The 144,179-nt window shown below is 45.4% G+C and overlaps 2 protein-coding genes across 4 annotated transcripts; one reads left to right on the plus strand and one right to left on the minus strand.

The window, feature by feature from the left end:
- Positions 1-10,139: 10,139 nt before the first annotated feature.
- On the minus strand, positions 10,140-76,681 carry ube2g2 (ubiquitin-conjugating enzyme E2G 2 (UBC7 homolog, yeast)). Its single transcript, XM_070876113.1, has 6 exons — positions 76,583-76,681; positions 44,631-44,666; positions 42,587-42,632; positions 26,551-26,669; positions 26,233-26,373; positions 10,140-15,567 (listed from the first exon to the last, which is right to left on the minus strand). Exons 1-6 carry the CDS (start codon positions 76,623-76,625, stop codon positions 15,455-15,457), a joined length of 498 nt encoding a protein of 165 aa, XP_070732214.1. The 5' UTR covers positions 76,626-76,681; the 3' UTR covers positions 10,140-15,454.
- Positions 76,682-76,701: 20 nt separating this feature from the next.
- On the plus strand, positions 76,702-111,048 carry pofut2 (protein O-fucosyltransferase 2). 3 transcript variants are annotated; one of them, XM_070876116.1, is made up of 10 exons: positions 77,113-77,127; positions 77,266-82,537; positions 92,742-92,992; positions 98,077-98,221; positions 102,655-102,765; positions 104,058-104,124; positions 104,841-104,966; positions 105,499-105,679; positions 107,152-107,275; positions 108,864-111,048. In XM_070876116.1, exons 2-10 carry the CDS (start codon positions 82,530-82,532, stop codon positions 109,015-109,017), a joined length of 1,167 nt encoding a protein of 388 aa, XP_070732217.1. In that variant the 5' UTR covers positions 77,113-77,127; positions 77,266-82,529; the 3' UTR covers positions 109,018-111,048. The 3 variants fall into 3 exon arrangements, with proteins under 3 accessions (XP_070732216.1, XP_070732215.1, XP_070732217.1); XM_070876115.1 differs by lacking the exons at positions 77,113-77,127; positions 77,266-82,537 and adding an exon at positions 76,702-76,937; XM_070876114.1 differs by lacking the exon at positions 77,266-82,537 and having other exon boundaries at positions 76,845-77,127.
- Positions 111,049-144,179: the final 33,131 nt, after the last annotated feature.

The following is a 144,179-nucleotide window of genomic DNA, read 5'->3' on the forward strand; positions in this document are numbered from 1 at the left end:
CGAGAACATGGTTCCTGTATTTAACTTAATTTGCACGCATGCATGGCCCGTGGTTCTTTACAAACTGTAACTACTGTGGACATAGCTCTGTAATTTGTTTCCTTTTCATGTATATATCCAATTCCCTTATGAAAGTTATTGTTGAACTGCTTCCACCACCCTTTCAGGCAGCGTATTCCAGATTTTTGCTAATTATTTTAGACTTCTGTTCTCTGGTTACCGGCCCTCCTGCCAGTGGAAAAGATTTCTCCCTATGTGCTCTATTAAAACCCCCTCATGATTTTGAACACCTCTGTTAAATCTCCTCTTAACCTTCTCTGCTCCGAGGTGAACAACCCCAGCTTCTCTAGGCTCTCCACATAACTAACGTCCCTTATCCCTGTTACCATTCTGGTAAATCTTCTCTTAAAGATGTTTGCATTTTGCCTGTGGTCAGAAGGAGAGATGGTCATGTTGTTAAAGGTGGATTAGAAGTTGACCCCTACAGGTCAGTTGTAATGCACCGTGCCATGTAGTGCCCTCAATATGGGCACAGTTCAAATATAAAGAATTACTATAAAATCAAAATTATAAATTGCAACTTGATTCATCCTTTATGCCCTCCAAGAATTGAAAGTTTTCACTGAAACATTAACCCTTCAAATTAGGGTACAATTTATACATCAGAATTTATGGTACAAAGGGAACATGAGATGGGAAAATTCAAGTGAAAACATCTGTTTTGAACTATTTACTTGATACCATGTGTACATAGAGCTGTACCAAATGCTAAATGACAGCAAAATCTTTGAAGCCATGTATTTTGTACGGTAGCTTTGTGATTTTAGCGTGAAGCAGTTTTTCCCTTTCTCTTGTAATCTTCACGTGGATTTTAGCATGAGATGAAAGGTCTTGGTCTAAGTACCATCATGGGCTTAAATGCTTCTGTCGTGGTTTGCGTAAAAGTCGATTAAAAGTATGCGTCCTTCTCCTCCACATGGAGGCCCACTCTCCCAGGGAGCTGGGCGGAGAGGGAGTGAGACAGGACACTTAGTAACGCACCTCTGCTTTTAATCTCCCGGATCTTAACTAATGATACTGTGCTGAATGCAGATATATTGCAGGTGCAGGTATCAACTGTCATGTTGGAAGTGTCGGATTTCCTTTACTTCAGTGTAAGGAACATCAAACTATTTGATATTGCAAAGAAGAAACAGATGAGGCACGCAACCCAGAAGAATCAAATCTTATTATGTCTTTAAACTACATCAAGGTCTAGGAAGTGGGTATCAACACACAAGGAGTATCAGGGTTCTTTAAATTGCATGGGTGGAGTGTGGGAGGAGGAAGAGCTTCAATGATTTCCTTTATGACACTATGAGCATTAGAGCCCCTATGTTTTTGTGTTTAATGGACATTTGTGCTAAAATGGGGATCCAAGATAAGACTGTGTTTCAGCCACCTATAACAGTCTATCCATAACCCTACAGAAAGGGCACTAGAGACAGTTCATCGTGTTTCGAATGAATATCACTTTGAGGGACACAACATTTGCAACTAAAGATTTTATTAAGGAGTTCTTACCATTGAATCTACATGTTGTCCCTTGGCGACATAAGTTGGAAACACAGCGTGTTTGCACATGTATGCTGATGACACCCAGCTCTACCTCACTACCATGTCTCTCGACCTCTCCACGGTCTCTAAAATGTCAGACTGCTTATCCGACATCCAGTTCTGGATGAGCAGAAATTTTCTCCAATTGAATATTGGTAAGACCGAAGCCATCGTTACCAGGCCCCACCACAAACTCCGTTCCTTAGAGACTGACTCCATCCCTCTCCTCAACTCCTGTCTGAGGCTGAACCAGACTGTTCGCAACCTTGGTGTCATATTTAAACCCTGAATTGAGCCTTCTACCACATATCCACAGCATAACTATGACCGCCTATTTCCACCTCTGTAACATCGCCCGTCTCAGCCCTTTGCCTCAGCTCATCCGCTGCTGAAGCTCTCATCCATGCCTTTGTTACCTCTAGACTTGACTATTCCAACGCACTCCCACATCTACCCTACATAAACTAGAAGTGGTCTAAAACTTGGCTGTGCGTGCCCTAACCTGCACCACGTCCCGCATAGCCATCACCCCTGTGCTCACTGACCTACTTTGGCTTCTGGTTAAGCAACGCCCCCATTTCAAAATTCACATCCTTATTTTCAAATCCCTCCATAGCCTCGCCCCTCCCTATCTCTGTAATTTCCCCCAATCCCACAACCCTCCAAGATGTCTGCGCTCCTCTAATTCGACCCTCCTGAGCATCCCTGATTGTAATTGTTCAATCATTGGTGGCCGTGCCTTCTGTTGCCTAGGCCCCAAGCTCTGTAACTCCCTGCCTAAACCTCTCCACCTCTCTTTCCTCCTTCAAGATGCTCTTTAAAACATATCTCTTTGACCAAGCTTTTGGTCACCTGCCCTAATTTCTACTTATGTGACTCGGTGTCAAAATTTTATCGCTTAATATTCTTGTGAAGCGCCTTGGGAAGTTTCACTATGTTAAAAGTGCTATATAAATTCAAGTTGCTGTTGTTATTGAATGTCAATTAAGGCCCAGCTCTATGTCCTAGCAGTATTACTGAACACACCCTATATCAGTGGTGGGACAAATACAGCCCGCGGGCCATATCCAGCCCGCTGGGTGGGACAGAAATAGGACGTGAGCCGGAACTCGAGCTGCTCATTCGTCTATCCACTTTCACTTCTCATGAGTCAGAGATAGAACCAAACTGCAGCCAAGGAAAAACCATAGTAATACTTCATTCAAATTAATAATTTGCAAAAGCAACTCTCCCAGGTCCAATCTTAAAAAGATCCAATCCTTGATTCTGGGCCCCAATGGCGGACGACCGTAACCAGAATGCACTACGTACTTGAACATGCCCTACCCAATTTAGAGTGGAGTCGTGGCTGGCTGCTCATCTTCACAACTCTGTTATCGAAGGAAGTGACCGGCACTGCATCTTTCCTCTCCCGGTATCCAGAGTTTGATGGCAGGGGAGTTTTCATCTGGCACCATTTGGGACGGCATGTGTCAGCTGTGGCTCAAAGGGTAGCACACTCACCTCTGAGTCAGAAGGTTGTGGGTTCAAGTCCCATGCCAAGGACTTGAATAAATTTAAGCTGACACTCCAGTGAAGTACTGAGGGAGTGCTGCACTGTCAGATGAGATGTTAAACAGAGGCCCTGTGTGCTCCCTCAGGTGGATGTAAAAGATCCCATGGCACTATTTCAAAGAAGAGCAGGGGAGTTATATCTGTTGACCTGGCCAATATTAATCCCTCAATCAACATAACAAAAACAGATTATCTGGTTATTGTCACATTGCTGTTTGTGGGAGCTTGCTGAGCACAAATTGGCTGCCAGCTGTAAAGCACTTTAAGGCGTCCAGTGGTCGTGAAAGGCGCTATATAAATCCAAGTCTTCCTTTTAATAGTAATCTTTACAGAAGGGCATAAGGATGACTGAGGTGGGGAATTAATGCTGACACAGGCTCTAAAGAGGGTACAGTTCTATTGCACAGATTTAGAGAGACCAGAAGATACCACAACATTTATCTTTGATTCATTTCTAAGCAGTATCGGATACATGTTGTGTATGCAAGATAGCATCTGTCTACTATCTGAATTTTTTAATGCAATGTTTATGATTATGTAATGTTCCCTCTAATTTTTTTTTCACGCACAGTTAAATTTGCTTTGCAGCCGGACACTATGCAGCCACGCATGTGCAGTATTTCTTCCAGTGGCAGGAGCTGGGAAGCGGCCTGCACGGGACCATGCAATTGTTGCACGATCGTGCAGCCTCGCACCTTCAGGAGAACATTGGTGGGCGGCCTGCAACAACTCACCAAAACTTAAGTTGCCCTTCAGCCCAAATAATTGCCCACCCCTGCCCTATATCAAAAGCCACACCATCCCTTTCACTAACCCACCAAGCCAAACTACCCCTAATGTTCCCCCTGCCCTAGCCCTGAACTCGCATCATTCTCTAGTTTCTCTCCTATCTCATGTCGTCTCCGAGCTCATCTTGTCCTCGAGACCCACATCCTGCTCTCTTGACTCTATTCCCACTAAACTGCTGACCATCTAACATCCCTTCCTAGCTCCACATGCCAGCAGATATTATTAACGGTTCCCTCTCCTCTGATAGTGTCCCCCCTTCCTTTCAAATCTGTCCATCTCATTATTACTGTGACTAGGGCCCTATTTGTTCACCCCCCATATCTTAATCATTACTGATCATACTCCTTGCATTGGCAGTCAGGGTCCCAGATGGATAGATGAAAAGGCAGCCAGGCAACCTCTAGATAGGGTTGCCAACTGGCAGGATTTATTCCTGGAGGTTTCATCATGTGACTTTCAACTACCCTGCCCAGTCAAACCACCCATCTCCAATATTTTTATAACTAATATACAAAAATGCTCAAAGAAATGAAAAAAAACCACAATTTCTTTTAATGCCCCTCTGATTATTTTCACCCAGAGTTGCTCAAAGAAGTGTTTGGGAGATTATCTTTAATTCCTGGAGACTCCAAGATAAGCCTGGAGGGTTGGCAGCACCTACCTCTGGGCCACTAAAGTGTGAACGATATATACTCCAAACCTTCCCATTTCATTTATTTGTAAAACTACAGAGAAAAACTGTTAAATGCCAAGTAATTTTATTCACTTAACTGTTCTATTCTTTCATCAGTTTTAACTTATATCAAGTTTGGCAAGAAAAACTGGATTGCAATTACAGTACTGTAAAATGATCAAATGGTTGCTTTGGATAACTGAAAGTGTATACATGTAATTTGCTTCATTACAATATGCATTTTACAATACATCAAATCTTTTTTTTTTAAAGTGAATAATGACACCACTGTGTCAGCCAATGGATTGGAGACGGGGGCGGAACGTGAGTCTCCGAACTCATGACTGAAACTACATGAAATCATATAGTACCGAAGGAGGCATTCAGCCTATCCAGTCTCTGCCGGCTCTTTGAAAGAACTATTTATTTAGTCCCACTCCCCTGCTCCTTCCCAGTGCCCTACAATGTTTTTCCTTTTCAAGTATTTATCCAATCCCTTTTGAAAGTTATTAGTGGATCTGCTTCCACCACCCTTTCAGGCATTCCAGAGCGTAACTCATTTAAAAAATTCTCCCCATCTCGCCTCTGGTTCTTTTGCCAATTCTTAAATCTGTGCCCTCCAGTTACTGACCTTTCTGCCACTAGAAACAGTTTCTCCTTATTTACTCTATCAATATCCTTCATGATTTTGAACACCTCTATTAAATTTCCCCATAACCTTTTCTGTTTCAAGCATTACAACCCCAGCTTCTCTCATCTCTCCATGTAACCGAAGTCCCTCATCCCTGGTACCATTCTGGTAAATCTCCTCTGCACCCTAAGACCATGACATCCTTCCGAAACTACAACAGAGTTGGCCAAGTACAGCAGGATTATTTGTCTTTACTGCAAAAAATAAAGTCCAGCACTCAGCACTGCTTGTTATTTATATCCCAGCTTGGCTTTTGTCACCTAAAATATTAATGACTGAATTGCAGTAAGTGGAAGATAGTCACATGATACAAATTATGTGTATGAAATCAGCCCCAGACACTGCCTGATTGATGGGAGGGATTACCCAATCATCTCCATTTTGGCAGGTAATAGTCACTAGATGCAGCCCTCCTTACAATGAATCATGTGCTAATTGGAGCTTGCTAGTGTTTGGTATAACAAGCTCACTTCTATAATCATGCCAGGATTTGTTTTGTTGATGTACAACGGGTTATTTTCTTAAGTTGTGATAGCTTTGCTTTTAGACGGTAATAACACTCTCGAAAGCTAAACTGCTCTGGCAGTTCTCAATGCAGCCTAATCCAATCAAATGTAGAGCGCTTAAACAGATCACGATTAAGTGCTGTAGATACCATTTGAAATGGACTTTCCGCTAAAAATCACAGAGAGCATAAATCGTCCTGAAAATTATTTCGAGCAGTTCACTTGACAACTTACAATGTCGCTTGGGACAATTAAAGTGGCCACAGACAAATTCCAAAATGAGAATAATTTTTTCTCTAGTCTGTTTTGAACGCATGAAAGCAGGTCTGTAATTCACAATCGATTAGGTTAGTTTGGATACATCTTAACCAAATCTCCATTGCTTTGCTGATGTTAACAGCCGTGGCTCATTGAGTAGCACTCTCGCCTCTGTTTCAGGAAGTTCAAGTCCCACTCCAGAGGATGGAGCACAAAACCGAGACTGACACTCCAGTGTCATGACTACAGGACACCCCAAAGCGCTTTACAGCCAATGAAGTACTTTTGAAATAAAAACAGAAGATGCTGGAAATCTCAGTGGATCAGGCAGCATCTGTGGAGAGAAAGCAGTTAATGTTTCGGGTCGATGAAGGGTTATCGACCCGAAACGTTAACTCTGCTTTCTCTCCAATCGCTAAACACTCAATCAATTTATAAATTATTGTACACACACAAAATGTACTGCAGTGCTACAAAAGAGATCCCAGATTTCTCTCCCCCCTTCTCCCAAGGGTATTGGGATCCAGTGCTGTTGCCCTCCTATACATTTCCCAAGTTCTTTGCGAGGGTTGACAGGAATCACTGCTGAGCCAATTCTTGTATGTATACACTGAAAGCGAGCTCCCCAGCTGATTTTCCCATGGCCAAAGGAACAGGGATTGAGTGTCGAATCTCCCCCCCTGCTGCTCTTTTTCACAACCCCTTCCCCCACCTCGTCCACCCCACTCTACCAGAACAAACCCAAGAGGGGGCAAACACTTGCTGCTGGCCCAGAGACAGACAAGTCTATTCCTTTCCACCTGCCTTTCTCTGCCTCCAAGGCCATATGCAAATTACCGGAGTAGACTGCGCCAGTTGTCTTGTTCACCACACTCCAAGGAGTCGAGCTGCGAGGCTGCCGTTTCAGAGAAGATCCAGACCCCGAGGCTGCTGATATGGACACTCTTCCCTGCCACTATAGACTGCCATTCCCAGCAAAGAACACAGTCAATCTCTGCCAACTCCGGCCAAGACTCTCCATCATTTTTGAAATTTTGGACCGGTCTCTCCAGGCGCTTGGACTCTCCCTCGCGGTTGGCCTCCCCGGAAAAGAATAAAATATGCCTGCAGGTCTTATTTTGCCCGCCACTGCACGAGCCCCTGCAAGGTCATTCTCACCCTTAAAGAAAGTGCTTGCTTGCATTTATATAATAACCAGATGTTTTAGTGATGTTGCTGGAGGGAGCTCCCATGTTCTTCTTTGAAATAGTGCCGTGGATCTTTTACGTCCACCTATCTGAAAGACAGCATCTCATGCCAGTGTAGCTGACTGGGAGTGTCAGCCTGGTTTATTTGCTCAAGCCGCTTGATTGGGACATGAATCCACAACTTTCTGACACAGGTTAAGAATGCTACCAACAGCTAATCCTTCTAATGTTTTTTTAGCAATTGTCTCAGTAGTAATACTAAATAATGAGTTACTGTTATTCCTGTAAATTGGTACTTCCATTATTTTTGTACATAAGTTCAGAATTTATAAACTAGTAAATGCTACTCCCTCTAAGTAGGGTGCATAGTGATTATTCTTTATGAATGTGCAAGTCTAGTAGCATTCATCCAAAGAAAAAATAAATTGTTTTCAGTCAAGCACTGTGGTTTCAAGAGTATATTTTCATTATGATGATTCTAGGACACAGTAGAGAGTGACAGAGCTGTAATCTACTGTAGACGGCACTGACTGCAGTAGTGTCAAACTACTGTCATATTCCTTTACCTATCTGGAAATGCAAATATAGAATTGCACTGTATAGTAAATTGTGCAACATACTAAAATGCAACAACAATTTACTCATGAAAATATTAACACAAGTCGTATTAAAATAACACCTTTATATAGCACCTTTCACAACCTCAGGAGGTCACAAAGAACTTTACACCCAATGAAGGGTGGAGTAATTAAGGAATTATGGATTTGTTAAGGCAAATCATGTTTAACCAAATTGATCGAGTTTTTTTGATGAGGTAACAGGGTAATGCGGTTGACGTAGTATACATGGATTTCCAAAAGGCGTTCGACAAAGTGCCACACAATTATCTTGCCAGAAAAGTTGAAGCCCATGGAATAAAAGGGACAGTGGCAGCCTGGATACAAAATTAGCTAAGTGACAGAGAGTAGTGGTGAATGGTTGTTTTTCAGACTCGAGGAAGGTAATGTTCCCCAGAGGTCGGTTCTAGAACCACTGCTTTTCTTAATATATATTGACTTGGACATGGGTGTACATGGCATAATTTCAAAATTTAGAAGTATAGTGAACAGTTAGGAGGGTAGTGATAGACTTCAGCAAAACAGACAGGTTGGTGAAATTTAACACAGAAAAATGTGAAGTGATGCATTTTGGTAGAAAGAATGAGGAGAGGATGTATAAACTAAATGGTACAATCCTAAAGGGGATGCACGAACAGAGAGACATGGGGGTATAAATCGTTGTAGGTGGCAGGGCAAGTTGCAAAAGCAGTTAAAAAGGTTTATGGGATCCTGGGCTTCATAAATAACAGGTATAGAGTGCAAAAGTATGGAAATGATGATGAACCTGTATAAAACACTGGTTCGGCCCCAACTGGAGTACTGTGTCCAATTCTGGGCACCATATTTTAGAAAGGATGTGAAGGCCTTCGAAAAGGTGCAGAAAAGATTTACAAGAATGATTTTAGGCATGAGGGACTTTAATCACATTGATAGACTGGAGAAGCTGGGGTTCTTCTCCTTGGATGAGAGAAGATTGAGAGGAGATTTGAGAAAGGTATTCAAAATCATGAGGGTCTGGACAAAGTAGAACCAATGTTCCATCAGGGAGATGTCATACGATTGGCTCATATGACATCATACTGATTGCAAAGTAATTTTCATTATATAAGATACGACTGATTTTGAATATTTATAGCATTTGAAATTTTAAAGCCTACAAATATAAATCACCAATGGGGCGGGGTGAGAATTGCAGTGGTCTTGACTTTGGAGATACAAGATTCATCTATTTTTGAAGGATTTATTTAAAATAAATAAATTTATGGATTGCATGTAGTTTTCACACTAGTGGAAATTAATCCAGCTAGTCTAAATCCATTCTCTTGCTCACTACCCACACCCGTTAATATTTCTTTTTCATGCAACTAATTCGCTAAAAGTCCTGATTGTCCTTTCGTCAATAGTGGTTGGCAACAGAGAATTCCACATTTTAACCACTGTAAAGATTTTTTTTTCTAAACTCCTCAAATTCATTCTGCAATTATCTTAAATTTGTACTTTTGTGTTTCAGTCTCACTAGTTGTACTGGGGTGCCCAAAACTTTACGCAATATTCCAACTACAGCCTATGTTCTTGTACGTTTAACTTCACTTCCTTGTTTTGAGTACTCTTATGTCTCTAGATACAAATCTGAGGAATCCTTTAGCCTTATTGTGTAGCCTTTATATAAAGACTACTTTATCTAAAGTGTTCCATGGCATGTAGTTTTCACACTAATGGAACCTTATCTATGACTAATGTTAACTCAGCCTCAAGTTGAATTAAAGGTTCAACTATGAAACGAAACTGAACGCTTAGTGTTGCTCTTTCAAAAGCTTGGCACTTTGCTTGCTAATGAGGAATCATCAAAAAGGGGTTAAGAGTAGCCTAGAAAATGCTCGCCTTTTAGGAATAATAAAAGTTTTGAGTAATTGTTCCTTCCCTGCAATTGTCAAAACAGCCATCTGAACAGCCATACACCGAGAAGTCCTCCCCTGTAGAAAACCTACTGAGTTAATCATGTATCTTCTGATGCCTTGAGAAGTCAATCCAGTTGCACAATGGACTGGTCAAACTGTGCTAATTAGCAGACTTTTCCAAAATGAGAATCGGGGCAAATCTAAACTTAGAATTTGAGTCATGATACAGGCCACTGGGAAAAGAGATGCTCTCTCAGCCCAGCAGGAAGACACTATTGAAGGCAGTCTCCAGCTTGTACGCTACTGTACAAACAGGAAGTTACTAAATCCAGAGCAAATCTGACAAAATAAAATGAAGAGACACACAAAAACTCATCAAGCCACCCTCCGCATGAAACACCTAGAAATTTATTTTATATATTTATATATAGTATACATTTTTACACAGAAGAAAAATAAACCTTTTGCTGTTCGGTAGATTTGAAACCAGCCAAGAAGTTGATACGAGGTAAAAGCATCCCAATCTGCAGTTTTTAATGGGATGAGTAAATTATGACTCCAACTGAACCACCTCTCCTCCTTTAAGACCGCCCTTAAAACCCAACTGTGACTAATTTTTGGTCACCCTCCTAATATCCCCTTCTTTGGCTCGGTATTTTTTTTCTTATGCTCCTATGCACCTTGAGACTCTTTTCTTCTATGATAAAGGTGCTGCATAAATGCAAGATGTTGTTGAGTAATATAGCACTGGGAATACAGTATGCCATGCTTTAAACTCTGCGTAGGCATTAAGTAGCCCCAAGACAGGTATGACACAGGACAGAGGCAGCACAGAGCTGTCTAATCTTACAGGATTGCCATTGGCAAACTAGTACAGGAGGAGATTCCCTTACTCTGCTATAAATAACCATCAACTAATTTAATGCATCTCACCTGTACAGTCACGGATGACACTATATTTTCCCCAAAACATCCTGATTTCTTCTGAATCCCAAGACTGCGTTTTTAACAATTTTCCTGTCTCTAATGTTTCCAGAGTTAGAGCGCACAGAGAATTCATCAGCAGTGCAAAATTCACCTGAAATTTGTTCAATTCTAGTTTTGAATAAAATTAGACAAAATTGTAAAGTGTACTACAGTTAAAGAATTCACCAGTTAGAACAGAGCATTCAAGATTTTACACTGTAATGGTTCCTCCATGCCAAAGATTGAACTGAATACCAACAGAAATAGTCATAGACATGTCTCAATTAATTAACTCGCTACTCAGGCACACTGCCATTGGACAGATTTTAAAATGTTTCAAATCAGCATCAGATGTTACAGAGAGTGGTGACAATGTGGAACTTGCTACCACATGGAGTGGTTGAGGTGAAATTCATTTAAGAGGATGCTAGATCAGTACATGAGGGCAAAAGGAATAGAAGGATATGTTAATAGGGTGAGATGAAATAAGGTGGGAGGAGGTTTGTGTGGAGCATAAACATCGGCAGAGACCAGTTGAGCTGAATGATCTGCTTCAGTGCTGTGAATTCTATGTAATGCAATAAATAGTACGTTCTCTATTTTGGCAATGTAGATTCAATTTATTTTACCCTTTGGTGGTAGAATTTAACCTACATTGTTAATATTTATTAGACTGTCACAAAGATTTGCCATAATAAGCATCCACAGTAAATGCCTAAGGTGATGAATGGGCACCATGACTCCTGTTAAAATGGTATACCAGTGAAAGTGAATTTTATTACAAAATCCTGCCTGTGTAGTGAAACACTAGGACAGCTACTACATCCTAAATAGTTGTCACTGCTTCAATGAATGCCTGTGGCTCCTGAACAGTTTAATTTAATTAAAAATGAATGGCAGGATATTGTAATTAAATTTCACTGGTATCGCAACATATCATTTTAACAGGAGTCACAACCACCATTCACACCTCCTTATGGGTTTTGCTGTGGGTGCTATTACAAATTCAAAAAAGTTGGTGAGGTTAGGTCAATTGAAAATGTAAAAATTGAGATCAGAGATTTTTGTTCGTAAGGGTATTAAGGGATATGGAACCAAGATGGGCAAGTGGAGTTAATATACAGATCAGCCATGATCTAATTCAATGGCAGAATATGCTTGAGGGGCTAACTGGTCTACTCTGTTCCTATGAACTGTTGGGTGCATATCACTGCACTAGCTCATGCTGGCTCCTATCAGTGGAGTCCCTGATTATTGGTGATTGGGCTTACATGCACAGCTCCACTTATATTACTCATCAAGCATGGAGTCCCAGGTCAGCTACAATGCAGAGCTGACATTGGAATCCTGTAACTACTGGTCCAATTTTCAGCATCAGAAGTGATGCACCAGTATCACATTCCATTTCTCACACCACATATTCCTTGTGTTCATGAAGCGAGATTGTCAAATTACTAATAAAATAATGCACAGTTGTGTGTTGTGGACTACACCATGTGGAATTCCATTGAAAAGGGCCCACCGTTTCCCTTTGGACCTATAAAAAGCCAACACATGCTTTTTTACTTCCTCCATTCGGCCTGAATTTCAATATAGGTCCCAGAATATATTTTGCCTAGATCTACCAAGTTTGCACTTCGCTTAGCCTCAAAACATTTTACTGCAGTATTTAACAGGATCAATCACAAACTGTGGAAATTAAAATATATTCTCAACCATCTAACACATGGGCACATTTCATTCAACCTTAATTAGCAATTCTGTCCCATCTATCCATGTCTACTGAAAAGCTTTATTGCAGTGCATCTACAGATTTAGAAGCCTTCTTACCTGCTCCATTAACCCGTTGCTACCGGCATAGTGTATACAAGCTGTATGCGTTACTGCCATTCCAGCTGCTCTACTTATTAGCATTGTTGATGCGGAGCTGTAAACAGCGATGTCATTCTAATTGCTTCAGATACTGGAACTCTAGGACTGATTATTGTCCGATACTTCACTTCCCAAATAGCTTGTTCATTACTGTTCAACAGCTCTACTGAATAAACCCATGTATCGCCTGAACAGTTTTAATTTCTGAGAATGACACGAGCAAATGTTTAAATTGGCAGCGCTGTCAGGAATAAAATGATTATTGCCGTGATATTTTGTACCATCAAAGAGAGGGATGTTACTGCTGGAAGAATAGAGCATTTGAGGCACTGAGTGTCAGCATCAAGCTCCGAGGGAGAGGTACAGCCAAGCTGCAGAGCAAAGCAGCTTCTACTCTGCCCCAACAATGTGTATCAAGCCCAACTTTAGAAGAACATGTCTCAGAGCACCAATGTGACATTTTTCGAAGTGTCTAAGTCACTAATAAACCAAATAGGGAATTCAGGGGAGACTTCTTTACCCAGAGTGGGAACAATGTGGAACTTGCTACCATAGGGAGTAGTTAGCATCGATGCATTTAAGGAGAAGCTACATAAGTCATGAGGGAGAAAAGTATACAAGGATAGATTGATAGGGTGAGATTAAGTAAGGTAAGGGGGGAGGCTCGTGTAGAGCATAAACACGAGCACAGATCGAATGGCCCGATTCTGCGCTGTAAATTATATGTAATTTTGTACAGCTTGTGCTGGACTTAGATTAGGGAAAGGAGGGTGGGCCCATTCCTAGCAGCCACTGGCACCTTAAATAACCCATGGCAAGTGTTGCCACTGGCTGGAGGCTATTCCACCAGACTGACTGTCCCTCGAGTATAGACACGGTGGCAACACATTTACAGATGTTATTTTGTTTTATTTCCTGGCCCTCAAAAATCCCAGTGTTACGATGAAGTAGTTACTCTCTCTTTCAATTAACTTAGGCTGCTTCTTATTGAAAGAATTGCAAATCGTAAAAAGACCACAACATGCACAGCACACGATGGACAGAAAGAACATGAAGAAGCATCAACAAGTATTTAGAGTGACCTGCTATATCCTGTGGCAGGGAAGGCCGCAAAAAAACCTCAGTACAAACTTTAAAGTGACAAATATTTTGCTGCAGTGTGGACTTGTACTGACAGCAAGACATTCTGTCCAGTTAGTGAGGCTTTGGATTACAACTAGCATTATTCAAGGTCATGCAATAAAACCACTTCAACATCAACCAAGAGTCATGCAAGCATGCTGCTTACTTCTTGGAGGGAGGAAGTGGGGAAAAGAGAAAGATAAATATCAACTGGACCTGAAGCTCAGGTCTAGAATCTGGTCTCTTGCAATCGCCAATTTCCTTCACGCGCCATTGGTGGCCGTGCCTTCAGCTGTCTAGGTCCTAAGCTCTGGAATTCCCTCTGCAAACCTCTCCATCTTTGGCTCCTCCTTCAAATCTACCTCTCTCCTGTCCTAAAATCTCCTTGTGTCTGGATGTCACATTTTGCCTGCTAACACTGCTGTGAAGCGCCTTGGTATATTTTACTATGGTAAAGGTGCAAGATAAATGCGTGGTGTTGCTGCTGTAGAGAAGGGCTGGATAACCATGCTGGTGAGTTTTCTTTTGAGGGTTGTGGGACAAAATGAGGAGAGGGGGAGAAGTGAGGAGCCAGAAGGAGAGGGCAGATTAGCTGGAGGGAAGACAACACTGTGAAAACTGTGGCAGCATAACAAGTATCTGATTTTATTCAAAGAAACACTGGATTCATCTTGCAGGCGTTCTTAATTCCAGATCACAGCATTCAGCAGCCACCTCAAATGCTACACTACAGAAATGAAGTGCACTTTGAAAGTTACACACACAAAATCAGTCCTCAAAGGGCTAAGGGAAGGCAACTACTTTCATCATCAGTAACTGATACGTTGGCAGGAAAGCTGGAATAACTTATATCAGCATAGTTAACACATTTGAAATGCTGTTAAGTTGTCCATGATTGGAGGAAGGTTGGATTTTCACCAGATATTTGCTTCTTCATGCAGTGCAAATGCTGAGTTTTTATTTTTTTTTGTCTATAGGCTTCTTGCACAAACCTAATGTTTCGCTCCTCTAAAAGGGCTGTCTATCCTAGAAAATGTCAGCGTGCTGCAACAAGAACAAATGGAAATGCTGGATAGGGACAGGAGGGGTACACTAATCACCTAATAAATGACATCCCCAATGCTGCTATTGTCAAGTCATGCTTCCCTCATCTCTACAAAGTACACAGTGTCTTTAACGGGTAAGGAAACCTTGCTGAAAGTACCCTGCTCCATTGTGTATTGCAAAGGCAAGTCTATGCAAGAGAAGAAAAAACTTCCAATTTGTGTCTGCATCTTTGAATCGGTGTGCATTCAACAAAGATGAATCAAATGGTGGGACATAGAGAGCCTCCCATCACTGTCCCCAGGATTAAGATGCAAGGCCTTTGGAAACTGCACATCAGTCCAGTAGAAACGCCACACACTGTTCCATTTACAGCAACACAAAGAGAAACAAAACTCACTAAGAAACAGTTGAAGTGTCTTGTAGGGCAGTTATTTTATCCATTCAGCAATTTCTTCAAAGCAAGTTCAACCTCTATTTGCTTCTGAAATGGAAAATGTTAACAGCGCAACTGCAGGCATGAAAGCCAATACACACCCCGGGACTTTATAACGGGAGGACAATAAGTGGTCTGTCCTAATACCAGCCAGAAAAATGGGACAATCCTAACTTTATCCTTAGATATGAAAAGGAGACAAACTGCATTGTGCGAAGAACCATTAAATATTGCGAACCCCGGAAGATTGCAGGGCTCTCCGATCACAGTCCAAGGGATTTTCGCACGGTTTGCTGGGCGATTTTGTAGAACTGTCCCCGATCATCACGCCACATCTTCGAGGCGTCCACATTAGCCCCACTTTCATCGTTAGGCTCTGTAGAAAGAATGTGAGAAAGCAACATTAAGAGTGAATAAAATTACAGCAACTAAAGATCTGGAACCGTGGCTTTATAAATAGCGGCATACAGTACAAAGCGAGGAAGTTTTACTAAAGCTTTACAAATCACTGATTAGGCCCCAGCTGGAATATTGTGTCCAATTCTGGGCACCACACTTTAGGAAGGATGGCAAGGCCTTGGAGAGGGTGCAGAGAAGATTTACTAGAATTATACCAGGATGAGGGACTTCAGTTATGTGGAGCGACTCGAGAAGCTGGGATTGTTCTCCTAAGAGCAGAGAAGGTTGAGGGGAGAGTTAATAGATGTATTCAAAATCATGAAGTGTTTTGATAGAGTAGATAGGCAGACCCTGTTTCCACTGGCAGGAGGGTTGGTAACGAGAGGACACAGATAAAAGGTAATTGGCAAAAGAACTGGGGTGGGGACAGTGTGATGATGAGCAATGTTCCCTTTAAGCTGCACGGCTGCATAGTGCTCCAGGGGTCCCGCGCAGCCAGTGAGCCAGCTTTTAAATTGGAAAAAAAAAGCATTTACGGATTTTTGAAGGGGCCACGCGACTCAAAAAAAATTACGGGGGATATTGGTGATGAGAAGACAATTTTTAACGCAGTGAGTGAAAAGGTGATGGAAGCAGATTCAATAGTAACTTGCAAAAGAGAAGTGGATAAATACTTGAGAAGGAAACATTTGTAGGGCTGTGGGGAAGAGCGGAACAAGCATGATGGGCCAAATGCCCTCCGTCCGTGCTGTAAGATTCTATGATTCTAGAGCATAGACTGTTAAATGATGCAAGAATCCCAAATTTTGGGACAAAGTTTTACAAATTCTGTCAGGGCAATGGAAAAGAGCAGTCAAAGCTGTTACAGGTAGAGCCAGATGGTGGTAGAGCAAAGAAGCCGAACCCTCCCTCAGTTTTGCTGCATTCCTTCTCTATGCAAATGTTTCCTTTTTGCTGTTCGACATTGTTTTCTATTTTACAAATTAATAGCTCAAAATGCTGATGTAGAAAGGATATGGCTGTGCTGCTCTCATACTACTGATGTGCAACACTGTTGAACACATTGATAACTTGAGATAGAAGACATTTGGGAGGATTATAAATTAGCATGAAGTAGGAATGCAAAAATAACACAATTAAACTAAGGATAAAGTTAACTCCACAGACCTAGTAACTACTATGCTACCTACATGCACGTATATTACCATATATATTAATGATTTGGATGAAGGAATTGAGTGTAATATGTCCAAGTTTCCAGATGACACTAAACTGGGTGGCGGTGTGAGCTGCGAGGAGGATGCTAAGAGGTTGCAGGGTGATTTGGACAGGTTAGGTGAGTGGGCAAATGCATGGCAGATGCAGTATAATGTTGATAAATGTGAGATTATCCACTTTGGTGGCAAAAAAACGAAGGCAGGATATTATCTGAATGGTGGCAGATTAGGAAACGGGGAGGTGCAACGAGACCTGGGTGTCATGGTTCATCAGTCATTGAAAGTTGGCATGCAGGTACAGCAGGCGGTGAAGAAGGCAAATGGAATGTTGGCCTTCATAGCTAGGGGATTTGAGTATAGGAGCAGGGAGGTCTTACTGCAATTGTACAGGGCCTTAGTGAGGCCTCACCTGGAATATTGTGTTCAGTTTTGGTCTCCTAATCTGAGGAAGAACGTTCTTGCTATAGAGGGAGTGCAGCGAAGGTTCACCAGACTGATTCCAGGGATGGCTGGACTGACATATGAGGAGAGACTGGATCAAGTGGGTCTTTATACACTGGAGTTTAGAAGGATGAGAGGGGATCTCATAGAAACGTATAAGATTCTGACGGGACGGGACAGGTTAGATGTAGAAAGAATGTTTCCGATGTAGAGGAAGTCCAGAACCAGGTGATACAGTCTTAGGATAAGGGGTAGGCCATTTAGGACTGAGATGAGGAGAAACTTCTTCACGCAGAGAGTTGTTAACCTGTGGAATTCCCTGCCTCAGAGAGTTGTTGATGCCAGTTCATTGGATATATTCAAGAGGGAGTTAGAGATGGCCCTTACGGCTAAAGGGATCAAGGGGTATGGAGAGCAAGCTGGAAAGGGGTACGGAGATGAATGATCAGCCATGATTTTATTGAATGGCGGTGCAGGCTCGAAGGGCCGAATGGCCTACTCCTGCATCTATTTTCCATGTTTCTATGTCTATGTTTCTATGTTTCGATGTGATGTATTTGAAGCTCACAAACCAAGGTTTTCAGTCACTTTTGATTCCTCCTTCAGTTTCTGTCACTCTTCCTTTCTTCCTCTGAATCTTTCCACCTTCAATTATTTTAATCTTTCTCCCTCAAGTAATTTTTCACATTTATTTCCAACCGGCACATTCCATGGTCTTTTATTACTACAGCACAACCAGCTCTCATTCCCACGTTTTATTTTCACCTGGGCACTGTTTCTCTGCGTTTGTTTATTTTGAACCAGCGTCCTTCGTTTGTTTCCTCCTTCTGCACCTCTATATTCTCACCATCATCCTTCTCATTTATCTTCTTCCTTACATTCTTCTTAGAGCCTTGCTACCTCCACACTGTGCCAGCACGCTACAGGAAGACCCAATCCATTCAGCAATGACATTTAGCATTTTCCACTTTAATTCTTGTGTAAAACACACACTTGCTGCCCACATTAACCTCACTTCCTGTGCCACAATTTTTGTGTCATGCTTTTTATGTCAACACTTTACAATATGATTAAGTCATTAGCTTTTTATATTGTAATTGCAGGCCTTCGAGCGCTAGGTGGCGGTGTGATCCAGGTCCATCCACCATTTTCCTTTTCAACTATTTTCTAGCGTTTTGGAGCATTTGGGTCAGTTTTCCTCTTTTCCCAATATTTTTATTTTTGTAAAGTCCTGTCCCCTCAGTGCAGATTCACACGAGGCATGAAGTGAAGTCAAGGTCACCTTCCGGATATAAAAGGGGTCAGAGGGTCTAGTAAGGAGGAGGAACGGAGGGAAATCCTTATTAGTCGGGAAATTGTGTTGGGAAATTGATGGGATTGAAGGCCGATAAATTCCCAGGGCCTGATGGACTGCATCCCAGATTACTTAAGGTGGCCTTGGAAATAGTGGATGCATTGACAGTCATTTTCCAACATTCCATTGACTCTGGATCAGTTCCTATCGAGTGGAGGGTAGCCAATGTAATCCCAGTTTTTAAAAAAGGAGGGGGAGAGAAAACAGGGAATTATAGACCGGTCAGCCTGACCTCAGTAGTGGGTAAAATGATGGAATCAATTATTAAGGATGTCATAGCAGCGCATTTGGAAAGAGGTGACATGATAGGTCCAAGTCAGCATGGATTTGTGAAAGGGAAATCATGCTTAACAAATCTTCTGGAATTTTTTGAGGATGTTTCCAGTAGATTGGACAAGGGAGAACCAGTTGATGTGGTATATTTGGACTTTCAGAAGGCTTTCGACAAGGTCCCACACAAGAGATTAATGTGCAAAGTTAAAGCACATGGGATTGGGGGTAGTGTGCTGACATGGATTGAGAACTGGTTGTCAGACAGGAAGCAAAGAGTAGGAGTAAATGGGGACTTTTCAGAATGGCAGACAGTGACTAGTGGAGTACCGCAAGGTTCTGTGCTGGGGCCCCAGCTGTTTACACTGTACATTAATGATTTAGACAAGGGGATTAAATGTAGTATCTCCAAATTTGCGGATGACACTAAGTTGGGTGGCAGTGTGAGCTGCGAGGAGGATGCTATGAGGCTGCAAAGTGACTTGGATAGGTTAGGTGAGTGGGCAAATGCATGGCAGATGAAGTATAATGTGGATAAATGTGAGGTTATCCACTTTGGTGGTAAAAACAGAGAGACAGACTATTATCTAATGGTGACAGATTAGGAAAAGGAGAGGTGCAGCGAGACCTGGGTGTCATGGTACATCAGTCATTGAAGGTTGGCATGCAGGTACAGCAGGCGGTTAAGAAAGCAAATGGCATGTTGGCCTTCATAGCAGGGGATTTGAATACAGGGGCAGGGAGGTGTTGCTACAGTTGTACAGGGCCTTGGTGAGGCCACACCTGGAGTATTGTGTACAGTTTTGGTCTCCTAACTTGAGGAAGGACATTCTTGCTATTGAGGGAGTGCAGCGAAGGTTCACCAGACTGATTCCCGGGATGGTGGGACTGACCTATCAAGAAAGACTGGATCAATTGGGCTTGTATTCACTGGAGTTCAGAAGAATGAGAGGGGACCTCATAGAAACGTTTAAAATTCTGACGGGTTTAAGACAGGTTAGATGCAGGAAGAATATTCCCAATGTTGGGGAAGTCCAGAACCAGGGGTCACAGTCTAAGGATAGGGGGTAAGCCATTTAGGACCGAGATGAGGAGAAACTTCTTCACCCAGAGAGTGGTGAACCTGTGGAATTCTCTACCACAGAAAGTTGTTGAGGCCAATTCACTAAATATATTCAAAAGGGAGTTAGATGAAGTCCTTACTACTCGGGGGATCAAGTGGTATGGCGAGAAAGCAGGAAGGGAGTACTGAAGTTGCATATTCAGCCATGAACTCATTGACTGGCGGTGCAGGCTAGAAGAGCCGAATGGCCTACTCCTGCACCTATTTTTCTATGTTTCTTCTATGTTTCAATGTCACTCTGGACCTGCACCTTTATTTCACAGCTCTGGAATGCTCCACTTGCCTGAGACCTGTCCTGATATACCTGTCTCTTGCAAGTGCACCCCTGGTGGTTACAGGTCATATCTTATTACAGTCAAGTATAGCATGTTAGGATACAGTTATATGTAATAATGTAAGATACATAACATCACCCTCCCCCAAGATCTTATTATCTTTATTGGTTCAGTTTCTCAGGTGGTCTACGCTCTCGTCAGACCCTTCCGTGGTCACCAGGGGTAGCCGGCTGAGCGCGTCGGCACAGTTGTCTGTGCCTGGTCTGTGCCTTATGGTATAGTCGTAGGACGCCAGCATGAGTGCCCACCGTTGAATTCGCGGCGAGGCGTTGGCGTTTATTGCCTTGCTCTCGGATAGGAGGGACGCGAGGGGCTTGTGGTCGGTTTCTAATGCGAACTTGGCCCCGAAAAGGTATTGGTGCATCTTTTTGACACCGTACACGCACGCGAGCGCCTCCTTCTCTACCATTCCGTACCCGCGCTCCGCCCGCGAAAGTGACCTGGAGGCATAAGCTATGGGTTGTAATTTGCCCGCACTATTGACATGTTGCAAAACGCATCTGACCCCATACGCTGATGCATCGCATGTGAGAACTAGCTTTTTACCTGGATCAAATAAAGTCAAAACACTGTTGGAACACAGAAGGTTGCGTGCCTTATTGAAGGCGCGTTCCTGGGCGTCCCCCCAAAACCAATTGCACCCCTTCTTAAGTAGCACGTGGAGGCGCTCCAGCAGCGTGCTTAAGTTCTGCATAAAGTTCCCAAAGTAATTGAGTAGCCCGAGAAAGGCGCGCAGTTCAGACATTCCAGGGCCTGGGTGCCAGGCGAATTGCTTGTGTTTTGGACTCTGTTGGGCGGATTCCATCAGCGGCAATCCTTCTGCCCAAAAATTCAACCTCGGGTGCGAGAACCAGGCACTTGGATTTCTTGACTCGTAGGCCTACCCGATCCAACCGCTTTAGTACTTCCTCCAAATTACGGAGATGGGAGTCGGTGTCCCTGCCCGTGATAAGTATGTCGTCTTGAAATACAACCGTCCCCGGGATGGACTTGAGCAGACTATCCATGTTGCGCTGGAATATGGCAGCTGTCGACCTGATGCCGAATGGGCATCGATTGTACATGAAAAGGCCTCGATGTGTGTTGATGGTGGTGAGTGGCTTGAATTCCTCGGTCAATTCTTGCATCATATACGCAGATGTGAGGTCTAATTTTGAGAAAAGTTTACTTCCAGCCAATGTGGCAAATAAGTCCTCCGCTCTAGGCAGTGGGTACTGGTCCTGTAGGGAGACTCTGTTTATGGTAGATTTGTAGTCCCCACAGATTCGTACGGATCCATCAGGCTTCATGACTGGGACGATGGGACTTGCCCAGTCGCTAAATTCCACAGGTGATATAATGCCTTCCCGCAGAAGCCTGTCTAGTTCGTGTTCAATCTTTTCCCTCATCACATAGGGTACAGCTCTGGCCTTGTGATGGACCGGTCTAGCATCCTGTGTGATGTAGATTTTGACTTTGGCCCCTTTGAAAGTGCCCACACCTGGCTGAAAAAGATGTTCAAATCGCTTTATAACTGTTGAGCAGAAGGTCCGTTCCTCTATTGACATGGCATGGACATCATCCCATTTCCAGTTTAGTTTTGCCAGCCAGCTTCTCCCCAGCAGTGCTGGGGTGGTCTCCGGGGACAATCCACAGGGGAAGTCGGTTCACTGTCCCTTTGTGTGACAGAGGGTTTGGCGCTGCCGAGGACTGGTACGATTTCTTTGGTATAGGTCCTTAGTTTGGTGTCGACCCTTGTGAGTTTTGGTCTGTCTCTTTTATGCAGCCACAGTTGTTCAAATTGTTGAGCGCCCATGAGAGATTGACTCGCTCCCGTATTCAGCTCCATGTTGACAGATATCCCGTGGAGTAGGACCCTCATCATTATAGGAGGCGTCCTGTTGTAGGAGTAGCGGCCTTTGATCGTGTTGACCCACTGTACATCGGTGTCCCGGGTACTGTCCCCACCATCTTCTGGTCCGCTTTCCGACCCATCCGATTCGTATACCAGCCGAGCTGCCCTTTTTTTGCACATGCGGGCCAAATGCCCTGTATTTTCACAATTTCTGCAAACAGCCTGTTGAAATCGACATCCCCTTGATGAGTGCCCACACCCACACCTCCAGCACAGACCTGTTCCATTGTTCAAAGTGTTCCCAAAGAATGAGCTGCGGCTGGCTGATCTCTCTTGAGCTTCTCTCAGTTTGTAGTTGATTGCTCGCATTGTGGGTTGATGAGGTGTGAACGGCCATTCCTGTAGCCCTTGATGGCTTCTGCCTACTGTCGAGAGCCTGTTCTCCCGGTTTTGTCTGTGTGTGGTGGTAGCAGCTTGTTTAGTGCTGTGAACTTCTTGTTCCGATATTTTGTTAGTTGTCGTACCTGCATTGTAAATCAACCTTGTTTCTTCTTCCCCTACCAAAAATGTCTGTGCAACCAGTGCTGCTGCCTCTAAGGTCAGGTTCTTGGTCTCTATGAGCTTTCGGAATATGCCTGCGGGGCCTATTCCTTCAATGAAAAAGTCTCTCAGCATTTCTCGCCTCAGTTCATCGGAGAACTCACATAAACTAGTCAACCTGCGAAGTTCCGCCACGAAGTCGGGTATGCTCTGGCCCACACAGCGTCTGTAGTTGTCGAACTTGTGTCTGGCCATGTGTCGGCTGCTCGCTGGCTTCAGGTGGTCTCTTACCAGTGTGCTCAATTCTTCAAACGACTTGCTGGTTTCTCAGGTGCCAACAGATCCTTCATTAAAGCGTATGTTTTCGAGCCACAGCTGGTCAAGAGATGGGCTCTTCTCTTGTCTGCCTTATCGTCGCCTAACCAGTCTTTGGTTACAAAGCTTTGCTGGAGCCTTTCTATAAAGTCCTCCCAATTGTCTCCCGCATTGTACTTTTCATCTGATCCGTTGTTCGCCATTCTGTGGATTCTGTAATCCCGTAACCCGTCGCCACTGTCCTGTCCCCTCAGTACAGATTCACACGAGGCATGTAGTGAAGTCAAGGTCACTCTGGACCTGCACCTTTATTTCACAGTTCTGGAATGCTGCACTTGCCTGAGACCTGTCCTTATATACCTGTCTCTTGCAAGTGCATCCCTGGTGGTAAGTTATGCTGGTGGTTACAGGTCATATCTTATTACAGTTATGTATAGCATGTTAGGATACAGTTATATATAATAATGTAAGATACATGACAATTTTAGTCTTCAATTTTAAAATCAAACATTTAAAATCCCTCCACCCCACCCCTTCTCTTCCATCTGTCCCAATAGCTATCTGCTCACGCCAGCTTCTCTTCCCATCCCTCAGCCTCATTGTAGTATTAGAACATAAGAACATAAGAAATAGGAGCAGGAGTAGGCCATGCGGCCCCTCGAGCCTGCTCCACCATTTAATACGATCATGGCTGATCCGATCGTGGACTCAGCTCCACTTCCCTCCCCGCTCTCCATAACCCCTTATTCCCTTATGGGGCTCACTCTCCCGGTCATTCAGTCAGTTTATCATCTTCACAGGTTTTCCAATCCAAGCCATGTGACCTTCCCTTACTGAGTCCCTGGAAGTCACTCTTATCAGATGTTTTAGCGAGAGCTGGATCGCCTTGAGGCACATTATGCTGCGCAGGCTACCTTGTCATCTTAAACACCCACTCACTTCACCACCGGTGCACCGAGGCTGCAGCGTGTACCATCTACAGGATGCACTGCAGCAACTTGCCAAGGATTCTTCGGCAGCACCTCCCAAACCCGCGACCTCTACCACCTAGATGGACAAAGGCAGCAAGCGCATGGGAACACCATCACCTCCAAGTTCCCCTCCAAGTCACACACTATCCTGATTTATGCATATAACGCCACACCTTCATCGTCGCTGGGTCAAAATCCTGGAACACCCTACCTAACAGCACTGTGGGAGTACCTTCACCACCGCATTCAAGAAGATGGCTCACTACCACCTTCTCAAGGCCAACTAGGGATGGGTAATAAATGCCAGTCCTGCTAGCGATGCCCATATCACAAGAACAAATTTATAAAAGGCTGTCATTAGAAGATCTGTCTTGTGGAGTGCACTTTGTTTTCAATTCAATTTGTTTAAAAATAGAATTCACACTGATATCGACCTTTCAGGTTATTTGTGAAGTGCAGCCACTGTTGTTATCTTGGCAAATTCTAGTTTGCACACAGAAAAGTCCAACAAACAACAAATGAATGAGTAATTTAGATAATCTGTGTTTGTAGGGAGAAACTATTTCCACTGGCAAAAGGGTTGGTAACCAGAGGGTAAATTTCTCATTCATTTGTTGTTTGTAAGACCTTGTTGTGTGCAAACTAGCATTTGCCTAGATAACAACAGTGACAGATTTAAAATAATTGGCAGAAGAACCAGAACGGCGATGAGGATTTTTTTTTAACGCATCTATTTATAATGATCTGGAATGCACCACTTGAAGGGGTGGTAGAAACAAATTAAATCGTTACTTTAAAAAGATAATTGATCGCTACTTAAAAGGGAAAAAAAATGCAGGGCTATGGCAAAATAGCAGGGCAATGAGACTAATTGGATAGCTCTTTCAGAGAGCCAACACAGGCTCAATGGGCCGAAAGTTGCCCACCTGTGCTATATGATTCTATGATTACAACAATGTTCTTTTTTTCCCTTGTTAAAAAAAATTGTGTTTTAACTTCATTTGGTCAGGCTGGATATGCGGGCAGAAGGTGGGTACGTTGTTTCAGTGACTCCTGCTACAGTGGAGTTGTTCCACACTGTAAACAGGCTAGCCCCACTGAAACACAAGGTGCCTGAATTCAATATTGAGCCCAGATTGCAAGTCCAGGCCTCGACTATAAATGCAAAATTGTGTCAAACATCTGGAAAAAACCTTCACCCCGATTATGGTAAACATAGAAACATAGAAAATAGGAGTAGTAGGCCCCTCGAGTCTGCACCGCCATTCAATATAATCCTCTATCTCAACATATATTCCCGCTTTTTCCCCATACCCCTTTGATGCCTTTTGTTTTTAGAAATCTATCTATCTTCCTCTTAAATATATTCAGTGACTTGGCTTCCACAGCCTTCTGTGGTACAGAATTCCACAGGTTCACCACCCTCTGAGTGAAAACATTTCTCATCTCGGTCCTAAATTTCCTACCCCGTATCCCGAGACTGTGACCCCCTTGTTCTAGACTTCGTAGCCAGGGGAAACATCCTCCCCGCATCCATTCTATCCAACCCAGTCAGAATTTTATAAGTTTCAATGAAATCTCCTCTCATTCTTCTAAACTCTAGTGAATACAGGCCCAATCTCTCCTCATACGACAGTCCTGTCATCCCAGGAATCAGTCTGGTGAACCTTCGCTGCACTCCCTCTATGGCAAGTATATCCTTTCTTGGGTAAGGACTCCAGGTGCGGTCCCACCAAGGCCCTGTATAACTGCAGTAAGACATCCTTGCTCTTGTACTCAAATTCTCTTGCAATGAAGGTCAACATACCATTTGCCTTCCTAACTGCTTGCTGGACCTGCATGTTTGCTTTCAATGACTTGTGTACAAGGATATCCAGGTCCCTCTGTACACTGACACTTCCCAAGTCATCACCATTTAAATAATACTTTGTCCTTATGTTTTTCCTACCAAAGTGGGTAACTTCACATTTATCCATGTTGTACTGCATCTGCCATGTGTTTGCCCACTCACTCAACCCATCTAAATCGCCTTGCAGCATCTTTGCATCCTCCTCACAACCCCACCTAGTTTAGTGTCGTCAGCAAACTTGGAAATATTACATTTGATTCCCTCATCCAAATCATTCATATATATATTGTGGATTGCTGGGGCCCCAAGCACTGATCCCTGTGGTACCCCACTAGTCACTGCCCACCACCCCGAAAAAGACCCGTTTACAGCAGAATCCACTCTGGACCTTACCTGCCAGCATGCTGACGACTGAGAGGAGAATCTTCTCGACGCTTTGAACAGGACTCCATCGTTCTGCACTACTCTCATATCCCATGGGATCATCGCCCGGAGCGTGGAGGATAGAGATGCAAACCCTCCCATCTGGATAAACTGTAGCAACAAATCAATGGTCAAGTACAGAAGGCAGCCTGTGTGAATTGCACTGTATGTGAACGTTCGCAACACACACTGAGCAAATCAACAATGGATTCTTGCACAAGCAATACTCTAACAAACTATTCCTGCTAATAAATGGGAGCCACCGAGACTAGCAAAATTATCACTTACCATTTGGGTGAAACATCTCTCCAGTGAAACGCATTTTTGGTGGACTTAGTGGATAATCGTGTGGGAAACTGAGGATAGCTGGAAACACTCCACCTTCAAAACAGGTGTCCTCTGGGCCCCTAATGAACAGAACAGGGAGTCAGATTTGTGGCTCATGAATCACACACAGGGATCACATCCATTCCTCCGCCACCTGCCCTTCAACCCTTCTTGATCCAGTTCCCTTTTAAAAGGTGTGAACTGACTCCAGATCCACTACCTTATCATAGTCTATCTGCAAATCTGTTATTATATAACATTAGTGAGAATACTTTCAAAAATTAAATTAGTAATCTACATGTGAACATGGGAGGCAATGGGGATAGGATGACCAAAGGACACAAACGCACCACAAGTCCTTCAATCAACAGGACTAACTGTAATTTTCCGTAATGGCATAAGTAGGTATTTATTCAGCCATTCAAACTATCAATGGGAAAGCTACACCCGTAATTATGCACTAAAAATGGAGCAATTTTAATAGGTAATAAAAGCAGGGGAGTGTTAGTAGCATGCTGCCATGGCCAACAACAACTTGCATTTATATAGCCCCTTTATGTAGCAAAACATCTCAAGGCCAGGCAGATTTTTGTTTGTGTTTATTCCTTCTGTCCTGATGACATATTTCATACTTGCGTGAGCTAAACAGGGAGAGTCACCTGGTTGTTCTACTGTGGAGATAATTGTCCTGTCCACATTTTGCAGTATGGAGTCACTGAATAGATTTCAGGAACAGGCACTGCCAGTTCTGTAGTGGCTGTGATCACCTAACCCTTGGCTCAGGGGTAGCATACTCAATGGCACTCTAATGCTGGCACTCCAGTGCAGTACTGAGGGTGCACTTCACTGCCAGAGGTGCCATCTTTCGGATGCAACATTGAACTGAGATCTCGCATGCCCTCTCAGGTGGATGTTAAAGATCCCACAGCATTATTCAAAGGACATCAGGGGGAGTCCTCCTGGTGTCCTAGCAAACATTTATTCCTCATCCAACGTCACCAAAAGCAGATTATTTGGTTATTTATATCATTGGTGTTTGTGGAATCTCACTGTGTGAAAATTGACTGTCATGACTGTCCAAAGGAAATAAAGGAAGACTTGTATTTCTATGGCACCTTTCATAACCTCAGGAGGTCCCAAAGTGCTTTACAGTCAATTAAGTACTTTAGCAATGTAGTCACTGCTATAATGTAGGAAACAAAGCTACCAATTTGTGTACAGCAAGTTCCCACAAACAGCAATGTGATAATGACCAGATAATCTGTTTTTAGGTGTTGACTAAGAGATAAACATTGGCCAGAGAACTCCCCTGTTCTTCGTCAAAATAGTGATGGGATCTTTTAAGTCCACCTGAGAGAGCAAACGGGGCCTCGGTTTAACGTCTCTTCCGAAAGACAGGACGTCCAACAGTGCCTCAAAACGGCACTGGAATGTCAGCCTCAATTTTGTGCTCGAGTCCCTGAGGTGGTGACTCCGAGTTGAGAGTACTACCAAGTGAGCCACAATGAATACAGTATAATAGTTCTGGAGTTCATTGGCTCCGAAGTACTTCTGAGGACATCCTGAGGTTGTGAAATCACCGTGTCATCACAAGTTTTTTTTCTTTCAACACAAACCAGGAATCCAAGCTGAGACCGCTGATTGGTCATTTTCAATGTGTGAATTCTTGTAGATTTGTGGCTTGAAAGTGCCACCACACACCTGCGCTCAGACCAACTACACCCGAGAGGAGAGCAACCAAAATGGCTCCAATGTTCTCCAGGACAGCAGCAGTGCTTTCACCATCCGTGAGCATTAATAAGGGCCTCAATAAAACATACTTTGAATTCTCAACTTCACAATGGCTGCCAGGAAAATTGTCCTTTTAGTCGATGAGCAAATATCTGCCAGTTGATTAATTGAAGCATGCCAAATGCATTCCAGCCTGCGCACACACGCCGCACACAACCGTGCAGTCAAGCAGCCTGAAAACCCTCACAACAATGTACCCAATGTAAGCATACCCCTGCACCCATAGGAACAGGAGTAGGCCCTTCAGCCCCTCAAGCCCATTTTGCCATTCAATTAGATCATAGCTGATTTGTAGCTTAACTCCCATCTACTTGCCTCAGTTCCACAACCCATAATACCTTACCAAACAAAAATAGATCAATCTCAGTGTTGAAATTGTCAACTGATCCCCAGCCTCAACAGCTTTTTTTTGGGGGGGGGGGGAAAAAGAGTTCCAGATTTGCACTATCCTTTGTGTGAAGAAGTGCTTTTGATTCTATGATTCCTGACATCACCCCTAATCAGCCTAGCTCTAATTTTATGGTTATGCCCCCTTGTTCTGGACTCCCCCATCAGAGGAAATAGTTTCTCTCTATCCATCCTATCAAATCTTTTAATCATCTTAAACACCTCCATTAGATCACCCTTTCAACTTCTGTACTCTAGTCTATGCAACCTGCCCTTATAATTGGACCCTTTTAGGCCCTATATAATTATGGTGAATCTGTGCTGCACCTCTCCAAGGCCAATATAACCTTGCTGAGGAACATTGCCTAGAACAGAACACAGTAGTCTAAACGGGGTCTATCTAGAGCTCACCCACTGCAGGAGCGCCTCTTCCCCCCCCCCGCCCGCCCCCCCCCGCAGCCCCACGCCCCCCCCCCCCCATATACACACACTTACTTCAATCATCTCAAGTTACTGCCACTGTGGAATAAGGTTTCCATTAAAATGTCAGCTTCGGTTTTGACAAGCCCAGCCAGTACCTTTGAAACTCCTTGCTTAGGAACCCAAACGCACTCCTTCATTAAATGCATTTCTGTTCCACCCAGTCACATCAGATAAGGCTTCATTCTCTACCCACTCCAGCTTACAGGCAACAGAAAACAGCTTTAAAAGCTCTAATTTCAAGGTTTTTTTAAGATAAAAGCACCTGTATCGCTTTCAAATAATTGTTTTTGATAATTATTTTCTGTGCGATACAAGTCAACAAATACAACTTCTTAAAAAAAAAGACACCCATTGTACATTTAAAATTAGTGGTTCTGAACTGGCCACTGAAGATATGCCACATAATTGAGGTTTGGAAAACAGCACAGGTCTGGAGCTGTTCAGAACAGTCACCTGGACTACACCGAAGTGTGCGAAACGAGGACAAGAAAAGAGCATCAAGCCTACTCACCACATGGTTCAACCACACGCACCATTTACCCACCACTCATCTCCATTAAAAGAGACTAAATGGGGTAGAAAAGCATTTAATTCCTTTTAATTTTGTTTTGGGTGCGCGGCCCCCTTAACGGGCTGCATGGCCTATTTAAATAACCGTGCATGCGCTGTTCTTCCTATTCTAAAGCCGGCAAGCAGCCTGCGCAGGACCTCCAGACAGCTGAGCAGACCCGGGGCTTAATGAGAACATTGGCAAAGGGAATCTGGGGATACGGATGCACAAACCACTAAAAAGTAGTGACACAGGTTAATAAAGCCATGAAAAATGCACACAAAGCACTGAGGTTCATTTCTAGAGGGACATAATTGTGAATAGCGGAGAACTTCTATTAAATTATATAGAACCTTGGTTGGACCACAGTTGGAGTACTGTGTACAGTTCTGTTCTCCATATTATAAAAAAGATATAGACGCACTGGAGAAGGTGAAAAAAGATTTACAAGGATGATACCAGAATGAAGAGGTTATACCTATCAGGCTGGGTGTCTTTTCTCTAGAAAAAAGGCTCAGGGTGACCAGATAGAGGTCTTCAAGATTATTAAAGGGGTTGATAAGGTAGACAGAGAGAAAATATTTTCACTTGTGGGGGACCAAAACTAGGAGCTGGAAATATAAGATAGTCACTAAAATCAATAAGGAATTCAAGAGAAACTTCCTTACCCTGAGAGTTATTAGAATGTGGAAATTACGACCATATGTAGTTGTTGAGGTGAATAGCATTGATGCAGTTAAGCAAAAGCTGGATAAAACATGTGAGGGAGAAAGGAATAGAAGGTTATGCTGATAGGGTTAGATGAAGCAGGGTGGGAGGAGGCTTGTGTGGCACATAAACACCAGCATGGAACAGTTGGGCCGAATGGCATGTTTCATAAGAACATAAGAAATAGGTGTAGGAGTAGGCCATTTGACCCCTCCGCCATTTAATAAGATCATGGCTGATCTGATCATGGACTCAGCTCCATTTCCCTGCCCGCTCCCCATAACCCTTTATTCCCTTATCTCTCAAAAATCTGTCTACCTCCGTCTTAAATATATTCAATGACCCAACCTCCACAGCTCTCTGGGGCAGAGAATTCCATACATTTACAACCCTCAGAGAAGAAATTCCTCATCTCAGTTTTAAATGGGCGATCCCTTATTCTGAGACTATGGGCCCAAGTTTCCAGAACGGACTATCTTAGAAATCGCAATTCTCCACATTTTTTTTTCTGCAGTTCTAGTCAGGTAGAACAGTTCCACTTTGGAACAGAATTTTTTTCTTCAAAAGGGGGTGTGTCCGGCCACTGACGCCTGATTTGAAAGTTTCCACAGTGAAAACGTACTCCAAACTAACTTAGAATGGAGCAAGTGAAGATTTTTGTAGAACTGAAAAAACCTTGTCTACACATTAAAAAATCAGGCGCAGGTTACAAATTAGGCGTCCAGAACGAGGTGGGGGGGGGGGGGGGGGGGGAGTCATTAAATTCTATAATAAATCCTTATTTATACTTCTACAAATATTATACAAATAAATCCAACCTGAATAAACATTTATAAGCAAAGAAAAGATTAAATAAACCATCTTCCTACCTGTGTGAAAGTGCTTCAGCCACGGAGAATGCTGCAGGCGTTCGTTCCCGCGGGGGGGGGGGCGGGGAGCCGTTCGTTCCCGCGGGGGGGGGGGGGTGGAGGAGAAAGCCATTCGTTCCCGCAAAGTGGGGGGGGGGGGGGTAAGTAGAAAGCCGTCCAATCCCAATCCCGCGGGGGGGGGGGGAGCCATTCGTTCCCGTTTGGGGGGGGGGGGGGCCGTCCAATCCCAATCCCGCGGGGGGGGGGTCATTCCCGCGGGGTGAGAGGAGTCAGCCGTTTGTTCCCGACGACGGGCGGGGAGGGGGGAGGGAAACGGCTGCCTCAACTTTGAGGCTTCCTGCAGCCTACTTCAGTGCTGATGGCAATGTGCTTTTATTAAAAAAGGTTCAAAAATTAAACAGCTACAAAGAACTACAAAAATGGCCGAGTGCCAATGTTTCTTTCACACTGCGCGTGCGTGAACGCTCCAACGCACACGCGCAGGGTTGCCATCAGGGAAAAAACTAATTTAAATGGTACCTGCCCCCTCCCACTTACAAAATCGGCGCGAGTGTTGGCTCCGCCCCCCTGGGCGCCGCGCCAAACAGCCAAGGAGCTGCAGGGCGCTCCAGAATCGCGCGTTTTTTTTCCGGCGCTGTTTTAGGTGCGAAAAACGGACGCCCAGCTCGGAGGGGCGCCCATTTTTTATCGTGTGGAAACTTGGGCCCTATGTTCCCTAGTTTTAATTTCCCCTATGAGTGGAAATATCCTCTCTGCATCCACCTTGTCGAGCCCCATCATTATCTTACATGTTTCGATAAGATCATCTCTCATTCTTCTGAACGCCAATGAGTATAGGCCCAACCTACTCAATCTATCTTCATAAGTTAACTCCCTCGTCTCCGGAATCAACCTAGTTAACCTTCTCTGAACAGCCTCCAATGGAAGTATATCCTTTCTTAAATACGGAGACCAAAACTGTACGCAGTACTCTAGGTGTGGCCTCACCAATACCCTGTACAGTTGTAGCAGGACTTCTTTGCTTTTATACTCCATCCCCCTTGTAATAAAGGGTAACATTCCATTTGCCTTCCTGATTACTTGCTGTACCTGCATATTATGTTTTGTGTTTCATGCACAAGGATCCCCAGGTCCCTCTGTACTGCAGCACACTGCAATTTTTCTCCATTTAAATTATAATCTGCTTTTCTATTTTTTCTGCCAAAGTGGATAACCACACATTTTCCCACATTATACTCCATTTGCCAAATATTTGCCCAGTCACTTAGCCTGTCTGTATCCCTTTACAGATTTTTTGTGTCCTCCTCACAACTTGCTTTCCCACGCAGCTTTGTTCAGCAAACTTGGCTACATTACACTCGGTTCCTTCATCCAGGTCATTAATATAGATTGTAAATTGTTGACAACCCAGCACCGATCCCTTATCAACCGGATCCATTTATCCCGACTCTGTTTTCTGTCAGGTAGCCAAACCTCTATCCATGCTAATATATTACCCCCAACCTCGTGAACTATTATTTTGTGCAGTAACCTTTTATGTAGCACCTTATCAAATGCCTTCTGGAAATCCAAATACACCACATCCACTGGTTCCCCCTTATCCACCCTGTTCGTTACATCCTCAAAGAACTCCAGCAAATTTGTCAAACATGATTTCTCTTTTATAAAACCATGCTGACTCTCTGTTTGATTGAATTAAGCTTTTCCAAATGTCTTGCTACTGCTTCCTTAATAATGGACTCCAGCATTCTCTCAACGACAGATGTTAAGCTAACTGGTCCATAGTTTCCTGTTTTTTGTCTGCCTCCTTTTTTAAATAGGGACGTTACATTTGCGGTTTTCCAATCCACTGGGACTGCCCCAGAATCCAGGGAATTTCGGTGCTGTATAATCTATGTCATTCTATGTAAGCAATCTTCTAGCAGAGGCAATTTATAAAACACTGACTCAGCCTCAGCTGGAGTAGTGTGGTCAATTCTAGGCACCACACTTTAGGAATGATGTCAAGTCCTTGGAAAGGATGCAGAGGAAATTTATTGGAATAGCTCACATCCTCTAACATTATCATGCCCGCTTATCACCACTGTCCTTCCTAACCATCTCACCATTTTCAGCCATCTTGCCCTCAGAATCGAATTCATTTCCCAAAGCCCTCCATCTTACCAAATCTCTCCCAATCTTCAAAAGCCTCTTTAAAATGTAACTCTTGAACTAACTCTACTTCACCAATTGTCCTCTCTACTCTGGGTCTAACCTTCATTTGGTACAGTACTTTGCTAAGTTAAAAACATCAAATGCAAGGCATTACTTTATCCCTATTTATTTTCCTGTTAGCTTCTACATCTTACTTTTCTAATTTGCTTTGTTTTTCTCTTCCCCCACCTTTTTTATTCAAAAATCCATCTGGCCATCAGCCTCCTTTGGGCTCTGGATAGCTGGACAGTTTCAAGAAAGAAAGGAAGACTTGCCAACCAGATGTCCCAAAGCGCTTTACAACAGCCAATTAAGTTTTGAAGTATAGGAAATGTAAGATCATTGCACCTAGCTGGAACTTATATTGTAATCTTTGGCCAGTAGACTTTCAGTCTAAGACATTTAAAGTGGACAAGAAAAGCATTGGGATGGTAACAAAGACCGCTTTAAAAATCAGGATTTGGATTCTTCCCAGAGAGTGCAGAAATTGGCCCAATTGAACGTAGGTGTTAGCTAAAGTCATGGAATGAGGGAACACCCTTGATGAGGTTGTAGAAGGGATAATTACCCTTTCAAATTCACCTTAACCATTCTCTTTTATGTTTGTAAAAATACAGTTGGGAGATATCAGCAAATGACAGCAACAAACATGAGCAAAATACCTGGGGAATTCCAATTCGCCTTGTGCACACACATTGGAGTAACATTTATAAATATTCTCCTCCCTTTCCCACAAGAAAGAGATGAGAGGGTTGTGGAAATTATTTTAAATGTAGCCGAAATACAGTAAGCAGACATGCAGACGTCACTGTAAATCAGCCGTGAAGAAGGTCTGACAATGGGATTCACTGGGAAAGAGGGCTGGAGATGTTTAAAACAAATATTAAGATTTCTAGCTCAGTCAGATCCTGTTAAGACACAATTACACTTCCCAATTGTCTGTCCATCCCACTTGCAATAAAGCTGCCACTCTGCTCTGAAGGAACACATGCCAATCAACTCCATTTCATGAAGACTGGAAATAAATGATTTAAAAAAAATCTTTGCCCTTGGGACAAGGAGAAGAAACCACTAACCCAATCTAATCCCATTCATCCCAAATGCAAGTTAAATGTTCAGTGCACAGACTTGCAGAATAGTTTTCTAACACGCCAAACTATTGCCTCTGGTCACACTTACTGTAAGCTTACTTGCACTGCCCCTGACTCTGTTTTATGGAGTCTAACCTGAAGCTGAAATGCACAGAATTTAAGAGACTACCCGCTAAGACAAGCGGCAGCAATTTGGGCAAAAGCAAAATACTGCGGATGCCGGAATCTGAAATAAAAACAGAGAATGCTGGAAATCTCAGCGGGTCAGGCAGCATCTGTGGAGAGAAAAACAAAGTTAACGTTTCGGGTCGACGACGAAGGGCCATCGACCCGAAACGTTAACTTTGTTTTTCTCTCCACAGATACTGCCTGATCCACTGAGATTTCCAGAAACAGCAATTTGGGACTTGTTTCAGCACCATGCATCTCACCCAAGACAGGCAGACAAAACCATAGCTTTCTTAAAGGTCTGTCTCAATAAAGACACCAATTAATTTCCAATCAGATCTAACTTTTTAATTTCTGTTCACATCAGAAAGGCACTTTTTCCAATTCTCTTTAGCTGTGCCTGCAAGTAGATATGCTTTTGTTAGTACAACCGCATGGGAAAAATGTACAAAAAAGGTAGGCACCAGATGGTCTGATTCAAACTTGGTGTTTCCACTAAAACTATTTTAAAAGTCAATGTTGGATAATATGCAACAAACCTAATAAATGAGTGCCGTTGAGTTGGGGGCTGGACGGTGAAAAGGGTTAGCACAGTCCACAAGTATCAGCCGTGGATCAGTGGGTAGCACGCTCGCATCAGAGTCAAAAGATTGTGGGTTCAAATCCTACTCCAGAGACTCGAGTACAAAATCCAGTGCAATATGAGGAAAGTGCTGCACTGTTGAAGGTGCAGCATTTTCCGATGAGTTGTTAAACTGAGGCCCTGCCTGCCCTTTCAGGTGGACGTAAAAGATCCCATGGCACTAACTTGAAGAAGAGCTGGGGGGTTTCTCCCTGGTGCTGTGGCCAATATTTATCCCGGAACCAATAGCAATAAAAAACATTTATCTGGTCATTATCACATAGCAGTTTGTGGGACCTTGCTGTGTACAAATTGGCTACGCCGTTCACTACAACTGCGATTACCCTTCAAAAAGTGCTTCATTGACTGTAAAGCACTTATGAATGCTTGGGGGTTGCGAGAGGCGCTGTATAAATGCGAGTCTTTCTTTTCTTGTGGGACCTGAACTGAAGTCCAGCCCAGACTGATGAAATTCTCTTAAGGATCCTACATGAGATGAGCTTAGGCAACCTCAATCCAGTCCTACAGGTTGCGATTGCAGAGCACAAGCCAGAACTCTCCGAGCTCTCCCTGGTTAGTGTCCTTGTGAACTTTCTTCCCTTCCACATGATGCTCCTTCTACACAATTCCAAAATCCTAAACACGATGTTCACAATTATATGGGGTTTTGAGAGAGTAGATAAGGAGAAACTGTTTCCACTGGCAGGAGGGTCAGCAACCATAGGAAACAGATTTAAGATAATTGGCAAAAGAACTGGGGCCTGGGGGCTTGGGGGGGGGGAGGGGAGGCAAGGGATGTGTAGATTTTTTTTTAATGTTATGATGATCTGGAATGCACTGCCTGAAAATGTGGTGGAACCAGATTCAATAGTTATGGGGAAAGAACAGGGGAATGGACCTAATTGGGTAGCTTATTCAAAGAGATTACACTGGCACGATGGGCCAAATGGCATCCTTCTGTGCTGTAAGATTCTATGATCTCCCTTTCAGGTTTTTTTCTTGCTGAACCAATCATTTGGGGCAATGCTTTATTTCTCAACAGGACATAATTTTTCATCAATATCCTTATGCTAATTTCAATTGGTCTCAATTCTCACCTGTTTTTACTGTAATGCTCTCAGAACACTGGAACGGTTCTGTGCTTAGGACTGAGCTCCCCTTCAAGTCTCCACACAACAGAACCAGGGAGCATATCAAGCACAGGATAGTCAACTCCAAACAAATGTCTGATTTAATAAAGTTTATTTTTGTCCATCCTTTAAATCATCATATGTCATCCAGTCTAATCCCAATTACCAGCTCTCGGTCCGTAACCCTGCAGGCTACAGCACTTTAAGTGCCCATCCAACCATCTCTTAAAAGTGGTGAGGGTTTCTTCATCCACCACTCTTACAGGCAGTGAGTTCCAGATCCCCACAACCCTCTGCGAAAAGAAGCCCCCCCCCACCCCTCAAATCCTTTCTCAACCTTCCACCAACCATCATAAAACTATGCCCCCTCGTAATAGACCCCTCTACCAATGGAAATAGACCCTTACTATCCACTATGTCCAGGCCCCTCAATATTTTGTACACTTCAATGAGGTCTCCTCTCAACCTCCTCTGGTCTAATGAGAACAAACCTAGCCTACCCAATCTGTCCTCATAACTAAAATTCTCCATTCCAGGCAGCATCCAAGTAAATCTCCTCTGCACCCTCTCTCGTGCAATCACGTCCTTCCTATTATACGGAGACCAGAACTGCACGCAATACTCCAGCTGTGGCCTAACCAAAGTATTATACAATTTAAGCATAACATTTCTGCTCTTATATTCTATGCCTCGATCAATAAAGGCAAGCATTCCGTATGCCTTCTTAACCACCTTATCCACCTGGCCTGCTACTTTCAGGGATCTGTGGACAAGTACTCCAAGGTCCCTTTGTTCATCTACACTATTAAATGGCCTACCGTGTAATGTGTATACCCTTTCCTTATTAGCCCTCCCAAAGTGCATCACCTCACACTTCTCTGAATTAAATTCCATTTGCCACTGCTCTGCCCACCTGACCAGTAGATTGATATCCTCCTGCAGCCCATGACTTTCCTCTTCATTATCAACCACACAGCCAATTTTAGTGTCATCTGCAAACTTCTTAATCATACTCCCTATATTCATATAGAAGGGTATCTATCCATCACTGGATGCCTCCTAGCAATTTCAGAAAACGCCGTATGAACAAGCACAAGTTCTGAAGGCATTATGAACTGAATTCCCCACCCAAATAAAGACTCAAATCCAAGGATAATTCTCTTCAATTACTCCATAGCAAAAGCTCAATACACTAAATACAGTCCCACCCATTGCCAAATTTTACTTGGAAACCACATCTAATTGGTTTTGTACAAGTTATATGTTCTGTTTATTCTGCTATTAGTTAATTAAATGCTCCCATAGCACAAAGATTGGCAACCATTGCCTGGCAAACTACTTGCTTGCTCATCAGAACCGCACTGAGCCTTCCAATATCACAGTCACTTCACTGGTTAGGAAACTAGCGTTGCTTAAGGCACGTAGCATGCCATCTCGCAAAGTCTGCCAATTTTTACATCTCATTCTTTACTGTATGGACTTGTTTGCTGAAACTGCCATATTAAGTGAGTTGACAAGCCTGTTCCAATTTTTAAACCATATACAGTACACAGAATTCTATTCCCTTAACATTTCTACTGTATTATATAAATTTAGCTCAGTTTCCCTCAGTCACCAAATGCCCATATAGAATCCATCATAGTTCTTCCATCGAATGTACTAAATCTCTGTACATACAATGTTTCTTAGCAGAGGATTCCAACAGCCAGCAGAAACCAAGTACAAAGCTGAAGGTGACTTGAGGTGGTGAGTCAAAACACTGGAGACAATGGGGCCAAGTTTCGGCCTGAGTTGCTCCTGTTTTTTTGGAGTAACTGGTTTAGAATGGAGTATCTTAGAAATTGCAATTCTCGGCATTTAGTTGGCTCCAGTTCTAGTCAGTTAGAACAGTTTCAGTTTGGAACAGATTTTTTTTTCAAAATGGGCGTGTCCGGCCACTTACGCACATTTTGAAAGTTTAGGCAGCAAAAACTTACTCCAAACTAACTTAGAATGGAGTAAATGTAGATTTTTGTACGCTCAGAAAAACCTTGCCTACACTTAGAAAATCAAGCGCAGGTTACAAATTAGGCGTAGGGAAGGGGCAGGGGGGGGGGGGGGGGGGGGAGAGAAAGGGAAGTTTACAAACATTAAACACTTCAGTTTTACAAATAAAGAGCCATCATCAATAATAAATGATAAATACATCAACTAATCAACCAATAAATCAATCAAAAAAATTAATAATTTTTTTTTTAAATTATCAATAAATAAAACATTTTCTACTTACCGACTGCAGCACTGGGAGCCCTCCAATAGCGTGCTGGGATGGGCCCCCCCACCCTCCCCTCCCCTCCCCCCAGTGTGTCTCTATCAGTGTCTCTCTCTTTCTGTCTGTCAGTGTCTGTGGCCCTAAGTTTCCACACGCGGCGAAAAAGGCGCCCCTCAGAGCTGGGCGCCTGTTTTTCGCGCCGAAAGCGACGCCTGAAAAAAAACGCGGTATTCTCGAGCTCCTTGCAGCTCGATGTCTGCTTGGCACGGCGCACAGGGGGCGGAGCCTACCACTCGCGCCGATTTTGTAAGTAGGAGGGGGCGGGTACAATTTAAATGAGTTTTTTTGGTGCCGGCAACCCTGCGCGTGCGCGTTGGAGCGTTCGTGCACGCGCAGTCTGAAGTAAACATTGGCACTCGGCCATTTTTAAAAGTGCTGCAGAAAAAGAGAAAATTTGTTTATTGAACCCTTGCAAAGGCTTGCATTTTAATTTTCTTGATAGTTCTGTGTGTGAGGGAGTGCTTTTAGCAGTCAGTCCCCCTCACAGCTCGAAGGCTGCTGCTGCTCCCGACCAGCCACTGACGCCGCTGCAATCCCATGGCCGAATGGCCTCAAGTTCGTCCGGGTGCTGCATCTTCGCGGGGAATGAAGGCCTGCCTCAAGCACCAAGGCTGCTTGCTGCCTGCCCCTGCCATCGAGACTGACGCCACACCGCTGCCTGAAGCACTGCTTGCTGCCTGGCCCCGAGACCGATGCCACACCGCTGCCTGAAAGGCCTGCCTGAAGCACTTTCACACAGGTAGGAACATGATTTATTTAATCTTTTCTTTGCTTATAAATTTTTATTCAGGTTGGATTTATTTGTATAATATTTGTATAAGTATAACTAAGGATTGATTGTAGAATTTAATGACTTCCCTTCCCCCCCGCCCCCCAACCTCGCTCCCGACGCCTAATTTGTAACCTGCGCCTGATTTTTTAAAGTGTAGACAAGGTTTTTTCAAGCGTACAAAAATCTTCACTTGCTCCATTCTAAGTTAGTTTGGAGTACGTTTTCATTGTGGAAACTTTCAAATCAGGCGTCAGTGACCTGACACGCCCCCTTTTGAAAAAAAAATTCAGTTCCAAAGTCAAACTGTTCTACCTGACTAGAACTGCAGAAAACTAAATGTGGAGAATTCACATTTCTAAGATACTCCGTTCTACACCAGTTGCTCCTAAAAATCAGGAGCAAATCATGTGGCAACTTGGGGCCTGTGTTTCTGACAGCGAGGGGAGGGGGAGGGGGAGAGGGAGGAGGGAGAGTGGGAGGGAGGGAGAGTGGGAGGGAGGGAGAGTGGGAGGGAGGGAGAGTGGGAGGGAGGGAGAGTGGGAGGGAGGGAGAGTGGGAGGGAGGGAGAGAGGGAGGGAGGGTGAGAGGGAGGGAGGGTGAGAGGGAGGGAGGGTGAGAGGGAGGGAGGGTGAGAGGGAGGGAGGGTGAGAGGGAGGGAGGGTGAGAGGGAGGGAGGGTGAGAGGGAGGGAGGGTGAGAGGGAGGGAGGGTGAGAGGGAGGGAGGGTGAGAGGGAGGGAGGGTGAGAGGGAGGGAGGGTGAGAGGGAGGGAGGGTGAGAGGGAGGGAGGGTGAGAGGGAGGGAGGGTGAGAGGGAGGGAGGGTGAGAGGGAGGGAGGGTGAGAGGGAGGGAGGGTGAGAGGGAGGGAGGGTGAGAGGGAGGGAGGGTGAGAGGGAGGGAGGGTGAGAGGGAGGGAGGGTGAGAGGGAGGGAGGGTGAGAGGGAGGGAGGGTGAGAGGGAGGGAGGGTGAGAGGGAGGGAGGGTGAGAGGGAGGGAGGGTGAGAGGGAGGGAGGGTGAGAGGGAGGGAGGGTGAGAGGGAGGGAGGGTGAGAGGGAGGGAGGGTGAGAGGGAGGGAGGGTGAGAGGGAGGAGGGTGAGAGGGGAGGAGGGTGAGAGGGAGGAGGGTGAGAGGGAGGAGGGTGAGAGGGAGGGAGGTGAGAGGGAGGAGGGTGAGAGGGAGGAGGGTGAGAGGGAGGAGGGTGAGAGGGAGGAGGGTGAGAGGGAGGAGGGTGAGAGGGAGGAGGGTGAGAGGGAGGAGGGGAGAGGGAGGAGGGTGAGAGGGAGGAGGGTGAAGGGAGGAGGGTGAGAGGGAGGAGGGTGAGAGGGAGGAGGGTGAGAGGGAGGAGGGTGAGAGGGGAAGGGAGGGAGTGAGTGAGTGAGTGGAGGGAGGAGGAGGAGGGAGTGGGGGAGGAGGAGGGAGGGAGGGAGGAGGGGAGGGGGAGGGGAGGAGGGAGGGAGGGGGAGAGAGAGGGGGAGGGAGAGAGGAGAGAGGAGAGAGTGAGGGGAGAGGAGAGGAGAGGGAGGCAAAGGGCCCGGCCGGGGGTCGGGAATCGGGTCGCGGGGGGGGGGGGAGGGGAGCGGGGGAACAGGAGTCGAGTTGGGTCTGGGATGGGGGGGGGGGGGGGGGGAAAAAGAGAGTCAGGTCGGGTCCGGGAAAGGAGCGGGAGTCAGGGCGGGGGAGCAGGAGTCGAGTCGGGTCAGGTCCCGGGGGGGTGGGGGGGGGAAGAGTCGGGTTGAGGGGGAGTCGGAGCGGGAGGGGGGTTGGGAGAGCCAGCTGAAGGGAGGAAGCAGTAGCTGGGCTTGGGAGGTGCAGCCTGATCCACGCCGTCCCAGTGAGCCCATTTGGCCAGGGCTAGGGGCTGCGTGCTTGGGCCCCTCACACACAGTTTTGGGCGCCTGGAGCCCACTGTAGCGCGCCTGTGCAGAGGTCCCGGCACTGTTTTCGGCACAGGGACCTGGCTCCGCCCCCCACAGCTCGTGCTGCACCGTGCCCAGCTCCAGAGGACCTGCAGGGAGTCGGAGAATCTGTAAGTATATTTTAGGCGCACTTTCGGGCGCGAAAAACGTGCGTCCAGCGGCGCGGCCCAAAACTTGGGCCCAATACAAGGCAGAAACCCAATCATCATCAACATCATAGTGCACCAACTTTCAAAGTGGCCGTTTTTTCCTGAAAGCATCCCAATGAAAGATTCCTCCTTTGAATTAAGAATGTTTAATTACCATTAAAGCACCATAGACAGATATTCTGGATTCAGGTTGGCTAAACCATGGGTGGTGCTTATTCCAAGTTTGTGTAAGTTGAACCAGCAGGAGAGGGTAAGTGATGTTTATCCCAGGTTTATGTGCGTTGAACTAGCGGGAGAGGCAGAAGGTGATGTTTATCCCAGGTTTGTGTGGGTTGAACCCAGGGAGGTTTGTGATCTGGATTTGTGATCCATCGTGCCTCATACTTATACTGCATTTGAAATTGGTATATGGTGGTTTGCTTGTTGTATTATGTGCCACCTAGTAGACCACTCTGTTGCACAGAATAGAATTAATACATCAATTTGTTTACAGGTTGCTTGTGTGTTAATGAGCACTATGGAACAGTAAACATTTAGTGAACTAATTTTATGCGGTTGCGAACACGGCAGGATTGCAACAGTACCCAGTTCGTGTTTAATCTTCATCTCTCTGACTACAGACACAATACATCAGGTTTTGCTCCTTTGCTGATAGGTGTCCAACAAGGGCAGTTGTTGCCATGAATGACTGTGGTTGCTAGTTCCAGTCTTTGCTGAAGAGCATCATTAGAGCACTTTATGATTCACTCGCGTGCTTTTCCAGATCAAGTGAAAGGCACCAATGGTTATGCATTGAAGGGACAAGCTACTTGGAACAATGGAGTAGGGGGAAACATACTATAAAGCTTTCAATCTTACATGATTAAGGCCTCCCATTCGAAGAAGTTCTCCTCATTGATGGGACCTGTGAATGGCAGAAAATAGAATCACTTGGACACAAACCTAAAATCTGCTGATAGACAATCACTGCCCTGCCACAATGGAACATATCAAATATCTTGAAACCTCATTTTGAAACATGAGGATTTCTTGTGGTGTTACTTGTGGTGATCGGAAGATATGCTATTTTATAATGGGGCTTGCTATTAAACACTCAATGCATCAACAGGGCCACCGACATACGATTACATAACAACCAAACTATGTTCTTATTACCTGGCATTTCAACTAGTGTTTGGTGGAAATCGAATTACATGACGTTTACAGTTTTTGCAAAATAATGAACAAAGTGGCCTTGATTATCTATGTCGATCAATACATTTAAAAATTACATTCTCGCTCCATTCCTTTGAGTATTCCCTCGAGTATAGAAGATTAAGGGGTGATATAATTGAGATGTTTAAGATGATTGAAGAATTTAATAGAGTAGATAGAGAGAAACTATTTCCTCTGGTAGTGGAGTCCAGAACAAGGTGCATAACCTTAAAATTAGAACGAGGCCATTCAGGGGTGAGGCAGGTAAATGGAGTTAAGATACAGATCAGCCATGATCTAACTGAAAGGGCTCGAGGGGCGGAATGGCCTCCTCCTGTTCCTATGGTCCAATGGAAATGCTGCAGTGGCACCGCAAACAGGAAGGCGCAATTACAGCATGACAGGTTTATATGGGCAGTTCCCATTATAAATGGGGACGTAGGAATTTATAATGAAAATATAAAAATAAGGATAGAATTTGTGACTGTGCACCCTGATCCAATAAGTTCCAGCCTCTAAGCTGCTTCATCTGAAGACTATACTTGGTTTTGACTCCCTGCCAGGATACACAACAAAGCGAAATACAAGATGCATCAGGTTGTAGGTAAGTACCTGATGATTAGCAGCATGTAAATGGTAATTTGTTTTGGGAAGATATCTGTACATTGAGTCAATCTCTCTGAGACAACCTCAGAGCAGTAAAGAAAAAAACGTACTGATGTATCATGGGAAATTCTGCACAAATTGTGGGACCCCTTTATCTGAAAGAATTACAAAGAATTTACAGCACAGAAACAGGCCATTCGGCCCAACAGATCTATGCCAGTTAATGCTCCGCAAGAGCCTCCTCCCATCCGATATCATCTAACCCTATCAGCATATCCTTCCATTCCCTTCTCCCTCATGTGTTTATTTAGCTTCCCTTAAATGGATCTATGCTATTCACCTCAACCGCTCCTTGTGGTAGCAAGTTCCACATTCCTACCACTCCTTAATTCCTTATTGGATTTATTAATGACCAACTTATATTTATGGCCCCTAGTTTTAGATTCCTCACAAGTGGAAATATTTTCTCTACATCTACTCTATCAAACCCTTTCATAATTTTAAAGACCTCTATTAGGTCACCCCTCAGCCTTCTCCTTTCGAGAGAAGAGTCCCAGCCTGCTCAGTCTTAACTGATAGTTAGAATCTCTCCATTCTGGTATCATTCTTGTCAATCTTTTTTGCACCTTCTCCAGTGCCTCTACATCCTTTTATAATATGGACTTTTTATAATATGGAGACCAGAACTGTTCACAGTGCACCAAGTGTGGTCTAACTGTCACTCCTGGCAAATATATCAAGTTATCAAGGCTAGGATTTTCAAGTAAAAACATACTCAAAGACACGAAAAATAATTTTACTGTTAAGTTTAATAATGTTACAGTAAAATATGTAAATTTACATTTAAGGGGAAATCTATAAAAGAAAAAGCCTGCATCATTTGACCAGTGACTTAATGACATAGTGCCTTTGTGCATCTTTAGAAGCACCTGGTTCAATGTAATACATACGGAGAGTGCAATATATATTCAATGATATGCCTGGTATGCATATTTTTTGATACTGTAATAGCTTAAATGCAATTAACTGCCTGCAGACATATGGAAGGCTGGAGGGGGGGGGGCGGTGGTTATTGAAAATTAAACAATGCGGCATTGCTTACCTGCAACAATTCCTTCTGGAGGATTTAGTGTCAATTCTGCACATGAACAAAACAAAGGTGGATTACACAGAGAATACCCAGACCCCCAGAACTTCCAAACAGTATTATGATTTATGCTTTAATACCAAAACTTTCAGAGTAAAAGGAAAGAATGGATGCATTGTTTAAAATACAAGGCAAGCAGCAGGTTCACATGGAACGCTATAGTCAGCTGCCTGCTTGTAATATATTACATGCTCTCTGCAATGCCCGTTAACACCAGCCACACAAACACGCAAGACTGTGGCTGCGTTTTTTTTAAACCAGTGATTTTCTGAAGTTCTACAAAATCAGGGGTAATTTTGAAAAAAGCCCTACATTTATAGTGTCTCATCACATCAAGTGCTTCATGCACACACAACAAACTGTTACATAGGCTAATGCAGCGGCCATCCCGTGTCAACATTCTCCCACTAACAGCAGCGGGATAAATGAAGCTAGTTTCTTTTATTGGTTGAATGAGGAATGTCTGCCAGGATACTGCGGGATCTCCCTGCTACATTACAACAGAGCCTACACCTCAAAATTACTTCATTGGCTGTAAAGCTTTAGAATGTCCTGAGGTTGTGAAAGGCACTATATAAATGCAAGTTCTTTCATTCTACTTCAAATCATGCCATTAACGTCCACCCAAACCATGGGAAGAGGCAGACAGAATTTTAGCTTCATGTCACCTAGGAAGGCTGGCACCTCCTGTGGTAATATGCTGGAGAGTTAGCCTAATTTATGTGCTTAAGAAAGAGATCACCGTCTTATCTGTGAGCAACATAAAATACTTGCACAGAATTTATTTGGTTCCCACATAATGGACTTCAGAGACTCGATGTAAAACATGCAATTCATGAACCCCAAGATCTCCATAACTCCTAAAATCTGGTTTAAAGGGTTTCTCCTCCTTGGATAAGCAGTAGCAGCGTAATGACGTTTCAGAGTGGTGGGGAAGCCAAAGTGTGCACTTACTTGTGACAAATCACAGATTTTAAGATCTATTTCAAATGTATTTAAAGACCACAAGCCGAGTGGCATCAGGAGTGGCATCACCCAGAACAGCAGAATGTTAGAACACTGTCCTTTCACCTACAGGATCCGAGGTTGAATCGACCAAATCTGATGCAAAATCCTAAAGCTAAATAAGTTTCATCAATCTCAATCCAACTCCAGGTGAGCACATCAAAGGCACAGAGCAGTCCATTAATCAACACTAAATGAATTATGCAAAGAAGCTATATGGATAGAAATAGAATTGTCGCAGCAGCATTGTAATGACAGTGAAGGATAATTACTGGAGAGAATACAGAGGGGGAATTTGCTCTGCAATTAGCTCGTGCTACAATTGTCTTAGCTTCGCGCTGACACTGGGTGCAGAAAGTAGACACGTTTTCCACTCCCAAACGATATCCCTCATCAATATAAATTATCCAACACCCAAGAGGCATAACTGACCCATAGCTGAAAAGGCGAGACACATCAGGACTGTGCAAGGAGGACAAATTAATCTTTAATCCTGAGAGTCCTAGGTGTTTTGCCCCCCCAGAAAATCAATTCTATAATGCTTATCTGATGCCAGGGATACGGGACTTTAGTTACATGACGAGACTAGAGAAGCTGGAATTGTTCTTCTTAGAACAGGGAAGGCTAAGGGGGGATTGAATAGAGATGTTCAAAATTATGAAGGGATTTGATGGAGTAAATAAGGAGAAATTGTTTCCACTGGCAGGAGGGCCAGTAACTAGAGGAGGCAGATTTAAGATAATTGGCAAAGCCAGAGGGGATTAGGAGAATTTTTTTTTAAACGCAGCGAGTTGTTACGATCTGGAAATCGATGCCTGAAAGGGTGGTGGAAGCAGATTTAATAGCAACTTTTGAAAGAGAACTGAATATATAATTGAAAAGGAAAACAACTGCAGGGCTTTGGGGAAAGAGCAGTGGAGCGGGACATTGGATAGCTTTTTCAAAGAGCCGGCAGAGACACGATGGGCTGAATAACCTCCTTCTGTGCTATAATCACAAGTTGATTAATTTCCTAATAAACCTAATTTCAACTGGTGGAAAATGGTACAGGTGACTAAAGTTCAGAATACAGCTAGAAAAGTCATGTTAAAACAAAACTCAGGAGTGCGATACGTGGCTTGTGCAAGGACTGAAATGTAAGTACGGCTGTACAGTTTTTTAAAAATAAAAGAGCGTAATAGAATGGTATAGTAAAGGCTCGTCATTCTGAGGCTAGAGGGGAGATGTTTTTATGGGAGACAGAAGAGGAAGCTTAATTCTACATCTGGCACATGAAATACCTGATTAGACACAAAGCAATAAAAAGGAAAATATGATCCACTCCCAAGTACAGATACTTTTAATCTTGATGAGCACAAACATTCCCCCTCCCCCCTCCCAAATAAAACAAAAGTGCTTTTCATTTTTTTTAAATAAAAAGTTTCTTATAGGTATCAACGAGGGGTGAAATAAGCTGTTTAAAATAGACAAGGGAGGGAAATTGAGCAGAAATATTATGTTCTGGAAATGGCAGGCATGGTAAATTAATTTTTTACATCAGTCTTCAGAAACAAAGACTGTGGTCAAACTGCAGATCCACCCAAATTGCCTCAGGAATCTAGTGTATTTGGAGGTCAGTAAAGCATGTATCCAAGAAATTTCAAGGTTTTAAGTGTCTACGGGGCACTTAAACACACTAGAACGCTCAAGGAATTGGATGATGCTATGAATAGCATCTCTGAAAACTCCTTCAGCACTGAGGATCAGAGGAAACATAATATTCAGGTAAGGAGTGAGGCATGAATGCATCAAGAAGCAGTAAGAAATGTGCTCAAGAGTATTTCAAGAAATGGTAAGATTGTTCAGCTAGAATACGAAGAGCATGGTTTTAAAAATGACATCTCAAAGGTCGAATTGAATTATTTAAGGTATTAACTACATGAATGCACAAAGGTTGTGTAAGATATCATCCATTTGGATTCTTCAGACGACATCTGACAAAGTTAAGCACGTAAGATTTTTCAAGACGATGGAGGCACGTGGAATTAATGGCACATTAACCAGCTGACTTGGAACCATCTTCGCAAGAGAAAGCAAAAGGGATTGAATGGAAAAGATTCAACCTCGGGAGGAATGGCTAGTGAAGTTCTACTGGGGGCTGTTATGGGTCTCTGCAATTCATAAGTTTAGAAACATAGAAAGTAGGTGCAGGAGTAGGCCATTTGACCCTTTGTGCCCGCACCACCATTCAATATCATGGCTGATTTCAGTACTCCTTTCCTGCTTTCTCTCCATACCACTTGATCCCTTTAGCCGTAAGGGCCACATCTAACTCACTTTTGAATATATCTAACAAACTTGACCTTAACAACTTTCTGTGGTAGAGAATTCCACAGTTCACAATTCTCTGAGTGAAGAAGTTTCTCCTCATCTCGGTCCTAAATGGCTTACCCCTTATCCTTAGACTGTGACCCCTGGTTCTGGACTTCCCCAACATCGGGAACATGCTTCCTGCAACTAATCTGTCTAATCCCTTCAGAATTTTATATGTTTCTATGAGATCCCCTCTCATTCTTCTAAATTCCAGTCAATATAAGCCTAGTCGATCCAGTTTTTCTTCCTATGTCAGTCCTGCCATCCCGGGAATCAGTCTGGTGAACCTTCGCTGCACTCCCTCAATAGCAAGAATGTCCTTCCTCAGATTAGGAGACCAAAACGGCACACAATACTCAAGGTGTGGTCTCACCAAGGCCCTGTATAACTGCAGTAAGACCTCCCTGCTCCTATACTCAAATCCCCTCGCTATGAAGGCCAGCATGCCATTTGCTTTCTTTACTGCCTGCTGTACCTGCATGCCTGCCTTCAATGACTGATGTACCATGACACCCAGGTCTTGTTGCACCTCCCCTTTTACTAATGTGTCACCATTCAGACAATAATCTGCCTTTGTGTTTTTGCCACCAAAGTGGATAACCTCATAGAAACATAGAAACATAGAAAATAGGTGCAGGAGCAGGCCATTCAGCCCTTCTAGCCTGCACCGCCATTCAATGAGTTCATGGCTGAACATGAAACTTCAGTACCCCCTTCCTGCTTTCTCGCCATAACCCTTGATCCCCCGAGTAGTAAGGACTTCATCTAACTCCCTTTTGAATATATTTAGTGAATTGGCCTCAACTACTTTCTGTGGTAGAGAATTCCACAGGTTCACCACTCTCTGGGTGAAGAAGTTTCTCCTCATCTCGGTCCTAAATGGCTTACCCCTTATCCTCAGACTGTGACCCCTGGTTCTGGACTTCCCCAACATTGGGAACATTCTTTCTGCATCTAACCTGTCTAAACCCGTCAGAATTTTAAACGTTTCTATGAGGTCCCCTCTCATTCTTCTGAACTCCAGTGAATACAAGCCCAATTGATCCAATCTTTCTTGATAGGTCAGTCCCGCCATCCCGGGAATCAGTCTGGTGAACCTTCGCTGCACTCCCTCAATAGCAAGAATGTCCTTCCTCAAGTTAGGAGACCAAAACTGTACACAATACTCCAGGTGTGGCCTCACCAAGGCCCTGTACAACTGTAGCAACACCTCCCTGCCCCTGTATTCAAATCCCCTCGCTATGAAGGCCAACATGCCATTTGCTTTCTTAACCGCCTGCTGTACCTGCATGCCAACCTTCAATGACTGATGTACCATGACACCCAGGTCTCGTTGCACCTTCCCTTTTCCTAATCTGTCACCATTCAGATAATAGTCTGTCTCTCTGTTTTTACCACCAAAGTGGATAACCTCACATTTATCCACATTATACTTCATCTGCCATGCATTTGCCCACTCACCTAACCTATCCAAGTCACTCTGCAGCCTAATAGCATCCTCCTCGCAGCTCACACTGCCACCCAACTTAGTATCATCCGCAAATTTGGAGATACTGCATTTAATCCCCTCGTCTAAATCATTAATGTACAATGTAAACAGCTGGGGCCCCAGCACAGAACCTTGCGGCACTCCACTAGTCACTGCCTGCCATTCTGAAAAGTACCCGTTTACTCCTACTCTTTGCTTCCTGTCTGACAACCAGTTCTCAATCCACGTCAGCACACTACCCCCAATCCCATGTGCTTTAACTTTGCACATTAATCTCTTGTGTGGGACCTTGTCGAAAGCCTTCTGAAAGTCCAAATATACCACATCAACTGGTTCTCCTTTGTCCACTTTACTGGAAACATCCTCAAAAAATTCCAGAAGATTTGTCAAGCATGATTTCCCTTTCACAAATCCATGCTGACTTGGACCTATCATGTCACCATTTTCCAGATGCGCTGCTATGACATCCTTAATAATTGATTCCATCATTTTACCCACTACTGAGGTCAGGCTGACCGGTCTATAATTCCCTGTTTTCTCTCTCCCTCCTTTTTTAAAAAGTGGGGTTACATTGGCTACCCTCCACTCCATAGGAACTGATCCAGAGTCAATGGAATGTTGGAAAATGACTGTCAATGCATCCGCTATTTCCAAGGCCACCTCCTTAAGTACTCTAGGATGCAGGCCATCAGGCCCTGGGGATTTATCTGCCTTCAATCCCATCAATTTCCCCAACACAATTTCCCGACTAATAAAGATTTCCCTCAGTTCCTCTTCCTTACTAGACCCTCTGACCCCTTTTATATCCGGAAGGTTGTTTGTATCCTCCTTAGTGAATACCGAACCAAAGTACTTGTTCAATTGATCCGCCATTTCTTTGTTCCCCGTTATGACTTCCCCTGATTCTGACTGCAGGGGACCTACGTTTGTCTTCACCAACCTTTTTCTCTTTACATACCTATAGAAACTTTTGCAATCCGCCTTAATGTTCCCTGCAAGCTTCTTCTCGTACTCCATTTTCCCTGTCCTAATCAAACCCTTTGTCCTCCTCTGCTGAGTTCTAAATTTCTCCCAGTCCCCAGGTTCGCTGCTATTTCTGGCCAATTTGTATGCCACTTCCTTGGCTTTAACACTTATCCACATTATATCGCATCTGCAATGCATTTGCCCACTCACCTAACCTGTCCAAGTCCCCTTGCAGCCTCCTAGCATCCTCCTCGCAGCATGCACTGCCACCCAGCTTAGTGTCATCTGCAAACTTGGAGATATTACATTCAATTCCTTCATCTAAATCATGAATGTATATTGTAAATAGCTGGGGTCCCGGCACTGAACTCTGCAGCATCCCACTAGTCACTGCCTGCCATTCTGAAAAGGACCCGTTTGTTCCCACTCTTTGCTTCCTGTCTGCCAACCAGTTCTCTATCCACGTCAATACATTACCCCCAATACCATGTGTTTTAATTTTGCACACTAATCTCTTGTGGGACCTTGTCAAAGGCCTTTTGAAAGTCCAAATACACCACATTCACTAGTTCTCCCTTATCCACTCTACTAGCTACATCCTCAAAAAATTCTAGAAGATTTGTCAAGCATGATTTCCCTTTCATAAATCCATGCTGACTTGGACCGATCCTGTCACTGCTTTCCAAATGTGCTGCTATTACATTTTTAATAATTGATTCTGGCATTTTCCCCACCACCGATGTCAGGCTAACCGGTCTATAATTCCCTGTTTTCTCTCTCCCTCCTTTTTTAAACAGTGGGGTTACATTAGCTACACTCCAATCCATAGGAACTGATCCAGGGTCCATGGAATGTTGGAAAATGATCACCAATGCATCTACTGTTTCTAGGGCCACTTCCTTAAGTACTCTGGGATGCAGAGTACTCTGGCCTTCAGTCCCTTCAATTTCCCTAACACCATTTCCTGACTAATAAGGATTTCCCTCAGTTCCACTTTCTCGCTAGACCCTCGGTCACCTAGTATTTTCAGGAAGTTATTTGTGTCTTCCTTAGTGAAGACAGTATTTGTTCAATTGGTCTGCCATTTCCTTGTTCAAATAACAAATGATGTGGCTCTTCACTTATTGTATGGATAGTATTAAAGCTGCATTAGCATCCACATTGTGAATCTTGTATAACATGGAATATACAGCACAGAAACAGGCCATTTGACCCAACCAGTCCATGCTGGCATTTATGCTCCACTCGAGCCGCCTCTCATCCTTCCTCATCTAACTTTATCAGCATAACCCTTTATTTCCTTTTCCCTGATATGTTTATCTAGCTTCCACCTAAATGCATCAAATACTATTTGCCTCAACCACTCCCTGTGGTAGTATTATGTGTGAACATTTGTAACGGATCATGAATCTCCAATAGAAGCACCTCCACAAATGCTGGGCTGCAGTGACACAAGACAGAGGAGTAGGCCTAATTGGAATAGCTTTGAAAGAGCTGGCTCAGGCACAATGGGCTGAATGGCCTTTTCCGCTGTATGATTCTATGATAACTGACAAACTAGGAGCATGCTGCCTAGGATATACCTCTCGTACCCTTAGAAGTTGAAACCTAATGTATCAAATCAATGCAATGGTTTCTGGACCCTAAATGTGTTACCCAGCACTTAAGCTTATGATACCAGAAAAAAAGCAAGTGTTTTTTTTACTTGTTTTGCAATCAAAAGCTATTTGTATAAAAAAAGACTGGCATCTCTACAGCACCTTTCATGACCTCAGAACATCCCAAAGCGCTTCACAACCAATACCTGCTGAATAACTTGTAGAGAGACAAGGCACCTTCCCATTGATATCACCATCACCCACCCATCTTTCCTGGCAGCTTATTTAGAGCTGGTGCTCATCTACCTGCCAGGCCCCAGTTAATGTGGTCTTGGAAGACCAGAAAATTGTGATTGGAATGGGGAGGTGGGGGGGTAGGGAAAATGGAGCTAGTACACAAATTAAATGATAAAGACTCCTGGACGCACAGACTACTGCCAGTAATTCTGTCCAAGGTGACAACTTACCCAACACACGAAGGGGGAGGTGGGGGCAGGAGCAGTGAAAAGTACGTTGTGTTGCATACATACTGATTGGGGGAAAGATGTGCACCGTAGTCCAGAATTTGGTGGGAAAATCACATGCCGTTATTAGTGTGTAACCCAGCAATCTGTGGCGAGGAAGAGATGCGGTATGAGTTGCAAAACGCCACAAGTTGCTGGACAATTTACGCCACTCACTGTTAGCGTCGTGAAAACGGCAGCTCGCCTCAACCTCCCCGTGAGTTTCAAGGAATTGCTGCATTTGCACTGTAAATATAAATTAAACTAGCCACAGAAAGTTAGGTCTAGTACTAAACGATGGAAGGACCTTTTTAATGATGAGATTTATGGGATTTATGTTCCTGCAATGCCACTCAAGCTCGCTGGTTCAGAAAGGGAACAATTGAAACTGTGGAGCCTCATTCCTGCAGGTAGTAAATTGTTCCGTGTTTATAAAATTTTAGATGTTAATTTTTTTTCTTACTTTTTCTGTCTCTCTTTATCTCTCTCTTAAACCAATATTTCCTCTCCATTTCTCTCTCTCTCTACCTGATTTGACCCTAATTCACCCCAATTCCTTCTCCATTGTTCCTGTTTCTTTCGTAATCCTTAAATCTCATTGGTTAAGGAGATAGACTGTTGGTCTCGTCATTCACCAAGGTCCTAGGTGCCCCGTTGCCCTCATCACAACCGTTATCAGTTCGTACTTCCAGCAAGTTACTGCACAAAATGTTTGAGAATTGAAAGGTGCAGGAAAAAATATAACTAATGTGGCACGCCACGAGATGCCCCACACTCCAGCAAAATTTGGCCCATTACTCACGTGGGGAGGCAGAGTTGAATAGAGTTTCCTGCTGATGGGATTGAAGTACACATCGTTTGTGAAAAATAGATGAGGAATTTTTACACAGTTACAATGTGCCAGAACCCTTTGCAATGACTGTTTAGGACAACACTTTGAATTTTGCATGACTCACTCACCTTCCAGTTCCAGGTTATAATAATAGTTTCCCTCAAACAGCTGGATTCACAGTAAAGTATGTTACTGGACCACTTAACCCACATAGCAGTCCTTTCAATCAGCAGTGCTACTCAATCTAGCCACACCATCAAAGAAGCCAAAACAAATTTGAAAACATCTCCCAGTCTGTGGAGTAGCCGATCCAAACTTCACTCCTCCAACAGCGGCCACAATAAGGATTCTAATGAGTCAGGGGCAGAGTGTAGATTTAGAAAATGCCTGGGTCTCTGAAGCTACAGCCAATGTTGCAGAGTCTGGATTTCAAATGTACATACTTTGCCTAAACATGGGAATGAAGAAAACCTGTAACAGGTAAAATTTACATGTACATTTGTTTTTAATTAGTAATTATTTAACAAGTCTAGAAAATTCAGAGAACTCATTCTGCCAGTCCTTCTCCCAGCAAATGTGATTTTTTTTTAAGTTGAGAAAATAGCAAGAAGCAGACAAGATAAATTGAGAAGTAATGGTTAAGTCAAGCATCTCCTCTGACTCACCGTGAGTAATGTCATGGGAATATCATCATCATCATCATAGGCAGTCCCTCGAAACGAGGATGACTTGCTTCCACGCCAAAAAAGGTTGAGTTCACACGTGTTTCAATGAAGGACCTAATATTCCAGGTCCGGAACGACATCTTGAAGGGTGGAAGATGCCTGTGCGTGGATTTTTTTTTAAAAACGTATGGTGACCGTTGCACACCAGCCACCACACAGGCTTGACAGAGCTAGGTCTTGGTCCAGTGGCAAGGGTTAACCAAGATGACTGGAGACCTGCTCTGCTGCACGGACCTAATTCGCACACATATCGCAGCGTGGGCTGACCCTTGCTACCCCTGGGCCCTCGCCTCTTCTGGGCCCCGATCACGTCCCTCTACAATCTTTTGCCGCTCCTTCTCCCTGACCTCGCCGCTCCTGCTGTACCTGCTCACACTCCAATCACCGACCTGACAAGCCGACTCAGGATCCATCCCTCCAGTACCGTGATTGATTGCAGAACACGCTGTTCCCTCCGGCCTCATTTCCTGTTGGTTCCCAGGACAATCAATCACCACTCGCCAACATTACGCTGCCAGATGAGGTTCAGGGGCTTTCGCCCCTATCAATCTATGGAAGCTCTTTGAATCGGAAGAATTCTCTCTATTTGGTGCTCTCTCAATCCTGGGCTGGTTCACCTGCTGTTGTTCCTCAGTCTACAATCCCTTTTTTCGGGAATTTATGGGAATATATGTATGCACACACACACACACACACAACAGCCGAGTTTCTTGCGGTTTGAGATTGCAAACCCACTGAGAGATAGGTTTAGTAAGCGATTACAAACCTGCTGGAAAAATGATCCCAAAGGGCTTACAATCTTGCTTTGTGTATATGTAGTTGCAAACCCTGTATTAAACCCTTCTTCGTGTTTTTTCTAAGTGGCGATATATTCCTAACCACCAGCATGCATTTTCCACAGCCACATTTTGGAAACCATCATCGCAGTGCCCAGTATAACAGGATCCTGAGCAGGCAATAGGTTTTGATAATCAGAACTCGTCTGGCTCTCAGGAGTTTCAAAAAAAGCAGTCGGTCAGCACTCGAAACTTTATCCGTGCAGTCAGTATAATAGCTAAGCCAGCAGCGTGGGAGTTGAAATCAAACTCTAATCTCAAACTGTGGAACCGTACATTAAATGTTCGCTAAGTACAGGCAGCTCAGGTGAACTGCTACTGTGGAAGAAAGTGAGTGGCCTAGTCTAGTGCCAGTTTAGTCAGGGACCTCCTACATGACAGTAGTCATATAATGCCCCAGCCACAAAGGAACTAGTGAAACAATGAGATATTGTATTGAATTCTCATGATATTTAGAACATTTTCATAGTTTGGAATAGTTTGGATCTAATCTTTCTTTATAAAGTTACAGTTCTGCAAATCACTCTAACTGTGACAAGCTTTTGTACAAAAGTCTACTGTACTTTCAAAAGGAAACACGGCACCAAAAAAAGAGACAATCGCCCCTCACTTCAAAGCCTAAGGGTGAAACATTAGTTGGGTGCTCCAAATCCGTGTCTAATTAAACACTACATACGCAGAAGACTAAAGTAACACATGTCTGAACTTGGCAATTTTGGGGGATGTTAGCTTTAACACCCTGTCATGAGCTACCTGTAGCTCATTTATATTCTGGCCTTCTGAATCAGAAGGTTATGGGTTCAAGTCTGAATCCAGGGACTTCAGCCTACAATCTAGGCTGACACTACAGTGCAGTACTGAGGGATCGCTGCACTGTCCAAGGAGCCATCTTTTGAATGAGACATGAAACCAAGGGAGGCCCCCTTTGCCCTCTCAGGCGGAAGATTCTATTTCAAAGAGGAGCAGAGGAGTTCTCCCTGGTGTCCTGGCCAATACTTATCCCTCAACCAACACCTAAAAACAGATTATTTGGTCATTATCACATTGCTGTTTGTGAGACCGTGCTGTCGCAAATTGGCTGCTGCGTTTCCTACATACAACAGTGACTACACTTCAAAAGTACTTCATTGGTTGTAAAGGCGCTGGTTAAATGCAAGTTCTTTCCTTCTTTCTCATTTGCATAGAAGTAATTCCAATGAATTAAATTAAGTGGGGTGGGATCAGGTTCAATATTTCACATGATGAAGGAAACAAGGTTGTAACTGGTCAGTCTGTTTTCTATTTCAAGTAATTTCTGTTCTTAGTTGAGGTTTCCAATATAGACAGTTTTTTAAAAATCTCATTGTTAAAACACACAATCCTAGGCTCGTTCACATTGTGGCAACTAGTCTCCAAATTTTCTCTGCTTAGATGTGTTAAAGTCCATTCTCAATCAAAGATTATCACCCAAATTAAGCAGGGCTTGCGAAAGTGCAATAATTTTACAGTACTGTACTACACGCTGGATCAGATTACTGTACAAGTCAAAACTGTTACTTACATCTGCAGTAAAATTGGAAGAAAGAACTTGCATTTATATAGTACTTGATTTCTCTTCAGGACATTGTAAAATGTTTTACAACTACTGGACTCCTTTTGGAAGGGTAGTCACTCTTGTTATAGAAACATAGAAATTTACAGCGCGGAAGGAGGCCTTTTCGGCCCATCATGTCCGCGCCGGCCGACAAAGAGCCGCACGGCCCTCGGTCAGCAGCCCTGAAGGTTACATATAAACTCTTCAAATTCTGCCCTCGAGCATCCCTGATTATAATCGCTGAACCATTGGTGGCCGTGCCTTCAGTTTCCCCAAGCTCTGGAATTCCCTCCCTAACTCTCTCCGCCTCTCTTTCCTCTTTTAAGACGCTCCTTAATACCTACCTTTTTGACCAAGCTTTTGGCCATCTGCTCTAATTTCTCTTTATGTGGTCCGATGTCAAATTTTTGGTCTTTAAAATATTCCTATGAAGCACCTTGGGATGTTTTACTACGTCAAAGGTGCTATATAAGTTGTTGTTGTTGAGTCTGCACCTTTACAATAGGATGAAAGAAAATAGGAGCAATAACTTTAAATAAAAGGGGGCAGATGGTGTTAGCCATCATTTACCCCAGTTTCAGCCTCAGCAACACAAGTGGTGGGCAAGAGGAGGTGGAGAGGGAACGGACGACATTCTACTTTCTCAATCCTGAGAGTTCACTATAATCTCTGCTAATAGGCAATCAAGGAGTGTTACAGACGTTGTTGTCGCAACAGAATATATCGCAGTCCAGTACACAATTGGTGGCAGTGTATGAGGAGGTTAGTTAGGTATATGTTAGTAAAAATACATCTTGAGTAAAATTGAAATAAACCTGGCTGCTAGTTTCATGTAAAGATGAGAAACACTATAATGCAAAGCACAGCAGCACCCTCTGGTGACAGAAAGCCATTACTACAAGAATTACACCCAATATGATTTCCCACTTCTTGAACCCTTCACAGAAACTGACCCACAATATATTCATGTGATTCCTTGTACTCTACCGATTGTTAATTATTCAATTACTACAGCGTAAACTCTCAGGACGACAGTGGTAATATACAGTACTAACATAGATTTCTAAGGCTCCAATTACATAGGAACAGGAGTAGGCCATTTAGCCCCTCGAGTCTGTTCCAACATTCAATGAGATCATGGCTGACCTGTGACCTAACTCCATATACCCACCTTTGGTCCATACCCCTTACTACCTTTGGTTAACAGAAGTCTATCAATCTCAGATTTAAAATTAACAATTGATCGAGCATCAACTGCCGTTTGCGGAAGAGAGTTCCAAACTTCTACCACACTTTGTGTGTAGAAGTGTTTCCTAATTTCACTCCAGAAAGGTCTGACTCTAATTTTTAGGCTAAGTACCATACCCTAGTCCTAGATTCTTCAACCAATAGAAATAGTTTCTCTCTACCTTATCATTTCCGCTTAATATCTAGAAAACTTCAATCAAATCACCCTTTAATCTTCTATATTCCAAGAAATACAACCCTAGTTTGTATAATCTCTCCTCGTAACTTAACCCTTGGAATCCGAGTACAATTCTAGTAACTATGGTGCACTCTCTCCAAGGCCAATATATCCTTCCGAAGGTGTGGTGCCCAGTGTTATGTCTGTAGTGTGCTTATGAATGACTCCACGAGGCAATGTGTTGTACTCAAACTGTAGTGACCTTGGTCCTTTACTCATAACGCCAGAGTGAGGCAGCCGCATGGTGGCTCCTCTTTTATACAGCCCCTGCCACTAGGGCAGGAACCGCTGGTCTTCACTAGTTGCACCCTTTAGTGGTGCCAGCATGTATATACACAGTGTAAACCTTATTGATAGTACATCAGGTAAACAAGTTTCCATCTTATGCAACTATACAGTGACTACACAGAGAGTATATCTATAGTCTGCATATATAACATCACTCTCCCCAAAGTCTTTTGTGCCAATTAACTTTGCACTATGTGCTCTGGCTGAGCTCTCCCTAGACTTAAGTGCCAATAGCCCTTGTACCTTGGCTGTGCTTTGGCTTGGCTCTCTCCCTGTTAATCCCCAAGTCATTTTGCCACAACGTTGGGTAGTGGTTACCAGTTTAGATGGTTCAATGATGCAGTGGAGGTTTCAGTGGGTTCTGGGTGTGATCCATGTGTGTGTCCATGGCTACATACATCCATTTCTCCCCCCCCCACCACAGCGAGATCATGCAGCTGGTCCGTTACATTAACATACAGGATCAGACACAGTGCAAGTACAAAGAAAGGAAGAAAAAAAAGGTTGTTTTTTTTTTTTACAGCTTTTATCGTGACACCTTGATTCAGTGACTTATGTTCGTTACGTTTTACGGTCATGCGCCAGGATTGGGTGGATTGCATTCATGGTTCAGTCATGGTCAGTACTGAGGTAGCAGTGCAGGTATGCGAGGACGCTAGTTCCAGAGCAACCAGACGGGGTCCTAGTCGTCTGATAGCGGCACTGTGCCCCCTGCTAGCTGGGTGGGCTTGGTTCGCTCACCTTGCCAGGATACAGAGCCTTTGCCATTGCCTGGGGGTGGGCAGAGCCACAGATGTGTGTGGCCTTTCTGTCCTCCTTTGAGGGCTGCAGAATCTTCTGCCTGCTCTCTAATGGTGTTGGGAACCTGGCTGTTCCAGGTCCCGTTTGGGGAACTTGTTGGTTCTGACCTTTCGCTCCCGGACATGGCCGAGGTAGTGACTGGGTCTGGGGCCTGCGCCATCTCCACCCGGGTGGTGGGCAACGGCGGCCGACTGTGTGTACTGGCACCGTTTTCGTTTCCAGGTCCGTGGCGAATAGTGCCATCGGGTGCCTGCAGTGTGGGATAGACCTGGGGCAGGGTATCAGGATCAGTGCCTTCACCTTCCGGAGGTCGCTGACCTATAATTTGTGGGGATACCTGGGGCAGGGCATCAGGATCAGTGCCTTTACCTCCCGAATTCGCTTACTTGCTACTTTTAGGGACACTCTATTCCCGACATCTCGCAACAACGTTTCCTAATGTTTTTTACATTAGGAATAGTACCGATAATTTGCAACATTTTGTTCACAATCTTAATCAGTTCACCTTACATTGATTGCCATGCATACAATGTCTCTAAGTTCAGTTGGTTGCCGGTCTCCTTTAAGTGAACCCTGCTGGCTTTACCCCAATCAAATCCTTTGTTAGACACCACGTGTTGGTCCCTCAGTGTTGCACCTCGTGATATGGCCGCGGCCATCTTTTTTTCCAGCCACGCTGCACCTCGCTGCAGCAGGGACGCCATCTTGCCTCTGTCCCCGAGGTCGACTGCCTTGATCCTTCTCTCACGCGATTGTGCCACAAAAGCTGGAAGAGTGCCTGTAAATTCGATCTTCCTCCCCAGGAGTCCTGCCACTGAAGCTGGGAAGGTACTTTTAGGTCGTTCCGATCGGATCACTGCCATGCAGTCGTGATGGACGGTCTGTGCCTCAGGTGCTGCGTTGGTCTGTTCTCTGGTTCTGGCCCAAGTAAAGGTGAGGTTTTGCTCTGCCTCGGAGCACGGGGGGACATCGATTGCTGGAGTGAAGAGGTCTTCCCATTTCCACTGGATCTTCCCCATCCACCTTCTTCCGAGTAGCGTTGGACCATCACCTGCAACAATCCACAGAGGTAACTTGTGCACCACGCCATTATGGATTACACTTACATCCGCACTACCAAGGATTGGGATCAGCTCCTTGGTGTAGGTGCACAACTTTTTCTGTACTGGAACCAGCTCGGGTCATTTTTCATTTCATAGCCTCTCAAAGGCATCCTGGCTCATCACTGACTGGCTCGCTCCCGTGTCCATTACCATGAAGACTGGAACACCGTTTATCTCAACTTCTATCTTCACTGGAGGACAATCGGTGGTGCAGGTATCGACTCCATACACTTCTTGGGACTGAGCTGCCTCTCTGGCCAAATCATCATACTCCCCACTGGATTTAATGTCATCTACCGACTCGTCTGCTTGACGTATTTCTTTTACACATACGCTGGAGGTGGCCCTTCGTGTTACAGGCTTTGCAAACGTACTCAGCAAACCGACACTGGTGAGCCCTATGGTTTCCTCCGCAATGCCAGCATTAGCACCCCTCGGCGGACTGAGAGTTCTGAAACCCTGAGGTCTCTACTCTCTGCCCTGGGCAGAGCCACGTTCTACAGTCTTGCCTGTGAAAGGCACCATTCTGTGTACAGTACTTGCCGGGTTTGAGTCTACAGGATGAATAATTTGCTTGGTGCTGCAAGTCGATGTCATGAACGCCTGATTGATGCTGATGGCCTTCTGTAGGTTGACTGTGGCGTCGGCAAATAATAAGCTTGTGAAGGAGGCCCTCATGGCCAATTCCTACAACGAAGATGCTTCGTTGAGGTGCGTGCCGAAATCACACGGTGCCGCAAGTCTCCTGAGGTCGGCAGCATATTTTGCAATCTCCTGGCTCTCAGGTCTGCGGTGAGTGTAGAATCTGTGCCTGGCCATGAGGATGCTCTCTTTTGGTTTTAGTTGGTTGCGAATTAGTTCAGTCAGCTCATCGTATGTCTTATCCTTGGCCTTCGTGGGTGTCAGCAAGTCCTCGACGAGGCAGTAGACCTCGGGCCCACAACTGGTCAGCAGTATAGCCTTGCGCTTCTCCGCCGATGCGGCCGTCTCCCCTGCCAGGTCGTTTGCCACGAAATATTGCTCGAGCCTTTCCATAAAGGCATCCCAATCATCACCCTCTGCGACGTCTTTTAGTGTGCCACAGGTAGCCATAATCGCGTGAAAGTCCATATTCTCGTCGCCAGTTATTGTGTCTGTAGTGTACTTATGAATGACTCCACGAGGCAATGTGTTGTATTCAAACTGTAGTGACTTTGGTCCTTTACTCGTAACTCCAGAGTGAGGCAGCCGCATGGTGGCTCCCCTTTTTTACAGCCCCTGCCACCAGGGCAGGAAACCCCGGTGTCCACCAATTGCACCCTCTAGTGTTGCAAGCATAGTATATACACAGTGTAAACCTTATTGATAGTACATCAGGTAAACAAGTTTCCATCTTAAGAAACTATACAGTGACTAGTGACTACACGGAGAGTATATCTATAGTCTGCATATATAACACCCAGAACTGCTCTCAGTACTTCAGGTGTGGTCTCACCAGGGCTTTGTATAGCTGCAGCATAACTTCTACACCATTGTATTCTAGTCCTCAGATATAAAGGCCAGCATTCCATTAGCCTTTAACTGTACCTGTCTATGACATTTTAATCTATGTACCTGAACCTCTAAGTCTCTCTTTCACCTCCAATGTTTCTAGCTTCTCGCCATTTAGAAATTATCTGTTCTATCCTTTTTAGGTCAAAAGTGGATGCCTTCACGCTTGTCTATATTGAAATCCATTTGCCAGTTTTGCCCATTCACTTAGTCTGTTACTTTCTCTTTGTAATTTTATGCTTCGATCTACACTCTTACAATGCTGCCTAGCTTTGTGTCATCGACAAACTTGCATATATGGGTCTTTAGCCCATCAGAAGAACATAAGTAGTAGGAGGACTAGTAGGCCATCCAGCCCCTCAAGCGTGCTCCGCCATTCAATGGCCCAGAAATCGCGGCCTCCCTGGGTCCGTATGGAGTTTCTACGGACCTGGGAAGGAATCGGAAAAGGCAGTTTTCAGCGCGCAATGCTGGCTTGACAGATCATCCGCAGATCGGTAGCGAGGACATTTGCAAGGGCAAGATTGCGGGATTTACGCATATCTTGCCCAGCAAATGTCCTCAAAATACTTGCGCCTGATGAAAGCAGGCACATAGCCTACTTTTACAGGCATAAGAGTTTTAAAATAAATAAAAACATTTTAAAATAAAGTTATAAAAACATTGTTAAAAACCCTCCCCACTACAGTAAGTTTATTTTAAAGCATAATTAAAACCACTTTTTTTTTAAATCGGGAATATATATATATTTTTGAAATACATCAATAACTAATTTAAATTAATAAAAATTTGTGCATTTTTTTCTAACTTATTAGTGTTTTGGGGGTGTTTCGCATTCATAGTAATTGGAGTTTCCGACTTACGAAACTCCTATTACTATGAGATTATACTGCACCTGATTGGTTGCCCAGAGCCATGTGACTCCAGCTCCAGGCCTACGCACGTCCCGACGTGCACATGCTGTGATCCACAGTCAGGAGAGGCCTCAGGACCGGGATATCACATGGCCGCAGCAGCTTTAGGTAGGTGGGCATCTTTCTTCTAAAATCTATTCGAACACCCGCGGGAAGGAGAAACCAGGATTTCTGGGCCATTAAAATTCATGGCTGATTTGATCATGGACTCAGCTCCACTTCCCTGCCCGCTCCCCAATAACCCTTTACTCCCTTATCTGTCAAAAATCTGTCTATCTCCACCTTAAATATATTTAATGACCCAGCCTCGACAACTCTCTGGGGCAGAGAATTCCATAGATTTACAACCCTGAGAGAAGAAATGGAATCTCCTTATCTCAGTTTTAAATGGGCGGCCCCTTATTCTAAGACTATGTCCCCTAGTTTTAGTTTCCCCTATGAGTGGAAATATCCTCTCTGCATCCACCTTATTGAGTCCCCTCATTATCTTACAAGTTTCAATAAGATCACCTCTCATTCTTCTGAACTCCAATGTGTATAGGCCCAACCTATCCTCATAAATCAACCCCCTCATCTCCAGAATCAACCTAGTGAACCTTCTCTGAACAGCCTCCAATGCAAGTATATCCTTCCTTAAATATGGAGACCAAAACTGTACGCAGTGCTCCAGGTGTGGCCTCACCAATACCCTGTACAGTTGTAGCAGGACTTCTCTGTTTTTGTACTCTATCCCCTTTGCAATAAAGTCCAGCATTCCATTTGCCTTCCTGATTACTTTGCTGTACCTGCCTACTAACTTTTTGTGTTTCATGCATAAGGACCCCTAGGTCTCTCTGTACTGCAGCACTTTGCAATTTTTCTCCATTTAAATTATAATTTGCTTTTCTATTATTTCTGCCAAAGTGGATAACCTCACATTTTCCCACATTATACTCCATCTGACAAATTTTTGCCCACTCACTTAGCCTGTCTATATCCCTTTGCAGATTTTTTGTTTGCTTTCCCACCCATCTCTGTATCATCAGCAAACTCGGCTGCATTATACTCGGTCCCTTCATCCAAGTCATTAATATAGATTGTAAATAGTTGAGGACCCGGCACCGATCCCTGCGGCACCCCACTAGTCATTGTTTGCCAACCGGAAAACAACCCATTTATCCCGACTCTGTTTTCTTTTAGTTATCCATGTAAATATTACCCCCAACCCCATGACCTTTTATCTTGTGCAGTAGCCTCTTGTGGCACCTTATCGAATGCCTTCTGGACATCCACTGGTTCCCCCTTGTCCACCCTGCTCGTTACATCCTCAAAGAACTCCAGCAAATTTGTCAAACATGATTTCGCTTTCATAAAACCATGCTGGCTCTGCTTGATTGAATTATGCTTTACCAAATGTCCCGCTACTGCTTCCTTAATAATGGACTCCAGCATTTTTCCAATGACAGATGTTACGCTAACTGGTCTATAGTTTCCTGCTTTTTGCCTGCTTCCTTTTTTAAATAGGGGCATTACATTTGCAGTTTTCCAATCTGCTGGGACCAGAGAATTTTGGTAGATTACAACCAATGCATCCACTTTCTCTGCAGCCACTTCTCTTAAGACCCTAGGATGTAAGGCATCAGGTCAAGGGGACTTGTCCACCTTTAGTCCCATTACTTTACCTAGTACTACTTCATTAGTGATAGTGATTCTATTCAGTTCCTCCCTACCTATAGCCCATTGATTATCCACATCATCTACGTCATTAAAAAATACAGTAATTAGTTGAGGTCCCAACACGCTGCCACGTCTACATTGATGCAAAGTGATTCTGGCTGAAAATGTGGATATCTGAACGGAATATATTCATTTCATGTTACAATTTATGTTATTGGCAGGATTAGTAACTTTAAACCTTGGGAAAGACTGTTAACTGTGCTGATGTTGCACTATTTGCAATCTGACATTCTCCCAGCTATTCTTCCATGGCTTATACATTTTCATATATCCAGTTTACTTTACTGTCCTTAATTCCATATATTCCGTTCAGATATCCACATATGTAAAAAGACTACGGAACACACTGGAGCCTCGAGGGGCAAGACCCCCTCCAAGAGGTTGCCTGCCACTGGCTCAAAATCATTCAGTATAAACCCAGCCTAACTAGTGATCATCAGCACCATTCTCTAATCATGGTGTTATTGTAATAGGGATAAAAAGGGCCAATCACCTCAGCCCCAGAACAATGCTGCAGGAATTCCTCAGGGCAGTGTCCTAGGCCCAACCATCTTTAGCTGCTTCATCAATGTACTTCCATCCATCATAAGGTCAGAAGTAGGGATGTTCGCACAATATGCAGTTCCATTCGCAACTCCTCAGATAAAGCAGTCCATGCCCTCATGCAGCAAGACCTGGACAACATTCAGGCTTGGCCTGATAAGTAACATTTGCACCACACAATACCAGGCAATGACTATCTCCAACAAGCGGGAGTCTAACCACAGCCCCTTGACATTCAATGGCTTACCGTTGTCAAATCCCACACCATCAATATCCTGGGGAGTCACTGTTGACCAGAAACCTAACTAGACCGGCCACATAAATACTGTGGCTACAAGAGCAGGTCAGAGGCTGGGTATTCTGCACCGAGTGACTCACCTCCTATCACCTAAAGCCTTTCCACCATCTACAAGGCACAAGTCAGGAGTGTAAAGGAATACTCTCCTGGATGAGTGCAGCTCGAACAATACTCAAGAAGCTCAACACCATCCAGGACAAAGTAGCCCATCCACCACCAGCACACCGTGGCTGCAGTGTGTACCATCTACAAGATGCACCGCAGCAACTCACCAAGGCCTCTTCAACAGCACCTCCCAAACCCGCGACCTCTACCACCCAGAAGGACAAGGGCAGCAGGCGCATAGGAACACCACCTCCAATTCTTTTTTCTGGCTCTGCAGCCCATTCGAATATTTGTGCGTGAGCGATTTCTTCCATGTAAAAGCCAATGAGCGGCTTGCTCGGAACCTCTAGTCCACTGCACGGCCACGTTGAACGTTTAACAGAAACACTGTCACCACTACCTCCACGTTCCCCTACACAATCCTGACTTGGAAATATATCGCCATCCCTTTATTGTCACTGGGTCAAAATCCTGCAACCCCACCCCAACAGCACTGTGGGAGTACCTTCACCACACGGATTGCAGCGATTCAAGGTGGCGGGTCACACCAACTTCTCAAGGGTAGTTAGGGATGGGCAATAAATGCAGGCCTTACCAGTGACGTCCACACCTTGTGAATGTGCACATTTTTTAAAACAAACAAAACTGCAGAGTCCCAGTAAAGTGTAACATGAAACGGAAGCTACAAGAATCACTGGGAATTTGCACACAATGTGACTGGAGATTCAGATTTCAATGCAAATATATTGACGCAAAAATTTGAAAGGCTCAGATTTAACTTTTGATGTGGCGGCTGGGATTTTGGAGGATGACACTCACAGGAAACAAATGAGGAAATCCATATCCTTCTATAGTGCTGTACACTAAGAGACACAATAATTGTCATACTTTAAATGCTTAGATTGCCTTATTTGAGTATTCACAAATCAAATTATATTTGCCTACTCATCATTACTGGTTCTCAGCTGTGGCTCAGTTGGTAGCCTCCTTGTCAGAAGGTTCAAGTCCCACTCCAGAGACTTGAGTGCAGGTCAGAGGCAACACTGTCATTCAAATTCTGACCGGGTTCAAGCAATGCTCAACACAGATAGCATGAGGTCCCCTTATATTACACACTGAATATGAAAATATGAATAATCTTGTATTATTGCACACCCATTATAAATTTCTACAGCCACATTTAAAATAGAAATTGCATAAGTAAACTTGTCACATTGCAATGACACCACCCCACCATTATTCACCATGTGAAGGCAATGGGAACATAGAAACATAGAAAATAGGTGCAGCAGGCCATTCAGCCCTTCGAGCCTGCACCACCATTCAATATGATCATGGCTGATCATGCAACCTCAGTACCCCACCCCTGCCTTCTCTCCATACCCCCGATCCCTTTAGCCGTAAGGGCCACATCTAACTCACTTTTGAATATGTCCAACGAACTGGACTCAACAACTTTCTGTGGCAGAGAATTCCACAGGTTCACAACTCTCTGGGTGAAAAAGTTTCTCCTCATCCCGGTCCGATATGGCTTACCCCTTATCTTTAGACTGTGACCCCTGGTTCTGGACTCCCCCAACATCGGGAACATTCTACCTGAGTCTAACCTGTCCAGTCCCATCAGAATTTTCTAAGTTTCTATGAGATCCCCTCTCATTCTTCTAAATTCCAGTGAGTATAAGCCTACCCGATCCAGTCTTTCCTCATATGTCATTCTTGCTATCTCGGGAATCAGTCTGGTGAACCTTCGCTGTACTCCCTCAATAGTAAGCATGTCCTTCCTCAGATTAGGAGACCAAAACTGCACACAATACTCAAGGTGTGGTCTCACCAAGGCCCTGTACAACTGCAGTAAGACCGCACTGCTCCTATAGTCAAATCTCCTCGCTATGAAGGCCAGCTTGCCATTTGCTTTCTTTACTGCCTGCTGTACCTGCATGCCTACCTTCAATGACTGATGTACCATGACACTCAGGTCTCTTTGCACCTCCTCTTTTACTAATCTACCATTCAGATAATAACCTGCCTTCCTGTTTTTGCCACCAAAGTGAATAAACTAAGGTGTAGTGCCCAGAACTGCTCACAGTGCTCCAGGTGTGATCTAACCAGGGTTTTGTACAGCTGCAGCATAACTTCTACCCCTTGTATCTAGTTCACTCGGGAAGGGGCACCAGTAAATGGAAGATAGGGAGAGGAACCAGTAAATAGGGGATTGGGAAGGGGCGCCACTAAATGGGGGTGATAGGGGAGGGGTACCTGTAAATAGGGGGGGGATAAGGAAGGGGTACCTGTAAATAGGGGGGGGGATAGGGAAGGGGTACCTGTAAATGGGGGATAGGGGAACCAGTCCACACTGCGATATGTGCGCGTACTAGGTCCGTGCAGCAGAGCAGGTCTCCAGTCGTCCTGGTTCAACCCTTGCCACTGGATAAAGGCCTAGCTCTGTCAAGCCCGTGTGGTGTCTGATGTGCAACGGTCACCACACGTTAAAAAAATCCACACACAGGCATCTTCCACCATCTCAATTGGAGTTCAGGACTGGAACATCAGGTCCTTCATTGAAACAACTGTGAACTCGCGTGGAAGCAAGTCATCCTCGTTCAAGGGACCGCATATGATGATATGATGATGGGATAACCTCACATTTATCTACATTATATCGCATCTATCATGCATTTGCCCACTCACCTAACCTGTCCAAGTCCCCCTGCAGCCTCTTAGCATCCTCCTCGCAGTTCGCACTGCCACCCAGCTTCGTGTCATCTGCAAACTTGGGAGATATTACCTTCAATTCCTTCGTCCAAATCATTAATGTATATTCTAAATAGCTGGGATCCCAGCACTGAGCCCTGCGGCACCCCACTAGTCACTGCCTGCCATTCCGAAAAGGACCCGTTTATTCCCACTCTTTGCTTCCTGTCTGCCAACCAGTTCTCTATCCACGTTAATGTATTACCCCCAATACCATCGTGCCTTAATTTTGCACACTAATCTCTTGCGTGGGACCTTGTCAAAAGCCTTTTGAAAGTCCAAATATACCACATTCACTGGTTCTCCCTTATCCACTCTACTAGCTACATCCTCAAAAAACTCTAGATTTGTCAAGCATGATTTCCCTTTCATAAATCCATGCTGACTTGGACCGATCCTGTCACTGCTTTCCAGATGCGCTGCTATTACATCTTTAATAATTGATTCCAGCATTTGCCCCACCACCGATGTCAGGCTAACCGGTTTATAATTTCCTGTTTTCTCTCTCACTCCTTTTTTAAAAAGTGGGGTTACATTAGCTACCCACCAGTCCATAGGAACTGATCCAGAGTCCATGGAATGTTGGAAAATGACCACCAATGCATCTACTAATTCTAGGACCACTTCCTTAAGTACTCTGGGATGCAGACTATCAGGCCCTGGGGATTTATCAGCCTTCAGTCCCTTCAGTTTCCCTAACACCATTTCCTGACTGATAAGGATTTCCCTCAGTTCCCCCTTCTTGCTAGACCCTCGGTCGCCTAGTATTTTCAGGAGATTATTCGTGTCTTCCTTAGTGAAGACAGAACCAAAGTATTTGTTCAATTGGTCTGCCATTTCCTTGTTCCCCATTATGAATTCACCTGATTCTGACTGCAAAAGACCTACATTAATATTCACTAATCTTTTTCTCTTCACATATCTATAGAAGCTTTTGCAGTCAGTTTTTATGTTCCCTGCAAGCTTCCTCTCATACTATATTTTCCCTCTCCTAATTAAACCCTTATTTCTCCTCTGCTGGATTCTAAACTTCTCCCAGTCCTCAGGGTTGCTGCTTTTTCTGACTAATTTATATGCCTCTTCCTTGGTTTTAACACTATCCCTAGGGGTGGGGGGAGAGGAGAGCGAGCTGGGGGTGGGGGGAGAGGAGAGCGAGCTGGGGGTGGGGGGGGAAGAGAGAGAGCTGTGGGGGGGAAGAGAGAGAGAGCGGGGAAGGGGAAAGAGAGAGAGCGGAGGGGGGGGAAAGAGAGAGAGCGGAGGGGGGGGGGAAGAGAGAGAGCGGAGGGGGGGGAAGAGAGAGAGCGGAGGGGGGGAAGAGAGAGAGCGGAGGGGGGGGAAAGAGAGAGAGCGGAGGGGGGGGAAAGAGAGAGAGCTGGGGGGGGGGGGAAGAGAGCTGGGGGGGGGGAAAGAGAGCTGGGGGGGAGAAGAGAGCTGGGGGGGGAGAAGAGAGCTGGGGGGGGGGGGAGTGAGCTGGGGGGGGGGGGGAGAGAGCTGGGTGGGGGGGAGAGAGCTGGGGGGTGGGGGGAAGAGAGCTGGGGGGGGGGGAAGAGAGCTGGGGGGGGGGGAAGAGAGCTGGGGGGGGGGGAAGAGAGCTGGGGGGGGGGGAAGAGAGCTGGGGGGGGGGGGAAGAGAGCTGGGGGGGGGGGAAGAGAGCTGGGGGGGGGAAGAGAGCTGGGGGGGGGAAGAGAGCTGGGGGGGGGAAGAGAGCTGGGGGGGGGAAAGAGAGCTGGGGGGGGGAAAGAGAGCTGGGGGGGGGAAGAGAGCTGGGGGGGGGGAAGAGAGCTGGGGGGGGGAAGAGAGCTGGGGGGGGGAAGAGAGCTGGGGGGGGGGAAGAGAGCTGGGGGGGGGGAAGAGAGCTGGGGGGGGGGAAGAGAGCTGGGGGGGGGAAAGAGAGCTGGGGGGGGGGAAGAGAGCTGGGGGGGGGGAAGAGAGCTGGGGGGGGGGAAGAGAGCTGGGGGGGGGGAAGAGAGCTGGGGGGGGGAAGAGAGCTGGGGGGGGGGAAGAGAGCTGGGGGGGGGGGAAGAGAGCTGGGGGGGGGGAAGAGAGCTGGGGGGGGGGAAGAGAGCTGGGGGGGGAAGAGAGCTGGGGGGGGGGAAGAGAGCTGGGGAGGGGGAAGAGAGCTGGGGGGGGGGGAAGAGAGCTGGGGGGGGGGGGGAAGAGAGCTGGGGGGGGGGAAGAGAGCTGGGGGGGGGGGAAGAGAGCTGGGGGGGGGGAAGAGAGCTGGGGGGGGGGAAGAGAGCTGGGGGGGGGGGGAAGAGAGCTGGGGGGGGGGGGGGAAGAGAGCTGGGGGGGGGGGGAAGAGAGCTGGGGGGGGGGAAGAGAGCTGGGGGGGGGGGAAGAGAGCTGGGGGGGGGGGAAGAGAGCTGGGGGGGGGGGGAAGAGAGCTGGGGGGGGGGGGAAGAGAGCTGGGGGGGGGGGAAGAGAGCTGGGGGGGGGGAAGAGAGCTGGGGGGGGAAGGGAAGAGAGCTGGGGGGGGGGGAAGAGAGCTGGGGGGGGGGGAAGAGAGCTGGGGGGGGGGGGAAGAGAGCTGGGGGGGGGGGGAAGAGAGCTGGGGGGGGGGAAGAGAGCTGGGGGGGGGGGGGAAGAGAGCTGGGGGGGGGGGGAAGAGAGCTGGGGGGGGGGGGAAGAGAGCTGGGGGGGGGAAGAGAGCTGGGGGAAGAGAGCTGGGGGGGGGGGGAAGAGAGCTGGGGGGGGGGAAGAGAGCTGGGATGGGGAAGAGAGCTGGGATGGGGAAGAGAGCTGGGGGGGGGGGAAGAGAGCTGGGGGGGGGGAAGAGAGCTGGGGGGGGGGAAGAGAGCTGGGGGGGGGAGAAGAGAGCTGGGGGGGGGAAGAGAGCTGGGGGGGGGAAGAGAGCTGGGGGGGGGAAGAGAGCTGGGGGGGGGGGAAGAGAGCTGGGGGGGGGGGAAGAGAGCTGGGGGGGGGGGAAGAGAGCTGGGGGGGGGGGGAAGAGAGCTGGGGGGGGGGAAGAGAGCTGGGGGGGGGAAGAGAGCTGGGGGGGGGAAGAGAGCTGGGGGGGGGAAGAGAGCTGGGGGGGGAAGAGAGCTGGGGGGGGAAGAGAGCTGGGGGGGGGAAGAGAGCTGGGGGGGGGGGGAAGAGAGCTGGGGGGGGGGGGAAGAGAGCTGGGGGGGGGAAGAGAGCTGGGGGGGGGAAGAGAGCTGGGGGGGGGAAGAGAGCTGGGGGGGGGAAGAGAGCTGGGGGGGGGAAGAGAGCTGGGGGGGGGAAGAGAGCTGGGGGGGGAAGAGAGCTGGGGGGGGGGGGAAGAGAGCTGGGGGGGGGGGAAGAGAGCTGGGGGGGGGGAAGAGAGCTGGGGGGGGGGGGAAGAGAGCTGGGGGGGGGGAAAGAGAGCTGGGGGGGGGAAAGAGAGCTGGGGGGGGGAAAGAGAGCTGGGGGGGGGAAAGAGAGCTGGGGGGGGAAAGAGAGCTGGGGGGGGGAAAGAGAGCTGGGGGGGGGGGAAAGAGAGCTGGGGGGGGGGAAAGAGAGCTGGGGGGGGGGAAAGAGAGCTGGGGGGGGGGGGAAAGAGAGCTGGGGGGGGGGGGAAAGAGAGCTGGGGGGGGGAGAAGAGAGCTGGGGGGGGGAGAAGAGAGCTGGGGGGGGGGAGAAGAGAGCTGGGGGGGGGGGAGAAGAGAGCTGGGGGGGGGGGGGAAGAGAGCTGGGGGGGGGGGAAGAGAGCTGGGGGGGGGGGGAAGAGAGCTGGGGGGGGGAAGAGAGCTTGGGGGGGGGGGAAAGAGAGCTGGGGGGGGGGGAAAGAGAGCTGGGGGGGGGGGAAGAGAGCTGGGGGGGGGGAAGAGAGCTGGGGGGGGGGAAGAGAGCTGGGGGGGGGGGAAGAGAGCTGGGGGGGGGGGGAAGAGAGCTGGGGGGGGGGGGAAGAGAGCTGGGGGGGGGGGAAGAGAGCTGGGGGGGGGGGAAGAGAGCTGGGGGGGGGGGAAGAGAGCTGGGGGGGGGGGAAGAGAGCTGGGGGGGGGGGGAAGAGAGCTGGGGGGGGGGGGAAGAGAGCTGGGGGGGGGGAAGAGAGCTGGGGGGGGGGAAGAGAGCTGGGGGGGGGGAAGAGAGCTGGGGGGGGGGGAAGAGAGCTGGGGGGGGGGAAGAGAGCTGGGGGGGGGGGAAGAGAGCTGGGGGGGGGGGAAGAGAGCTGGGGGGGGGGGGAAGAGAGCTGGGGGGGGGAAGAGAGCTGGGGGGGGGGAAGAGAGCTGGGGGGGGGAAGAGAGCTGGGGGGGGGGGGAAGAGAGCTGGGGGGGGGGGGGAAGAGAGCTGGGGGGGGGGGAAGAGAGCTGGGGGGGGGGGAAGAGAGCTGGGGGGGGGGAAGAGAGCTGGGGGGGGGGAAGAGAGCTGGGGGGGGGGAAGAGAGCTGGGGGGGGGAAGAGAGCTGGGGGGGGGGAAGAGAGCTGGGGGGGGGAAGAGAGCTGGGGGGGGGAAGAGAGCTGGGGGGGGGAAGAGAGCTGGGGGGGGGAAGAGAGAGAGCTGTGGGGGGGGGAAGAGAGAGAGCTGTGGGGGGGGAAGAGAGAGAGCTGTGGGGGGGGAAGAGAGAGAGCTGTGGGGGGGAAGAGAGAGAGCTGTGGGGGGGGGAAGAGAGAGAGCTGTGGGGAGGGGAAGAGAGAGAGCTGTGGGGAGGGGGGCAAGAGAGAGAGCTGTGGGGGGGGGGGGAGAAGAGAGAGAGCTGTGGGGGGGGGGGAAGAGAAAGAGCTGTGGGGAGGGGAAGAGAGAGAGCTGTGGGGGGGGGGAAGAGAGAGAGCTGTGGGGGGGGGGGGGGAAGAGAGAGAGCTGTGGGGGGGGGGGAAAGAGAGAGAGCTGGGGGGGGAAGAGAGAGAGCTGGGGGGGGAAGAGAGAGAGCTGGGGGGGGGGGGGAAGAGAGAGAGCTGGGGGGGGGGGGAAGAGAGAGAGCTGGGGGGGGGGGGGAAGAGAGAGAGCTGGGGGGGGGGGGGGAAGAGAGAGAGCTGGGGGGGGGGGGAAGAGAGAGAGCTGGGGGGGGGGAGAAGAGAGAGCGCTGGGGAAGGGGGAAGAGAGAGAGCTGGGGGGCGAGGGGGAAGAGAGAGAGCTGGGGGGCGAGGGGGAAGAGAGAGCTGGGGGGCGAGGGGGAAGAGAGAGAGCTGGGGGGCGAGGGGGAAGAGAGAGAGCTGGGGGGCGAGGGGGAAGAGAGAGAGCTGGGGGGGGTGGAGAAGAGAGCTGGGGGGGGTGGAGAAGAGAGCTGGGGGGGGGGTGGAGAAGAGAGCTGGGGGGGGGGGTGGAGAAGAGAGCTGGGGGGGGTGGAGAAGAGAGCTGGGGGGGGGGGTGGAGAAGAGAGCTGGGGGGGGTGGAGAAGAGAGCTGGGGGGGGGTGGAGAAGAGAGCTGGGGGGGGGTGGAGAAGAGAGCTGGGGGGGGTGGAGAAGAGAGCTGGGGGGGGTGGAGAAGAGAGCTGGGGGGGGGTGGAGAAGAGAGCTGGGGGGGGGTGGAGAAGAGAGCTGGGGGGGGGTGGAGAAGAGTGCTGGGGGGGGGGGGTGAAGAAGAGAGCTGGGGGGGATGGAGAAGAGAGCTGGGGAGGGGGTGGAGAAGAGAGCTGGGGGGGGTTGGAGAAGTGAGCGGGGTGGGGTGGGGGGGGGGGAAAGAGAGTGAGCGGGTGGGGGGGGGGAAAGAGAGAGCTGGGGGGGAGGTGGAAGAAGAGAGAGAGTTGGGGGGGGAAGAAGAGAGAGAGCTGGGGGAGGGGGGAAGAAGAGAGAGAGCTGGGGGGGGGGGGGGGGAAGAGGAGAGAGCTGGGGGTGGAAGAGAAGAGAGCTGGAGGTGGAAGAGAAGAGAGCTGGGGGTGGAAGAGAAGAGAGCTGGGGGTGGAAGAGAAGAGAGCTGGGGGTGGAAGAGAAGAGAGCTGGGGGTGGAAGAGAAGAGAGCTGGGGGTGGAAGAGAAGAGAGCTGGGGGTGGAAGAGAAGAGAGCTGGGGGTGGAAGAGAAGAGATCTGGGGGTGGAAGAGAAGTGAGCTGGGGGGTGGGGGGGGGATGTGAGCTGAGGGGGGGGGGGGAGGTCGAAGAGGGCGGGGGGGGTCGAAGAGGGCGGGGGGGGTCGAAGAGGGCGGAGGGGGTCGAAGAGGGCGGGGGGGGTCGAAGAGGGCGGGGGGGGTCGAAGAGGGCGGGGGGGGTCGAAGAGGGCGGGGGGGATCGAAGAGGGCGGGGGGGATCGAAGAGGGCGGGGGGGATCGAAGAGGGCGGGGGGGATCGAAGAGGGCGGGGGGGATCGAAGAGGGCGGGGGGGGGGTTAGGAGAGCGCGGGGGGTCGGGGTTAGGAGAGCGCGGGGGGTCGGGGTTAGGAGAGCGCGGGGGGTCGGGGTTAGGAGAGCGCGGGGGGTCGGGGTTAGGAGAGCGCGGGGTGGGGGATAGGAGAGAGCGGGGGGGGCAGGGGGGAGGAGAGCGCGGGGGGGCAGGGGAGAGGAGAGCGCGGGGGGGCAGGGGAGAGGAGAGCGTGGGGGGGGGGGGGGCGGTAGGGCTGGAGAACAGAGAGCTACGGGTGAGGGTGGGATCGGAGAGGAGAGACAGAACTCAGTGAATTTCTTCCAACCCTCTTTGCACCTACACCGATTTCTCAGACATCATTGGTTGAATGATATCCAGAATTCACAACACTGTCACTATTCACTTCATACCCATCTATGGTTCGGGGTGGGGGTGAGGTACCACTTGCGCTGGTGTAAGGGATTTTGGTTGGAAAGGCAGAACTTGTCCTGGTGTTCGGGACTTCAGCTGGTAGAGACAGCACTTGAGCTGGGGTAAGGGACTTCAGCTGGAACTTGGTGGCTTTTGGAGAGATCTATTCTCTGTGGCTTCTGAAGTCAAAATGGATCAAATTACAAATTGAAAAGTCAGTCAGAACTTGGGCTGGGCGGTTCCAGTTGCACATTACAGAGGAACTTTAGGATGTGGCTTATCCTCCAAAGGAACCAATCAGCAATAGGTCTTGATATTGGGGAGCCAATCAGAGACAAGGTGGCCATATTGGCAGTTCAGATTGATGCATCCATAATTAATAGTCATAGGCTTGTTGCTGTGGTACTTTGCATATAAAAACTACATTTTATGATAACATGGAAAACAGCTGCAGTCATGCCCATATCACTCTAAATTTAAGTTTGTGGTCATGCTAATGCTAATCAAGCCTGTAACCGCACTGGAATATTCTCCAGCGTAAAATAATTTTTAGCAGTATGTCAGCCTTGGCTCAGAGGCAGCACTTTTACCCGAGTCAGAATGTAATAAATTCAAGTCCCACTCCAAGACCTGAGCACAATCAGTACTAAGGGAGACATTACACCGAGGCCCCATCTCTCTGGTGGATGCAAGAAACCCCCTTAGCACTATTCAAAGAGCATAGAATTCTTCCAGTGTCCTGGCCAAAATTCAACCCTCAACCAACACCACCAAAAACAGATTAACTGGTCAACTGCTGCTTATGGGACCTTGCTGTGCACAAACTGGCTGGCATGTTTGCCCACAAAACAATATTTGTTCTTGGGACATCCTGGGGTCTTGAAAGGTGCTATATAAATGTGTTTGTGCCAGATCCCTGATCTTACCTGACCAGCCCTCAAATCTGCCACCAAGCTCATGGTCTACAAGGCTGTAGTAATATCCACCCCAAAAGGAAGTGGTGCATCCGGGAGGGCGCTGAGTACCTCGAGTCTCATCATCGAGAGCATACAGAAATGAAGCACAGGCAGCGGAAAGAGCGTGCGGCAAACCTGTCCCACCCATCCTTTCCCTCAACAACTATCTGTCCCACCTGTGACAGGGACTGTGGTTCTCGTATTGGACTGTTCAGCCACCTAAGGACTCATTTTTAGAGTGGAAGCGAGTCTACCTCGATTTCGAGGGACTGCCTATGATGAAGAAAAGCAATCAACTGGATTTTGTCCCCATATATTTGTTCTTGGGACATCCTGGGGTCTTGAACGGTGTTATCTAAATGTGTTTGTGCCAGATCCCTGATCTTACCTGAGGTGAGCCTAGGGTTAACTAGTAGTTGGCAAATCAGAACTGCGGTGTATGCTTAGTAACCAGTGCCACAGATTGCCAATTTAAAAAAAATAAACGCCAGTCAGAGGTAATAACTGCAATGTCAGTGCACACTAATTAAATCCAGACACGAATCGTTCTTTTCGTCGCCAAAAAGAGTTTCCAGGAATGGATCTAATCTTTTGCAGGGAGCAGTCTGCCTCTCTCAAACGGCTGACAATGCCTTGCCCCTCAGCCCTGTCTCGCACGGTCAGAGAGCTCGGATTTCTCTGGGGGCCTGTCTGTGTGTGGGAGGAAATGGGTGGGGGAAGTCTCCATTTCTTGGGAGTGGGCGCTGACTTACACATTTCTGAACTTTCTTTAGGAAAATGCATTTATTTCCACCGGCTCGCCGGGACATCTGGTGTCCAACACATGAAGGCCCGGGAACCGCAGCCGGTCCAATGCCCCAATACTTGGAAGGCTGGACTGATGCTGAGGCCTTTCGCTCGGCCCACTCCAGCCGCGGTCTCTTTGTGCAGCCTCCCCGTGCCCTTCCTACTCACGCTTGTACTCGGCCATCAGCCGCTTGAGCGCTGTTCCTGCCATCACCCGAGCCCGTACTGCGCCACAGAGGGGACCGATTACAGCGACACACTGCAGACACTTCCGCTTCCGGGTGAAAGGGGGACGGGGATCAACGGCGCACCACCCCAGCCCCCGTTCAACCACTCTCAGCCCCCTCCCCTCCCCGCGGCCCACAGTCATGGCGGGGTCGCCACTCTTCTCCTGCCGCCCATTCTGGCTCCTCTGCCTCCTGGGCCTCGGGCCGTCCGGTGCTGCTCAGCTTGTGGGGGACGGCGGAGCCTTCAGCCCGGGTCAAACCGCCGCCAGCGCCGTCTCCGCGGCCCAACAGCGCAGGTAGGGGTGGGAGGATGGGCAATAATACTGCACAGAGACAAGGAGCACTAAAGCTCAAGATGGTTCAAGCTTATAATCTGATAAAAGTTATAAATGTGCACGCACATTTTTCCCATTCTAAGAGCCTGTATCCATATTTATGTATAATTGTAATGTCCTGTGGAAACTTACACACTAGTTCCAATCGCAGGTAGGTGTCATTACAGCACGACAAACCGACAGAGGCAATTTGCTGTTATAAATGCGGACACAGGAATTTAGAATAAAAATATGAAAACTGTATTTTATAGTCTCTTCAACATTTAATTCAACTCTATTTATTTGGCAGATTTCAGACAGCCCTGTGGAGTTTTAAAATGGCGTTCCTTCACAGACCCTCTCTCCCTATACCTCCTAGCTAGAGGGCGCTATACATTATATTGGTAGTGTTATATATGTAAACTTGTATATACCTTGTTTAACCACCAGAGGGCTCATCACCTCAAGTCCCAAGGGATCCCACAATCCCTTGGGAGCACAGGTACTTAAGGAGGCCTCACAGGCTGGAACGGTACTCTGGAGACTTGCAATAAAAGACTACGGTCACACTTTACTTTTAGCTCATAGTATCCAGTCAGACTCTTTATTCATGTATAATAACTGGCAACGAGATACAGATGACGAACCCAACGATGCAGAGAACAGTGAGCATCCTGGAGAAATTCAAGGAGGGAAATGATTGGGAAACCTTCGTGGAGCAACTCGACCAATACTTCGTGGCCAACGAGCTGGAAGGAGAAGCAAACGCTGCCAAACAATTCACCTCACCATCTGCGGGGCACCAACGTATGGCCTCATGAAAAATCTGCTTACTCCAGCGAAACCCACAGAGAAATTGTACGATGATTTGTGCACACTGGTCCGGGAGCATCTGAACCCGAAGGAAAGCATTCTGATGGCAAGGTACTGGTTCTACACCTACAAAAGGTCTGAAGGCTAGGAAGTGCGAGTTATGTTGCCGAGCTAAGAAGCCTTGCAGGACATTGCGAATTTGAAGGACATTTGGAGCACATGCTCAGAGACTTTTTCGTACTGGGCATTGGCCCTGAAGTGATACTTCGCAAACTTTCGACTGGAGTAAGCTTGAGTAAGGCCAACCCCCAACCTTGAGCAATAGCTCAGGCGTTCAGAGCCCCAGTGACAATACTAAGCAAATCTCTCAGCACACGAGTGTTGCTACAAGTACTATGAACAAAGTGATGTTGTTTGCAAATCGCAACATACAGGGCAGGCCCCACTTGCCTGTAGCTGCACATCCGCAGATGTCTGAGTCCACCATCAAGGGTGATGAATGCAAGGCCATTAACACCTTGTTGGCGCTGCGAGGGTGATCATCATTTCCATTCATGCCGCTTCAAAGGGTACGTTTGCAAGGGATGTGGAACAATGGGACACCTCCAACGTATGTGCAGGTGAGCTGCAAACCCTGTTAAACCTGCAAACTACCATGCTGCAGAGGAGGGCGGATCACGATGAACCAGAGCCTCAGATCGAGGAGGCAGAGGTATATGGGGTACACACATTTACCACAAAGTGTCCCCCGATAATGCTGAATGTTGAATTAAATGGACTCCCGGAGTCAATGGAACTGGACACGGGCGCGAGACAGTCCATTATGGGCAAAAAGACTTTCGAAAAATTGTGGTGCAGCAAGGCCTCAAGGCCAGTCTTGACTCCCATTCGCACGAAACTGAGAACTTACACAAAGGAACTGATTCCCATAATCGGCAGTGCTACTATAAAGGTCTCCTATGATGGAGCGGGTGCACAAGCTACCACTCTGGATGGTACCGGGCGATGGTCCCACATTGCTCGGCAGGAGCTGGCTGGGAAAGATATGCTGGAACTGGGATGATGTCCGAGCGCTCTCGTCTGCCGACGACACTTCGTGTGCCCAGGTCTTAAACAAGTTCCCTTCGCTGTTCGAACCAGGCATCGGGAAGTTCCAAGGAGCAAAAGTGCAGATCCACCTAATTCCGGGGGCGCAACACATCCATCACAAGGCGAGAGCAGTACCATACATGATGAGAGAAAGGGTAGAGATCGAGCTGGACCGACTGCAAGGAGAGGGCATCATTTCACCGATCGAATTCAACGAGTGGTCGTTGTCCCAGTCCTCAAGGGAGATGGCACCGTCAGAATCTGTGGTGATTACAAAGTAACTATCAATCGTTTCTCCCTGCAGAATCAGTACCCATTACAAAGGCTGACGACCTTTTCGCTACGCTGGTGGGAGGAAAGACATTGACCTCGACCTACGTGACGCAGGAGCTAGAGGAGTCATCGAAGGGCCTCACCTGCATCAACACGCACAAAGGTCTCTTCATTTATAACACATGCCCATTTGGAATTCGATCAGCCACGGCGGTATTCCAGAGAAACATGGAAAGCTTACTGAAGTCGGTCCCGCGCACCGTGGTCTTCCAGGACGACATCTTGGTTACAGGTCAGGACACAGTCGAGCATCTGCAGAACCTGGGGGAGGTTCTTAATCGACTCAACCGCATGGGGCTCAGGTTGAAACGCTCGAAGTGTTTTTTCCTGGTGCCTGAAGTGGAGTTCCTGGGGAGCAGTTTTGTGGCGGACGGCATCAGGCCCACCGATTCGAAGACTGAGGCAATCGAGAACGCACCGAGGCCACAGAACGTGACAGAGCTGCGGTCGTTTCTAGAACTGAGCTATGTTGGTACCTTCTTACCAGGTCTCGGCACACTGTTAGAACCACTGCACGCCTTACTGCGTAAAGGAGACGAATGGGTATGGGGCAAAAGCCAAGAAAATGCCTTTGTTAAAGCTGGAAAATTGTTATGCTCAAACAAATTGCTTGTATTGTATGATCCATGTAAGCGTTTTGTACTAGCATGTGATGCGTTGTCATACGGTGTCGGGTGTGTATTGCAACAAGCTAATGAATCTGGGAAATTGCAACCGGTTGCTTATGCATCCAGAAGTCTGCCTAAGGCTGAGAGCGCCTACAGCATGATTGAACAAGAAGCGTTAGCGTGTGTCTATGGGGTAAAGAAAATGCATCAATATCTGGGCCAAAATTTGAATTGAAAACGGACCATAAGCCACCAATATCCCTGTTTTCTGAGAGTAAGGAGATAAATACGAATGCATCGGCCCGCATCCAGAGATGGGCGCTCACGTCCGCATACAACTACGCCATCCACCACAGGCCAGGCACAGAAAACTGAGCCGATGCTCTCCGTAGGCTGCCATTGCCCACCACGGGTGGAAATGGCGCAGCCCGCAGATTTAGTCATGGTTATGGAAGCGTTTGAGAGTGAGCAATCACCCGTCACAGCCCGACAGATTAGAACCTGGATGAGCCAGGACCCCTTACTGTCCCGAGTTTAAAAAAAAAAAAAATTGTGTGCTTCACGGGAGTTGGTCCAGTGTCCCAGTGGAAATGCAGGAAGAGATAAAGCCATACCAGCGGCGCAAAGATGAAATGTCTCAACAGGCAGACTGCCTTCTGTGAGGTAATTGGGTATTGGTCCCCAAGAAGGGTAGAGACACTTTCATCAGTGACCTCCACAGTACCCACCTTGGCATCATAATGAAAGCTATAGCCAGATCCCACGTGTGGTGGCCTGGTATCGATGCGGACTTAGAGTCCTGTATGCACAGATGTAACATATGCTCGCACTTAAGCAATGCACCCAGGGAGGCACCACTAAGTTTATGGTCTTGGCCCTCCAAATCGTGGTCCAGGGTCCATGTCGACTATGCAGGCCCGTTTTTGGGTAAAATGTTCCTTGTGGTTGTAGATGTGTACTCCAAATGGATTGAATGTGAGATAATGTCAGCAAGCACGTCCGCTGCCACCACTGAAAGCCTGCGGGCCATGTTTGCCACGCACGGACTACCTGATGTCCTTGTGAGCGACAACAGGCCATGTTTTACCAGTGCAGAGTTCAAAGAGTTCATGACCCATAACGGGATCAAACATGTTACATCTGCCCCGTTCAAACCAGCATCCAATGGTCAGGCAGAGAGAGCAGTGCAAACTATGAAGCAGGGCTTGAAGAGGGTAACTGAAGGCTCACTGCAGACTCACCTATCCCGAGTTCTGCTTAGCTACCGCACGAGACCCCACTCACTCACTGGGATTCCACCTGCTGAACTCATGAAAAGGGCACTTAGAGACATGGAAACATAGAAAATAGGTGCAGGAGTAGGCCATTCGGCCCTTCGAGCCTGCACCACCATTCAATAAGATCATGGCTGATCATTCCCGCAGTACCTCTTTCCTGCTTTCTATAATTTTCTGCTTTTTGTCTGCCTCCTTTTTTAAATAGGGGTGTTACATTTGCAGTTTTCCAATCTGCTGCGACCTTCCCAGAATCCAGGGAATTTTGGTAAATTACAACCAATGCATCCACTATCCCTGCCGCTACATCTCTTAAGACCCTAGGATGCACAACATCGGGCTCAGGGGATTTATCTGCCTTTAGTCCCATTATCTTACTGAGTACCACCTCCTTAGTGATTGTGATTGTGTTAAGTCCCTCCCCCCCCCCCCCATAACCCCTCGACTATTGTTGGAATATTGTTAGTGTCCTCTACCGTAAAGACAGATACAAAATATTTGTTCAGAATTTCTGCCATCCCCATGTTCCCCATTACTAATTCCCCGGTCTCGTCCTCTAAGGGACCAACATTTACTCTAGCCACTTTTTTCCTTTTTATATACCTGTAGAAACTCTTGCTATCTGTTTTTATATTTTGTGCTAGTTTACTTTCATAGTCTATTTTCCCTTTCTTAAATCATTTTTTTAATCATTCTTTGTTGGCTTTTAAACGCTTCCCAATCTTCTGTCTTCCCACTAGTTTTGGCCACATTTTTAATTATAGCAGAACTTACAGTCCTCTTCTCTGCGAACCTTCCTCTGGCTGCTCGCCTCTCTTCCGCAGTATTGTCGGTGGCCGGGTGGCCTTGGAGAGGGAGCTTGCGGTGCCCACCGGTACGCTTGGTGCCTTGCGATTGTGGGCATCGCAGGGTATAGAGGTGATAATTGATATACAAAAGTACATTATGATTAATTATTTGTGTAATGTTGCTGTATTGTGCATAGTTATTACTGTTTGTATAATATCGGTGGTACGGTTGCGTAGTGGTTAAATTACTGGATGAGCAATCCTCCGGACTAGGATCCGAAGACACGAGTTCAAATGTCACCACGGCAGCTGGGGAATTTATAATCAATGAAATAAATCTGCAATAAAACAAGCTAGTAATCAGTAATGGTGATGATGAATCCTGCCCATGATTATTTATTATCTGGTTCACTAATGTCCGAATCCCTAGTGAACCGTCCTTACCATAGACCCGCAGCCCACAGCGATGTGGTTTGACCCGCAACTGCGCTCAGCCGTACCAAAGCGCTACGACAAAAGTCAGCACAGCGGGAGTACCTTCACCACACGGACTCACCGACACCTCCTGGAGAAGTGCATTCAGTTCTGGGGCATCAAACCTCCGGAGGGATACATCGATCGGCCTTGGGAGGCTTAAGACAAGGCTCTCGTTAGTTCACCCTGATCTACATGAACAGGTAGAGAGCTGGCAGCTCCAACAAAGTACATATGATAGCGTTAATGTGTCACGTGAAATTGAAATCAATGATCCTGTATTTGTGTTGAATTATGGACAAGGTCCCAAGTGGCTTCCCGGCACTATTGTGGCCAAAGAGGGGAGCAGGGTGTTTTGGGTCAAATTTTCAAATGGATTCATTCACCGGAAACACTTGGACCAAATCAAACTCAGATTCACGGACTATCCTGAGCAACATACCTTGGACCCTACCTTCTTTGACCCCCCCCAACATACACACCAGTGGCAATCAACACCGCGGTTGGCCACATAGCAGAACCCATCACCCACAGCAGCCCAGCAGGACTCACCACACCAGGCAGCCCAGCAAGGCCACCTGCACAGCAGCCCAGCGAGAGTCCAACAAACGATTCACCAAAACCAGCATTTGCACCGAGACGATCAACTAGGGAAAGAAAGGCCCCAGATCGACTCACCTTGTAAATAGTTACACTATTGACTTTGGAGAGGAGTGTTATGTATGTAAACTTATATATACCTTGTACAGCCACCAAAGGGCTCATCCCCTGGAGTCCTAAGGGATCCCACAATGCCTTGGGAGCACAGGTACTTAAGGAGATCTCACAGGCTGGAGTGGCACTCTGGAGACCTGCAATAAAAGACTACGGTCACACTTTACTTTGAGCTCACAGTATCCAGTCAGACTCTTTAGCTAGTAGGTATATATTATATAATAGAGAGCACTGCACATCTCGTTACATCTTTCCTTTCATAAGAAACAAAAATGAATTAAAGTTAGCTTCAATATAAACGGGTAGTTAACTTCTTACTAATTGCAAAGTGCTGCAGTACAGAGAGACCTTGTGCATGAAACACAAAAAGTTAGTATGCAGGTACAGCAAATAATCAAGAAGGCAAATGGAATATTGGCCTTTATTGCAAGATGGATAGAGTATAAAAGCAGAGAAGTCCTGCTACAACTGTACATGGTATTGGTGAGGCCACACCTTTGTACTATGTACAGTTTTGGTCTCCGTATTTAAGGAAGGATATACTTGCATTGGAGGCTGTTCAGAGAAAGTTCACTCGGTTGATTCCAGAGATGAGGGGGTTGATTTATGAGGATAGGTTGGGCCAGTACACATTGGAGTTCAGATGAATGAGAGGTGATCTTATTGAAACAGGTAAGATAATGAGGGGGCTCGACAAGGTGGATGCAGAGAGAATATTTCCATTCATCGGGGAAACTAAAACTAGGTGACATGGTCTTAGAATAAGGGGCTGCCCATTTAAACTGAGATGAGAAGAAATTTCTTCTGAGGGTTGTAAATCGATGGAATTCTCTGCCCCAGAGAGCTGTGGAGGCTGGGTCATTGAATATATTTAAGGCGGAGATAGACAGATTTTTGAGAGATAAGAGAGCAAAGGGTTATGGGGAGCGGGCAGGGAAGTGGAGCTGAGTCCATGATCAGATCAGCCATGATATTGAGTGGCGGAGCAGGCTCGAGGGGCCAAATGACCTACTCCTGCTCTTATTTCTTATGTACTTATGAATATATGTATTAAACAACCACAAGTTTAACAAACAACAACAAAACTTGTCTTATTAATTCTTTAACCAAGTATCCAGTGTTCATGATTTCTTATTTCTGTACATAGTGCTCCAGGTATTTTGGTGTTGTGTGGATTCTGTTGCTTCGCCTCAAATTTGTTGTTTCAGTGGTGGTCTGTGCACTGATCGCTTTAGTCAGTGCTCTGAGGGGAAATATCAGACAACATATCCCTGTTTTCACACGTTGTCGTTGAAGTGCTGTTTCGCGTGTTAGTTTGCTGTGTTGGCAGCGGATCGTCTGTGGGTGTCACTGAGATCTCTGTAATTTCGATGAATGTCTCAGCGCTCTTTCTCAGATGTTTCCTATTTCTGCGATACTCACGGCATCTTCTGTAATGACTTGATATGAACGAATGTCGACTTGTTTCTGAACCTGAGCTTTTTGCAATTCCTGCCAGTTAACCAATTTTCAATCCATGCCAGTATATTACCCCCAATCCTATGTGCTTTAACTTTGCTCACTGACCTCTTTTGTGGGACTTTATCAAAGGCCTTCTGAAAATCGAAATACACTACATCCACTGGTTCTCTCTTATCTATTCTATCGGTTACATCCTCAAAATACTCCAGTAGGTTTGTCAAACATGATTTTTCTTTCATAAATTCATGTTGACTTTATCTAATCCCGTTGATATTTTTTAAGTGTCCCTTTATCACATCCTTTATAATAGACTCTAGCATTTTCCCTAGTACTGATGTTAGGCTAACCGGTCTGTGGTTCCTTGTTTTCTCTCTCTTTTTTTAAATAATGGGGTTACATTTGCCACCCTCCAATCTGCAGGAACTGTTCCATAATCTATAGAATTTTGGAAGATGAGAACCAATCCATCCACTATTTCCATGGCTACCTCTTTTAATACTCTGGGATGCAGATTATCAGGCCCTGGGGATTTATTGGCTTTCTGTCCCGTTAGCTTCTCCAGCACTATTTTCTTACTAATAATCATTTCCTTTAATTCCTCTTGCTCACTAGACCCTTGCTTCCCTAGTATTTCTGGGACATTATTTGTGTCCACTTCTGTGAAGACAGAACCAAAGTATTTATTTAATTGTTCTGCCATTTCCTTGTTCCCCATTATAATTTCTCCCGTTTGACTGTAAAGGACCTACATTTGGCTTCACTAATCTTTTTCTTTTTATGTGCTTGTAGAAACTTTTGCAGTTGGTTTTTATAATTCTTGCAAGTTTACTCTCTTACTCTATTTTTCCCCTCTTAATCAATCTCTTGGTCCTTTTTTGCTGAATTCTAAACTGCTCCCAATCCTCAGGTTTGCTACTTTTTCTGGCAACTTTGTATAACTCCTCTTTGGGTCTAATACTATCCATAATTTCTTTTGTTAGCCATGGTTGAACCACTTTTCCTGTTGTGTTTTTGTACCAGAAAGGAATGTATAACTGTTGCAATTCATGCATTCGTTCCTTAAATGTTAGCCATTGCCTATCCACCATCATGCCTTTTAATGAATCTTCTCAATCTATCTTCCTAAAAGAACCCCGCACAACAAGACTGTTAATTACCCTTTCTCATTGCACAATACCCAATCTAGGATAGCCTGTTCCCTAGTAGGCTCCTCAACGTGTACTGGTCTAAAAAAACATCTCGTACACACTCCAGGAATTCATCTTCCACAGTATCATTACTAATTTGGTTTGGCCAGTCTATATGTAGATTAAAGTCACCTATGATTACTGTAGTACCTTGTTACATACATCGCTAATTTCCTGTTGCCGTCTCCTACACTACCACCACTGTTTGGAGGCCTATAGACAACTCGCACCAATGTTTTCTGCCCCTAGGTACTCCTTAGCTCCACCCAGACTGACTTTACATCTTGATTTTCTGAGCCAATATCCTTTCTCACTGTTGCTCTGATTTCATCCTTTACTAATAACGCCACACCACCCCCTTTTACTTTTTGCCTGTCCTTCCTAAATATCGAATATTCACCCTGCAACCATGTCTCCGTAATTGCAACTATATCGTATCCGTTTACATGTATTTGTGCTGTTAATTCGTCTACCTTATAACGGATGCTTGTGAACTGTTGTGAGTTGAAGGGAGGTCCATTGTCGAATTGAACCTTGTCTGGAATACCGTGGTTAGAGCGGTGTTTCTTGAGGTGTTTGATGATGACAGTGGCATCTTTCTTTCCATGCAGATTGTCTCTCTCAAAATAGTCCAAGTAGTAGTCCACTGTGCATAACTAGTCTTTGCCATCAAGTGTAAATATGTCACAACCAATCTTTTCCCACGGTCTCTGAGGGAGGTCGTGACTTATCAATGGTTCTTCTGGTTGGCTCAATTGATAGGTGTTCCATGTTTCACACTTTGAACCATAGTCTTTTATGTCACTGTTCAGTCCTGGCCAGTAAACGGATTCTCTGGCACGTCGAAGAGTGCTCTCGACGCCAGTGTGAGCAGCATGAAGTCGCTGACGAATGTCGGATCTCAGGGATTTTGGTATGACACAGCGATAGCCTTTGAAGACTATGGCCCTGAAATTTCGGTTGGAGGCTTCTTTCGGACAAACGCCTCCAACCGGAGAAATTTTACGAATTTACCTGTTGGTCCCGGAGTAGCCTGTGATTCCATTGGGGAGGCCTTCTCTTCCCGCGCTGCGAAGCGCACTCCCGTCCTCCAGGTTCCCACACGTGACTGCACAACCAATCAGGTACAGTATTCCACAGCGTTCTCATTAATAGCAATGAGAACTCCATATCTACAAGTTCTAAATGCTATTAATGAGAAAAAAAATTATAAAAAATAAAAAACACCTCAATTAAAATTAATTGAAATTAAAGTTAATGTCTTAGAAAAAAATATATATTTTTCCGATTTTTAAAAAAGTTTTGTAATTCGGGTTAAAAATAAACTTACCTTAGTGGGCAGGGTTTTCAACAATAAAATGTGTTTTTAAAATGTAATTTTATTATGTTTTTGTATATTTTTAAACTCTTACGCCTGTAAAAGTAGGCTATGCGCCTGCTTTTATCAGGCGCAAGAGTTTTGAGGACATTTGCTGGGCAAGATATGGGTAAATACCGCAATCTTGCCCTTGCAAATGTCCTCGCTCCCGACATGCGGAGGATCTGCCAAGCTCCAGCTTGACAGATCGGAAAAGCCGGTTTTCAACGCATGCGCATTGTATGCACTCAGTACGGACCCGTGGAGGCCGGGATTTCCAGGCTTATACCATCCTGTGTTGTGAGTTCGTCACGAACTTTGAAGTATGTATGCGTTTCAGGCAGCCATTCATGTGTCGTTTCTGGCCATCCCGTTGTGATTTGTTGTATGACCAGTTGTAGTGTGGAGTCGCTTGCAGTTGCACGTTGTATAGTAGTCAGTCCTTGTTTGGAGAGTGGGAGAAAGTCCACCATGTGGATGAATTCCACTGCATTTTTTGTCGGTGATCTCTCCACGTTTTCGAGGTATCCGCTTGAGAGGGTGTCTGCTAGGTACGTTTCTTTTCCTGGTTGATACTTTATTTCGACATCATATTGGTTGAGCCGAATGAGCAGACGTTGTAGACGCTTGGGTGCTGCAGATACCGGCTTGCGTCGTATAGCAACCAAAGGCTTATGGTCTGACCATAGTGTGATCTTGTGACTGTATACATATTGATGGTTTCGTTCCATTTCGATTTGAGAGTATCGCGTTTCTGCTGGAGTGAGCGCTCGGCTCGCATATGCAATTGGTTATCCCTGTTGCAGAAGGACGAACACAAGACCCTTGCTCGAAGCATCTCCTTGACCTTCGGTTGCAAGTTTGTGGTCAAAGTACCTGAGCACCGGAGAATCTGTAACGCGTTGTTTGATGGCTTCAAACGCTTTGTCTTGTTCTTCAGTCCATTTCCAGACTGTGTCTTTATGAGTAAGCCATCGCAGAGACTCACTGAGATCTGAAAGATCTGGCAAGAATTTTGCGAGGTAGTTTGTCATGCCGACAAATCGTTGTACACCTGCGACATCCTGCGGTTTCTGCATTTCGTTGATTGCGACCACTTTGCTTGTGTCGGCTTTAAGTCCATCATTAGACAGTATGTGTCCCATGTATTTCACTTGGGAGCTCTTGTATTCGAACTTATCGAAGTTAAGTTTCATGTTTCGCTCTCTGCATCGGCATGAATTTGCATAAGTTTACGTCATGATCGTGATTGGCCTCTTTAAGTGTCTCACTGTGTCCAGTGATCAAGATATCATCTGCAATCTTGTAAACTCCATCTAGACCCTCGAGGTTGTAGTCCAGCTTCTGCTGGAAGATTTCCAGGGCAGGACCGATGCCTATTGGCATTCTATTATATCGATATTGTCCCCATTGAGTCTGAAAGGTCGTGAGGTAGAAGGACTCTGTGTTTAGTTCGCATTTCAAGAAACCCTCCTTGCAGTCAGCTTTAGTGAAGATTTTTACATTTGATATCTGTGACAAGATGTCGTCGATCACAGGAAGAGGATAGTGTCCATGTTTCAGGGCATTGTTCAGATGTTGAGGGTCGATACCTACTCGTCTCTTTCCATTTGGTTTTTGTACAGTCACTAGACTGGATATACAGTCTGTCGGTTCAACAACTTTTGTGATGATTTGTCGATTTTCCAAACGATCGGGTTCCTCTTTTAGCATTTGCTTCATCGCTATTGGCACCTGCCTGGGTGGCATTACCACTGGTGTCACTGATTCATTGAGTTCAAAGTGAACTGTCCCTGGCATGTGTCCAAGTCTCTGAAATACATCCGGATACGCATTGTTGACATCAATTTTTGACGCTAGCAAGATGTTTGCTTTGTTCGTAGTTTGCGATTTGCGTGGTTTAATTACCACCGCGATATTCTGAAGCAGCGTGGAGGCCCCGACCTGATGAGAACACCAGCGGCAGGTCGGGGCCATAAAAGGAGCAGAGGTGCTGCGCCTGGGAGCAGCGTGGACGCCCCGACCTGTGGGAGAACACCAGCTGCAGGTCCAGGCCATAAAAGGAGCGGAGGTGCTGCGCCTGGGAGCAGAGTGGAGGCATACTACTTCAGGGAGCAGCGTGAGTTGCGACAGCAGCGAAGAGTGATGTCATCAAGGTCCAGGTCAGTAATTGGAGTGTGGGCAGATACAGCAGGAGCGGCGAGAGACTGTCGAGGGATGTGATCGGAGCCCAGGATAGGCATGAGTTCGGGGCCAGGGGCCCAGAGGCAGCACAGGCCAGCCCACATTGCGATACCTGTGCAGCAGAGCTGGTCTCCAGTCGTCTTGAATAACCCTTGCCATGGACCAAGACCAAGCTCTGTCAAACTGGTGTGCAACGGTCACCACACGTTTAAAAAAAATTCACGCACAGGCATCTTCCACCCTTCAGGGCCTGGAATAGTAGGTCCTTCATTGAAACACCTGTGAAATCATCCTTTTTGGCATGGAAGTAAGTCATCCTCATTTCGAGGGACTGCCTACGATGATGATGATTCTGATGCTGCACTTTTATCAGTTGTAGCTGTTGAGCAGTGCATGAGCCAATCAGTGGTGTACTTTGTGCCCTCAATGATCACAAAGGGCACAATGTACTTTTGCTTGCTCTGTCATTTCCAGTGGCACATTACAAGTCCCTACCACTGGAATGGTTGCATGGCTGTCATATATGTATTGTCTTAGATTCTTTTATTTTTTAGCCTTTTGGTAAGTATCTAAGAGGTAGCACATTGCATGTGGCCCCACAATCTATTTGCATTTTTACCATTTGACCTTTAATGGAGAAGGTAGTCATAACCTTGTTACGATACTTTGTCAGCTTTGTCCTTGATTGTGCAATCAACTTTACCAAGCTTCTTTACAATCATGACTTCAAAATAAGAATCATAACTCTCTTCAAATAGTGCATGAACTTCTGGCTTGCCCTTATATTTAGGGTTATGTGTAGACTTCTGCCTCGTTGCACTTTGTCTGCACTTTTGAGAAAAGTGATTTAGTTTGCCACAACTTGTGCAGGTCTTCCCATATGCTGGGCATTTAGTTTTTGACAGCTGATGTCTTTTGCCACAGTATCTACAATTGTTTGTGAACTCTTTGTCAATTCTTTCTTTGTGGGTCGAGGTTTCTGTCTGACAGCTTTGACATCTTCAGAATCTGTTTTAGTGAGTTTCATGGATTTCATTTGCGCAACTGTGGCCTCTGTAGCTTTACAGAGCATCACACATTTATCAAGTATTAGGCTTGATTCTTGCAACAGCCTCTTACGCAGAGTGTTATCAGATATTCCGCAGACTATGCGGTCTCTGATGAAATCATCCCTCAAATTGCTGAAATCACATGACGATGCTAGCTCTCACTTTCACGAGATATCTGTCAAACCGCTCGTCCCCTTGTACACAGTTGTTAAACTGGTACCTTCCATAGATGATGTTGGTTTTACCTTTACAGTGCTCTTCCTAGAGCTTCAAAATAATCTCAATTTCCTGCTTGTCTTCCTCTGATTTGTAGGGAAGATTATTGTGGATATCTAGGGCATTGCTGCCAATGGCAGTGATATATGTTGCAACCCTAACTCTCTGGTTTTTCCACAATATTCGTGATAATTTCATAGCTGTCCCACAGCTGTTTGAATTCTTTCCAGTTGGCTTTCAAATCGCCAGTCACCTGCAATGGAGGTGGGAGAGGAATGTGCGCGGGAGTTGGCATCGTGTTGGTCATGATAGCTCGCTACAATTTAGAACTGAGTTTGTTACATACATGTATACAGTTCAAATACCCAGAGGACTAGAATAAATCTAATAGTAAAATATCATGGTCATGTAATTGTAGAAATACTTTTTCAAGCGAGTCTCTACAATAGCTTATGCTACTTTAATTTACTTCACTAATGCCTCTCAATTATTTTACAAGCCTATGACTATTTATCGCCCATCACAGATCCGCGCACGATGTGTAGGAAGCACGCTCTGCACTGCACTGCTTAACATCTATTTCGATCGGCTCGCAAAAGTCTTACAGTTCCAATATCTCAGTCGTAGATGCATTCGACGAAAGATTGGAAGTCTCTGCTTCTGACGACATGTATTTTATAGTCTCTTGAACACTCTTAGTTCAACTTAACTCTATTTATTTGGGAGATTTCAGACAGTCATGTGGAGCTTTAAAATGGCGTTCCTTCACAGACCCTCTCTCTCAATACAGCTGCCCTATACCTCCTAGCTAGAGGGCGCTATACATTATATTGATATCTCCTAGTTAAAGGGCGCTATACATTATCTCGTTACAAAAACAAGGTACAACTTAAAAAATGGGGGCTGATTTATTACCATGATCCAATCATACCCCAAGGATAAGGGGTAAGCCATTTAGGACTGAGATGAGGAGAAACTTCTTCACTCAGAGATGTTAACCTGTGGAATTCCCTACCGCAGAGAGTTGTTGATGCCAGTTTATTGGATATATTCAAGAGGGAGTTAGATATGGCCCTTATGGCTAAAGGGATCAAGGGGTATAGAGAGAAAGCAGGAAAAGGATACTGAGGTGAATGATCAGCCATGATCTTATTGAATGGTGGTGCAGGCTCGAAGGGCCGAATGGCCTACTCCTGCACCTATTTTCTATGTTTCTATACCTTAGTCCAGTTATCTCCCACCATCTCCCATTTGCTCCTGTTAAATCCCAAGATCCAACTCTATTTCACCCGCTGATTACACTTGGCCTTGACTCCTTTTGTGTGGCACGACATGAGATTGACTAGTAATAGAAGATAGGGGAAAATAATAGAGGGCAATTTGGCAGAGAAGTAATAGGGTTTAGTATAAATACAAGAGAGATCACAATATTTAGTGCTTGTCTCCACTGTTCTGCATCCAGGTGTCAGCACAGACCAATTGTAATCAACAATCAATTTAACAAGCCACAGAAAACATCCATGACATTTCTCTCAAAAGACAATTCTCTCCCACTTTTCTCTTTGTGTAACTCAGTACATACTTTTCAAACTTTTAGTTTTAATCTTCCCCTCCCAAACTGCCAGTTTTATCATTAATTCACTTTCTTTTCCCCTCCCTCTGTCCTTTGCTCCTGTTAATAGGTTGACTCCCATCTATACAATAATCCAAATGAACCATATTTTTTAAGAAGAATCTCTTGTTGTCAGAAAGGAAAGCTTTTATTTATATCATGCCTTTCACAACCTCAGGACATCCCAAAGTGCTTTACAGCCAATTAAATAATTTTGAAGTGTAGTCACTGTTGTGATGGAGGAAACACGGCAACCAATTTGTAACAGCAATGAGATAAGTGACCAGAAAATCCTTTTTTATAGTGATGTTGATTGAGAGATAAATATTGGCCAGGGCACCAGGGAGAACTCCCCCTGCTCTTCTTCGAAATAGTGCCATAGGATTTTTTACATCAACCTGAGAGAGTAGGTGGAGCCTCAGTTTAAGTTTCACCCAAAAGATGGCACCTGTGACTGTAATAATCTACCCATGTCAACTTTATTCTTTGGAGAAAGACCTTTGAAAATGTGCATATCTTTTTTCATGCAATGGAGAAATACAACTAATATCAGGTAGCACTACAGAAGACTCTAGTAAAAAGGACATAAAGTGCAGGATGTTACGGAAATATTTTCTCTGTCTTTAGGTATTTATTATATGATGTGAATCGACCCGAGGGATTTAATCTTCGGCGAGATGTCTATCTCCGTATGGCATCCTTGATGAAGACACTGTTAAAGAGTGAAGTCTGGATGCTGGTCCTTCCTCCCTGGGGGCATCTCCACCATTGGCAGAGCAAAGGTCTCGAACAAGTTCGCATTCCATGGGCTGCATTTTTTGACGTGCCCAGCTTAAACAAGAACATCCCAGTCGTTGAATATGAGCAGTTCATTGCAGGTACCTTTAAAACTTAGCCTGCCTAGGGAAATTCTGGTTGTCTGCTAATCTGCGACAAATAGAAACATAGAAGATAGGTGCAGGAGTAGGCCATTCGGCCCTTCGAGCCTGCACCATCATTCGATAAGATCATGGCTGATCATTCCCTCAGTACCCCTTTCCTGCTTTCTCTCCATACCCCTTGATCTGCTTAGCCGTAAGGGCCATATCTAACTCCCTCTTGAATATATCCACTGAACTGGCATCAACAACTCTCTGCGGCAGGGAATTCCATAGGTTAACAACACTCTGCATGAAGAAGTTTCTCCTCATCTCAGTCCTAAATGGCCTACCCCTTATCCTAAGACTGTGTCCCCTAGTTCTGGACTTCCCCAACATCGGGAACAATCTAACCTGTCCCGTCCCATCAGAATCTTGTATGTTTCTATGAGATCCCCTCTCCTCCTTCTAAACTCCAATGTATAAAGGCCCAGTTGATCCAGTCTCTCCTCATATGTCAGTCCAACCATCGCGGGAATCAGTCTGGTGATCCTTCGCTGCACTCCCCAATAGCAAGAACGTCCTTCCTCAGATTAGGAGACCAAAACTCAACACAATATTCCAGGTGAGGCCTCACCAAGGCCCTGTACAATTGCAGTAAGACCTCCCTGCTCCTATACTCAAATCCCCTAGCTATGAAGGCCAACATACCATTTGCCTTCTTCACCGCCTGCTGTACCTGCATGCCAACTTTCAATGACTGATGAACCATGACACCCAGGTCTTGTTGCACCTCCCCTTTTCCTAATCTGCCACCATTCATATAATATTCAGTCTTTGCGTTTTTGCCCCCAAAGTGGATAACCTCACATTTATCCATATTGTACTGTATCTGCCATGCATTTTGCCCACTCACCTAACCTGTCTAAGTCACCCTGCAGCCTCTTAGCATCTCCCTCAAGCTCACATCGCCACCCAGTTTAGTGTCATCTGCAAACTTGGAACTATAACACTCAATTCCTTCATCCAAATCATTGATGTATATTGTAAAGAGCTGGGGTCCGAGCACTGAGCCCTGCGGCACTCCACTAGTCACTACCTGCCATTCTGAAAAGGACCCGTTTATCCCGACTCTCTGCTTCCTGTCTGCCAACCAGTTCTCTATCCACGTCAGTATATTACCCCCAATACCATGTGCTTTGATTTTGCACACCAATCTCTTGTGTGGGACCTTGTCAAAAGCCTTTTGAAAGTCCAAATACACCACATCCACTGGTTCTCTCTTGTCCACTCTACTAGTTACATCCTCAAAAAATTCCAGAAGATTTGTCAAGCATGATTTCCCCTTCATAAATCCATGCTGACTTGGACCGATCCTGTCACTGCTTTCCAAATGCGCTGCTATTTCATCCTTAATAATTGATTCCAACATTTTCCCCACCACTGATGTCAGGCTAACCGGTCTATAATTACTCGCCTTATCTCTCCCTCCCTTTTTAAAAAGTTGTGTTACATTAGCTACCCTCCAGTCCATAGGAACTGATCCAGAGTCTATAGAATGTTAGAAAATGATCACCAATGCATCCACTATTTTTAGGGCCACTTCCTTAAGTAATCTGGGATGCAGACTATCGGGCCCCAGGGATTTATCAGCCTTCAACCCCATCAATTTCCCGAACACAATTTCCCACCTAATAAGGATATCCTTCAGTTCCTCCTTCTCACTAGACCCTCGGTCCCCTAGTACTTCCAGAAGGGTATTTGTGTCTTCCTTCGTGAAGACAGAACCAAAGTATTTGTTCAATTGGTCTGCCATTTTGTTCCCCATTATAAACTCACCTGAATCCGACTACAAGGGACCTACGTTTGTCTTCACTAATCTTTTTCTCTTCACACATCTGTAGAAGCTTTTGCAGTCAGTTTTTATGTTCCAGGCAAGCTTCTTCTTATACTCTATTTTCCCCCTCTTAATTAAATCTTTTGTCCTCTGCTGAATTCAAAATTTCTCCCAGTCCTCAGGTTTGCTGCTTTTTCTGGCCAATTTATATGCCTCTTCCTTGGATTTAACACTATCCTTAATTTCCCTTGTTAGCCACGGTTGAGCCACTTTCCCCGTTTTATTTTTATTCCAGACAAGGATGTACAATTGCTGAAGTTCATCCATGTGATCTTTAAATGTGTGATTGAAATTTGATGCCCTCTGATGTCACTCGGCTCGCAAGGAGGACCACCTCGCAAACTAGGGATGGGCAATGTAAAAGATGAACAAGGATTCTAATCTCACTTTAATGAGACCTTCCAAATTAGTTTTGGGCTGGTTGATGTTTTATTCAATACGTAATAACTTGTAGGCGCAGTCCAAATTAGGATAAATTAAAGCACTTTGATTAGGGATTATTAAAATTCCTGACTAAACAAGAAGTGGTTCTAATGTGTAGTGATGATGGTACTGGACTAGCAACCTGAGTTTAAATCTTATGATGGCAACTTTTAAATGGAATTCAGTAAAACTGGCAAATTGTGAGCATCAGAGGGGAAAAAAATGCAAGATTTTTACACAAACTCAGTAGGTTCTTTCGTATTGTTCAGGTAAGGGAACCTGCCTCCCCTATTTGCTTTGGCATGACTCCAATCTATGTGATTGAAATTTGATGCCCTCTGATGTCACTCACCTAGCAAGGAGGACCACCTCGCGAACTAGGGATGGGCAATAAAAACAGCCTTGTCACAGAACAAATTCCTAGAATCATGTAACACAGAAGGTGTCCATTTGTGTCCGTGCTGGCTCTTTGAAAGAGCTATCCAGTTAGTCCCACTCCCCTTCTCTTTCCCCATAGCCCTGAAAATATCTTCCTAATCAAGTATATATCCAATTCCCTTTTGAAAGTTCCTATTGAATCTACTTCCAGCACCCTTTCAGGGAGTGCATTCCAGAGCATAACAGCTGTTCGGCGAATGTTTAAACTGAATAAACTTTCACAAGGAAGCTAAATGTGTACATGAGAGAAAAGGGAATAGAAAAATATGCTGAAAGGCTAAGATGAGGTAGATGGAATGGGAGATGATTACTGTGGAGTACAAACACCAGCTCAGACTAATTAGACTAGATAATGAAGCAGTCCATGCCTGCATTCAGCAAGACCCGGACGACATTCAGGTGTGGGCTGATAAATGGCAAGTAGCATTCGCGACACACAAATGCCAGGCAATGGAGTCGAACCACCATCCCTTGACATTCAAAGGCATTACCATCGCCGAATCCCCCACCAACAACATCCTGGGGATCACCACATTGACAAGAAACTTCACTGGACCAGCCATATAAATACTGTGGTTACAAGAGCAGGTCAGAGGCTGGGTGTTCTGCAGCAAGTGTCTCGCCTCCTGACTCCCCAAATGCTTTCCATCATCTACAAGGCACAAATCAGGAGTGTGATGGAATGCTTTCCACTTGCCTGGATGAGTGCACCTGCAATAACACTCAACACCATACAGGACAAAGTATCCTGCTTGATTGGCACCTCATCCACCACCTTAAGCATTCATTCCCTCCACCAACAGTGCACCGTGGCTGCAGTGTTTATCATCTACAAGATGCACTGCAGCAGCTTGCCAAGGCTTCTTCGAGCAATGCCAAAACTCACGACCTCTACCATCTAGAAGGACAAGAGCAGCAGGCACATTGGAACACCATCAATTCCAAGTTCCCCTCCAAGTCACACAACTCCCTGACTTGGAAATATATTGTCATTCCTTCATCGTTGGTGGGTCAAAATCATGGAACTCCCTCCCTAACAGCACTGTGGGAGTACCTTCACCACACGGACTGCAGCAGTTCAAGAAGACGGCTCACCACCACCTTCTCGAGGGCAATTAGGGATAGGCAATAAAAAATAAAACACAAAGCATGAAATGAAAAGCTCATTCAATCCATCAAACTTCTTCCTCGCTACCTATCATTTTCAGCCCCTATCATAAACTCTGCACCCTTGCTACTGATTGTATCCTACCCAATCCCTCACTTGGGCTGAATTTTCCATGCAACCCTGGGTCCTGTTTGAGTTTCCATGGTCGCCCAGCCTCATTGCCATTGCAATCCTTATCCATGCTTTAGCGACCTCCAGATTTGACTTCCCCCAAATCTCCCTCCCTCAGTGAACTCCAAAACTCATCTTCCTGTATCCTGTCCTGCACGCAAGTCCCACTCGTATCCTTTCTGATCTGCATAGGCTACCTGTTACCCAACACGTGGAATTGAAACGCCTCCCCTTCATCTTCAAATCTCTCCAGGCATCATCTCAGCCCACCATTGCAATCTCTCCCACTTTTCGGTGGTCCAACACTGATCTACTGTTCATTCATATTTCCTTTCCTGCACCATCAGTGGAACATCGTTTAGCCACTGCACTCCCGGCACTCCATCCTAAGTCCACTCCTCTTGACTTCTCTTCCCACCATTAAAAGCCTCCTGCAACCCATCTTTTCATTGAAACCTTCAGTCATCTCTCCCACGATGGCTCAACAACTGTTTTTTTTTTAATTGTCCTTCTATAAAGCACCTTGGAATGTTCTCCTACATTAACAGTGTTATAAAGCAGCAAACAGTTGTTGAGATGAGAGTTGGAACCAGTCTTGCACTGCACTAGATCACTACCTTTACATTAGCTGATCCTGGAAGTTGTCAGTACAAAAACACTGACCAGAAGAGTTTTCAGTAAGTCCCTAGTCCATAAGTAGCAAGAGTACAAAAATCACTCATTGATTCTACAGCTGCTGTTTCATTGGCTAATTCATTGCAATGAAACCAATCTTTAACTCCAGTATAGTGAGTGGTTATTTTTGAATCATAGAATCTAACTGCACAAAAGGAGGCCATTCAGCCCTTTGAAAGAGCTATCCAATTAGTCCCACTCCCCTACTCTTTCCCCAGTCGCCCAGCAATTTATTTTTTCAAGTATTTATCCAATTCCCTTTTAAAAGTTACTATTGAATCTGCTTCCACCACCCTTTTAGGCCATGCATTCCTGCTTGAATGGTGGAGTGTTGGTTCAGCTCTGCTCCGTTGGATGGATCTCTGATAATCGTTCTCTCTGTTGCTCACTTAGAGTCTGGGGGTCCATTCATACAGCAAATCTATGTTCTTCAAGGATATGCAGAAGGTTGGACAGAGGGCCACTGGGAAGAAAAGGTGGATGAGCGGCTTTGCATCGAGGATCTCACCTACATGAATGACAAACAGGGGTTTTACAGGTATTTGGAAGGCTTATTTGTGGCTCTTATTGAAAACCAATATTGTGTTAATTATTTTCTAAATATTAACCAAGGCAGGAGTGTTTTTTTCTAAATATTAACTAAAGCAGGAGTGCTTTTTTCTAAATATTAACCAAGGAGTGTAACCTTGAATCTGTCTGATTTTCTTTGGCTGGTCTTATAGAATGATTCAGCAGAGAAGGAGGCCATTTGGCTCATCGAGCCTGTGCCGGCTCTTTGAAAGAGCTTTCCAATTAGTCTCACGACCCCGCTCTTTCCCGATAGCCCTGCAATTTTCTCCTCTTCAAGTATTTTTCCAATTCCCTTTTTTGAACTGTACAAAAAACGGCAAACTCAAAAATGATGAAGGGAACTGATGCAGTTCAGACTTTGTAGAATAAATTCATTTTTCCTGCACTTAACATCAACTGATTAAAATTCTCTAAAATATATGAATCAGTATGCACTGGCGTGTCTTTTAATTAGGGTTACTGGCCATTGCTTTAAGATCAGCCATGGATAAATAGGTACTTTTAAATTGACTTGACCGTCACTGTGTAACAGGCAACGGTTAATATTATTACAATATAAAAAGAAACCAATAGCAGTGTAACATTAGCATACTTCAGGACAGTGCGATTAACCTTTTCCTTACACCGCCAGGAATCCTGCAAGCAAGGCTATCATAGCTTGGCCTTATCCTGAAATGGGTGGAAGGTTAGAAGAGATTTCTGGGAAAGCAGCCTGCTTTCTAACCCTATTGTGAGGGAGAGCTGTACCCAATTGTGAAAGACACCTTCTTGGTATCCATTTTCATTTTGAGCAAAGTGCGCGTATAACCGTTGCCTGAAATCCGATATTGCAATTTAATGAATACATTTTCCATCTGGTCCAAGTTAAGTGTTATTACAAGGACTTTGATATGCTCTTCTTTTGGTAAGGGGCAGGAAATGTAAAGTAACATTTTGTAACCTAGTGAAATCTGCTGCAATCACTCATGCTTCTGCCGATTTTACTCAGTAAACCTAATTCGTAGTTTATAAACCGAGATATAGAAAATAGGTGCAGGAATAGGCCATTCGGCCCTTTGAGCCTGCACCACTATTCAATATGATTATGGCTGATCATGCACTTCAGTACCCCATTCCTGCTTTCTCTCCACAACCCTTGATCCCTTTAGCCATGAGGGCCACATCTAACTCCCTTTTGAATATATCTAACGAACTGGCCTCCACAACTTTCTGTGGTAGAGAATTCCACATGTTCACAACTCCCTGAGTGAAGAAGTTTCTCCTTATCTCAGTCCTAAATGGCTTACCTATTATCCTTAGACTGTGGCCCCTGGTTCTGGACTTGCCCAACATCGGGAACATTCTTCCCGCATCTAACCTGTCCAATCCCGTCAGAATTTTGTATGTTTCTATGAGATCCCCTCTCATTCTTCTAAATTCCATTGAATATAAGCCTAGTCAATCCAGTCTTTCTTCATGTGTCAGTCTCGTCATTCCGGGAATCAGTCTGGTGAACCTTCGCTGCACTCCCCCAATAGCAAGAATGTCCTTCCTCAGATTAGGAGACCAAAACTGTACACAATATTCAAGGTGTGGCCTCACCAAGGCCCTGTACAACTGTAGTAAGATCTCCCTGCTCCTATATCAAATACTCTCGCTATGAAGGCCAACATGCCATTTGCCTCCTTCACCGCCTGCTGTACCTGTATGCCAACTTTCAATGACTGATGCACCATGACACCCAGGTCTCGTTGCACCTCCCCTTTTACTAATCTGTCACCATTCAGATAATAATCTGCCTTCCTGTTTTTACCACCAAAGTGGATAACCTCACATTTATCTACATTATACCGCATCTTCCATGTATTTGCCCACTCACTAACCTGTCCAAGTCACCCTGCAGCCTCTTGGCATCCTCCTCACAGCTCACTCTGCCACCTGGCTTAGTGTCTTCTGCAAACTTGGAGATAGTACATTCAATTCCTTCATCTAAATCATTGATGTATATTGTAAATAACTGGGGTCCCAGCACTGAACCTTGCGGTACCCCACTAGTCACTGCCTGCCATTCTGAAAAGGACCCGTTTATTCCTACTCTTTGCTTCCTGTCTGCCAACCAGTTCTCTATCCACATCAGTACATTACCCCCAATACCATGTGCTTTAATTTTGCACAATAATTTCTTGTGTGGGACCTTGTCAAAAGCCTTTTGAAAGTCTAAATACACCACATCCACTGGCTCCCCCTTATCCACCCTACTACATCCTCCAAAAAATTCTAGAAGATTTGTCAAGCATGATTTCCCTTTCATAAATCCATGCTGACTTGGACCGATCCTGTCACTGCTTTCCAAATGCGCTGCTATTACATCTTTAATAATTGATTCCAACATTTTCCCCACCACCTATGTCAGTCAGTGTTATTTGTCCCAATTGTCAGAGATGGGAGAGGACAAGGCACCTTGCACTATGATCAGTGAGTTTATTAGTAGATGAAGCATTTAGTGTGTATCCAAGACACGCTCCCACCCAGATTGTTTTCCACACTTTTCAGTTTATAGGGAGTGTGGACTTGCCTATGGCAGTAGTTCTTTGCACTGTACAGCGCTTTTCACAACCTCAACGTCCCAAAACACTTTACAGCCAATGAAGTACTTTTGAAGTGTAGTCACTGTTGTAATGTAGGAATTGTTACAGCCCATTTTCACACAGCAAGCTCCTACAAACAGCAATGTGCTAATGATCAGATAATCTGCTTTTGTTATGTTGATTGAGGAATAAATATTGGCCAGGTCACGGGGGAGAACTCTCCTGCTCTTCTTCAAAAGAGTGCAAAGGAATCTATTACATGCACATGAGAGGGCAGACACGATCTCGGTTTAACGTCTCATCTGAAAGACCGTACTCTGACAGTACAGCACTCCCTCAGTACTACACTGGAGTGTCAGCTTAGATTTTGTGCTCAAGTCTCTGGAGTAGGACTTCAACACACAACCTTCTGGCTCAGAGGCGAGAGTGCTACCACTGAGCCACGGCTGACCTAGGTACAAGAAAAAGTGTGTGAAGTCTGGATCGTAACATACGTCACTGAGGGTTCAACATCAAAATAAGTGTTTTCATCAACAATATGCAGAGCAGGACGATCCCGGGTTTGATTTCTGGTCTGTACTGAGTTAACTGATTTCATCTGGGGCAGTAGCAGTAAGATTAGGGAAAGGATAAATGAACTCAAGTTCCCATTCTTGCAGCATTCCCTAATGAAAGCACATATTCATAGAAGATGGGCAAATATAGTATTGGGTTCAGCTGTCACTCTTGGCTCAGTGATAGCACTATTGCCTCGGAGTCAGAAGGTTGTAGATTGTAGGTTGAAGTCCTACTCCTGGGACTTGAACACAAAACTCCAGGTTGACGCTCCAGCACTGCACTGTCAGAGGTGCTGTCTTTCAGATAAGACGCTAAACCGAGGCCCTGTCTGCCCTGTCAGGTGAGCATAAAAGATTATTATTTTGAAAAAGAGCAGGGGAGTTCTCCCCGGTGACCTGGCCAATATTTATCCCTCAACCAACATCACTAAAAAATTATCTGATCATTAGCATATTGATGTTTGTAGGAGTTTGCTGCGTGCAAATTGGCTGTCGCTTTTCTTACATTGCAACAGTGACTACACTTGAAAAGTATTTCATTGGCTGTAAAGTGCTTTCATCATTATCATCATAGGCGGTCCCTCGAAACGAGGATGACTTGCTTCCAATCCAAAAAAAAAGGACGAGTTCACAGATGTTTCAATGAAGGACCCGAACTACATCCTGAAGGGTGGAAGATGCCTGTGCGTGGATTTTTTTAACATGGGGTGGCCATTGCACACCAGCCACCACCTGGGCTTGACAGAGCTAGATCTTGGTCCAGTGGCAAGGATTACCCAAGACAACTGAACCGTGGACCTGGTGCGCACACGTATCGCAGTGTGAGCTGGTCCGTGCTACCCCTTGCCCTGAACTCGTGCCTCCCCTGGGTCCTGATCACGTCCCCCCACAGTCTTTCGCCGCTCCTGCTGTATCTGCCCACTCTCCAATCACCGACCTGGATCTTGATGACGTCCATCGCCCTCCTGCACCAGCTCATGCTGAAGAGACTTATAACAGCGCCTTTCAGGACGTCGACCATGGGCAACGTGGAGGCCCCGACCTGCCACTAATGTTCCCTCACAGGTCGGGGCCTCCACGCTGCCCATGGCTGACGTCCTGAAAGGCGCTGTATAAGTCCCTTCTTTCTTTCTGAGTTGTAAAATGCGCAACCAGTCACTCCAAATAAATCTATACTGACACAAAAATCAGCAGCTGTGAAATGAAAGCAAGTAGAGGACTATGTGACGTTAAATTGTGCCACTAACCTTGATTTGCATCTGATTTTTTTGTGACAGGAGTTGGTTTTGGGGTTATGAGGAGACAAGGGGCCTCAGTGTTGCCTGTGTGTCTGTGCAAGGTTCGGCTTCCATCATGGTGCCAGTTCTTCTGAAAAACACCACAGCACAGTGAGTGAGTGACCAGAACTGAGGGAATGCAAAATATATTTATTTTTACATTTGGGTAATTTGTCAAAATGTTTTTTATTTTAAACCCTCAATGCTTTTTTCAAACCTATACAAGAGGACTCTTAAATAGTAAAGAAATCTGTGTCCCTCTGACCAGATTAAAGGGACACGAATGTTGGTTAAGTACCAAGAAATGTGGGTGCTTAGCACTGTGTCAGTCCTCTGCTTCTTCCGGGAAAACTCTCGCCCCTTTTTACAATTTTCTGTAGCATATGGAGATTTGGTAAAAAAATAAGATAGTTGCATTTCGATAGCACTTTTTTCAACTTTGGGATGTCCAAATGTGTTTTATAACCAATAAAGTGCTTTGAGGTGTAGTCACTGATATAATATAGGAAACACAGCAGCTCATACGAGCACAGCAAGATCCCACAAACAGAAATGAGATAATACGAATGAATATGGGTAGAAAGATGAGTGGGATACCCATTGAACAACACAAAAGCAGGAACTCCGTGGCGGACAAATTGGGATGAGGATGGGACAGGCAGTATGGAGATACCCCATACTGTAGTAGTAATTCCTGGTGACACATTATTTTTTTGAAAATCGAGGAGGGTAAACCCTTGGCAGAGGGTACTTGTTGAGGCAAGTACATGATGCATTTTGTATTTACACTCGCACCTCAGTTTCTTCATGAAGATATAGTCGGAGGTTCCAAGGGAACATCCCCATGCCCAAAGTTGTGGGTTCAAGTCCTACTCCAGAGACTTGAGCACAAAATCTACGCTGACACTCCGGTGCAATACTGAGGGAACACTGCACTGTCGGAGGCGCCGTCTTTCGGATGAGACGTTAAACCGAGACCCTGTCTGCCGTCTCAGGTGGATGTAAAAGATCTCTGAGCATTATTCGAAGAGAAGAGTGTTCTGCCTGGTGTTCTGGCCAATACTCATCACTTAACAATGCCTAAAAAGAGATGATATGGTCATTTATTTCATTGTTGTTTGTGGGATCTTGTTGTGTACAAATTGGCTGCCACAATTCCTATATTACAACGTTGACTACAATTCAAATGTACTTCATTGGCTGTAAACGCTTTGCGATGCCCTGAAGCTGTGAAAGGCGCTATATAAATGCAAGCTCATTCATTACATTCTTTAAATGTGGATTCTGATATATATGGTGTGGTGTGACTTAAAAGGGGCTGAAATTCAAAATGGGTCTTTTAAGTATTTTATCGCGCATTTTATATTGCAAGAATTCCTGACCAGATTTTTGATATGTTCTAGGTCTGTAATGTTGGACAGAGCAGAAAACCTCCTTCATGACCATTATGCAGGCAAAGGTTACTGGGACGTGAGTATTGCTGTAGATGCAATTTGGGGATTTGACTACAATCATAGTACAGTTGAAACCACCCTCCCTCGCATACCTTCTACCTCACCTAGTACTTGAAGCTTCTTAATTCATACTGAAACAGTATGACTCAAACACATGATCACTGTAACAATCTTCTCCAGTCCTACAACCCTCAGATCTCTGCGTTTCTCCACTGTGCATCCCTGATTCCCTTTGCTCCACCATTTTCAGCCATACCTTCAGCCGTCTAGGCCCTAAGCTCTGGAACTCCCTCCTTAAACCTCTCCATCTCTCTCTCCACCTTTAAGATATTCCTGAAAACTTACCTCTTTGACCAAGCTATCCTACTATCTCCTTATGTGGCTTGGTGTCAAATTTTGTTTGATAACGACCCTGTGAAGTGCCTGGCGACGTCTTATTATTTTAGCGGTGCTATATAAATACAAGATGTTTGTATATGGTTTCCTAAGGCCTGTGGTCCATGGTCCACCCAACTCCCTATCCTTTAGACATTTTCAGATTATACCTCAAATCTAGACTCCACATTAATTGATTTTTTAGTGTTTCCACTTCTGCACTCAGAAATTCACCAGCAATAGCAGTTTAATGCATTTTTTAAAACTTTTTTCATTGGCTTAAGGTGCTTTGGACATCCTGAGGTTGTGAAAGACACTGTATAAATACGAGTCTGTCTTCCTTCCTGACCCTCACAGGCTCGGAGAAGCATGGTGTTTGCCAAACATCTGCGCATGATCAGTGATGAATTCAGGGCAACGCACCTAAACTCTACAGATGAAGCGGACAAGACTGTTTACAATGAAGATTGGACCAGGATGAAGGTGAGCTGCAACCAAAGTACAGGTAAAAGCTGCAGCAGCAAACTGCCTTTCTTGAATTCAGAGTGTGCAGAAGGCACAAGGACGTGGAACTGGGTGCAGAATAGGTTTGAACACTATCCTTTCATCTTTGGGATCAATGGGATGAAAGTCTTCAGATCCCACGGCACTATTCAAAGAAGAGCCAAGAGAGTTCTTCCCGGTGTCTTAGCCGATATTTATCCCTCAACATCACCTAAAAACAGATGATCTGGTCATTTATTTAATTGCTGTTTGTGGGAACTTGCTGTGTGCAAATTGGCATTACAACGTTGACTACATTACAAAAGTACTTCATTGGCTGTAAAGGGCTTTGGGAGATCCTGAGGTCGTGAAAGGTGCTGTATGAATGCAAATCTTTTTTCAAGGCAGTGTGATTACAAACCAGAGAAAACGACCTCATGGTCCATGTATCTACTGTCCTGCACTTTGTTATTAGAGCTGGGATACGCACGGTCATATCTGACACCGAGCTTTTTAATCCCTTCTGCTGCAGGTGAAGTTGGGCACTGCCAGGGGTGGCCCGTACTTGGGCGTGCACCTGAGGAGAAAGGACTTTATGTGGGGCCACAGAAAGGATGTCCCCAGTATCAAGGGAACAGCCAAGAAGATTCACAGCCTCCTGAAAGAGCTGAAATTGGATAAAGTGTTTGTGGCCACAGACGCTTCAGAGGATGGTAATAATTCCAGTGGGCTCCAGTTACTACCGCTCTGGTATTCCCTGATCAAAGGCTCCGTGCGCTCCTTCTCCAGGCTGCAGGTGGTGAGCACCAACAGTGACATTGACAAGGTCAAAGAGACATCATCTTTCCTCACCACATTTATTTGCACTCATTTTGTGCATGTTTCTCATTTTTGTTTTAAATTCACTCAGCACATTAGAGCACTTGCACGTTGGTCCACGCAGTGATGGGATACAGCTGTAATCCCTTCCTGTGCCAAATTGCCACATCTCAACTTCATACCCTTCAGAAAGGAAAGAGATTTTAAAAAACAGCTGGGGATGATGTTTTACAGAGGAACAGGAAGAGGCCATTCAGCCTCTCAAGCCTGTTCTGCCATTATAGCAGATCTGAATCTTAACTCCATTTACCTGCCTTGGTTTCAATACTCTTGCCTAACAAAAATCGATCAACCTCAGTTTAGAAATTTTCAATTGACCTAGCCTAGTGCTTCCTGACATCACCCCTGAATGCCTAGCTTTAATTTTAAGGTAGAGGAGCTCTTTGCTCTGGCCTCCTCCACCAGAGGAAATAGTTTCTTTCTATCTACTCTATTAAATCCTTTAATCATCATTAACACCTCATTAGATCACCCCTTAATCTAATATATTCAAGGGAATACAAGCCTAATCATAACTCAACTCTCTTAGCCCCAGTATCAGTCTGGTGAATCTGCACTTCACCCACTCCAAGTTTAATATATCCTTTCTGAGATGCGGTCCCCAGAACTGAACATAGTACTCCAGATGCGGTCAGAGCTTTTTATATAACTAACATAACTTCCACTTTTTGTATTCCAGCCCTCTTGAGATAAAGCCCAACATTCCATTAGCCGTTAATTATTTTTTGTACCTATCCACTAGCTTTTAGTCATTTCTGTACCTGGACCTCTAAATCGCTTTAAAAACAACAACAGCTGGGCTGAAGTCTTCCACCTCTTGCTGGCCATTTCAGAGCAGCAATCGTGAAAGTCAGGGTGAAGAGCAGATGCTAATGATCAAGAGGGTTTGTTGGAAACAAGGAGCTCTGTGTCAGGCCAGGGTTTGAAAGTATCAAGGTTGAAACATAAGTTTACAACTCCGCACTTGGTTGTAATCTGTATTTAAAAAAAGGATCCAGTCTACATTTGTTCCGTGAGTCCTAACACTTGGGGCAAGCAAATGGTATCATTGAGAGAGAGAGAGAGGAGGACAGATAAGAACAAACTTTTCTTTAATATATTTTGAGCTAGTCACTCCCTTATAATCAGGTGCAGGTAAAGTTTGTAAGTTGCAAAGTCTTTGTAAAAATGAAGACAGCTCAAAATGTAAGGAAATTAATATCGCCCAGTGAAAAGGGAAGGTGACTAACAGGTGAAGGTGTACAGTCTGTTTCTTCCATTCCATTAGAACTGGCCGTAACTAAGTTTAACATCTTTATTATTTTAGAACTGAAGGAGTTGAAGAGCCTTCTCCCTATGATGCTTCGATTTGAACCGACCCAGAAGGAGCTACAACTATACAGAGACGGGGGAGTCGCAATCATTGACCAATGGATCTGTGCTCATGCCAGGTAGAAACAAGGGGTCGAATAGAATTAACACTGGCTCGGGGCACTAATTACCCAACTGGAGCCTGCTAACTCAGCACAACTCAGGGCTCTGCCGGCTCTGACTGGCTCAGTATCACGTCAGGTTGTGCATTTACCTACTCAGCCATCAGGAAAGTTGTGAGGTCTAAATAAGAGAGAAAGAACGTCATTTAAACAGTGCCCTTCACATCCTCTCTACATTCCAAAGCACTTCACAGCCAATGAAGTATTTTTCAACTGTAGTCATTGTTGTAATGTAGAAAGCGCGACAGCTGATTTGCGTATCGCAAGTTCCTACAAATAGCAGTGAGATAAATGACCAGGTAATCTGTTTTAGTGAAGTTGATTGAACGATAAATATTGGCCAAGGTACCTGGTAGAACTCTCCTGTTCTTCGAATAGTGCCATGGGATCTTTTATGTCGGTTTAACGTCTCATCTGAAATACAGCATCTCTGACAGTGCAGAACTCTTAATCAGTATTGCACTGGGAGTGTCAGCCTCAAGTCTCTGGAGTGGGACTTGAACCCACAACCTTCTGACTCAGAGGAAAGAGTGCTACCCACTGAGCCACAGCTGAAGTATTCTGCAGTAGTTTTATTGGGATCCTGAATAGTCGGCTTTGATTCTTAAATATTTTAGTTGAATTCTCTAAGTATAATTACACATGAGAATGGCACATTCAGTACAGCTTTGTCTCTACCATTGGAAGAAAAGCATTTCTATGAGCACTTCATTTCACAGAAACCCCAATCCATATACAAGGTGGCGATGGGAAACTAGCTGCTCATTTGGCTTGCGCCAGGGCTGCTACGGTTATAGAGGTTTTTAGTAGGTGGGGAAATAGAGAGCGCGATCCCATGACAGTGCAGATAAGATGACCTGATACAGAGGTGGCCACCAAAAAAAAGTGACTTCAAAAACCTTACACTTGTAGCCCTTACACATGTTAGTGAAGTATTTCCATCTGTGCATTGCCACTGGGAAGCCCCGCCAGAATAATATTTCACCAAAATATCCCAGGGGCTGATCGGCCTGTGACGTGTTGGCCAGAATCAGGACCTGGGACTCAGTCACAGCCGAGTGCTTCATGTATCTCGGGCAGCAGAAAGATAGTCAAGGAAATGGAATGAGGAAATGGAATGTGCTGGGAAAGAAGGGAGAAAAATTAGCAAACAAACATAAAATGAGTTAGTGATACCTAGGACATGGCAGTTAAGGGAAACCCAAGAATAAAAACATCCTTTAATTGCAATTATTTATCTTTATAAATCACTATAGAATCTTGCAGCACAGAAGGAGGCCATTCGGCTCATCATGCCTGTGGCGGATCTTTGAGCGAGCTATCCAATTAGTCCCATAGGCATGACATTTTTTCTTTTTCAAGTATTTATCCAATTTCCTTTGGAAAGTTACTATTGAATCTGCTTCCACTGCCCTTTCAGACAGTGCTTTCCAGATCATCATAACTCAGTCCTTTTCTCCACTCTGGTTCTTTTGTCAGTTATTTTAAATCTGTGTGCTGTGGTTTAGTAAGTACAGTTCCACATAATCTTTTGCTTTTCTTGCAGATACTTCATCGGAACGTCAGTGTCGACATTCTCATTCCGTATCCATGAGGAGCGGGAAATTCTTGGCTTCGAACCCAAAACCACTTACAACAGGTTCTGTGGTGACCAAGAGAAAGAATGTGAGCAGCCAACACACTGGAAGATCGTGTACTGAACATGACGGGCGTGTGGTGTAGCAGGATTACCCCAACAGTGATGTGATCAAAGTTATCCAGACACAACTTTGGATGGGCATCAGAGAGTCAATTTCTCACTTTATCTACGTTTTATACCACTTCATTAAATTTATATTTTCCCAAGTTTCTTTTTGTCCCCGTCACAGTACATTATCTTCATGGTGCTGTCTGGTGCCAAGAAAGCAAGTGTGTCAAAGGCACAGTTTCCCTGAGCGGGGCTTAACTAGGCAAATGATGTCTTCTTCACTCAGCGGTTCCGACTGCGAGAGTAGACGGACAAACAGTACACCATTTCTCAAAAGTAGCATGACATTTCCCCTCGTGCTTCCACTGGGAAACCAAGAGGGTTCGGGGTGGGTTGGTGAATTTAATCAGAGAAGGAGCTAGAGGAAATTCAGCACAGGTGTAGAAGCAGCTTGATGTCTCCTCTCTTGGGCTCCTGCTGTAAGACTCCTCCTGAGAGTAGAACATTACTGCCAGGGTACTCTGCCAAAAGGAAGCACATTTCCTGTAGGAAAACCCCTTCTCCTTCTCTGCCAGTTCGATATCATTCCTGTGGAAAACCTAGCCCCAATAGGGATTGTTAAGAAGTTAAAAGTCTTTAGTGCTGATAAACTCAATTACAACCTGTAGGTTGTAAAGATACAAAGGACATATTTTACAAGTGTCAACCTACCCTGCACAATATTAGGATCTGAGACACTACCTGCCAAGTACAGTTACTGATTCTACTTGGTTAGCAATACCTACAATGACCAATGAAAACTGACCCCCAAGTGCCCGCTCTGGGTTTACCAGAGCCTACCAATCTTTTGTGCCTAATAATTTATACAGTTTGAGATTTGGTTACCATATCCAGTCCAGTGCGCTAACGTTATTCATTGAGTTAAATACCAATGCCCAAGCATTAGATTACATTCCCTTGGGCCAAAGTTCATTACAGTTCTCATTGTTCAATTTTGCAGCGTTTGTGATGCACAAGCATTCGAGTTGAGAACCATTTCCCAACAAATCCTCTCTGGCCCATTCCGAAATAGATTCAATCCATTGCCCATCCAGTTTTCCCGTAACCCAGATATGACCTACGAAAACAATGTTTGAGATAATCCGAATTAAGAGGGTGAACACTGGTGCAGGTTAGCTGAACAACCTGATTCACACAGAGGGAAGGTGAGCTTAGAACAGTTACCCTAAAGCTACACAAACACCTGCCCACTCTGGAACTGACTGTCACCCAGAAAGAGCTGCAACTGTGGACATCTGAAATCTACTTAACAGGAAAAACCTGGCCTGTACAATTGTCAAACGCTAAGTATTTTGTTCTTTCATTGTCTAAATCATGGCATATTATATGTCGCTTTATATTGTAGAATCTAGTATTTACAGTGCTTTATTAATTGGAGTTTTATTTTGGATGGATCGCACTCGTTTTTTCAGACCACCTTCAGTTGTTGTTGGCCAGACTTGAGATTTTTGAGGTTGCAATATTTTAAAGGTAAGTATTGTGTAGGCAGGTGTGTTTTTTTTTAAATACTATTGAAATGTGGTCCCTTGAATATCTAGACAATCTGGTCTTCCCTTTGAATACCAGTGCTCACTTGTTCTAGGACTCCAGAACATTTCAAAAACTTTGTTTCTCCTAATTTTAGTACATTTTGTTATACATGAGACTGTTCATCTGTTCTCATGGTTTTCTTCTAAGTTACAACATCTCCACATGGAGACTTAACGAATCTCATGTCTTGTGTTCTTGTTTAGTTGTTACTTCTGGTCCCATCTCTATCATCTTGGAACTCACTATAGAGCTCACCACCAATGTTCACATCGAGAACGGCAGCTCCTGAGAAACAATTCAGGTCCATGTTTGTGTAGGTCCAAAAGCACAAAGTTCTCTTTATATTGTGTAATGCACAGTCAGAGTGCCATGCCATTCTGACCCTTAGTACAATATAAATCACTAGCTATTTATAAAGCAGTTTGTACGTTAATTTTTTTTAAATAAAAAGTTACAATATGTGATATCCAGTTCTTTCTTTACCCCAACATAACTCTAGCTTGCCAATAGCATCATCGGGTTTTACACTGGAACAAGTGGCAGTGAAAAAGCCAGCAGAATTTTAAGTGAACTCATCTGGAAACCTTAGCCCAACTAGCCAACCTCAACTTCAGAATTCTCCAAAGATATCTGTCCAGTAACAGAATATTGTTGCCCTGCATATAAAATTCTGTGACTCAGTCCAGACCCATAAGCATCAGTAAACATGATGAAACTTTGAGAGGTTTTTCCGTTGTGAAGCCAGCAAGCGGTCTACATGGGACCTCCACAGTGCTGCATGGCTGCGCAACTTATCAGGAACTTTGGTAATCCACTCGATCCATGTTGTGCCAATTTGGTGCCAGACTCCTCCATGCTTCTTGACATTGAGCACAGGTTTACTGGCAGGTTTTCCAGTGTGCCAAACATTTGGTTAAATATACCCATCATCTTCTGTAGCCTCGTCCGTTGAATTCCCAATCTGAGTCCTCTGCAGCAGAACCAGTGTGCGATCTTGCCCTTGGGCGAGCTTGCACCTGCGCTATTCTTTACCCCCGCCCTGTCTCCTATGCGCTTGTGTCAGTTTCGGCTGCTGACTGCAAGTGTAAGATTGAGTATGGTGTTTCTTCATCTTTACTGCCTTCCTTTTCACTGACTGGGAAAGTTCTTGTCCCGTTTTCATTTCAGATACCCAAGGGTAGCATTGTGGTGAGAAGAAAGTAAGTGCGTGCGTGCTTATACCACCTGCAGTTCCTAGGTTTTAAGGGAGAAGTGGGATGAGAGAAGGAAAATTAGGTATGCAGATACCCTCATCATCAATTGCTTCAGCCCCGCCAGTGGTCACAGCCTCAGTGATGGAGCTTCCCATGATGGGTAGCACTGTCTCCTCCAATAGGGGTTAAAACAATGCAGGCATATGGAAGTGTCTCAGTGAGTGTCCTGCAATATGTTTGTGTAATCTAGGGCATCTCTCCACCTCTTCCACTAAAAGCTCCATTGCATTGTCTAAAAGCTCCATTGCATTGTCTGAAAACTTTGGCGCATGCTCACTCTCATGTTCAGCCATTGCCCAAAGTATCAGAGCACTGAATCAGTTTTCAAAGGTCTTCCACCACTTTTTGCAACCACAATGCAGCTCCCCTTTAAGAGGTGCAGGCTACCTTTAAATAGCACTAGCAGCCCCCTGCTGATGCATGCAGCCAATGAACAGTGCGGGGAGTGCTGGCTACATGCAGCAATCCTGTAAAGCAACAGGCAGCATTAATTCACCATGCTGCCTGCAACACAATGAATGGGTGCAGGTTAATCGCGCACTGCAATCCCCGCACCCGTTTTCAGATCGTATACATTTTAAGCTCCCGAATGTCACAACAACAACAATCTGTATTTATATAATGTCTTTAACGTAGTAAAATGTCCCAAGGCACTTCACAGGAATGTAAAAAGACAAAACAAATAAATTACACACAGCCACATAAGAAATTACGGCAGATGATGAAGCTTGGTCAAAGGTAGGTTTTAAGGAGCATCTTAAAGGAGGATAAAGAGGCAGAGAGGTTTAGGGAGGAAGTTCCAAAGCTCATTTCAAATATGACACCTAGATTGCGAACAGTCTGGTTCAGCCTCAGACATGCCATGGAGAGGGATGGAGTCAGTGGCCAGGGAACAGAGTTCGTGGTGGGGACCAAAGACAATGGCTTCAGTCTTCCCAATATTTAATATATACAAGAAGAACATGGGAGCAGCTATAGCTTCTCTCACCATTCTGCATCAATCACCAGTGGAGAATATCAGTGGTAATGCTTCAAATCTTAGTTATCCTACCTATGGAACTCTTCCCATCCGTGCCGTCCCTGAGACTTTCACATGGAGAAGAGTTCATCTGCAGTCGTCACAGGACATCTGCTGCACATTTGCATCCCAGTGCATCTCCACTTTCCCAAGAAATGATCATGGTCAGTTTGATGAGGCATCTGTCCTTGTTATAGCTCTGTCCCACCGCCTAACAAGGACACCAAAAATACCTTCTTAATGATAATTATGGAGGGACACATTACGCGTGTGTTGTTAAAAGGGATGCTGCCTGCTTTCCTGATGTGCACTAGGTGGCAGCATTTCAATAGAAAGGGACTGTCACCACCTAAGGATGTGAGGGATCAGTACATTGGTCGATTTTACTTCATGTTGCCACATTTATGATGTCACATTGGCAGCACAAACCTGGCTGTATAAATGAGTGTCGATATTTACAGTGTGTAGCTGGAGTAGATGCTGGTAGAATATTATAAAATGATGATTTATTTATGATAGCTTAAATGCTAAGCCACCAGTCATTTTATTAGCTTGCACGAGAATATGCCATTTACATTTTCTTTACAGAATTAGAAAACCCCTTATTTTTGAATGGTCCAACTGCTGGTTTCTGTAATTCCCTCTTCCCATTTGAAAACTAGGGAGAAAACTGCCTTTTGAACTTGTTACACCAATTCCTAAAATGTTTCTGTGCCTACAAGGGGAGAGGCATTGCTAGATCCAGTTATGAGGAATGAAATAGATCAGGGAGATGAGTTAAATGTGGGTGAGCACCTCAGCCCTAGTGATCATACATAATATGATAAGGTTTAAGGTCCAATTGGAAAGGGGAAAAGTTAGTACACAAACAAGGACATCAGATTGGAATAGGGCAGAATTTAGAAAGGTGAGGAGTGAGCTCACTGCGGTGTAGTGGCCCATAAGACTGCAAATCAGCAATAGGGCACTTTTAAAAGGAGATTGCAGAATTAATATATTCTATTTATAAAAAGGGACTGCTTCAAGTTTCAGAAAGTCATGGATAAACAGGTTAGAAACTAAAATTGAAGAAGAGGGTGTACTGGAGGTAAATTATCCCATGGCACTATTTCAGAGAGCTCGGAAGCTCTTCACAGTGTCCTGGCAATTATTTATCCTTCAACTGACATCACTAAAACAGATTATCTGATCATTGTCGCATTACTATTTTTGGGACCTTGCTGTGCAGAAATTAGCTGCTGCGTTTCCCACATTACAATAGTGACTACATTTCAAAGTACTTAATTGGATGTAAAGTACGTTGTGATGTCCTGAGGTTGTGAAAGGTGCTGTATGAATACAAATCTTTCTTTCTGCCACTCGGGCTCAGAGAAGCATGGTGTTTGCCAAAAATCTACGTATGATCGGTGATGAATTCAGGACAACACACTGAAACACTCCAGATAAAGCGGACAATACTGTTTACAATGAGGATTGGACCAGGATGAAGATGAGCTGCAACCAAAGTACAGGTAAAAGCTGCAGCAGCAAACTGCTTTTCTTGAGTTCAGAGTGTGTCAGGAGGCACAAGGACGTGGAACTCGGTGCAGAATGGGTTTGAACGCTATCCTTTCACCTATGGGATCAGTTTTCCCGGTGTCCCGGCCAATATTTATCCCTCAACCTAAAAAACAGATTATCTGGTCATTATCACATTGAGCTTACTGTGCACAAATTGGCTGTCGAGTTTCCCTATATTTCAACAGTAACTACACACTTCAAAGCAACTTAATTGGCTGTAAAAGCCCTTTGGGACATCCTGAGGATGCTATATAAATGTAAGTCTTTGTTTTGCACTGAATGAGACCATCTGTTCCTCAGCTTGTACATATAGTTTTGGATTTCTAATCTTCTTAGGCAGTTCCTCGGATTCGAGGATAACTTGCTTCCACACTAACATGAGTTTTAAGGTGGCTGATGAGTCCAATGCGATCTACAGCCCTGAGGGTCCTGACGTCCCAGATCCTGAACTTCATTTTAGAGAGTGAATTATTTTAATGTGGGGTGGCCGTTGCACACCAGCTACCACACGGGAACCAAGCACATGCTGGTAACACATTTAAGAGGTAAGGTAGTATAGTGGTTATGTTACTCGACTAATAATATGGCAGCTGGAGGAATTTAAATTCAGTTCATTAAATAAATCTGGAATTAAAAAGCTAGTATCAGTATTGGTGACCATGAAACTACCGGATTGTCAGAAAAACCCAACTGGTTCACTAATGTCCTTTAGGGAAGGAAATCTGCAGTCCTTACCCAGTCTGGCCTATATGTGACTCCAGACCCACAGCAATGTGGCTGACTGCCATCTGAAATGGCCTAGCAAGCCACTCAGTTATACCAACACGCTACAACAAAGTCAGCAATGTGGGAGTATCTTCACCCCACCGGCTGTAACGGTTCAAGAAGGCGGCTCACCACTACCTTGCTCAAGGGCAGTTAGGGATGGGCAATAAATGCCAGAATGGCCAGTGACGCCAACATCCCGTGAATAAATACTTTTTTATAAATGAGATAATGAATAATTAGTTCAGCAGCAGAAAACACCATCATTCTCAACAAAGTCATTTTTCTTCATTTAGCTGTGGTTCCTGAAGCAAAGCATACAAATAGTATTGAGGCATTGGACTCCAACAAAATCACTTTCAATGTGCGTGTCCAATTTACATTGTATTTACAATGTATGTACTTAAAAGCACGATTGGATTGAATCCATAGCTTCTTCTCTTCAGACAAAGAATATGACGTCACCTGTATTTATTTGTAAAGAATATTGTAATGTATGCACCTGTGAGTATGCGCGCAGGTTTGTAGAGCTGTTGAGTTGGGAGTGGCTTAGCCAGTCACGTGATGTTCACAAGACTCAATAAAACCCCAGCCAGTTGGGTTCGTGGGATCCACGATGAGGCAGGTGGTTGTGAGCCTAGTGGATGAACTGGTAATGTGCAGTGTGATAATTAAACCTTTTGCTAATAAGCCAACTAGTTCTTAATGGCATTGTGTTGCTATGAATTCTTAAGCAAAGAAGCCATGAAGCAAATACATTGCAAATATGTCCCCTCAAAGTAGGTCTTAATTTATATGGTGGCGTTATATATCTGGCTCCGAGCAATCTATATCACATCTACAACCCAGGTTGCTCACAGCAGCTAAAGTTAATACTGCATAGGAAAACTCATCAGATGTGCTGATGAAGGGTCACTGACCTGAAATGCTAACTTTGTTTCTCTCTCCACAGATGCTGCCTGACCTGCTGAGTGTTTCCAGCACTTTGTTTATATTTTAGATATAACATATGCCTACTGTCCAAATGAATGTAGTAAGAAATAATAGGCATGTAAACTGGATTGCTTGAACAGTATATTATGCAGTGAAGCTGTATGAACTGCAATCTGAGCAGTGTATTTACCCAGGAGACTGCTGAATGAGCTGGACAGCACTGCTTATTGCATGGAACTCTTGATGGGTCATCAACCTGAAACGTTAACTATGTTTCTCTCTCCACAGATGCTGCCTGACCTGCTGAATATTTCCAGCATTTTCTGTTTTTATTGCTCGAAACTCTTGTCTGGCTATGAAGACTGCCCTGGAACTCTTCCATCAGTTTTATTGATATAGGTAGTAATGTAGGGATATGATCTTGATTGATAATTACCAATCGAATCCCTTGAGTCACATCCCAAATGGATTTTACATCAACATTAATCAACCGACTAAAATATTCACATGGCTCAAAGATGAGTTCAGCAGATCCATCAGCATCTAAATTGAAAGGGGAACAGACAAAAGACCGCTGACAAACCTGCTTGTGTATCTATCTCCATTCGTCACTGTTTTTCTCTTTCTACATGTCGTGTTTTCAAATTAGCTGAGTTTATTGCCTTTCCCTTTTGGGAATTAACATTTGAAATTTAAAATAAGGGTTAAGATCAGCACAAAAGAAGGAATCAGAATGCTCTAAGGTCTTGATTGAAAATGTATACAGTGTCCAATGTGGAGGATTTTTTTTTAAGTGGACTCACAAAATCAATTTGACTCTCCTTATGGCTGGAGATGACAATGTACATTTGTCAAATCACAAACCAAAAGGGTTGAAATGTAAGGAATAAAACACTGGACACATTATTTTAAGCTGGAAAAAAACTTTCTGGACGTCAATGACTTTCTCAGTGATAATGAGCCCTGTTTTGCATTCAGACATCACACTGATACACCTCCCACTTAGGGGAAATGCCTCCTAAATATATGATGGAGGATTAGAACAAGACAATATTCACACACAGCTAATGGTCAACATTAGGACCAAGAATACGAAGTGTATTTTATAAATATCTTGAGTTTGGGGTTTCTGACCTTTTAGTCAAGTCTTGTACTCCACTTGGAGTGTTATCATTAATATTGTTTGATTTTATTTAAACAATCAACATCAAATAAAAAAGCAAAATACTGCGGATGCTGGAATCTGAAATAAAAACAGAAAATGCTGGAAATCTCAGCGGGTCAGGCAGCATCTGTGGAGAGGAAAAACAGAGTTAAAGTTTCAGGTCGATGACCCTTCGTCAGAACTGGCAAATGTTCAAAAAGAACACATTCTTAAGAAACACTGAAAGGGGGAAGGGAATAAAGAACAAAAGGGAAGGTCCAATAACGCAAATAAATATTTGAATATCAAGGATAATTAAATATTGATTATAAGAATCTTGCCTTAATATACTAAAATAGTTTTGTGATAAACGATTAATAAGAATCAACATGGTAAAATAGACATATTGGCTGGAATTTTCTGCGTCCATGTGGGTGCGATTGGAGGCGAGTTGGGAGGGAAATTTGAAAATCCTTGGAGCGGGTCAGGAATCCGCTGTCATCCCGCTCTTCCCTCACGCATATTTGCCAGTGCAGCAGCAACCCGAATGGCAGAAGCAGCCAAGCTCATTTAGATGATTTTTAGGTACTTGTCAGAACCTTAAACCTCTTTTTTAATCCTACCTTTCAAGTGTCCCTGGATGTCCAAGGATATCACGCAGCTCGGGAACCACGTCTGTGAACCTGAGGCGGAAGTTCAGCGGCCATTGATCCAGCTCATTAGTGCACAGCATGGGTAGCATAATAAATACTCGCACCTGATACCTGGTCACTTTCCTAAGGTAGATGCTGTTGCTGAGTGCATCGTCAGCAGAGATTTAGCTTTCTAGAGGTTGCAAGTCTTTTCATCAAAGTCGGGATCTACTGTCACCTCATTGCTACAACCTATCACACCATTGACAGATTGCTTCTGTCATCTCAACTTGACCTGCAATCCATTTCATCAGCATGGATGCTGTTTATACTGTCTCACCTTGGTCCTCAGAATTGGACCACGATGAGCTCCAATACCAGCAGCACCAGGCACACCAGCAACAATGCCACCAACCTTCTCCTCAAACATCTGATGCTGCACAGAACAGAGGGCATCAGAGCAAGGCTGAAAGGCGCCAGAGGTGATACTCTCAACACAGGGTAAACAGGCAGAGGATGAGCTTCCTCAACATGACGGAGCAGCAGTGCCAAGGGCTCAGGCTATTGTGCCAGATTATCACAGACATTTGCTGATTGCTGGAGCAAGACCTGCAGCCCAGACACGTGGCTGTCAAAGTCACCAATACCCTCAACTTCTTCACCTCAGACTCCTTCCAGGGATCTGCAGCAGACATTTGCGGCATCTCGCAGTCTGCTGCCCACAGATGTATCACACAGGTTACCAATGCCCTGTTTGACAAGTCAGCCAATTATATCAACTTTGCCACCGATGAAGCCAGTGTTACTGAGTGGGCGCTTGGCTTTGCCACTCTGGCTGATTTCCCACGGGTGCAGGACAGCATCAACTTCACACATGTGGCTATCAGGACACCCCATCATCACCCAGGGGTGTTTGTCAACTGCAAGGTCTTCCACTCCCTCAATGTGTAGCTCGTCTGCAACCACAGGAAGATCATCACGCATGTGTGTGCCAAATTCCCTGGCAGTTATCATGACTTGTGCTGCACCCTCCCTCAGCTCTTCGCTCCTCCAAACAGACTTTCCAGCTGGCTGCTTGGAGACAAGAGCTATTCACTGAAGACGTGGCTCATAACACCCTTGAGGAGGCCAAGTGCTGAGGCCGAGGAAAGATATAATGAAAGCCACATGTCTACCAGATGTGTCATAGAGCAGACAATAGGCATGCTGAAAATGCGCTTCAGATGCCTTGACAGATCTGGAAGAGCCCTTCAGTATGCACCAGCCAGAGTCTGCAGAATTGGCATGGTCTGCTGCGCCTGCACAACATAGTGTAGCCGCGAGGATTAGCGCTGCATGAGGAGCAAGACTCGACGATGAGGAGGAGCATGAGGAACCTGCAGTCCAGATCCCACCAGCACCCGAGCACATTGCTACCCGGGAAGCCAGGGGTGGCCTCACCATGGCCAGATTTACTCAACTTCAGTCATTACACCCACCTGGCTGCTACATGCTGCGCCAGATTCCAACCACCCCACAACAACACTATAAAGCATCCCTACAATGACCAAGCCATTCCTTTCATAATGACCACCATTACTGGAGGTAATGCTAGGTCCACTCTAAGTCACTAAGCCACTTCCAAAGTTGCAGACAGAATTGGCCATGACCGGAAAGTGGTGAAAATAATAATTTTTTATCTGTGACATCAGATTACCGAAAACGTCATGCAAACAATTATTAAAACACCCAAGTGCTTACCCTTGTGCATCTACTTCTGTGTCATCTTTTTCTTACGCATGCTTCAATGAGGTGCTGCCCCTGTGGCTTCAGCAGAGGTAGAGACAGCCTGCTCACTTCCCTGCTGTGACTGCATAGACACTTTTGGTAGACATCTTCTGGGTTTTGGAGCCTCTGATGGCCCTGTCAAAGTTTGCTACTCCTGCAACTGTGCAGGAGCAGATTCGGCCATCACAATCCCAGGAGGCATGTGGGGTTCTGACTGAGGGGGAGGCAATGGGGGGAGAAATGTGAGTGCTTCAAGAGGAGTCCCCATTTCCATGTTCCCTCTCACCATCATCCCTCTCAAGGGCCACCCACACTTCCCTACTAGAAAGAAGGTGGAGAGCACCTTGCTGCACAGAAGTGGAGCCATGAGGACCCAAGTCTACATTTACATCCCTCCTAGAGAGGAGGTCTATGAGTGTCTGCCATCTATTCCCCATAGATTCCATGTGCTCATGTGAGTGGCACATTTGCTGCTCCATGCAGGTGGCCATCCTTTCCACGGCCTATTGTCACCATCACCTGCGACACGATGGTGCTCATGTTGAAGATTGACTCCTCCATTCTCAGACGTCGTGGTCACAAAACCTGTCAAAGCTCCTTGCACTTCTTCCTGCACCTCCAGGATCTCCCTCTTTCTGGGTGGTCCCCAAGGCTCAGCATCTACATGCAGCTGAGCAGAGCTGGGAGCATCCTGCGCCCTCCAGTGAGGAGTTTCCACTGCTGTCCATGTCTCCACCATCTCCTCTTGCTCACTTGTGACTTGTGACACACCAGATGACAACACTACTCTATCTCGTGTGGCACCCACCGAGGTGTGCGTATCTGTGCTGATGCTGGATGCGCTTATGTCTGGTGATGGTGCACCCTCAGAGGCGGGAGGCTCTCTGAGGAGTCGATTTCCTCTTCCTTCTGGACAGTGGAGGGGGGAGGGACTCTTGATGGACCTGTGGGACAGTAAAGAGATGAGTTAGATATGTCATATCAAGAATGGGTATAGATATCATTGTGCACATGATGAATGTTCACTGGCTGCTGACATCAGTCCCTATATGAGTGACTGCTTTATGCCATGTGGCTGGATGGTATGCAATTCTGTCACCAGGTTGTTGAGATGTCTCCCTCTCTCCGGTTCCCACCTCCAGCTGCTTTGCGACTCCTGACACTTGAAGAGCTACCTCCTCTGCTGCAGTTAAGGTGGCCAATGATGGAGTGCCACCTCTGGTTCTCTCCCTCCACCTCTTATTGTGACCTCTCTTCTGTAAGGAGGGAAAGAAGAGAAGGTTGAGTGAGTGTAAGGAATGGATGAGTAACATCTTTAGAGGGTGACTATGATGGAGTGGGGTGCCAATGCCAATTGGCCTCCTTGTGTGTTAGTTGGTATGATTGCATTAGGATGAGGGTGCGTGTGAGAGGTGGTTGGTCAGATGGGGATGTGATAATGTAGATAGCGAGATGGGGATGGGTTGATGTGCAAGGTATGTTGGTGTGAGTAATGATGTGCAAGAGTAGGCTTAGGAAGGCAGAGTGATAGGGATGTGATGAGAGGCACAGCAGGATGAGATTGAGTGTGGCTTTGCACACTCACCTTTCCTGATCTCCTGAGTTCATTGAAGTGTTTCCGGCACTGCACCCAGGTCCTTCTGACAACATCCCTGTTGTTAACCTCCTCTGCTATTGGTCTGCTGGGGAGGTCTCCAAGCATCTGGAGGGAGTCAACTGAGAACCTGGGTGCAGCCCTCTGCACCTCTATGCAGTCATGTTTGCTAGTCTTTCCAACACTCCAGTGGTCCAGTGCAGTGCTAAAAAAGCGTAATCGATGACGGCATCAGACCCGCACCATTTAATAGGGCCGGGTAATGTGCCATTAATAGGCAGCATTAACAGAAAGTCGATCTCCGGAATGGAACGAGGAGCGGGGTCGTGACCCGCAATGGCGACCGCCCGCACCCGACCCGTCCAGGTACAGAAAATTCCAGCCGTTGTCAATATTAGTGTTCGATTACTTTTTACTGCTTTGGCTACCGGCCATTTAAATACAGACGATGGCTCAATGATACTTATAGACCTTTGACTCCTGAGCATATGTTTCAATGGGCTAGACTTTCCACTTTTGTGCAGATCGGCCAAAAATGGGCGTGATCGGGTAAAAATAGGTTTTGAGATCGCCGGAGTATTGCCCATTTTCAAAACCCTAATTTTCCATTTTTGAAAATGGGTGTTACCACGAGCGATCTGAAATGGGCGTTAGCGTAAAATTTTTTTGATCTTCTGTCGTAAGGTGTCGCTGACCATAGCAATGGCATGGCAATGCTGGTTTCCCGCGTTTCAGGAGGTCAGGGGTCATCATTACATGTGCATAAGAGGAGACAGAGAGAGGGGGAGCAGAGAAGGACTGAACACGTGCATGGGTGTGGTATGTGCTTCTTTGGCTGTTGTGGGAGGCACAAGGGAGATTCACCAGCAGCAAAAAAACGACTAAGTACAAAGAAGGTAGTTGGCACCGAGTTTTTGTGGAAAAAATAGTATTTAACATGGAAGGGATGGAGGAGGTGACCCAGCACACTGTGGAGACTGAGGACGCTGGCGAAAGCAGTGAGCTGGGAGAGGAACAATTGGGAGTGCGCAAAAGAGCAAGGAGGTTCTCGGATGAGGCCAATGCCTCCCTCATGCAGGAGGTCAAGTCACGCTGGGGTCAATTGATCCAGGGAGGACATGAGAAGCCCACCCCAAAGGCCTACCAGAAGATATAGGCCGAGATAGCCGAGGTGGTCTTGTCGGCAACCAATGCCGCAAGCGATGGAGCGACCTTGTCGGATCCGCCAGAGTAAGTATTACATTTATTTACATGTACTTATATATTTATATAATTGGAATTGTAAGTGTAATGAGTGATTAAAATCAGATGTGATGTCTTGCACTTATACCAGGAAGGTTGTACTCAAAGCCTGCGGTCGCGGTATACGTCTTTAGGTAAAGAATGATAAGTTTCATTGTGATCATGATTACATCTGTCAGTTATGTGTTGTATCAGTCACTGTGACAGTACCTAGCAATGATATCACGCAATGATCTTATGCCATGTCGTGCTGTTGTTACCTTTTATACAAGAAGCTTTCGAGGAATAGGGCCAAGCAGAGGCGAACGGGTGGGGGGCCACCAGTCATCATTGACCTCACCGACATCGAGGAGTGGGTGCTGGCACTAGTGGGGACCCACCCCCGGTCGGCCACACAAGCAGCAGCAGAGCCTGATGTGATGCCACGTGAGTAAAGCATACACCATTGTGTGATGTAAAGTCAATAGATGCCACACCCACTCATATCCGACCAATATTATATGATAAATGAATCATAAAATTCTTCTCTCAATAAAGATGTCCTCATGAGAATCTTTGCAATGCAGAATTTGGTGATGGTCATGAAATGTGATGTCTGATGATCTTGATAGCAGTGTTGCTTTTGTCGTGCATATGCTGTGTGTAGAGCGGGACTCACCTTGGGACCCTAGCACCCGCTTCTCCTCTAATAACCTCATTTATGTTTTGCAGCTCACCCAGCAGTGCAGCCCCGTGCAAGAACACCGAGGCCAGAAGCTGGGGGCGTGGGGACAGACTCGCCGGACTCTCCTTCATCTGGTGCTGACGAGCACCGATTCTCGCCCGTGCATCTGCTGGGTCCCTTCTCAACGGATGACAATGCCGACTTCAAGGAGCCTGCATCCCCAGCCTCCATAATCCATTCAACACCAATGACATCTAGTGCTCCTGCGGCCATTTCCACATCCACCGTCGAGGTATCGGGCCCAAGCACCTTGCCACAGGGCACCCCACGTGTCTCCAGGATGGCGCTAACCAAGCGGAGGTTGGTTCGAAGCGGCAGGTCTGCTCCACAAGCGGAAGATCTCAGCGGGGACATGGTACACTTGTCTAGGAGTTGTGTTGACATAGGTCAGCAGATCCAACAGACAATGGGGGGCATAACCCGCCAGCGAGCCAGCATGTCCGCCATCATGACTGAGTATGTGCCACAGATGGTGGAGGCCCTGGAGCTGATAGCCAGGAACACTGGTGGCAGAGGTCTCCCAGTGGTCCCAGAGCACGGCAATGCACCCCAAGATGCCGCACTCCCATTGCCAATGTGAGAGCCAGAAGCAAGATCTTGCTTCTGGCTCGGAGCGCGTTCCCACCGTGGGACCATCCTCTCCCGTATCCTTCCAAGCAGTGGTTCTGCCGTCACCCCCCCCCTCCCCCTCCCCCAATGAAGCAGCACCTGAGGAGCTCCTCGGCCAGGCGGCTTTGAGACAGGAGGGGAAGGGGAAGGGGTAGAGGTGGGGAGAAGAAGCGGAGGGGGGAGGGGAGGGGGGAAGGAAAGTGAGGTGTATGGCCGCAGGTGTTGTCTTGGGCATATTTTTATGTTGTTGTGCTATTTTGGTGGGAGGATCGGGGGAAGGAGCGAGGGGGCTACCTTGCTGGTTTGCATTTGTGTTCTATTTTGCTGGAAATAGTGACCAATCGAATGATGTAAATGTGACAAATTGGTTGTGGGGTGGATCGGGGTGTTTTTTAGTTATAATTGTGATTTCACACTAATGGTTGGATTAAATATTTTTTATTTAACATAACCTTGTTGCGCATTGTCTCAGATAGATGCACCGTTACACACTGGTGATTCCTTAACATGAAAGGGTATAATTACACTTAACTTGAATCAACTTAAAATTTAACTGTCACCAAGGTGATGCACACCATTGATGTCTGAGCTGCACACCCAGCAGTGTTGCAGCTTTGTAAATAACAACAACGTTTGCACACCAAGCAAAGTGCTCATTTATGAGCTGCTGATGTAAGAGTCTTGCAGCTATGTAGCCACCACGGGCCCTTTCCTGCGGTCTGGAGGGGTTGGGGGCATGGTTTCAGCATCAGACTGATTGTCTGGCCTGAGGTCAGCGTCCTCTTCCTCTCTCTTCTGAGATGGACCATCAGTCTCTTTTGGCAATTCTTGTCCCCTCCTGATAGCCAAGTTGTGCAACGTTGAGCACACCACCACGAATTGAGCTACCTGCTCAGGGTGATATTGGAGCTCTCCTCTCCAGACATCTAAGTGCTGCTTAAGCAGTCCAATGGTTTTCTCGATGATATTGCGAGTGGCTCTGTGGCTCTCGTTGTATCGCTTCTCGGCTTCTGTGTGGGTGTCACGCAGGGTGGTCATCAGCCAGGTGGCGAGGCCATATCCTTTGTCACCAAGCATCCAGCATTGACCTTGTGGCTGACTGGTAAACATGTCAGATACAGCACTCTCACGCAGGGTGTGAGCATCATGGATGCTGCCTGGAAATTTGGCATTCAATGCCATAATTATTTGCTGGTGGTCGACAACGAGTTGCACATTCAGGAAGTGGACTCCAATGCGGTTCCTAAAAATATCTGCATCCTGAAAAGGTGCCCGCATCGCGATGTGCATATAATCTATTGTTCCCTGCACTTTGGGGAAGTTAGCAATTCGGTAGAATCCTAAAGTCCTCTCAGTCTGAACCTCCCTGGTCATGGGGAAGCTGATAAAGACAATCCTGTGTGCATAAAGGGCTTCAGTGACCTGTCTAATGCAGCAATGTGTGGCATGCTGAAATACAGCGCAAATGTCACCAGCGAAGGCCTGAAAGGAACCCAACGCGTAGAACAAAAGTGCCGCTGTGACCTTGACCTCGACGGACAGTGCGGTCCTGATGGTGCTGGTAGGCTGCAGATCTCCCCTGATGAGCTGGCATATCTCACTGATAACTTCCTTGTGGAAGCGCAGTCTCCTAAGGCAGGTGTTATCGGATAAGTTGAGGTAAGACCGCCTCTCCCTGTAAGTGCGGCAGGTGTAAGGTCTGGTCCTCCTCATCAGTCTGGCATGTCTTAGATTGGGCACATAATGCTGTCGAATATCTCTTCTGCCATCTCTAGTCTGCAGTATGTGAGTAGTCATCAAGAGAGGCTGCGAAATGACAGACCCCATTCCAATAACTATTACTATTACACTGATTGTTCACAAACAATAAATGTCCCCACTAAGACACCTAAAGTAAATTCCAATCGTCCACAGTATGATAATATGTTTGTTCAGATGTTCACATCACCTTAAAAGATCTCCAGAGTACATCCAAACTCGCCCGAAGTTGAAGCAGAGCAGCCTTTTAAATGAAGCGACCTGCGATTTAGAAAACGGCGTCCATACCGCTGTGATTAGTTCAGGTGAGAGCAACTTTTTTACAGCGTTTTTTTTGGTGAGCAATATTGTCGGCGAGATGTGTGCGAGATGCCGGAAGTAACACTGAGCGATTTTCTGGGCATTAGTTTCGGCAAATGTAATCTTTGCGAAAAAAAAACAGTGGCCGGGCGCTATTATTAAATCTCAGCGTTAATTACGTCCCGAAAATAACGCTGGGCGATACTATGGGCGTTGGTTTCGCCCATTCTGATCTTTCCGTCCAAAAAAAGTGGGCGGGCAGTATTATTTTTTACCGGCATTATGTACATGTCGTAAGTGACCGAGAAATGGTCCATTTTGTGGCTAAATGGGCGTAACACCTCATTTCAGCGTTAAAATGTACGTTAAATGGGCGGTATGCATGCAAAAATGGAAAATCTTTATAACTTGGACCTTGATTAAAAACAACAAAGCCAAGACACATTATAAAGGAATGAATGTATTAGGTAAAAGGAAAGGAAGAAAGACAAAATAAACAGGCAGGGGCACAGGCAGTTAGTCAGGTTTTTGAAAGAACAAGTGTAAGAACATAGATATAATACAGACAGTACACAAAATTGTTTTAGACTGTTTTCTCGCAGTGATGCTGATCACATGAAAGAAGGATGAATTTCAGGCCCAAAGAAATTGTACTGTGATTATTAAATAAATAAGCTAGTTGGATAATATTGAGCTAAAAGGGTTACGATTAACACACACAGGCTTTTAAAACACAGGCTTTTGATCACAGCAGGGTGTCGTGTAAGACGCTAAAATATAAAAAGGAAAAGGTATTGGACAATAAAGCTATGGCTCAGGAAAAGTAATGATAGGACGCAACAATATGGTATTAAAAGACGTGAGGCCCCTCATCCCGACCTGACAATCTGTTCAAAGAACTTGGGGGAGGGGGGGATTATAAAACACCAGATAGTATTGCATCCAACAGGATGTAGACTATAAAGAAAATGTTACAAGATGAGATGCAATATTTTTACCCAACAAGAAACTTTTACCAACCTTCAAGACCAGGTAGCATGAGCAGGCTTGGAGTAGCCATTTTCTATGCCGCAAGGCTGGAATCAATTATTAAAGATGTAATAGCAGCACATTTATAAAGCAGTGACAGGATCGGTCCAAGTCAGCATAGATTTATGAAAGGGAAATCATGCTTGACAAATCTTCTGGAATTTTTTGAGGATGTAACTAGTAGAGTGGATAAGGGAGAACCAGTGGACGTGGTGTATTTGGACTTTCAAAAGGCTTTTGACAAGGTCCCACACAAGAGATTGGTGTGCAAAATTAAGGCACAAGGTATTGGGGGCAATGTATTGACGTGGATAGAGAACTGGTTGGCAGACAGGAAGCAAAGAGTGGGAATAAACGGGTCCTTTTCAGAATTGCAGGCAGTGACTAGTGGGGTGCCGCAGGGTTCAGTACTGGGACATCAGCTATTTACAATATACATTAATGATTTAGACGAAGGAATTGAATGTAATATCTCAAAGTTTGCAGATGACACTAAGCTGGGTGGCAGTGTGAGCTGCGAGGAGAATGCGAAGAGGCTGCAGGGAAACTTGAACAGGTTAGGTGAATGGGCAAATGCATGGCAGATGCAGTATAATATAGATAAATGTAAGGTTATCCACTTTGGTGGCAAAAACAGGAAGGTAGATTATTATCTGAATGGTGACAGATTAGTAAAAGGGGTGCAACGAGACCTGGGTGTCATGGTACATCAGTCATTGAAGGTAGGCATGCAGGTACAGCAGGCAGTAAAGAAAGCAAATGGCATGCTGGCCTTCATAGCGAGGGGATTTGAGTAAAGGAGCAGGGAGGTCTTACTGCAGTTGTACAGGGCCTTGGTGAGACCACACCTTGAGTATTGTGTTCAGTTTTGGTCTCCTAATCTGAGGAAGGACATGCTTGCTATTGAGGGAGTGCAGCGAAGGTTCACCAGACTGATTCCCAGACTGGCAGGACCGACATATGAGGAAAGACTGGATCGGCTAGGCTTATACTTACTGGAATTTAGAAGAATGAGAGGGGATCTCATAGAAACTTATAAAATTCTGACGAGACTGGACAGGTTAGATGCAGGAAGAATGTTCCCGATGTTGGGGAAGTCCAGAACCAAAGGTTACAGTCTAAAGATAAGGGGTAAGCCATATAGGACCGAGATGAGGAGAAACTTTTTCACCCAGAGAGTTATGAACCTGTGGAATTCTCTGCCACAGAAAATTGTTGAGTCCAGTTCGTTGGACATATTCAAAAGGGAGTTAGATGTGGCCCTTACGGCTAAAGAGATCAGGGGATATGGAGAGAAGGCAGGGGTGGGGTACTGAGGTTGCATGATCAGCCATGATCATATTGAATGGCGGTGCAGGCTCGAAGGGCCAAATGGCCTGCTCCTGCACCTATTTTCTATGTTTCTTTGTTTCTGTGTATTGCTCTGTATGAGGGGTTAAGATGAATCTTTTTGCAACAATAATAAAGAAGTTAATTCTCAGACATATTATTGTCTCTAGCTTTTTGAATCTGTTAACAGGTTAAGGAAGGAATTATCCAGCAGAAAGCTGTGAGGAGTCAGGTTTACACCCCTTTAATACCCCTCCCAACCGTGGTTTCAGCTATGACAGAATCTAAACACCAGAAAATAAAGGCTGTTCTGTGTTATTGCAGATTTTAATAGAAGAACATGGAGCCAGTTTAAAATATATATAGATCATTGACTGTGCTGATGTAGCTGTCCCTGATTGTTGGATTCAATGCTCAATTGTCAGCAGCTCTAATTACTACCTATACATCTCAAGTCATTCTTCCAGAAATGATCAGTGCTCTTTCTGTGATAGAGCAGAAATAAAATTGGTCCTTTATAAATGATCAAGTGTCAGTATCTGAATTCCAAAAGCTGTAAGTACCATGGCACAAGTAGCTATCAATATCGATGACCCGTTGATCTATTTTCCAGATTATACCAATCATGGAGATGGAGAGGAGGTGGGGAAGTTATGTATAACAGATGTGGGAATGAAACAAAACAGCTCGAGTTGGTTGTGGAAGAAACACCAGTCATCACTATTTGCTCTGAATTAATGTGTAGTGCTCACGTATAATGTAGATAGCTGCCTTTCTTAAAGGGGATGCAAGAAGAGAGAGACCTGGGGGTGCTTGTGCACAAGTCTTTGAAGGTTGCAGGATAGGTTAACAAAGCAGTTAATAAAGCATATGGCACCCTGGGCTTTATAAATAGAGGCATAGAGTACAAATGGAAGTTATGCTAAACATATATAAAACACTAGTTCGGTCCCAGCTGGAGTATTGTGTCCAATTCTGAGCACCACAATTTAGGAAGGATGTGAAGGCTTTGGAGAGGGTACAAAAGTGATTTACTTGACTGGTTCCGGGGATGAGGGATTACAGTTATATGGATAGACTGGATAAACTGGGGTTGTTCTCAATAGAGCAGGAAAGATTAAGAGGATATTTGATAGAGGTTTTTAAAATCATGGAGGGTTTAGATAGAGTAAATAAAGAGAAACTGTTTCCAATGGCTGAAGGGTCGATACCAGAAGCCACTGATTTAAGCTGATTGGCAAAGAACCAGAGGCAACATGTTGAAAAACTTTTTTATGCAACGAGTGGTTAGGATTTGGAATGCACTGCCTGATAGGGCAGTGGATACAGATTCAATAGTAGCCTTCCAAAGGTAATTGGATACATTTTTGAAGGAGAAAAAATTGCAAGGATATGGAGAAAGAGCAGAGGTGCGGAACGAATTGGATCGCTCTTCAAAAGAGCCGGCGTAGACTCGTGATTGGCCTCCTTCTGTGTTGTACTATTCTATGAAACAATTTCCTGTGAAGTATATTTAAATAACAATACTAGACTGGTGCTCAAGCAATACTCTGCCTGCATTATATATACACATCTCTCAGAATTCCACTTACCACTGTAAGAAATGCAGGCTTCAGTATTACCTACAGAATCAAATAGATTGAAACGATGTAAACTTCATAAGCAGTTTAAGAGTCATGAATTTCCCATGCCATAAATATTAATAGTATTATTCTAGAAAAATAATTTTGAATGGTGAGGGCATTCTCATTGGATTGCAGGCTCTGAAAAGTCCTGAGTGGGACCAAGGATGTTAATTTATCACAACAGGAATTGGGAGCAATTGTTATTCATAATGTAATTATTTTTACATCCACAATTACACTGAGATTAAGGGGACTGGAATAGTATATAGTGGGTCATTAATTGCGCTGTAATGAATAGTGTTACTGGGCGTACTGGTGCCACTGGAACTGGAGATGGAGATGCTGGTCATGGTCATGTACCTTAGGACGTTCAAATCCTCTTGTATTGTAATCCTTCCCAAAATGTTTTGTTAAAATTTATACTCAATATTTTAGTTTAAAAGTGGATATACTTTAAAGAATAAATCTGATCATTCTTACTTTAGAAATTCCGACATTGTGAAACATTGTTACAAGTTAGAAATAATATGTTTTGATAGAGTTGCATTAAAAGATTCACTTCCTAATGCTCTGATTCTTGGGGAGGAACTAACATAGAAACATAGAAAATAGGTGCAGGAGTAGGCCATTTGGCCCTTCGAGCCTGCACCGCCATTCAATAAGATCATGGCTGATCATTCCCTCAGTACCCCTTTCCTGCTTTCTCTCCATACCCCTTGATCCCCTTAGCCATAAGGGCCATATCTAACTCCCTCTTGAATATATCCAATGATATATTTAGTGACATATATCCAATATATCAATAAGGTTTACACTGTGTATATACATGCTGGCACCACTAGAGGGTGCAACTGGTGGAGACCGGGGTTTCCTGCCCTGGTGGCAGGGGCTGTATAAAAGGGGAGCCACCATGTGGCTGCCTCACTGTGGAGTTACAAAAAAAGGATCAAGGTCTCTACAGTTTTTGAGTACAACACATTGCCTTGTGGAATCATTCATGGGTACATTACAGACATAATAGATCCCTGCAGCATCCCACTAGTCACTGTTTGCCAACCGGAAAATGATCCATTTATCCTGACTCTATGTTTTCTGTTAGTTAGCCAATCCTCTATCCATGCTAATATATTACCCCCTATCCCGTGAACTTTTATCTTATGCAGTAACCTTTATGTGGCCCCTTATCGAATGCCTTCTGGAAATCCAAATACACCACATCCACTGGTTTCCTCCCCTAAAGGACATCAGTGAATCAGTTGGGTTGTTAACAACAATCGGATAGCTTCGTGGTTACCTTTACTGATACTAGCATTTTATTCTATATTTATTTAATTGCATAAACTGAATTAAAATTCATAAACTGCCAAGGTGGAATTTGAACTCGCATATATTAGTCCAGGCCTCTGGATTACTAGTCCAGTAACATAACCACTACCATACCCATAATTCGCTTGGACTAGCATCGCTGACCTAGAGTACAAAATTCACAGGGGAAAATAATTAAGTTTTGATTTTGCATGTTAAGGAGCAACTTAAGTATGGTAGATATTTTTACAGAGCCGCTACAAGCAAGTACAGCATTTCAAATTCTTAAAAGAAAAAATGCACTGTTCCATAAAAACGGAAATTGAAGCACATTTAAAAGCAGCACTTTATTGTATAGGTTTTTAAAATACACAGCGGTATTCAATTATATAAATTTCAATCTGTTCAGCAAATCTACATTAATTTATTATGTCTCCTGGCTGTCCCAGACATGAATGCACTTTAATCACACCTGTCAGCTGCAGATGTTCAGAGCAACATGCACCGTGGGTAAGGCCATCATTGACTCCGCAATATTGAAAGCTATTGCAGAAAGCGACACTTAATTAGAGAGTCAACTTATTCCTCCGGAATGCTTTTCGACAGTTGACCACTATTTTGAAGCAATGCCCTTATGGAGACAGTGATCAGTGCTTAAGGATAGGAAATACTTAGAAAAGAACTTCCTATCCCAGAGGTCCATACTCTCCAACACTTGGGGATGTGGTTGAACTTCCAGCTCTGTGCAAGATTCTAACAGTAACAAGATTCTACAGTAACAAGATTTACTAGCACTTAATCTGGACCTCCATTCTTCTTGTTAGGTACATAAGTGCAATTGCACCTCAAAACGTTCAACATCCACCACCTTCAACATTCACTCCCTCCATCACCAGCGCATCGTGTCTGCAGTGTGTACCAAGATGCACTGCAGCAACTCGCCAAGGCTTTTTCGGCAGCACCTCCCAAACCCACGACCTCCACCACCTAGAAGAACAAGGGCAGTCAGCACATGGGAACACCACCACCTCCACATTCCCCTCCAAGTCATACACCATCCTGACTTGGAAATATATCGCCATTCCTTCATCATTGCGGGGTCAAAATCCTGGAACTCCCTCCCTCACAGCACTGTGGGAGTAACTTCACCACATGGACTGCAGCAGATCAAGAAGGTGGCTCATCACCATCTTCTCAAGGGCAATTAGGGATGGGAAATAAATGCTGACTTTGCCAGTGACGCCCACATCCCATAAACAAATTTTTTTTTAAATCCATAATATTCTCACAGAAGACCAAGAGGAACGCCTCACGATTGTTTGCACGGCCAGCGAAGGAGAGTCCAAGATAACTTCATCACTTGGAATTCTGCTCATTTTACACAGCTCAGATGAGAAACAAAAATGTATGGGTTGCTGCAGCATGCACTGGGTTACAGAAAATCAGGAACCTGCTTGTTAGAATCCACACAATTTCCCCAAGTCTTACAGTCCTTTCAGCAATCACCAGGCTCAAATTGGTTAGATCTGCTCATCATCCAATTATTTTCAGTATGCTCTGTTGTTATCTCATCAAAATATATAAAGAAAGAAAAAATAAAGAGATGGAAAGTTGAGTCACTTGGTGCTGTAGTTCGTGGCTTGCCCTTTTTCATTAACTGAGTCCTCTCTCCTGTTGTTGTCCTCTGTCATATCAACGATCAATTCCATTCATCATCCAACCCAATCCAGCTTTTTTGCTTTGATGATTCCATTCCACATTCATCAACATCCTTCAGATAACAGACTCCCAGTACACATAACATCCATTCCTCTCATAGTATAGGAGCAGAATCACTACTTCTATATCACCTCCAATGCAGTAAAGAAAATAGCATTGCTTTGCAATTCTTCAAAGACACGGTTTCTTCATGTCTCCCAAGTTTTATACCTACTACTTTTCATCATCGATGGCCCCACCATTTAGCACTGTAAGATTGTGAAAGTTGGCTTAAAGTTGACCAAATATGCCTCACGAAAAGCATTACATTTTCTGTTGAGCAAATGCACCTGTTAAACTTGTGAGCTGTTCTGTGATTGAGATATTTCGAAAGCTGTGTTTTAGATGGCAGACCCGGACAGAACAAATGGTTGTAATTGCAGGGGTTACTCAGACAACAGAGATAAACAAACTCCTTAGATCTTGAGGCAATTTGCAGAAGTAGCGTTTCCAATGAAGGGGCCCACTACGTCATAACACAACACATTTGTGATTGAAGAGAGGAAATAAACCTTGGGAATTCTGAAAAACAGGATATAAGGTAATGACGTGTGATGTGACCAACCAGTTTACTGCCCTTTTGCAAATTCTTATGAATAACTGAACAACTGGGAATTTGATAAAGGCAGCTACCAGGTGACAAAGGACACAGGATGCATATGGTTGAAAGATTGTTATGTATGTTATAATTGTTATTGTTACTGTTATGTATGCATGTCAATGATGTATTGATGTACTGTAACACTAGACCTACTTGTACCTTCACCCTGTATATACCTTACCTGTACACCAGAGGATGCTGCTGCTGGAGACCGAAGGGTCACCTGTACACAGCAAGTAACCAAGTATAAAAGGAAGCTCACCTCTTGGTGTCCTCACTCAAGGAGCTGCAATAAAGGACTACAGTCTGTACAGTTCAAGTGCCATACCCCTGCCTCGTGGAGTCATTAATAGAGTGCCGACATACACAATGCAAATAACTCAAGTCAAGCATTGGAGGAAAGTCCCTCGCAATCCCTGAATGAGTGATTAGGATAAGAGGAAAAAAAACGTCGGCCGTAACCCATTCTGGCTGAAACATGTACACACAAATTGACTGCCTAGTTTTTTTTTTAAAGTATGAAACAATGCTCCGAAAGGACATTGGGTACTGCTGCATCCGAAAGGCAACCTGTTGAGTTACCACTTAAAGAGCCTCCTCTAGCCACCGCCGAATCGAGCACTCGATGGTGTTAGTACGTGTGAGTTTTTGCTTATAATCATTTGAGCTTCAAGTTAAGGAATAGATCTGTGCATGCTTATTTGTAATCCAGGATTAGTGTGTGTGTAACGGTACTATTGGATGCTTACTTGTAATCTCTTATTGATTTTAAGTGAAGAGAACTTATTCCAGAAATCTTTGTTTTGAGTTGTCTGTTCCACAAGTCCGAACTCTATAAACTGTTGGACGGAGTGAGGGTTAATCAGGTATGTCTTACAGTAGTCCATCAATTGATATTCCTGATATTGCTATCTCCTCTGACCAGAAATAGAACTTCATGCCTCTGCCGCTGTTAAATCCGCTTCCAGGATGTTCAGGATCCTATTTTGTGGCAAAACTTTCTTTTCCATAAGAAACCCATTTCTACAAATCCAAATCCATTGAAGACCTGAATACTGCTTCAATTCTGACATCCGTTTTGCATTGCTGAGCAGGATATAAGACAAAATTAGTTGTGCGATAAGCGATTCTATCAATCCAATGTCTCTCTGAACATTCCAGCTGTGAAATATCCGCCGTGGCTCAGTGGGTAGCGCTCCCACTACGGAATCTGAAGGTCATGTGTTTGAGCCCTACTCCAGGGCACTTGAGCACAAAATCTAGACTGACACTCTAGTGCAATACTGAGGGAGTGCTGCACTGTCAGAGGTTGCTGTCTTTCAGATGAGACGTTAAACTGAGACCCTGTCTTCTCTCTCAGGTGGGTATAAAAGATCCCACAGCACTATTTTGAAGAGCAGGGGAGATCCCCCCAGTATCCTGGACAATAATTATCCCTCAAACACCATCACTGAAACAGATTATCTGATCATTATCACATTGCTGTTTGTAGGACCTTGTGTGCAAATTGGCTGCTGCTTTTCCCCTACATTACAACAGTGACTGCTCCCAAAAAGTACTTAATTGGCTGTAAATGCTTTGGGAAGTCCTGAGGTTATGAAAGTTGTTAGTTTATTAATTTTGTTTTTCTCTCCGAATAGCATTTGGAAAAAAGATGGGGAAATCCTGAAAACGAGCCAGAAGCACATCCCGAAAACGGAAGGCGGGCGACACACGCTGTTCATCCACACTGGACCATGTCCTGTAATCGGCCGCCTGAGGAAAAGAGTATATGAAGACCAGGCCCTCAAATCCACCACCAAGCTCATGGTCTACAGGGCTGTAGTAATACCTGCCCTCCTGTATGGCTCAGAGACATGGACCATGTACAGTAGACACCTCAAGTCGCTGGAGAAACACCACCAACAATGTCTCCGCAAGATCCGACAAATCCTCTGGGAGGACAGACACACCAACATTAGTATTGTGTTCCTAACACAGATGAGGCTGCACACAGGGAGGTTAAAGTAACAGTGACCTCAGTCTTTAATAAGTGAGGAACAGGCCTTAGGGGCCTGCTTATATACAGTGCTCCCAAGGGATGCTGGGATCCCTTGGGACTTCAGGGGATGAGCTCCTGGTGGCAGAACATGAGAGTGCATGCTTTACAGATACACAACATCACCCCCACCCCCCACCAAAGTCAAAGTGAAAACTATTTACAAGGTGAGGCGGTCGGGAGCCTTTCTTTCCCTGGTGGACCACCTCGGTACAAATGTCTGTTCTGGTTTGTTGGCTGTGCCCTCAATGGGCTGGCGTGTTGTTGGCCCTGCAGGGCTGCTAGGTGAGCCTGGCCTTGCTGGGTTCGATTTCCTGGTCCGGCGTGATATCGTTGATCGTTTGGGTGTGTGTTGTGGGCTCGTAATAGGTGGTGTCTGCTGTGGGTTGTTCAGGGCAGTCTTTGAACTGCAGCCTCCAGGTGCTTTCTGCAAATTTGTCCATTGTCTAGTTTGACTACAAACACCCTCTTTAGCTATCACCGTGCCAGCGATCCACTTGGGACCATGCCCATAGTTTAGCACATACACAGGGTCATTCAGATCAATTTCCCATGACACAGTGGTGCGACCATCGTTTACATTTTGTTGCTGCCGCTTGCTCTCTACCTGATCATGCATGTTGGGGTGAACCAGCGAGAGTCTGGTTTTAAGTGTCCTTCTCATGAGTAGCTCAGTCGGGGACACCTCTGTGAGCGAGTGGGGTCTCGTGCGGTAGCTGAGCAGTACTCGGGACAGGCGGGTTTGGAGTGAGCCTTCTGTGACTCATTTAAGGCTCTGTTTGATGGCTTGCCTGCCCATTGCAGGCTGATTTAAACGGGGCCGAGGTGACATGTTTGATCCCATTGCGTGTCATGAATTCTTTAAATTCGGCACTGGTAAAACATGGCCCGTTGGCACTGACGATTTTGTCAGGCAGGGCGTGGGTGGCAAACATGGTCCTCAGGCTTTCAATGGTGGTGGTGGCGGTGCTTCCCGACATTATTTCACGTTCAATCCATTTTGAAAAAGCATCCACCACCACCAGGAACATTTTACTGAGAAACGGGCCCGCATTGTCGACATGGGTCCTCGACCATGGTCTGGAAGGCCAGGACAACGCGCCCAGAGTGGTGCCTCTCTGGGCGCGTTGCTCAACTGAGCACATACGCTGCATTGCCGTACACAGGACTCTAAATCAGAGTCGTTACCGGGCCACCACACGTGGGATCTGGCTATCGCTTTCATCATTACTATACCCGGGTGTGTGCTGTGGAGATCCGAGATGAACGTCTCCCTGCTCTTTTTTGGTAGCACTACACGGTTACCCCACAACAGGACAGCTCGCCCTTTCGCCGCTGGAATGGTTTGATTGGCTCTTGCATTTCAACGGGGATGCTGGCCCAGCTCCCATGCAGTACACAGTTTTTTTTACTAGAGACAGCAGAGGATCTTGGCTGGTCCAAGTCCTAATCTGGTGGGCCGTGACAGGTGATTTATCATTTTCAAACGCTTCCATGACCATCAACAAGTTTGCAAGCTGCGCCATTTCCATCCCCGTGTAGGGCAATGGTAGCCGACTGAGAGCATCCCCACAGTTCTCGGTGCCTGGCCTGTGGCGGATGGTATAGTTATACGCTGATAGCGCGAGTGCCCACTTTTGTATGCGGGCTGAGGTATTAGTATTTATCCCCTTGTTTTCAACGAACAGGGATGTGAGGGACTTGTGATCGGTTTCCAGCTCAAATTTCCAGCCAAACAGGTACTGATGCATTTTCTTTACCCCGAACACTCACGCTAATGCCTCCTTCTCAATCATGCTGTAGGCCCTCTCGGCCTTAGACAAGCTCCTGGAAGCATAGGCGACAGGTTGCAACTTCCCCGCAACGTTAGCTTGTTGTAATACACAACCGACTCCGTACGATGATGCGTCACATGCTAGCACAATTCTTTTACACGGGTTATACAATACAAGCAGCTTGTTGGAGCATAAAATGTTTCTGGCTTTCTCAAAAGCAATTATTTGGTTTTTTTCCCCATACCCAGTTTTCACCTTTGCGCAATAACACATGTAGGAGCTCTAAAAGGGTGCTTAACCCCGGTAGGAAGTTACCAAAATAGTTGAGGAGTCCCAGGAACGACCGCAGCTCCGTGATGTTCTGTGGCCTGGGCGCATTTCTGATAGTCTGTGTCTTGGCGTCTGTGGGCCGAATGCCGTCTGCCGCGATCTTTCTCCACAAAAGCTCCACTTCTGTTGCCATGAAGATGCATTTCAACCTCTTCAGCCGCAGCCCTATGCGATCCAGTCGCTGGAGGACCTCCTCCAGGTTTTGTAGGTGCTCAACGGTGTCCCGACCCGTGACCAATATGTCATCCTGAAAGACCACCGTGTGTGGTACCGACTTGAGTAGGCTTTCCATGTTTCTCTGGAAGATCGCTGCAGCCGACCAAATTCCAAACGGGCATCTGTTGTAGATGAACAGCCCCTTGTGCGTGTTGAAGCAGGTGAGGCCCTTCGAAGACTGCTCCAGCTCCTGCGACATGTTGGCTTTAGTCAGGTTGAGTTTGGTGAATATTGTAGGCATTAGGCACCTGCTTGTATATATCAAAACACTAGGCATTAGGCACCTGCTGAATATATCTAAACTCATATAGGTTTAAAGTGGCCACATATAAAATGGCTGCCCAAGCATGATGGGTACTCAGTTAGTCAAGTAATGAACTACTGACTGAGGCTGACCGAGCAATGACCTAGTGAGGCCCACTACCCGGAATGCCTTGGATACAAGATAATTATAACGAACCATTATAGTACACTGATATAATCAGTGACTTCACACAGCCGAGCCCCGAGGAACAGAGATAAGGGGGGAACCTGCCTCACATAACAAGGTCATTAATCAGCCAGAGCTGACAAGAACGGAACATATAGCCCTGAGGTATCAGGGGAATTCTATTGGGTTAAAGAAACCTATATGTAATCTATAATCGTTATGATTGGATTGTGTCCAGCCGAAGTGGGCTGAGTAACTGTAAAGAACTATTGTAAAACATATAAATATCGATGAGTTTCTTTGTTCGTTGGAAAGAAGTGCCTGGATCCAGTCCTGAGGCTTCCTCCCCGCTAGCGAAAATAAAGGCCGCATTGGCGTTGGAACCGACTCTGAGTGTTGAGTGATTCTTCCGAGAAAACATTCACACTAACAGTGAATGTCTTGCCCCCTGCCAGCGTCGCAAATAGGTTGTCTGCCTTAGGTAGCAGGTATTGGTCCTGTAGCGAGAAACGATTAATAGTTACTTTATAATCGCCGACAACCCAGAGTGGCAGTTCATGCATCGTGCCCTCGCAGGTGACCTTGACCATGGCGCTGCCCAGGACAGTGATAAGCTCTTTGGTGTACGTTCTCAGTTTCGTGTGGATGAGGCTCAAGGCTGGTCTGAATGCCTTGTTGCACCACAGTCTCTCAAACATCTTTTTACTCATGATGGATTGGCTAGCGCCAGTGTCCAGTTCCATGGCTACGGTTAAGCTATTCAATTTTATGTTTAGCATTATAGGTGGACATTTCGTCGAAAATGTGTGTACCCCGTGTACTTCAGCATCTGCCGCCTCTCTCTGAGGCTCAAAATTGCTGTGATCCACCATGGACCAATCTTCCTCTGCCACGTGGTGGTTAGCAGGTTTTGTAGGGCTTGCAGCTCGTTTGCAAGCTTATTGGAGGTGCCCCATTGTTCCACAGTTCTTGCAAACATACCCTTTGAAGCGGCATGAATAGGCTGAATGGAAGCCTCCACAATGCCAACAAGGTGTGAATTGCTTTGCATTCATCCTTTGTTGGGGACTCTGAGTCATCTGGGTCACCTGAGGCCTGCTGGCAGGTGCAGACTCTTGGGTTGTGCCCTGTACATTTCTGCTCGCAAACACAGTTCCAGTTAATTTATGAACATTGCTAGCACTTGTGTGCTGAGAGATTTGTTTGGTGTTATCACTGGTGGACATAAACGCCTGTGCTATCGCAATGGCCTTACTGAGGGTCGATGTCTCTACAGTCAAAAGTTTTCGTAGGATGGTCTCATAGCCAATGCTCAGTACAAAAAAGTCTCTGAGCATTTGCTCCAGGTAGCCATCAAACTCACATTGTCCTGCAAGTCGCCTTAGCTCGGCGTCATAGCTCGCCACATCCTGACCTTCAGATCGCTGGCACATGTAAAACTGATACCTCGCCATCAGCACGCTCTCCCTCGGGTTAAGATGCTCCCGAACCTGTGTACACAGCTCCTCATACGACTTATCTGTGGGTTTCACCGGAGCCAGAAGATTCTTCTTGAGGCTGTAGGTTGGTGTCCCACAGACTGTGAGGAGGACCGCTCTCCTTTTTGCAGCGCTTCCTTCTCCGTCCAGCTCATTGGCTACAAAGTACTGGTATAGCCGTTCGAGATAGGCTTCCCAGTCCTCACCCTCCGAGAACTTCTCCAGGATGCCCACAGTTTGCTGCATCTTTGCGTTGGATTCGTATTCTCGTCGCCAGTTATTATGTTCCTAGCACAAATGAGGCTGCACACAGGGAGGTTAAAAGTAACAGTGATCCCAGTATTTAATAAGACACTCCAGAGTGAGGAACAGGCCTTAGAGGCCGGCTTATATACAGTGCTCCCAAGGGATGCTGGGATCCCTTGGGACTTCAGGGGATGAACTTCCTGGTGGCAGAACATGGGAGTGCATGCTTTACAGATACACAACAGTTAGCGTCCTCGACCAGGCCAACATCCCCAGCATTGAAGCACTGACCACACTTGATCAGCTCTGCTGGGCAGGCCACATCGTTCACATGCCTGACACGAGGCTCCCAAAGCAAGCGCTCTACTCTGAACTCTTTCACGGCAAGTGAGCCAAAGGAAACGTTACAAGGACACCCTCAAAGCCTCCCTGATAAAGTGCAACATCCCCACTGACACCTGGGAGTCCCTGGCCAAAGACCACCCTAAGTGGAGGAAGTGCATCCGAGAGGGCACTGAGCACCTCGAGTCTTATCGCTGAGAGCATGCAGAAATCAAGCACAGGCAGCGGAAAGAGCGTGCGGCAAACCAGTCCCACCCATCCTTTCCCTCAACGACTATCTGTCCCACCTGTGACAGGGACTGTGAGTCTTGTATTGGACTGTTCAGCCACCTAAGGACTCATTTTTAGAGTGGAAGCAAGTCTTCCTAAATTCCGAGGGACTGCCTATGATGATGGTAATCCATGAGCATGGTCAACGAAGTCGGTCCATCCAGCTGCTGCCCTCCGTTCGAGTCCAAGCAATTAGGTGATGGGAATGCGGTGATCTATTTAATGTCATCGATTATCTGCCGAATCATACATTAGTTCGCACTAGCCATTCCAGGGCCTCATTAGGATTTCACTATTTGCAGTGGCAAACTATTGGCCTGACCTTTCCGAACATCAGACAATTGAGAAGACAGAAGGAACGGTTACATGAACCTTGCAATAAAATCCTCATGCTATAGATATCAGATTTTTTGAAAGAACTTTTGAGAGTGAGTCAACAATAATTAGTGTGACTAAAACATGGTTATAAGGCAGAATCTGCCTCTAGCCACCCATGCAATGTCACTCAGTCATTCCATCAGCTATAATTAATAATAAATATGATAACAGAGCCACGTGATCAGTGGTAGTTATTGACTGATTTGTTGTCGGGAATAAGATTGATCTCATCTCTCACTTCTTTGATTACATGTAACAACCTGCTGCTCATTATTCAGTTACCCAATTAACACCCAGGTTAAAAAAATGTACCTCAAAGCATAATAGTTCACATACAGAGACTTCTGTAACCTGGTTCAATCACTCAAGAATTGAATCCGGGTGTTACTGAGAACATAGCTGAAGAAAGAAAGAAAGACTTGCATTTATAAAGCAACTTTACAGCTCATTAAGTACTTTTTTTGAAGTTAATCACTGTTGTAATGTAGGAAACACGGCTGCTAATTTGCACACAAGATTCCACAAATGGAGATAAGATAAATGATCAGATCATTTGTTTTTTATTGATACTGGTTGAGGGATAAATATTGGCTGGAACACAAGGGAAAACTCCCCTGCTCTTCTCTGAATAGTGTTGTGGAATCTTTTACACCAACCCGAGAAGGTCTCAGTTTAATGTCTCATTCGAAAGAGAGCACCTCCAACAGTGCAGCGCTCCCTCAGCACTGCACTGGGAGTGCCAGTCTAGATTATGTTCTCATGTCTCTGGAGTGGGACTTGAACCCACAGCCTTCGGATTCTGAGGCAAGAGTGCTACCACTGAGCCATAGCTATTTGGCTGTGGTTTCTACAGTTCCACATTCACAGACCAACTTAAGTAGCCACCAAGTATCTACTTTATCTGTACCTCTCAAAATTACCTGGAGCGCCCTTCTCATTCTTTTCAGTTTTGTGGCACTTGCTTCAAAACGTTGAGAGCTTCAAGACCCCAAATCAACCTAAATGTAGAAGGCCCTTTAATCCATCACACAATCCAACAGCAAAATATGGCTCCATCAGCATATATGTGTTCGTTCTCAGTTCCAAAGTGCAGAAAGTTGCTTTTAGGTTTCAGCCATGGCCCAGTGGTAGTACTCTTGCCTTGGAGTCAGACGCTTGTGGCACACTTTGAAGAAGAGCAGGGGAGATGGCAGAAACTCTGAACAAATATTTTGTATCAGTCTTTACGGTGGAGGATACAAACAATATCCCAACAGTGGATAGTCAAGGGGCTATAGGGGGGAGGAACTTAACAAAATCACAATCACTAAGGAGGTGGTACTCAGTAAGATAATGGGATGAATCCCCTGGACCTGATCTCTTGAGACCCTAGGATGCAAGCTAAGTAGTGGCAGGGATAGTGGATGCATTGGTTGTAATTTACCAAAATTCCCTGGATTCTGGAGAGGTCCCAGCAGATTGGAAAACTGCAAATGTAACGCCCCTATTTAAAAAAGGAGGCAGACAAAAAGCAGGAAACTGTAGACCAGTTAGCCTAACATCTGTGGTTGGGAAGATGTTGGAGTCCATTATTAAAGAAGCAGTAGCAGGACATTTGGAAAAGTATAATTCGGTCAGGCAGAGTCAGCATGGATTTATGAAGGGGAAGTCATGTTTGACAAATTTGCTGAAATTCTTTGAGGATATAACGAACAGGGTTGGTAAAGGGGAACCAGTGGGTGTGCTGTATTTGGACTTCCAGAAGGCATTTGACAAGGTGCCACTTAAAAGGTTACTGCACAAGATAAAAGTTCATGGGGTTGGGGGTAATATATTGGCATGGATAGAGGATTGGCTAACTAACAGAAAACAGAGTCGGGATAAATGGTTCATTCTCTGATTGGCAAGCAGTAACTAGTGGGGGGCCACAGGGATCAGTGCCGGGACCCCAACTATTTACAATCTATATTAACGACTTGGAAGAAAGGACCAAGTGTAATATAGCCAAGTTTGCTGACGATACAAAGATGGGAGTAAAAGCAATGTGTGAGGAGGACATGAAAATCTGTAGAAGGACAGAGACAGGCTAAGTGAGTGCAAAAATTTGGCAGATGGAGTAGAATGTTGGAAAGTGTGAGGTCATGCACTTTGGCAGAAAAAAATCAAAGAGCAAGTTATTATTTAAATGGAGAAAAATTGCAAAGTGCTGCATTACAGCGGGACCTGGGGGTACGTGCATGAAACACAAAAGGTTAGTATGCAGGTACAGCAAGTGATCAGGAAGACCAATGGAAACTTGGCCTTTATTGCAAAGGGGATGGAGTATAAAGCAGGGAAGTCTTGCTACAGTTATATAGGGTATTGATGAGGCCACACCTGGAATACTGCCGACAGTTTTGATTTCCATATTTACGAAAATATATACTTGCTTTGGAGGCAGTTCAGAGAAGGTTCCGGAGATGAGGGGATTGACTTTTGGGGAAAGGTTGAGGATGTTGGGCCTCTACTCATTGGAATTCAGAAGAATGAGAGGTGATCTTATCAAAACATATAAGATTATGAGGGGACTTGACAAGGTGGATGCAGAGAGGATGTTTCAACTGATGGGGGAGACTAGAACTAGGGAGCCTAATCTTAGCATAAGGGGCCGCCCATTTAAAACTGAGATGAGGAGGAATTTCTTCTCCCAGAGGGTTGTAAATCTGTGGAATTCGCTACCTCAGAGAGCTGTGGAAGCCAGGTCATTGAATAAATTTAAGACAGAGATAGACAGTTTCTTAACCGATAAGGGATTAAGGGGTTATGGGGAGCGGGCAGGGAAGTGGACCTGAGTCCATGATCGGATCAGCCATGATCGTATTAAATGGCGGAGCAGGCTCGAGGGGCGATACTGCCTATTCCTGCTTCTATTTTTTATGTTCTTATAGAAACATAGAAATTAGGTGCAGGAGCAGGCGATTCGGCCCTTCGAGCCTGCACCACCATTCAATAAGATCATGGCTGATCATTCAACCTCAGTACCCCTTTCCTGCTTTCTCTCCATACACCTTGATCCCTTTGGCCGTAAAGGCCATGTCTAACTCCCTTTTGAATATATCTAACAAACTGGCCTCCACAACGTTGTGCGGTAGACAATTCCACAGGTTAACCACTCTCT

The sequence above is a fragment of the Pristiophorus japonicus genome, chromosome 3, assembly GCF_044704955.1.
Source record: "Pristiophorus japonicus isolate sPriJap1 chromosome 3, sPriJap1.hap1, whole genome shotgun sequence".
NCBI classification, from domain to species: domain Eukaryota; kingdom Metazoa; phylum Chordata; class Chondrichthyes; family Pristiophoridae; genus Pristiophorus; species Pristiophorus japonicus.

Excerpts from the sequence above, each read along its gene's own strand:
- pofut2 (XM_070876114.1), top strand. The coding sequence starts at position 76,952 with ATGGGCAATAATACTGCACAGAGACAAGGAGCACTAAAGCTCAAGATG. Across the intron at positions 92,993-98,076 it reads ATATGAGCAGTTCATTGCAG|AGTCTGGGGGTCCATTCATA; the intron begins GTACCTTTAAAA and ends TTGCTCACTTAG. Across the intron at positions 104,967-105,498 it reads AAGATTGGACCAGGATGAAG|GTGAAGTTGGGCACTGCCAG; the intron begins GTGAGCTGCAAC and ends CTTCTGCTGCAG.
- ube2g2 (XM_070876113.1), bottom strand. The coding sequence starts at position 76,625 with ATGGCAGGAACAGCGCTCAAGCGGCTGATGGCCGAGTACAAGC. Across the intron at positions 26,670-42,586 it reads GAATGGGAGGCCTTAATCAT|GGGCCCAGAGGACACCTGTT; the intron begins GTAAGATTGAAA and ends TCTGTTCATTAG. Across the intron at positions 15,568-26,232 it reads AGTCGTCAGCATGCTGGCAG|AGCCTAACGATGAAAGTGGG; the intron begins GTAAGGTCCAGA and ends TTCTTTCTACAG.